This window comes from Lynx canadensis, chromosome A2 (genome assembly GCF_007474595.2).
Source record: "Lynx canadensis isolate LIC74 chromosome A2, mLynCan4.pri.v2, whole genome shotgun sequence".
NCBI lineage: Eukaryota > Metazoa > Chordata > Mammalia > Carnivora > Felidae > Lynx > Lynx canadensis.
The window spans coordinates 114,660,367-114,804,545 of record NC_044304.2 but is presented as its reverse complement, the minus strand read 5'-3'; the positions used below and the strand labels follow the sequence as shown (position 1 = coordinate 114,804,545).

General features: G+C 36.9%; 1 protein-coding gene across 2 annotated transcripts; it reads left to right on the top strand.

Moving 5' to 3' along the window:
* Positions 1–25,374: 25,374 nt before the first annotated feature.
* Positions 25,375–131,040, top strand: FAM126A (family with sequence similarity 126 member A). Of its 2 annotated transcripts, XM_030308092.2 has the most exons (12): positions 25,375–25,574; positions 77,454–77,532; positions 84,224–84,325; positions 91,202–91,381; positions 92,726–92,806; positions 93,414–93,529; positions 93,941–94,036; positions 107,090–107,206; positions 110,446–110,533; positions 111,269–111,428; positions 125,103–125,398; positions 126,193–131,040. In XM_030308092.2, exons 2-11 carry the CDS (start codon positions 77,482–77,484, stop codon positions 125,369–125,371), a joined length of 1,260 nt encoding a protein of 419 aa, XP_030163952.1. In that variant the 5' UTR covers positions 25,375–25,574; positions 77,454–77,481; the 3' UTR covers positions 125,372–125,398; positions 126,193–131,040. The 2 variants fall into 2 exon arrangements, with proteins under 2 accessions (XP_030163952.1, XP_030163951.1); XM_030308091.1 differs by lacking the exon at positions 125,103–125,398.
* The last annotated feature ends 13,139 nt before the right edge of the window (positions 131,041–144,179 follow it).

Genomic DNA, 144,179 nt, shown 5'->3' with positions numbered 1-144,179 from the left:
ATCTGCAGTCAGTGTCTATTTCCCTGATTGTCTTATACATTGTTTTAAATAGCTGGTTGTTTGTATTAGCGTCATTGGAACTAATTTTTACTTGAGGTACATAGGTTGAATTAGTTAAAACACCAGCTCATTTTGGTCTATCATCACATCCACATGCATGGGGGCTAGGAGGAACTCAGTGTCAAATTGTAGATGAACTACTGAATCAGTGAGTGATTTGTAGGTCTCTATTTCTTTTTAAATTGAGATGTAATTGACATTGTATTAGTTTCATGCATACAACATAATGAGTTGACATTAGTATATATTGTGAAACAATCCCCACAGTAAGTCTAGTTAACATTTAGCATCACACAGCTACAACTTTTTCCTTGTGCTGAAAACTTTTAAGATCTACTCTCTTAGTAACTTTCACATATATAGTACAGTATTATTAACCATAGTAATCATGCTGTACATTACATCCTCAGGGCTTATTTATTTTATAACTGGAAATTTGAACCTTTTGACCCCCTTTACCTATTTCTGATATAGACCAGGGCAGACATGGGCAGAAGTCAAATCCTCTTTGTGATCTGTGTGAAGTGAATCATTATTTTGACACCTTAACCAATATGCAAAGTTTCATGGTGTTTGACCACCTATGACAAATGAAATTATCTTCATTTCTTTTGCTAACTGCTTTAAAAACAAGATGAGGAATTAACCAAAGGCAGAATGTTAATGTAGATTTTCTATCAGATTAAAATGTCACACAATAAAAAAATGTAAAAGCTGTACATATGTAGTTTTTCCACAACATCTAGTGATGCCCAGGTATTAGAATCTGTCTCATGGTGGTCAAGTTTTTGGCTTAGGTAATGTTTGTCTCTAATGCCCTCCTTCTCTTTGTCCTTCTTCCCCAGCTCCCTTTTGGCTGGGGTCCATGTTTACCTATGTCTTCCTAGAGACTCCCCTACTAAAAACACCTAGTTAGTCTTGATCTGATTCCAAATTCACCCATTGTCTAAATTGCCCATCCTTTACTTCATCCTCCAGTACAAAGCCCTTTTCCCAAGGATAAGCAAATGTAATGGAAAGCCTGTAGGCTTTGGAGTCAGACAGGAATGAAGTGGAATCCCATCTCTACTACTCTGTAACCTTGTCCAAGTTGATTAACTTTCTAAACATTTGTTTTGAGATTAACCAGAGATTAACTATTGGCAGCAATAGAATAGTTATACACCCTTTAACTTTCAGGTAGCACCTTCAACCAAACCTTCTTTTGGTATGACGAATCAAAAACATCAGTCCAGGTTTCTAAGGTCTGGATGGCTGGCTCCGTGTGTGCATAGAGTAGTGGTAGAGACTCAGAGGTGGGCAGAGAGAGGGACATGCTGTCAACCAGCCCTTCTTCATTTTGTTTTGTTTTTTAAAAAGACCGAGACTCATATGCCACCTTCCCACAGCTACTGCCTCAAATCGCCAAAGCAAAGTAGACCTAACTTCCCTCCTTTTCTCTACACACCCCTTTCATAACTTGTAGTCCCTTTTCAGATTCCTTGAGAAGTTCTCTGAGACCTGATTTGGAGGTGGGAGGTTTGCTTCATTTCATCACCCACTAGAAAAGGCCTTGCGTAGGGCTTTCATATCAAGAATTGGAGGGAAAAAAATCTTTTAAATATTCAGTTATTGGTATTTCATAGCATGGCCATAGGCAAGCAGAGGTGAATCAGGGACTGCCTGAGTGGAGTTGCTTATTGTATGATTCAGTAGATTGTTCTGGGGCCCTTCTTGCCACATTTGAAATAAGCCTTCTTCTGGCAGCCACTAAGTGAGACAACCCAATTCTCTAGCCTCTTCAAGGCAGATTTTAAAATGGTGCTGTGGGAAGCCCTTGGGTTCCAATGATGATGGAGAAGAGGGTAGGACACCAGAGGGTCTAGAGGCACTCCATTTTTGTTCTGTAAGTTCTACTTTGTTCATTGAGTCTAATGGAAATATTTGGAAAAAGAACACAGTTTTGCTACTAAACACACACACACACACACACACACACACACACAGAACACACTGGCAAACCACTGTTTTGGATATTCTGCTCAAGGGAAAGTTAAAGAAGGAGAATGGGGAGAGGAAGCAGTCAGGGAAGAGGCAGCAAGACCCGTGAACTTGTCCTTACTATGACATTATATTACTAGTATTAGGTGTTCCCAATGAAGTTAAGAAAATATATGTGTTCACGTTCATGTGTGGTTGGTAGAACCTTTTCAGTGGTTCTCAACTCTGCTTGCACATTGTAATTATCTGAGAAGCTTTATAAAAAATACTAGTGCCTGGGTTTCACCCTACAGAGGTCTGACAATGCTTTGTTATTAACTCACCTCTGGTATCTAGTAATTAAAAACATATATCCACATTGTAACATTTGAACAATTATATATTATATAAATATACACATATAAAATATGTATATATTATATAAATATACATATATAAATATGTGTATATTATATATAAAATTATATAGGGAAACTTGATACAATTCTAGAGTTGAATCATTAAGAATGACCGCTGATAATGACATTTTTGGATGTTTTCTCGATTTTATATTCTTCTCTGCTCTTGAAGACCCAAGATAAATGGCCATAGGCTTCCCTGGCATTGTGTTAGATAAGGAGGGGCCATAAAACAAACTTTTATCACTTTGTGTTTTCTTTATCAACCTGAGGGATAATAACATACATTTATCTTCATTATCTATTCCTGCCTCCTGGTTACAATAAAGGCATTTTAGAGAGTTATCCTCTGGGCAAATAGTCTGATGTCAAACATTTGCTTGAAAATATAACTATAAAGGTATTGGACATGGTCTTGGAACCCACAAGCCCATAAATGTCCACTCTGCTTGAATAATGTTGCAGGAAAGTACAAGCATTAAATAAATTCAGAAGCCATTTACTGTAAATTTATTCCAAAAGTCTCTGTTGTTTTCAAGATGACACAATTAAACAGCCCACAATGAACTATAGCATTAGAAGACAGGTGCTTCTTACTTTTCAAGTATTTGAAAGGGCTGTGTTTCTTAATTTTATTAATTCTCACAGTTCAAAATGATGTGATGATAGAGCCACAAATCAATTTGTCCTAAAGAATCCTTTAAACCTCATGGAAGTGAATCATGAAATATTTACAATACACACTTTCTGAGCTCAGAGAGTAAAATTCTTCTCTCCATAATGTAGATGCTTTAAAGGGAGCATTCTTTCCTTGGAATCCAGGGCCTTTGTTGTCAAATAACTCTTCCCAAACTCTGTCTGTGTTTCCATTGCAAGGGGTGAGCTCTGAAAGGAAAGAGTGGGCTCTTCACCCTGTAGAGATGGGTCTATTTTGATATTAGCACAGGTTAAGAGAAATACTTCTGAAATTTGACATGCTCTTTTAAATTCAAATATGGACCTGCATAACCCACTTGAAAAGGCTCAGGGAAGAGATTGTTAGGAAACCATGGATATGGAGTTGCTGATGGAAGGTCTAGCGTTGTTCTTGTACTAGACAAGTTCGCCTATCTGGGTTCTTATGTTTAGAAAAGTTTTAGTCAAGACATCACAGACAGAATTTTTCCATTCTTGGTGCTACTTAATATTATTAGTAAGGTCACTTGTGAATGAAAATATTGGGGGAAATAAAAAAAAGAGTAAAGGTATGTTCCAAAATATTTCCCTCTCATTCAGCAAATAACAGTTTCTATCAAACAGTGGCAGAGGAGAAAATGAACATTTGTTGAATACTTATTGTAGTCCAGGCATGGTGCTCAGCACTATGGTATGTATTACTCCTTCAGTCCTTACAAATGTCATGAAAAATGTTACCTTGCAGATTATAAATTAAAGTTTCAGAGAAGCTTTCCCAAAGTTGTAGATCAGGAGAATGGTGAAGCCAAGATTCAAATTACAGCCTGAATTCGAAGTCCACATTCTTTTCATTATACTGAACTGCATCTTTCTTAAAAAGCACAATGAACTAAACCATATGAAAGTGAAACCGTTATGAGTAGTGGCTTAGCAAAACAACTGTGGGGTCAGATAGACTTGAAGCCCAGATTCTTTATTCAGCAGTCCGGAGTTTGGGCAAGTTATATAGTTCATAGTGGGTATTCTTAGGATTAAATGATAAGTGTGTTAAATAAAATCATTGGCAGTGCATGACACATAAGTGTTCAATAAATTCAACAATCTAGCTACAATTGTTTTCATTTTCAGAAATTTAAAGACCCCCATTCCTATACCTTTAAAGAAGTAAAAGCTGGGGTTCTGAGTCTCAGTGAATTTCTCAAGGACATAAAGTTCATCAGAGGCAAAACTAGTATTGGGACTCCACTCTTTGGAGTCCTGTTTATCCTTGTTGTCTTTCCAAGATGTAGCACATTCACAAGAGGATTTTAAGAAAGTGTCTGAGGAGGCGCAGGAAGATGGCGGCGTAGGAGGACGCTGGGCTCACCGCGCGTCCTGCTGATCACTTAGATTCCACCTACACCTGCCTAAATAACCCAGAAAACCGCCAGAGGATTAGCAGAACGGAGTCACCGGACCCAAGTGCCGACGAGAGGCCCACGGAAGAGGGTAGGAAGGGCGGCGAGGCGGTGCGCGCTCCACGGACTGGCGGGAGGGAGCCGGGGCGGAGGGGCGGCTCACCAGCCAAGCAGAGCCCCCGAGTCCGGCTTGCAAAAGCGGAGGGGCCTGACGGACTGTGTTCCGACAGCAAGCGCGACTTAGCGTCTGGGAGGTCATAAGTTAACAGCTCTGCTCGGAAAGCGGGAAGGCTGGAGGACAAAGGGAGGGTGAGCTGCGGAGCCCCCGGACGACAGAGCTCAGTTTGGCGGGGAACAAAGGCGCTCGCCAGCGCCATCTCCCCCGCCCATCCCCCAGCCAAAATCCCAAAGGGAACCGGTTCCGGCCAGGGAAATTGCTCGCTCCGCGCAAACACCCAACTCTGTGCTTCTGCGGAGCCAAACCTCCGGCAGCGGATCTGACTCCCTCCGGCTGCCACAGGGCCCCTCCTGAAGTGGATCACCTAAGGAGAAGCGAGCTAAGCCTGCCCCCCCTCCCGCCGTGCACCTTGCCTTCCCACCCCAGCTAATACGCCAGATCCCCAGCATCACAAGCCTGGCAGTGTGCAAGTAGCCCAGACGGGCCACGCCACCCCACAGTGAATCCCGCCCCTAGGAGAGGGGAAGAGAAGGCACACACCAGTCTGACTGTGGCCCCAGCGGTGGGCTGGGGGCAGACATCAGGACTGACTGCGGCCCCGCCCACCAACTCCAGTTATACACCACAGCACAGGGGAAGTGCCCTGCAGGTCCTCACCACACCAGGGACTATCCAAAATGACCAAGCGGAAGAATTCCCCTCAGAAGAATCTCCAGGAAATAACAACAGCTAATGAGCTGATCAAAAAGGATTTAAATAATATAACAGAAAGTGAATTTAGAATAATAGTCATAAAATTAATCGCTGGGCTGGAAAACAGTATACAGGACAGCAGAGAATCTCTTGCTACAGAGATCAAGGGACTAAGGAACAGTCACGAGGAGCTGAAAAACGCTTTAAAGGAAATGCAAAACAAAATGCAAACCACCACAGCTCGGATGGAAGAGGCAGAGGAGAGAATAGGTGAACTAGAAGATAAAGTTATGGAAAAAGAGGAAGCTGAGAAAAAGAGAGATAAAAAAATCCAGGAGTATGAGGGGAAAATTAGAGAACTAAGTGATACACTAAAAAGAAATAATATACGCATAATTGGTATTCCAGAGGAGGAAGAGAGAGGGAAAGGTGCTGAAGGGGTACTTGAAGAAATAATAGCTGAGAACTTCCCTGAACTGGGGAAGGAAAAAGGCATTGAAATCCAAGAGGCACAGAGAACTCCCTTCAGACGTAACTTGAATCGATCTTCTGCACGACATATCATAGTGAAACTGGCAAAATACAAGGATAAAGAGAAAATTCTGAAAGCAGCAAGGGGTAAACGTGCCCTCACATATAAAGGGAGACCTATAAGACTCGTGACTGATCTCTCTTTTGAAACTTGGCAGGCCAGAAAGAATTGGCACGAGATTTTCAGGGTGCTAGACAGCAAAAATATGCAGCCGAGAATCCTTTATCCAGCAAGTCTGTCATTTAGAATAGAAGGAGAGATAAAGGTCTTCCCAAACAAACAAAAACTGAAGGAATTTGTCACCACTAAACCAGCCCTACAAGAGATCCTAAGGGGGACCCTGTGAGACAAAGTACCAGAGACATCACTACAAGCATAAAACATACAGACATCACAATGACTCTAAACCCGTATCTTTCTATAATAACACTGAATGTAAACGGATTAAATGCGCCAACCAAAAGACATAGGGTATCAGAATGGATAAAAAAACAAGACCCATCTATTTGCTGTCTACAAGAGACTCATTTTAGACCTGAGGACACCTTTAGATTCAGAGTGAGGGGATGGAGAACTATTTATCATGCTACTGGAAGCCAAAAGAAAGCTGGAGTAGCCATACTTATATCAGACAAACTAGACTTTAAATTAAAGGCTGTAACAAGAGATGAAGAAGGACATTATATAATAGTTACAGGGTCTATCCATCAGGAAGAGCTAACAATTATAAATGTCTATGCGCCGAATACCGGAGCCCCCAAGTATATAAAACAATTACTCATAAACAGAAGCAACCTTATTGATAAGAATGTGGTAATTGCAGGGGACTTTAACACCCCACTTACAGAAATGGATAGATCATCTAGACACACAGTCAATAAAGAAACAAGGGCCCTGAATGAGACATTGGATCAGATGGACTTGACAGATATATTTAGAACTCTGCATCCCAAAGCAACAGAATATACTTTCTTCTCGAGTGCACATGGAACATTCTCCAAGATAGATCATATACTGGGTCACAAAACAGCCCTTCATAAGTTTACAAGAATTGAAATTATACCATGCATACTTTCAGACCACAATGCTATGAAGCTTGAAATCAACCACAGGAAAAAGTCTGGAAAACCTCCAAAAGCGTGGAGGTTAAAGAACACCCTACTAACGAATGAGTGGGTCAACCAGGCAATTAGAGAAGAAATCAAAAAATATATGGAAACAAACGAAAATGAAAATACAACAATCCAAACGCTTTGGGACGCAGCGAAGGCAGTCCTGAGAGGAAAATACATTGCAATCCAGGCCTATCTCAAGAAACAAGAAAAATCCCAAATACAAAATCTAACAGCACACCTAAAGGAACTAGAAGCAGAACAGCAAAGGCAGCCTAAACCCAGCAGAAGAAGAGAAATAATAAAGATCAGAGCAGAAATAAACAATATAGAATCTAAAAAAACTGTAGAGCAGATCAACGAAACCAAGAGTTGGTTTTTTGAAAAAATAAACAAAATTGACAAACCTCTAGCCAGGCTTCTCAAAAAGAAAAGGGAGATGACCCAAATAGATAAAATCATGAATGAAAATGGAATTATTACAACCAATCCCTCAGAGATACAAACAATTATCAGGGAATACTATGAAAAATTATATGCCAACAAATTGGACAACCTGGAAGAAATGGACACATTCCTGAACACCCACACTCTTCCAAAACTCAATCAGGAGGAAATAGAAAGCTTGAACAGACCCATAACCAGTGAAGAAATTGAATCGGTTATCAAAAATCTCCCAACAAATAAGAGTCCAGGACCAGATGGCTTCCCAGGGGAGTTCTACCAGACATTTAAAGCAGAGATAATACCTATCCTTCTCAAGCTATTCCAAGAAATAGAAAGGGAAGGAAAACTTCCAGACTCATTCTATGAAGCCAGTATTACTTTGATTCCTAAACCAGACAGAGACCCAGTAAAAAAAGAGAACTACAGGCCAATATCCCTGATGAATATGGATGCAAAAATTCTCAATAAGATACTAGCAAATCGAATTCAACAGCATATAAAAAGAATTATTCACCATGATCAAGTGGGATTCATTCCTGGGATGCAGGGCTGGTTCAACATTCGCAAATCAATCAACGTGATCCATCACATTAACAAAAAAAAAGAGAAGAACCATATGATCCTGTCAATCGATGCAGAAAAGGCCTTTGACAAAATCCAGCACCCTTTCTTAATAAAACCCTTGAGAAAGTCGGGATAGAAGGAACATACTTAAAGATCATAAAAGCCATTTATGAAAAGCCCACAGCTAACATCATCCTCAACTGGGGAAAAACTGAGAGCTTTTTCCCTGAGATCAGGAACACGACAGGGATGCCCACTCTCACCGCTGTTGTTTAACATAGTGCTGGAAGTTCTAGCATCAGCAATCAGACAACAAAAGGAAATCAAAGGCATCAAAATTGGCAAAGATGAAGTCAAGCTTTCGCTTTTTGCAGATGACATGATATTATACATGGAAAATCCGATAGACTCCACCAAAAGCCTGCTAGAACTGATACATGAATTCAGCAAAGTTGCAGGATACAAAATCAATGTACAGAAATCAGTTGCATTCTTATACACTAACAATGAAGCAACAGAAAGACAAATAAAGAAACTGATCCCATTCACAATTGCACCAAGAAGCATAAAATACCTAGGAATAAATCTAACCAAAGATGTAAAGGATCTGTATGCTGAAAACTATAGAAAGCTTATGAAGGTAATTGAAGAAGACTTAAAGAAATGGAAAGACATTCCCTGCTCATGGATTGGAAAAATAAATATTGTCAAAATGTCAATACTACCCAAAGCTATCTACACATTCAATGCAATCCCAATCAAAATTGCACCAGCATTCTTCTCGAAACTAGAACAAGCAATCCTAAAATTCATATGGAACCACAAAAGGCCCCGAATAGCCAAAGGAATTTTGAAGAAGAAGACCAAAGCAGGAGGCATCACAATCCCAGACTTTAGCCTCTACTACAAAGCTGTCATCATCAAGACAGCATGGTATTGGCACAAAAACAGACACACAGACCAATGGAATAGAATAGAAACCCCAGAACTAGACCCACAAACGTATGGCCAACTCATCTTTGACAAAGCAGGAAAGAACATCCAATGGAAAAAAGACAGCCTCTTTAACAAATGGTGCTGGGAGAACTGGACAGCAACATGCAGAAGGTTGAAACTAGACCACTTTCTCACACCATTTACAAAAATAAACTCAAAATGGATAAAGGACCTAAATGTGAGACAGGAAACCATCAAAACCTTAGAGGAGAAAGCAGGAAAAGACCTCTCTGACCTCAGCCGTAGCAATCTCTTACTCGACACATCCCCAAAGGCAAGGGAATTAAAAGCAAAAGTGAATTACTGGGACCTTATGAAGATAAAAAGCTTCTGCACAGCAAAGGAAACAACCAACAAAACTAAAAGGCAACCAACGGAATGGGAAAAGATATTTGCAAATGACATATCGGACAAAGGGCTAGTATCTAAAATCTATAAAGAGCTCACCAAACTCTACACCCGAAAAACAAATAACCCAGTGAAGAAATGGGCAGAAAACATGAATAGACACTTCTCTAAAGAAGACATCCAGATGGCCAACAGGCACATGAAAAGATGTTCAGCGTCGCTCCTTATCAGGGAAATACAAATCAAAACCACACTCAGGTATCACCTCACGCCAGTCAGAGTGGCCCAAATGAACAAATCAGGAGACTATAGATGCTGGAGAGGATGTGGAGAAACGGGAACCCTCTTGCACTGCTGGTGGGAATGCAAATTGGTGCAGCCGCTCTGGAAAGCAGTGTGGAGGTTCCTCAGAAAATTAAAAATAGACCTACCCTATGACCCAGCAATAGCACTGCTAGGAATTTATCCAAGGGATACAGGAGTACTGATGCATAGGGGCACTTGTACCCCAATGTTCATAGCAGCACTCTCAACAATAGCCAAATTATGGAAAGAGCCTAAATGTCCATCAACTGATGAATGGATAAGGAAATTGTGGTATATATACACAATGGAATACTACGTGGCAATGAGAAAAAATGAAATATGGCCTTTTGTAGCAACGTGGATGGAACTGCAGAGTGTGATGCTAAGTGAAATAAGCCATACAGAGAAAGACAGATACCATATGGTTTCACTCTTATGTGGATCCTGAGAAACTTAACAGGAACCCATGGGGGAGGGGAAGGAAAAAAAAAAAAGAGGTTAGAGTGGGAGAGAGCCAAAGCATAAGAGACTGTTAAAAACTGAGAACAAACTGAGGGTTGATGGGGGGTGGGAGGGAGGGGAGGGTGGGTGATGGGTATTGAGGGGGGGCACCTTTTGGGATGAGCACTGGGTGTTGTATGGAAACCAATTTGTCAATAAATTTCATAAAAAAAAAAAAAAAAAAAGAAAGTGTCTGAGTTATCTTAATGATGACCACATTTCTCAAACCTGAGGGAACAGAATGTTTGAAATATAAGAAACTACTTGAAATCTTTTCTTAAAACACCCCAGATACGGATACTATTAGTATCTGAAAAGACCTATCTTTCTCTTCCTCCTTCCTAACACAACCCCAAATTGGTTCAGGGGTCCACCCCTTTCTCATCTCTAGGGGAGAATTCTATAGAGTTTAAGGCAGTGGGCGTGGACTGCATGGAAGATGTATAGTACATGGAAGCCTTGTTAAAACTCATCACTGGACCCCATCTCCAGCATTTCTGATTCAGTAAAGCTGGAGTGAAGTATAAGAATTTGCATTTCTACAGAGTTCCACATTCTCAGAAGTGTCAACTGTTGATCTGGGGACTAGTTTAAGAATCACTGGTTGAGGACAATCAATGTCATTCCTCTGTTCTGGGGCTGGGCAAGTGTAGTGAGTTGGTCCAATCTGACTAAAAACAATGATTCATACTCCTTGGTTGGGGATTTACTTTCTTCTGTTGCAGATGAATAATGAACAATTATCAGTTGCTGGCAGCCATCTTACTACCATGAGGACAGAGCCAGCCTCAGCAAAAAGGCAGTATGTAGATGGCAGAACAAACAGAGAGAGGGAGAGAGCCCAAGCTTTTGATCACACTGAGCACCTGAATCAGCCAAACCAGGGGCTTTATCTTCCTCTGTACCTCCTGGTATGTGAAGCTGTACAGATTTTCCTTGTTTAAGCTACACCAGATCAGAGCTTGTTACTTTGGCCAGATACCGGTACTTAATGTCAGATACATTCCTAAAACTCAACAAAATGAAAGTAAATGTATTTGAAGTAACATTTTTATTTGATTCCAGCATTTCCTTTTCCAAATAACTGACCACATTAACTTTCATTAATGAGATCATAAATACATAAATAAAATCTATCTGTGTTTTAAATCACAGAAAATGCTCAAAAAAAAAAAAAAAAAAGCACAGCCCTATTCTTAATGCTTTTGTGATATACCATGGACAGGAAAACCAATTTTCTTTCAAAAGATTTGATGTTATTAGTTAGTAGTGTTCAGTAAGAAACATATTCCAGTACATTACTAAATTAGGAAACACTTGAAATTTTTAGACAAGATAAATTCCTCCTAAGGAAGTTGATCCACATAACCTTAATAATTGCAGTTTGTTATAGTTTCCATTCTGTTTCATAAGTCCAGAAAGGAGCAGAAGTGACATAAATCACTTCACCTCTTCATGTTTTATATTTTTACTGTAACCACAACTATGATAAGCATATTATAAAATGTAAAGCGAAACTCTCAATAACATATTAGCTCTTCCTTTTAAAAAGGACCACAGAACAGATTTTTTTTTTTTACCCAGCTTATTTTTTCCTTGTAAAAACATGCCATTTGTTGTGTGTGACTATAAGCAAACAACATTTTTGTCTGTGATTTTGATACATTTCCATGTAAGTCTTCGCTGTGTGGAAGGTTATTTTATTGTAGCGTAATCAGCTGGTTCTCTTTCAGACAATATATGTTAGCTGAGGACAGAGCCTAAGTCTTGAAGTTATTTTGAAAGTGGCCAACAAGTTTTGAGTTTTTCTGTTTCCTCTAAACCAAAGATCATGATGAGTAGTAATAATAGTATTTATTGCTACTTACTCCATGTTACACGTTGTGCTAAGTGCTCTACAGGGATTTTCTCATTTCATTCAATCATTAATTCATTCAACAAATTTTTGCAGAACACCTAACATTTGCTACTCTGGTACTACAGACCATTTTCAGCTAGAATGTTCATCAGGATGGAAAAAAGCAGAAGTCTGATTTTGGATCCCAGGGCAAGAGCCGCATTGCTCAGGAGGTAGGAGATGGAGATGATAGAAATCATATTCTTTCCTTTTTATTCACTGAGTTTCTACTTCCACTGTGATATACTGTGTTTCTCAAAGTTTGTGCCTTGATATTTCCACAAGAGAATTATAAATAGGTATTACTTTAGAAGTCTCCATGACTAAAAATTTTGAGGGGAAATAGGGGATTCAATCATGAAACACAATTCTTGACTACAGGCATTCTCTGTGCCTTTAATATATTTTGGGGCTTTCTAAGAAGGTGCCACATTGTTTTAATCTTTTTTTTTTTTAACATTTTTTTATTTTTTGAGAGACAGAGACAGAGCATGAGTGGGGGAGGGGCAGAGAGAGAGAGAGGGAGACACAGAATCAGAAGCAGGCTCCAGGCTCTGAGCTGTCAACACAGCGTCAGACGTGGGTCTCGAACCCACAAACCGCGAGATCATGACCTGAGCCAAAGTCCGACACTTATCTGACTGAGCCACCCAGGTGCCCCAAAAGGTGCTGCATTATTTGCATGATGTCCCAAACTTATTTGACCGTAACCCCCTCCCACCTTTACCCCCACAGGACATATAGTGTTAGGGTTCCGTGGCACATACTTCAGGAAAGGCAGGTCCAAACTATTTTTGGTTTCAAAAGTTTTTTTCATTCCTCCCTCCATATCTAAGCTCTCTAGCGCTGAAAAGCCCCACAACTGCAAACTTCCCACCCCCTGCCAATCTTCTACACCTTCAACACATCTGGTTTCCAGAACCCACAGACATGTCTGGTTAAATTTGAAATATCTGTAACAGACATTTCACTTCTCAGATTCTTTCCTTCCTGGATGATATAGTGGCCTTGATCCACAGCGACAAGGGGAGGAGGGAAGAAGAAGACATAGGGAGGAAGGTTACAACCAGGAAGGGAAAAATGTATATTTCAGTAAATAAGTGAAACTTGGCATGGTTCTTCTGAAAAACTGCCAACTCCCGACTGAAACCAAAATGTATAAAAATTACAGTCATGAATCGTGTTTATCCTGGATGCAAAATGAAAGGGAAAACTTGGAAACTGCCTGCTTTATCTTGACATGTTTCAAAGCCAAGTCCGATAATTCTTGTCAGAGGAGGTGTGGAGAGGGAAGAAATGGTCTTTGGAACTTGGATCGTTTAATTTGGCATTCATGTTAGCGAAATAACTTAATCATTTAAAACCTGGATTTCTGCTGTGTGAAGTGTATAGCTGCATATTGTTGTGAGTTGCTGCACTAATGAAGCCCAGTTGGGAAACAGTAGTGTCGGTAATTAAAAAAAAAAAACAACCCAAAAGGAAACCTATTAACTCTGGACACCTGTCCCTCTTCCAAGTAAATACATCCATCAGATCTCTGGAAATCAGAAAAAGAGTAATAGTTAGCATCAAGTCTGGGAGAGGGGGACTTGTGGAATTCTATAATCCATAGCTTCCTTTTCAAAGAGAAAGGTTTTGCATGAGCAAGGATCCTGGTAGGAAACTGAATTCCCCATTCAAAATTGTTTATTGGAAGAGGTTTTAGTAAAGGGACTATTTACAGAGATGAGGAATGGTTAAGGGAGCCAGCAAGGATGTTGAAATACCCAGGAATTAGCAACAGTGGGAAGCTATAACCATTAGTCGGCCTGAGGGGGCAAGGAAAACAAAGGTGTTACCAGTTCTAGGAGGGACCACCCCATAGAAGCTGGACTGGTAAATGCAGGAACCAAAACAAAAAGGAGGCAGGAAGTCTCTCTCTCTCTCTCTCTCTCTCTCTCTCTCTCTCTCTCTCTCTCTCTCTCTCTCTCTTCTTTCTCTCTTTCAGCCCTCAGTTCTCCTGCAGGTATCTTCCACTGTCCAAACCCAGAAAGAAATAGAACCAGAGAACAAGAGAGTCCAGGAGATGTGGTGTGAATAGTGAGACCACTCAGACACCATGGAAAGAAAGACTCCGGGGAGGAAATGGAGAATAACAGGCCTCTTTTACCACACTTGTAACCTCTGGGTAAAAACTTTGAGCGAGACCGCAATATGTCAATAAAGAGGAAATTTTACTTTTGGATCAGAGTCCAACCCCCTCATTTTATAGATGAGAAAACTGAGATCCACAAAGCTTAGTCAAAGTCACACATCTTATGAGATTAATGTAAGGTTTCAGCCCAGTCCTGACTTCTAGCTTTGCAAGGGGTCTTTTCCACTCTCCCACTCTCATATTTCAGACCCTCCGTGTCTACTCATTATTTTACTTCTGCCTCAAATTTCAGTTCTCAGATCTCTTGTGTCTTTTAGGGAAGGAAAAATAGAGATGAAGCTTTCTTCTCCAGGCAGACATATGCCGCAAACACCGGGCTATTCATCTGAATAAGGTGCACAATGCACAGAAATGAAAATGTGCTTTTGTTAATGCGCAGCTACATCTCTTTGGACAAGCTGGATGGATAAGCAAAAACTGGCTCACCAGGAGAGGTCAACTGGATCCTTTCAAATGCACCACAGGTGTGTTGTGTGACAATCTGGACGGTTAATTAATGTGGTCAAAATGCTGCATCTATTATTAGGTTAGGTGGCGGCTTTGTCCTCCCAAGGAATGCAAGGCACTTTAAGTTTCTGTATTTTAGGGTCTGCCTTAGAGAAAATTGGGAAATGGTTGATCTTTGCCTTAAGTCTTCTGATATCCATTCCTTCCAAGGTTCCTTTCTTCCCTGTCATGGAGAGCTAGTTCCTGGCTTACCCAGGAGCTGGTCTTCTCCCCTCCCCCACACACGTTGAGTATGACTTCCTTGAACGTGGCCCAGCCTTTCAGACTGTCCTTGGCCCTTTGCTCAGTCAAAGCCCATCTGTCCTTTAGGGTTTCTCTCTCAGGAGATTTCAACAGGAGATCTGCTAAAAAAAAAAAAAAAAAACAAAAAAACCTGTGTCTAACTGTCCAAAGTTGTTACTTAGTGTGTTAATGTGTTACCCTTCCCAAATACTCTCCCCACTTTCTCATTCCTGGCTCTCCATTTACAGATTCTCTACATTTAGATAGAGCCCGTGAAGGGGTATCTGAGACTCCAGGCAACCTGTGACAGAGGCAGCAGAGGGAAGATCATCTAGCCACCACCTCTTGGTTGAGATGCAGCGAATGGTAATTTGCAGACTCTTTAATGTTTACTTATTTTTGAGAGAGACAGAGACAGAATGCGAGTGGGTTAGGGGCAGAGAGAGGGAGACACAGTATCTGAAGCAGGCTCCAGGCTCCGAGCTGTCAGCACAGAGTCCGATGCGGTACTTGAACTCACGAGCTGTGAGATCATGACCTGAGCAGAAGTCGGTCGCTCAACTGACTGAGCCACCGAGGCGCCCCTAAAGCCTCTTTATAAAGCAAAAATAGCTTCTCATTGACTCCTGTTGCCAGCAATGGAAAAACAAACCTCTGCCAGGTAGAGTTGGAGGTCAAGTAAACTCTTCTTTGGCCATCTAAGAAACATCATGTTACTGGAGGTTCACATACATTTTTCAGAGAACCTGTTGTGTCTATGGGTCATTCTAAGAAAGAGCTTTCTGAGAGATTTTTATTTCACAGTGACCAAACACCTGTCAAAGTTCACTATTTCCTTGCTTATAAGAACTAATATTATCTGTACCAGCATTAATCATCATCATATTTTATGGCTGATGGTTAAATTAGTTGGAGAAACTGCCATCACCTATTTTAAGCTATAAAATTTGAAAGCTCAGCTGTTTTTCACTCTTTGTACTTAACCTCTTTCCCACCCCTCTGCCCTAGCCTCTCTTGGCACATCCTTCTCCCAGAAAGTGTTATCTCAATAATGTTAGTGATAATACACTGGAGCTGAACAGCAGGACTGACCAGAAATTACCTAGTCCAGAATTTCTCACTGCTACTTTCAGGCCATGTACATGTAGGTAACTAACACATGCAGTCTTTGGTTTACAGTAGGGAGTTAATAACTGATTATTGATCTTGCAACTGGTAGACAAGTAGGTCCTGGAGATCTGATGCACAGTATAGTGAATATAGACAACAATGTTGTATTATAATCATCAAACTTGCTAAGAGTCTAGATTGTAATTATTCTAATCACAAACAAGAAATGATAAGTATGTGACATGATGGAGGTGCTATTATAGCTACAATGGTCATCATATTACAATATGTAAATACATCAAATCAACATGGTGTACGTCATAATTTGCATGACGTTATATGTCAAATATATTTCAATTTAAAAAAGGTTGTTGATTATGAATCAAAATGTGGCTGAGCAGTGATCTGCAATGAAACAGATATGCAGAAATGCTTTAAAATTGCAGAGCATGGAAAGGTCTGCATTAGTCACGGGGAAATGCAAATTAAAACCACAGTGAGATGCCTTTACATGCCCACCAGGATGGCTAGAATTTAAATGACTGGTAATGCAGATATTGACAAGGATGTGGAGCAACCAGAACTCTTATATTTCACTGACAGGTGTGCAAATGATACCATTACTTGAAACTTGTTTGGCAGCATGCAAAGAACAGTGTGTGCTGGCCTTACACTCAATAATTCCACTCTTGAATGTTTACCACAAAAGTGCACATACATGTATTCTGAGAGTCATGTACAAGACTGCTCCCAGAAGCATTATTCGTAATTAATTGCCCTCCTCTGAAAACAACCCAAATGTCATCAGTTGTAGAACTGTCAGATACCTTGTAGCATGTTCATATTTTAGAATATCATACAGCAATGAAAAGAATACAATTACAATAAGAAATATGGATGGACTCAACAAACATAATATGCAGAGAAAAAAGTCAGGCTCAAAATATATGTTCTGTATTACTCCACGTATATAAAATGTAGTAGGCATAGGTACATTAAAGCAATAGGAGTCAAAACTGAGGTTGCCTTTGGAAAAGAGGAAGGGAGTGGTAATTGGAAACAGGCCCAATGGAGCTCCTGGATTGTTGCCAATATTCTTTGTCTTGTGCAGTGGTTGCAGTGTTCACCTGTAACAATCTGCTGATGTAATCATATTTTTGCTTTATCTATTTTTCTATACGTACTGCTATGCTTCAGTTAAAAAAAAAAATAGAGGTTCCTGGGTGGCTCAGGCAGTTGAGTGTCCACTCTTGATTTTGGCTCTGGTCATAATCCCAGGGTTGTGGGATCAAGCCCTGTGCTGAACATACTTAAGATTCTCTCTCTGTCCCTCTGTTCCTTTCTGCTGCTCATGCTCTTTCTCTCTCTCTTAAATATAAATAAATGAGAAAATAAAATAAAATAAAATAAAATAAAATAAAATAAAATAAAATAAAATATAATTGCAGAGCTGGAGGACTGATCCAAGTTAATACAGCCTGCTGCTTCTTGGCCTTTTTAGCATATCTTATTTCCTTCATTAGACCCTCTGTTTTCAGCTCCTGATAGTGTCAGGAGCCCATGGTCTGCAGAATGAGAGACTCCTAGATACTGTCCCAGGCTCAGATATCTACATCCTGCCCTCTGCCCTCCCCATTATCTTTCCTAAAACCCTGCATTTTCTTAGGGACATGATCAAGTAGTCTCTGCTAATTTTCTGATGACGATAACGACTTTTCTTCCTGGGGAAATTCAAATTTGAAAAAAATCCTTAAGAGTGACTTTAGGGATTAGTACCATGGTTCAGCCCATAGAAGTAATCATATGGTTCAGCCTATAGAAGTAGAGGTTTTTTGGGAGGTGACACCCTCTAAATGACACAGGGTAAATGGGCCTGGACACATACCCCAAGCCTGTGCTTAGGACTTGCCTCAGGTAAGCAGAGAAGTCCAGACACGGTGTTCCTTTCCTGGGTTCTGCTGGCACAACAGGTATCGAGAAAGACCAGCTTGATGGTGGGCTGGGTCACTTCAACATGGTGGTGGAGGAAACAGGTGCTGGGCTTGTCTTTACTGAACAGCAGTGATGATGTTGAATTCTCTCACTGGCATTTTTTTCTTTTTGGCATAAATATCAGGGCGTGGTGATGATGACTAAGTAGATGAGAACAAAATTGAAAAATGGAAGTATTACTCATACATTGGACTCTCTGAACCCAGGAGTTACAGACCAGAGTGAACGGGCTGGCAGAATTTTGGGGGGATGTGCTTCTTCCTGCCATTCCTTTTTGTTCCTCTCCTTGCAGCTGGGCTTCAAGGTCCCAGGCTTATTTACCCTTCAACCAGTACTTGAGCTTGTTGAATTGCTTCAGGGGTACCACTTGGCAAGAAAACCAAGAAAGTATGTGGCCCAAGAGCCGTTTCTGTTCTCTGGGTGAGAGGTTAACACATGGGAAACAATTTTGGGAGGATTCAAGGTGATACGCAGTGAAATGTTACACTGAATACTACTGAAGTACTTTGCATCCAATGAATGCAGTGAACGGTCAGAAAGGGAAGAAATCATGTTTCCATTTGGCCTATGGAACCTGAAAATGATTCATAAACCAAACCTAGACTGTGGAGAAAAACTGCCAATTCTTCATGTTCTCCTTTTACCTGTGTTTCTGAAGTTCCTCCTTGGGCCCAGCAATTTCACTATTGTAGGAGAGCCAGAAATGACAAAACACAGTTCCTCTTCCCCTGGGGTGGGGGTGGGAGCAAAGGGAGAGTGTCACTGTTTATCACAGTCATCTATAGATTTTTTTCTGTGTTTTCTGTTCTCTGGGTCTCCCTTTGGAAGAGAAAAATCTACATACAAGTTTGTGCTCTTATACTAAATACTAGTGAGGTCTTTTGCTTGTCAACGGTAATAAGATCTTCTCTGTGGAATTTATGACAGCACTTTAAAGAATTTTGAATAATGCATTGGATACAAGTAACAGGAAGAATGTTTCACTGAGGTTCACTTGGGCAGAATTAACAATAAGCTGTGTACAGTGTGTTGCTTATTCATCTTAAAAAATAATGTGCACTTCTTTTTTTGGTTATACAGCTCTATCTGCTTTATTGTAGAATATTTGGTAAATCAAAAACATATATGAAGAAGAAAATGAAATCCACCCATGATTTCTTCAAGCTTACATGTTGTTGATATATCCTCCTGGCACGAACATGTGATTCATGTTGTGGTCATGTAATATATGCAGTTTGTACCATGTTTTTCATCTTTTTCCCATGTCATAAAATATTTTTACAACAATATAATTGATAAAAGCTATATAACAAGAATCTCCCAACAATAATTCTTCTAGAAGACATTGGTGAATAAAATGTCTTAGGAGATACATGTGGACATTTTACATTTCCAATCACTTGAGTGTAGTAACTACTCATTAGGTTTTCCATCCTTACTACCTCTATGGCTTTCTCATAAATATGAGCCAGATTGGCTCCACTAGTAAGAGATAAGAGAAAGACTTTTCCCCCTTAAAACATCTGTTATAAAGATATTGAAATTTTAATTTATGAATCTTTAAAATTTTTTTTTTTATTTTAGAGAGACAGAAGGAGAGAGATAGAGCACGAGTAGGGGAGAGGGGCAGAGGGAGAGAGAATGAGAGGAAGAGAGAGAGAGAGAGAGAGAGAGAGAGAGAGAGAATCCCAAGCTGGCTCCATGCTCACTGCAGAGCCTGATGTGGGGCTCAGTCACATGACCCTGGGATCATGACCTGAGCTGAAATCAAGAGTCAGACGCTCAACTGAATGAGCCACCCAGGCACCTCTATGAATCTTTTTTTAAGATGTGAAGAATGTTTTTTTTTTTTCCCCTCTGAGATGTTATTTCTAGAAAAATTCATAATCAACCTTGAAGGATAAAGTTCTCTTTGCAAAATACAATTGATCCAGCTTCTTTTGCTTGGTCCACAATTCTGGGAGTCTACTTACTGGTCTATACAGGAGTGAAAGGTACAACAATTTACTTAGAATACCTTAAATGATGCAGATGGGAATCTTATAGGACTCTGGAAACAGCTGGGACCTCACAGATGTTGAACACAGGTGAGAACTGGTGTGATTCAGTGCAGCTGTAGGAATGGGTTATCTCATTTTTCCCTCGACAGCAGGATTTCATTGATCTCTATCTTTATACAGTGACTCATTCTGCTCTGTCTCTACTTCTATGGTTCCTTTGTTACCAATTACTTCATTCTCTACTTTATATGTCTCTTCTCTGCCTAATGGCTTCAGTTTACTCATAACTTGCCCTTCTCAGGGTTTCTTGGGCTGTCTTTCCCAATACATGATTGATTTTGTCTTCACATTCCAGTTCAAATTCTTGAAAGAGAATGGGTGTAGTTAGTCATTGCCATCCTTGTTTGGCTAGAGTGTTCACATCAGGTCACATTTTAGGCCTGGCTGCCTCAGGTTATATGTTTCTATGAAGGGGGTTGTCTGATATAGATCATGCCTCAGCCTGCTGCCTCACCTGGGGACACTGGCTGGAGTAAAACTCTTAAAGGGTAATCTGAATCTGGCACAGCAGCACAGAATGACCTCTTAGGCCCATTCTTTTTGTTTTGGGTTTAAAGACAAAAATTTTAATATGCCACTAAGGTAACATTTTTCATTTTTTTTTTTTTCCGAAGACAAAATTCTCCTAACTCTTTCATTTAATATAGTCATGTTAGGGGCACCTGGGTGGCTCAGTAGGTTGAGCGTCTGACTTCTGCTCAGGTCATGATCTCACAGTCTGTGGGTTCAAGCCCCGTGGCTGGCTCTGTGCTGACAGTTTGGAGCCTGGAGCCTGCTTCTGATTCTGCGTGTCTCTCTCTCTCTCTCTCTCTCTCTCTCTCTCTCTCTGCCCCTCCCCCACTCATGCTTGGTCTCTCTCTCTCTGTCAAAAATAAACACTAAAAAAAATTTAAAAAAAATAAAATAGTCATGTTACATAGAAACAATAAGTAGATTTGTGTGGTTGCCAAGGGCTAGAGGTTGGAGGGAAATGGGGAGATGTTGGTAAAAAGGTACAAATTCCCAGTTGTAAGATGAATAAGTTTTGGGGATATAACATACAGCATGGTGAGTACAGTTAACAATACTGAGCTATATTCTTGAAAGTTGCTGAGAGAATAGATTTCAGGTGTTTTCACCACAAGAAAAGAAAAAAAAAAAAGGTAACCCTGTGAGGTGAAGGATGTGTTAACTAATCTTATTGTGGTAATCATTTCACAATATATATGTATATTAAATCATCATGTAGTACATCGTGAACATATACAATCTTATATGTCAATTATATATCAATAAAGCTGGAAAAAAATAGTCATGTTACCTCGCTATTTTTCAGCGGACTCTAATAGAAATATATTTGAGCTAAATATTTCTTAAAGTTCCTAAGTTTTAATATTACGGAGAAAATGTTCATATAATGTTCAACTGGCATTTTAATAAGCTTATTTGCTTATTAAAGAAAGTAAATGCATTTTAATAGTTAATATAGAATTGTGCCTACAGATATCAGAGAATAGCAAAGATGGGTAGGGAAGGTCTGGAATATGCTGACTTTCGTAAAGTAGGTTAACAACATTTCCCTTTTGAAACAGAATGTTCTCAGGCATTTTCCTGGCCCTTGGCTGCTAAAATATAAATGGTTATGTGTAATGGTTAACTGCAGACTGTTATTGTTGGAAATTATTTTTATATGCACAAATTATGATGGAGAGTGAATTGCAAACATAAATTTGTTTTTGGTTTTATTCTGATTTAGAAGGATGACTTAAATTGCCTTCTATATCATCTTACCACTGTAAAACGGGAAGTGAAGTCAGGCAAAGAACTGCTTCCTGTCTTCTTGCAGAGAGGAAACAAATATATAAATATGCATAGGCAGCCTTCAGTCTTTCTCTCTACTCAGTCTATCCCATGTACAGTCTTGATTTAGCATTAGTAAAATATAATGTCGTTCCCCTATTCTCAACTCTGGCTGTATGTTAGAATCACTTGGAAAGCTTTTAAAAGAAAACCTATTTCTAGGCCACACTCCCCAATTTTTTGATTTATTTGGTGTGGGTGCAGTTTGGGCATTGATGCTTTTGAGAGGCATCCTAAGTAATTCTAAGGAGCAGATAGGAAGCCACTAGGCAAAAAGACAGAGTGTGAACATTTGCATTTGCCTTCAAGACAAATTTTCTATCCCCAGTTTAACTTATCAGGCAGTGGCTAGCTCAACTAGCCTCCCATACCCTCTGTACAGTGCTTGTGTTTCCCCCTCTTCTATTTCTTTTTCAGGGATTCCAAGAGTTTTCTTCTCACCCAGTTTTTTCTGATTCAAATTCCTGCCCGTTTTTCAAGATGCTGGCTCAGTTTTTACCTCCTCCATGAAGCCTTCCCTGACTGCCCTTGTTTAAAGGGCTTGCTCCCTCTTCTGAACTCACACAGCAATTCTTGCTTAGAAAATCATCTAAACAATGAAGCAGTCATGTACTGCTTTGTGTCATCTCTTCTATTGTGTTAAATACATTAATCTCACTTTTCACCTGTTTGTTATCCAGCTACCTACACTGTAAGCATCTAGCATTACTTTGTATCTTTGACAAGCTGAGTGCCTTGCACAGTGTAGGAAGTCAATAAATATTCTCCCCTCCCTTCCATCCTCACTTCCGCAGGTATGGTTCAGGTCTTCATTTCTCCTGGAGTTTTGCCTTGGTCCTACTGTGCCTTCCTGATGCCAGAGTCTTTGGCTTTTTTAAGTCAGGCCAATGCATCAGTGGATCACATGGCTAGTGTCCAGTAAGACTAATTGTATCTTGTACTCTGCTCATTCTTGCTTTCTTCCTATTTTATGAGCTAAGTGACCCTTTGGCTTTCTACACCCCCCCCCCCCTTCTGTTCCCTCACTCTTTTACTCCCTATCCTGCCAGGATTTGATGACAAAATTCAATTTCTCAGGTTTTGACCTCTTGTGCTAAGATGTCAGAGTATAACATACTTTCTGGGGCTTCTTGTCCCTATTCCTTTGGGCAAACACTTCCCCTGCCAGGCTCTGGCCCAGCTGACCTAAATTATTTTGTCAGTACCCTTGTCGGATCTGTCAAGATTCCCCTCAAAGAGAACAAACACTCTCTGTACTGTCTTTAGATTCTCATTTTTTTTTTTTAATTTTTTTTTTGAACGTTTATTTATTTTTTTTTGGGACAGAGAGACAGAGCATGAACGGGGGAGGGGCAGAGAGAGAGGGAGACACAGAATCGGAAACAGGCTCCAGGCTCTGAGCCATCAGCCCAGAGCCTGACGCGGGGCTCGAACTCACGGACCGCGAGATCATGACCTGGCTGAAGTCAGACGCTTAACGGACTGCGCCACCCAGGCGCCCCTAGATTCTCATTCTTTAAAAGAAAACTGATTGAGTTGTCTACATGATTAAAAACTTCTCTTGGTCCCTTATTGCCTGCAGAATAAAGTTTAAACCTGAGATGTCCAAGATGGGAGTAATTAAGACTCAATAAAAAAGTGAGTTCTGATGTGAGAACGAGCTGGCTGTGGTATCTGTCACCCCATTGATTGCGAAGGTTGATTTGGCTGATCTGTCTGGCCAGGTGGGTATCCATTTTCTCCCTCACCATTCTACGTGTTCTCTCCTGAAGCTGAACATAGCTCCAAGAAGACAACTTGTCCTGATAGAGGACCATTCTTCAGGTAGCTGAGCTCCCCTGCTAGATCCTATAAACAAACTCCCCAGGTCCATTTGTAGGAGAAGGTAGACTAATAAAGCTTCCAAGACTCCAGACACATCCAAATGAGGTGCTGCAGGTGGCAGTCTGCCTTTATTAAAAAAAAAAAAAAAAAAGGACCATATAAGTGGCTAGTGGCTATTGCACTGGACAACAAAAATACAGAGCATTTCCATCATTGCAGAAAGCTCTGTTGAACAGTGCTCTTCTAAATACCTTAATGTAGCTCATGAGGCCGTTTATAATCTCATCTCAATCTTTTGCTCTAAATTTTTGGCGCTACTCGCTTTCAGTCCCACCGACTTTCTCAGTGGGTGCCCTTTTACAACTCCATGCCTTTGACAATGCTGTTTCCCTTTTACTGAAATCCTCTTTGACTTTCTTCTCTGGCAAATTCCTATTTACCTTTTAAGATCCAGCGCAAACATTACCTTCCTTGTGAAGTTCCCTGACATTCCTAAACACGATGATTTCTTCCTCTATTTCCCTTGCTCATTGAACCTAGCTCTATTGCCCTTATTACTGTATTTTGTTATTTGCTTATAAAGTCAGCTATGTTCTTGGAAGGGGGATGCTGACTCTTCTAGAGATCTGCTCTAATGGTTATCTAAAATTGTTTGCTTGATGCCTGTTTGAAATCATGTATTTTCTTATTTATGTGCTTGGCATGTCTGAAAGGATCATTTAGTGCTTTAGAAGTCCTTCCCCTTTCTGGTGTAAACCTAGAATGACTTCTTGTCTTCCAGACTGAAGTCCATTTCTCTTCTAATTAGTTCTGACTGGACTTGAGAGGGATGTGATAGGAGGAATTGACAAAGTCCAAAACAGAGGGACTGTATGTAGGAGCTGGTTCAGATGTGCTCAGGTTCCAGTGGCCACACAAAATAGTATGTGTTTGGGAAAGAGTAGGGAGGGAATATGGAGAAAATAAAAACAGCCCATGGAAAGAAGTTGGGGATTTGTGTTTGACTTTTTCCAGGCCAAGGCCAAAAGCAATTAAGATGGGAAGAATTTTTATGACCATTTTGCAAAAACGTACATATTTTTCCCTCCTGGTATTTGATGAGATTTTAATAAATTCTTGTGACTCGAATTACTGGGAAGTAAATGCTCCTGACCAAGAAATTAAAGTATCAGTTAGTTTATCTTCTGCGATCATGGTTAACATCACTTTGAAAGGCTTATTTTCTTCTGAGAGGGCTATAAATCCTATTGGCTCCGATCTGAGAGACTTTCGCCCATCACTGTAATCTAGCCGTGCCTCAAATCGTACAGTCAATCATCTTCCCCTTGGCGCCCCGATCACGCCCATTGATTAGACCACGCCTACCTAAAGTCTCCCTCCCTCCCACCTTGTCGCTCCGCCCCAGGCCTAGCAGAGGAAGATTCTTATTGGTGAAGAAGTTGTCCTGGTTCCGCCCCAGGGCACGGCGATAGGCCGAGCCGGAGTGGGGCGGTGGTGGTTGGCTGCCTGGGGACGGGTCGGTAGCCGTGCCTGTCAGAGTGGCTGGCGGCAGTGGCGGCTCTCCGGGCTGGGTTGTCAGTCAGTGAGCAGAGGGGGAAGATGGCTCGCTGGGACCCGTTCTGTTAGGAAGAAGGGGGGGCAGGTGGTGCTTCTACTCCGGAGAAAGCAGAGCAGCCGCCGTCGCTGTCGCTGGGAGTCAAACAAGCCGAGGTTCTGGAGGTGGAGCTTGGGAAGCCGCTCTGGTGAGTACGACCCAGCGACCCACGCCGGGCCCCCAGGGCAGCCGGCGACCGATAACTTTTTTGTCAGGGAGGAGCCGGGGCGAGGCGGCGGCGGGGAGGGGACCGGGACTTTGTCCCCGGGGCGGCGCCTTCGTTGGGGGTAACGGCTCCCTCGCGAGGAGCCGCGGGTGGGCGCGAGAAGGCGCTGGGCTCTAGGGACGTCCGAGGGGCCGGAGCAGCGGGGTCGGGTGAGTGGGCTGCGGCCGGCGGCTGCTCGCCCCGAAGTTGGGCGCAGCCCGTGTGCTGCCTGGGCGGCGGCAGCTTTGTGCGCGTGGACTCGGGTCTTTCTCTTTCCCAGCAAGGAGCAGCCCAGACTCCGGGCGTGCCCAGGGGGCAGCCGCCTGGGCGGGACCCGCCGCCCCTCTGCGGGGAGCCCCCCACCCCCACCCAGCCGCAGCTGATGCTCGGGCCTGGCCTCTCCCACTCCCGGGAGGCTACAGCTGTACGTCCAGTCTAGTGGCTAAAATGGTCACCGTCAACTCTCCCCCCCCCCCCCCCATCTTTAAAAGCAGCGTTCGCCCTGGTCTTTGGTGTCCCCCGCAGGGCAGTGAGATTCAGAAAGCAGCCACGATTCCTTCCTTGGTTATTACACTGGAGATCCCCTCTTCAGCACTTGCTCCCTTCTTTCTAGGAGTTATTCCGCTCCTGAGGCTGCTTTTAACGTGCTCGAGAATCGTCGGGGTTTTGTCTGAAAATGGTTGCATTGGAAGACCACAAGTTTGCACGCTTCAGCAAAACTGCGTATCCGCCCTTGAGCGTGCACAGTTGTGCTCTTGTGCCCTCCAAGTTCAGGCATTCCTGAAAGATTTTAATTTTGCCCTAGTGGTTTCGTGCTGCACTGGATCGGGTCTCTGATAAATGCGCTGTCACACACCCCGCAGCGGCTCCGCTCTTCAGGCAGGGGGAGTTTGTTCCACAGGCAGCTACTAATTTCAGAGACCACTCGACAGGCAGTAGGACCAAGCTGTCCTTTTGCAAATTGTGTGCCCTTTGGGTCACACAGTAGTTTTTGGAGCCGATATGCCACCCCTTTGGTTCATGTAACACTTGACAGTTTGAAATTTTCGGCATTTAAAATCTTATCTGCATAAAGTCATGAGGATCGGTGTAACCTTGAGTCAATGTGATAGACCCGGGAGGGTTGTTTTCCATAAGTACATTTCCCTAAAATCCACAGACTACCCCTCCCCTCCAGTTTCTAAGCATCTTTTCTTTGGGTTAATACATTTTTAAGGTTTACGAGATGAATGTTGGTTCCAAACACCATTTTTTTGAAGTACAGGGAAAGGCAAGAAAGAAAAAAAAAAAAAAAGGATCTGCTGGGCCAATAGTAGCTTTAAAGTCAGTTATTCAAATAATTCATTTAAATAAAGTGGCTCAGGGGAAAACCATCACATATTTAGATTAAAAATATTCTGGATTTGGCTTATTTTATCCCCTTTTGATTTACTACAGTTATTACCATAGAGGGATTATAAAACCTTTTAGTTATGGACATTAACAGCACCTGGATATAGACACCCAGATAAGGTGTTGGTTGGGTCAGTATGTTATTCCTGCTATGCTTCCTTTCTTTGTTGTGTTTCTATTTTATGAAATCTGCTCTTGATTGCATTTCTCAGAGTGGTGTCGTTTTGTCAGTCAGAGTTTAAACATGTCTTATAGTCAACTGTTTTATTCAGGATCCAGTGGCATGATATTTATTTTATAATGAAAATGTAAAAACTTTGAAAAATGTTAATATCAGTACCCTTTTGGGGGTATCATATTTACATTTTGTAAATAACTGAAATTATGCCAAACATAAATTTATTTTGCACTGCCCCAGGCTGAATAGGTTCTATGGCACAAATGAATGGCATAACTCTTGTCATCAAGGAAAATACTGTCTGATGTACAAGACAGATAAGTAACAATTATAATACAATGTGATAAATGTGAATAGAGATATGCCTAGTGTAGGAACATAGCAGAGTAGGAGTTGGCTAACTCAGCTTGGATGTAGGTAGAATCAGGAGCACACAGTACAGTTTGGAGATCTGATATAATTTAGCCAAGTGCAGGAGGTCACTAACTTTCCAAGAGAAGAATATAAGTGAGAAGGCAAGGAGGCATGAGAAACTATGGCAATTTAGAGAAGTCATTGTCAATGACAAGTCCGAAGTCAATAACATTGACATTAACATGACTTGAATGCTGGGGTTAGATAAGGAAATGGTGGAAGATGAAAATAGTGAGGGTGGTAGAACTCCAGATCAGGGCATTGTATCCTTGGCTATGGGGATTGGATTGGTGGTGATGAGTAAGAAGCCATTTAATGAATTTTTGTTTTAGATCCTCACTCTACTAGAGTGTAGTAGAATCTGACAGGTACTGTTACCTTTGGGAAGAAAGAAGGAAGAATCAGGACCCTGAGGATTTGACTTGGTTCTAGTGATTGGAAGTGAGGGAAGATGGAGGGAAGATGATAATTTCTATTTTGGGTTTTCTGAATCTGAGGAAGCTGTGGAGCATTCAGGTGAAGATGTCATTAGATGTTTGGATCCATGGATGTGGAACTTATAAAAGAAATCAGGATTGCAGGGCAGATCGGCGGTTGAATTGAAGCCGTATTGATCTGGTGATATTGAAATGACTCAGGGAAAGGTTATAGTGTTGTAAAAGCAGTGGCTAGAGAACAGTCTGTTAAAAAGCAGAAATGGGTAGAAGAATAGTGTGAAAGAGATAGAAGAGTGCTAGTTAGAAAGGTAGGAGGAACATCAGGAGAGATGCTAAGGATGGAGAGAATTTCAGATAGAGGGGAATGGGTCAACAAGTTTGAATGTTGTAAAGAGGTGTCAAGGAAGGAGAGGATTCCAGGGACCTAAGGATCAGGATTCCATAGGTGGCTTGAACAGGTACAGTTTTAACTGAGTAGGGTTCAGAAACCAGTCTTTGGAAGATTGAGAAAGAATGGGTGATGATAAAGTAGACATGCTTGAGTGAGGCATTTCAAGAAAACTGAAGAAGGGAGAGGATGATAGCTAAAGAGCAGTGGTTCCCATCCTTAGCTGCACATTTCCAACCATCGGGGGAGCTTTTAAGAATCTTGGTTTCCAGGGGAAAGCCCATACCAATTTGAGGTTGAGGTAGTACCACAGGCATTAGTATTTATTTCAGCAGCTTTGTTGAAATTAATTGGCATTTAATAAACCACACATATTTAAAGTGTGCAATTTAATGTTTGCCATAGATTTATACTTGTAAAATCATCACCGCAGTCCGAATAATGAACATATCCATCACCTACAAAAGTTTTCTTGTGTCCCTTTGTAATTTCTCCCTCTCATCCTCAGGAAACCACTGATCTACTTTCTGTTACTATAGATTAGTTGGACAGGTATTTTAAAGTTCCCTGGGTAATTCCAATGTTCAGGCAAGGTTGAAAACCACTGAAGAGGGATATAGATTGAAGGAATGTTATGTTTGTTTCTTTACATGCATAAATAAGGTGAGAAGTAAGAAGTAGGAAAGATGAGATATTTACTGGAATTGAGTCCCCAGGGAGATGGAAGTGGGTGAAATTCAGAGCTTTGACAAATAAGAAAGGAAGACAATTTGGAAGCAACAAAGAATCTGATGTTAAAGACAGCACATTTCTTTGTTATCAGCATCCAAGTTGTCATCGTGTAGTATCAAGACTGATTTTCTAAAGTATTCAAACAAAGTTAGAGAGCATATTAATATTGTGAAAATGGATGCCGCTCAGGAAATCTCCCTAAATGGAGCCTGGGACCCCTGGCACCACCATGTAATGCTTTGTCATTTTTTGGAGGGGAGCAGATGGAACTAACAGTTTGACTATTGCTTGTTACTGAGAGCCAAGTACTGCCAGAGTCTTTTTGGCCCTGTTGGAGTTAGGCTGCATATCTGCACTGAGGAAAGAGAATATTTAACATTTGAAAATCTTCTGTTTAAAACATCTTTTTGCTCAGAAGAAATTCTGTTTGCTTGCCCTTTGGATATATGCCTTTTAAATACTTTGGAGGATGAAATCATTTCTATGTCTCCCAAATGAGACCAGGAAGAGTTGTGATTAGGGAGTTGTCAAAGGCCCATACTTCCTATCCTGAGAAAGGTAATATTTATATCCCCACCCCCTCCTCTTTTTTTCTTTTCTTTTTCCTTTCTTTTATTTTCTTTCTTTCTTTCTTTCTTTCTTTCTTTCTTTCTTTCTTTCTTTCTTTCTAAACCTTCTAAATCTTTTCAGATTACCTTAAAAAATTTTTTTAAGGTTTTATTTATTTTTGAGATAGAGACAGAGCATGACTGAGGGAGGGGCAGAGAGAGAGGGAGACACAGAATCTGAAGCAGGCTCCAGGCTCTGAGCTGTCAGCACAGATCCCGACATGGAGCTTGAACTCACAGACTGCGAGATCATGACCTGAGCCCAAGTCAGATGCTTAACCAACTGAGCCACCCAGGCACCCCTTCAGATTACCTTTAATTCAATTTATTAAGATCTCAAAAGAGCCCCAATGGAGTTTCAAATTAATTTTTTTGAGATAGTTGTGATACCTTTACAATATTTTCATCATTTCTTCAAGTCATTAAAAAAAAAAATTAGTATTATTTTTATTAGTAAACTCTACCCCAACGTAAGGCTTGAACTCGTGACTCCAGGACCAAGAGTCACATGTTCTACTAACTGAACCAGCCAGGTGCCCCCAAGTCATTTTTTAATGACTCAGTGTTTTATAGTTTTCCTGATGTGGTTCTGCCTATTTTTAAAGTAAATTTTTGGTATTTTAAAACATGTTGCTATTGCGAATGGAATTTTTTTCATTGTATTTTTTTTTATTTAAAAAAAATTTTTTTTAACATTTATTTATTTTTGAGACAGAGAGAGAGAGAGCATGAACAGGGGAGGGTGAGAGAAAGAGGGTGACTCAGAATTTGAAGCAGGCTCCAGGCTCTGAGCTGTCAGCACAGAGCCCAACGTGAGGCTTGAACTCACAGACTGCGAGATCATGACTTGAGCTGAAGTCGGACGCTTAACCGACTGAGCCACCCAGGCGCCCCTCATTGTATTTTAATGAGGATTGCATATTCTCAGTGGAATATAGAAAAGTTGGTAATTTAGGTATACTGTTTTCTAACTGGTCATTTTATGAAATTCTTTTTTTTTTAAACCCCCAAATAGGGCTTGAACTCATGACCCTGAGAGCAAGACCTGAGCTGAGATCAAGAGTCAGATGCTGAACCAACTGACCCACCCAGGCACCCCCATTTATAAAATTCTTAATTTCATTTTTTTAAGTTTATTTATTTTGAGAAAAAGAGAAAGCGTGTGTGCTTGTGCATGTAAACAGGAGAGGGGCAGAGAGAGAGAGAGAGAGAGAGAGAGAGAGAGAGAATCCCAAGTAGGCTCTGTGTTGTCAGTAAGAGAGGTATAGAGAGAATCACAAGTAGGCTCCATGCTGTCAGTGTGGCGCCCAATGCAGGTCTTGATCTCATGACCTTGATATCATGACCTGAGCAGAAATCAAGAGTGGATGCTTAACCAACTGAATGAACACCCAGGTGCCCCTAAAATTCTTAATTTCTTATAGTTTTTATTGGATTTTGTGATACAGCAGTTATAGCATTTGTAAATGATGGTAATTTTGCCTTCTTGCCAATATCTAATCCTTCTTTTATTTTTGACATTAAATGTCTGGAGTGATGTTAAATTATATTAGTGAATAGTGAGCATCTTTGGCTCACTTCTCATTTGAGTGAGAATGCCTTTAGGGTTTCACAGTTGTGTATTCTTTCTGGCAACTTTTGTTTTTAGCATGTTAAGGAAATAATCTTTCTTAATTCCTTTTTGGAATTGAGATTTAATTGGAAAAGATATTAAATTTGATCACATACCCTTGTAATGTACACTGAGATGATCATATAGTTTTTCTTCTTTTACCTACTGGCTGATGAATTATATTAGAGGACTTCCTAGTAGATTTCACCAAACAATTGCTGGTAAAGGCAACTTGGTAATAGCATACCTCTTTAAAGTAGTGCTAGATTTGATTGCTATGTAAGATTGATCTTTAGTATTCTTCTTATATTACCTTATATATTACTAGCTTCGCAAAATAAAAAAAGAAAGAGAAACCTTCCATTTTTCTTTTATATCCTCTGGCAATTCATCTCTTCCTTAAGGTCAGAAATAGTTTAGCTATAAAAATGTCTATGCCTTTTGGATTAAGTACAGTTTATGTACATGCACAATTTTGAGACATAAGTAGCATTGTCCTTACTCTACAGATTAACTGAGACTCAACGAGGTTTAAAATACTTGTTCAAGGTCAACAACTAGTTAGTGGTAGAGAGTTTAAGTTGAATTCCTATCTGATGCCATAGATCATGTGTTTTAATCAGTACCCTAATTTTTTCTTAATCAGACTCTTCCCTTATTCTCTATTATTGAGAAGTTAATTTAATCACTTTATTTGAGTGTCTTATTGTTTTCCTTTTTGCCCAATTAGTCTCAGTTTTTGGTAACCCTATCATAATTATTACGGGTCGCTCTATGTAATATCATATCTCCTGCTATTTTAATAAATACATCCAAGTGTGGTTATGATAGAAGATCCCAGAATTGAAATACAATAAATGTATAATGTACTTTATATAATTTACATTTTAATTTAGTGCAGTTTCAAGATCAATTTGCATTCCTGAATCCTGTTTGCACCTTGTAAAGAATGTTAAGTGCAACACAGATAAAAGATCAAGGAATTTTGGAAAATAGTACTTTTCCACTGTAGTTTAAACATTTGTCATTGTTGAGGCTTGCATCAGAGTAGCCTTTTAGTAGTAAATGTTAAGTGATATTTGTTTGGTGTGTGTTTTCCTGAACAAAGAGTCTTTGATTAGCTGATGAACATTAGTTGCTTTCTCATGTAAATGCTTAAGGATTCATTCAGTTATTTGTACTTGACTTAATGAAAACATTGTATATGAGTTCTTAAACTGTACTATGAAAGTTATTTGAGACATCAGCTTTTGGAAGATTTGCATTTATTCTTTTATAGAATGATGTTTAGGCTTGGAAATTTAAAAGAATAATGTAAGCCTTAAAACTGCCTAAATTGGGCAAGCAATTATGAACTCTATTTTAATCTTTTGGAGCTTGCCTGGTTTTATTTGTTTGTTTTTTCCCTTTTGAATGTAAAGAGCATTTAACTAATTTAATTAGGGTATTAGTTCTAAGCAACATTCACATACTGTACTCCCCTGCTTCTGCCCATGGGGGCATAGAAAGTTGCCAGTCTGACCTCTTTATACTTGCCAGGTATATACATTCCCTTTTCAACTTAAAGTTCAAGGTTCCTGCTGACTTGTTAATCCATAGATATTACTGTGGTGGATGGAGTGGCAACATAGCCTCCCAGGCAGTGTGCACTTTTGTAGTGGAAAAGCAGGGGAGACTATTTTGGGAAATTATGAACCTTCAAGTGGGTTCTGATAAGGGAATAGAGAGGAAGGTGGAAGTGTTTTAGGAATCAGGAGGGGAGGGAAGAAGTGTCAAACTAAGAAAGGAAGTAGAAATGTGCATATGGAATGGACTATTCAAGAAGTACAGAAAATCAGAATGGTTATATGGGTGATAGAACCAGAATATTGAGGTCAGTGAAGTCTTCTTAGAGTTTCAGAAAGGAATATGCGTGTGGCAAGGTTAAAGGGAAAGAATATTGAGAAAAAAATCAGTAGATTGTCATTTCTAAGGTGATGGAAAGTATACGATGAGAACCAAATACATACTGTAAAGGGGGTTAAGGAATAAATTGGTGGTGATAATTGGAGGCGGTAGCAGTAGATGAGGCTACTAAATCAGAAAGTTAATTGGTGAAGAATAAGTAAGTATGGAAGTAGCTAGAGAGCATAAGAATCTAATGAAGCCTCCCTTCCATCACCCCTCTCCCCCCTTTTCAGAAACTGTAAGCTTCTGAGATTCATTCTCAATTGTCCAATTGATAAATATTTTGTTAGTGACAATTAGAGCTATTGTTATTGAACATCTATGGTGTGCTAGTGTATTATTTTTAATCCCTAAAACATTCCTGTGATATAGATGTCATCACTACTTTTCATGTTGGAGGAAATTGAGACTTAGAGAGTTTAAGTAATTTGCTGGAAATTGGGCATGAGTTTTTGGACTCTTTTTATTGTGCCATGTTGCTTTTTCTATTTGTTGAGCTGTGTCAAAACACTAGAGGGGAAGGGTGTAAAAGGACTATAAGGTATGATAGTCTCCTAATAGAAAGGAGTGGAAGAGAAATTTTAGCTATGTTTGCTATAATTTGTATTAGCTATCTTTTGTATTTAAAATATTAAACAAATTTTTTTAATGTGTTTATTTATTTTTGAGACAGAGAGAGACAGAGCATGAGCAGGGGAGGGGCAGAGAGAGGGGGAGACACAGAATCTGAAGCGGGCTCCAGGCTCTGAGCTGTCAGCACAGAGCCCGACTCGGGGCTCAAACTCACGGTGAGTGAGATCATGACCTGAGCTGAAGTTGGACGCTCAACCGACTGAGCCACCCAGGCGCCCCTTAAAATATTTTATAAAAGGATTCCTTTCAACACACTTCTCTACCATATATATATATAACATTTAATTAAAAAAAATTTTTTTAATGTTTATTTGTTTTTGAGAGAGAGAGAGAGAGAGAGAGACAGAGTGTGAGCAGGGGAGGGGTGGAGAGAGAGAGGGAACCACAGAATTCGAAGCAGGCTCCAGGCTCTGAGCTGTCAGCACAGAGCCCAACGCAAGGCTCGAACTCACAAACCACAAGATCGTGCCCTGAGCTGAAGTCAGATGCTTAATCGACTGAGCCACCCAGGTGATCCAACATTTAATTTTTAACAAGCCCTTTTCTGGGGGAGCTGATATGCTTTTTTTTTTTTTTTTTTTTTTTAAATCCATGATAATGATAGGTTGAGGGGAAAGGAAAGACAGGCTAAGAAAGGTGATGTCAAGAAAAGTAAGAGTAAAACTTAATTCTTTTCACTATGAGAACTTCAAATATGTTATACAGGTGTATGTTATACTCAGGAAGGCCAGCCTCTTGGTGGAAATGGTGTTGAGCTTGTTGCTGATGTAATCAGGGCAGATACTTTTCATGTCAACAGATTATAAAGCTCCAGAGTTTACAGTAATATTATGTGATTTATGGCACTCGAATTCCATCAGTCAGGAATTGGTTATTGGCAAAAGGGTCCAAACAGATGTTCTGTTTTCTGTTATAAACCCTTTTTTCAGAAACAATGCATAATTGAAAAAGAAATGCTTAAACTACTTTAGGGATTTTAAACATTCTTACAGGACTTTGAAGTACTTGGGGAGGAATCAAGATAGAAATTTTTGTTGTACTACTTTTAGTTTCATATTCAGCTGCAAAGCAACATCTAAGTTATATTTTGTTATACTCATATAAAAGTTAATATTATTGAAAACTTTATTTAAAGAAAAAATGTAATGTTTATTTTTGAGAGAGAGTGAGAGACAGAGAGAGAGAGAGAGCATGCACACAAGCAGGGGAGGGACAGAGAGAGAGGGGCACAAGAGGATCCATAGTGGGCTCTGTGCTGAGAGAAGGGAACCCAATGTGGAGCTTGAATTTGCAAACTGCGAGATCATGTCCTGAGCCAAAGTCTGAAGCTTAACCAACAGAGCCACCCAGGTGCCCCTTGAAAACTTTATTTAAAAAAAATTTTAATTCAGTCTCTGCTAAAACAAATTGACTCTTACCCCAGTTAATATGCATCAGCATGATCATACTGAACTATTTATTGCTGCTTTGCTTTCTATAAGTTTTAAACCAAGATAAACAACTATTTTAATAAGATCCACCAAGTTTCTGATTGAGAAGAACCGAGTAGAATTTTGTAGTACAGTCAAGATCTGTCGCTTTTGTTATTATGGCTCTGCTAGCACACATTGCCATCATTAACTATGTTTACTTGCATTTTCTCATTGCACCTTCCCTTTGCCCCCATCATTTTTTAATTGAACATTGGAGCCTCTATTGGTGGACTTTATTTATTTTAAATGATTATTTATTTATTTTGAGAGAGAGAGAGCACAGAGGGGCATAGAGAGAAGGAGAGAGAGAATCCCAAGCAGGCTCCATACTGTCAGCTCAGAGCCCCAGGTGGGTCTCGAACTCCTGAACTGTGAGATCATGACCTAAGCTGAAATCCACAGTGGGATGCTTAACTGACTGAGCCACCCAGGCCCCCCCTCAGGCTTTATTAACGGTTGAGAGTTTCATTCCAATATACGAAAGGGCAGTGACTCGCTCTAAAACATCAACCCAACCCACAAGTCAACTGGAATTTGGCTCCCTTAACATTTCTCTCTTCCTTTGTCCTCAACACTAGAGCAGATAAAACTGCCACTTAGAATGCAAAAAGCTTTAAAGAAATTAAAGTAGAGCTGTGCCTCGGAAAGTGTATTTCTGTACGCTGTAATTTTGGGGAAAGAGAGAGGAAAAAAGATCAAATGGTAACAAAATGATTCCAAGACAATATTTACATTGGGCTTTCTTTTATATTCCTCCCCATTTTCCTCATAGCATTTGTTATTATTTTATTTTATTTGCCTATACCCTGATTTGCCTTGCTTTGTTTCAAAAGGGATTAAAGGACACTCGCTTCCACGTTTACTTGTCTCCTACAGTGAACTGAGAATCCCTCAGTTCAGGGACTATGTCGTATTCCGCTTTGTAAACTTAGCATCTAGGACATATAGACATTCAATAGTTTATTAATAAATGGGTGATATTTAAAAACCTCTAGTACAAGAAAAGAGAGATTACTTTCTACAACCCTACTTTATTGCAGCTTTGAAAGTGTTAATGGGCTGAATCGTGTCTTCTTTTATATGTTGAAATCCTAATACTCAGGACCTCAGAATATAACCATAATTTGAGATAGGGTCTTTGCAGAGTTAATTAAGTTAAAATGAGATAATTAAGGTGGGCCCTAATCCAATATGACTGATGTCCTTATAAGAGGAAGTTGGGACATGACTTCTACTGACAGAAGATGATATGAAGACATAGGGAGAAGATACAAGCCAAGAAGAAAGGCCTGGAACAGATCCTTTCCTCTCAGTAAAAGCCAACCCTGCTGACTCCTTGATTTTTGGACTTTTAGTCTCCAGAAATGTGAGAAAATAGATTTCTGTTGTTTAGGCCGCAGTCTATGGTACTTTGTTACAGCAACCCTAACAAACTAATATTGGTGACTTGTCTGCTTGGATTTAGTGAAATCCCAAATACCCCTAATTTGCCTATCCCCAAGGATCAATTTGCAATGCTGAATGCCAGAACCTTAAAACTTTGACTCTTCCCTCAGGCAAGACAAACAAGGTAGAGAGAAATTTGGATGGCTCAATGTAGAAAGTAATAACTATTTGTCTATTTTCACCTCCCCCCACAGTACAGTCAATGGCAAGCAGCTGGCTGATTCTTTAGTTCAGTTGGATTTATTTGGTTTGGCAAGGAAAAAGTGTTTATGGGTATTTTGTGTTCTTAAGTGTTCAAGAGCCTCTGCCAATAGACCTGGTTGCTTTTTCAGAGTAGAAACTGCAAGAGGAAGACTGAATAAAATACTTTTTAATTTAATATTAATTTGAACTAATTGCTTGTACATAATCTTAGCAACATTACTTTGCTTGTGTTATGATCAATAGGAGCAGAATAATGTATCTTTTGGCTCATGCCTATTGCTTTGATAGTTGTCATAACCCCTGATCATCAACCAGTCATACTGAGTTGTCTCAGTTATTGTCAGCACTTTGTCATCACACGCTTTAGCCATAAGCTAAATATATATGCATTTTTTGCCACTTATTTCTTGTTTTTTAATTGGATTATATATTAAATCGTGATGTGTTAGTCAACTCTTATAGTGTTTTGAGATACTTTGCTGAAAGGGAAAAATTTGAACATATACAAAAGTAGAACACTTGCCCTTTCATCATTTGGAAGCAGATATCAGAGTTCTGAGAATAGGGTAAACTAAATTAACTAGTGAACTCTGTTGTGTCACCCTGCTAAAGATGATCTTGCTTAGTATCCCATAATGCTGTGTGTCCATCAATCCTAAATTCTGGCCAGTGAGCTATACGTGTAAGTTAAAAGGGGCGCAGGGAAGAAAGTCTCCCTTAAAAGAAAGGAGGACGTTCTTTTGCCTGCTTAACTTCTTTCCTGGAATGTGGGCAGGATGGCTATGGTAGCCATCTTGGAATGTGAAGTAGCCTTGAGGATAGCAATTTTGCTAGGATAGTAGAGCAAAACAGGCAGCTGCCACCATACTAGCCCTGGACTGCCACCCTCTTCCCATTCATTTTTGATAAGAAGGAAATAAACTTTATCTTGTTTAAGTCATTGTTACTTTGGATTTTACTATAATATACACTTAATTAAATTTCTAAAAAAAATGTCATTTAATTTATAGTAATTAAAATAGTGTAGTACAGATGCAGGAATAATCAAAAAGATCACTGAAATAGAGTCCAGAAACAGACCCAAGTATATGATAATTTAATATATATTAAATGTATCAATTCTTACCTCTGGGAAATGGTTCAATGAATGGTGCTGGTATAACTGGTTATTCATTTGGGGAGAATAAGTTACATTCACACTGTGTGTATGTATTTAAAAAAATCCAGAAATATTAATCATTTATCACATAGAAAATAAAACTCTGGTTACTCTAGAGGAAAACTCTGGAGAAAAATTTTATGAAGCAAAATTCAGTATTAATAAAAGAAATGATTATCAGACTTGAGTACATAAAAATGTAAAACTTTCTATACAATGAAAATACCAAAAACAAAGCTAAAAAGCAAATGACAAAACTGGGGAAATATTTGCAACATTTAGAAAGGATAGTATGTGATAAACTCTACAAAATTTGAAGGAAAAAAATAGGCAGAGTATATGAGTAGACAATTCACAGAAGAAGAAATAATAAACATTTGAAAAGATTTTAACAGAAATGCAAATAGATGTTTGCAATGTGGCTTTTTTGGCCCATAAAAATGGCAATAATTAAGAAGATTAATAATGTCTATAATTGGTTAGGGTATAGGGAAATGACACTTCCATCTATTCTTAATGGAAGTATAGCATGATATAATCTTTTTGGAAGGCAATTTTAACCACAAGTAACCTTTGATCCAGCATCCTGAGTCTATCCTGTAGAAATACTTGGAGAGATTCAGGAAAGTTTATCATAGCATTGTTCAGTTAGTGAAAACTGGAAACCGCCATTTTAAAGGGCTGGAAAAAAAATTTCAAAAATGGGAAATATCCCTAACTTAATAGATTTAGTTAAAATTGTAATATTCAGAAGGTTTTTTTCTCCAAAAGACTGATTTCTCTATATGTGTTCTGAGGTATATTAGTTATCTGTTGCTGTGTGACAAATTACCCTAAAACTTAGTAGCTTAAAAATAACAAAGATTTATTATTCTCATGATTTTATGGGCAGTTCTGCCTTTGTGTAGCTAAAATCAATCTAGTTGAAATCACTTGTGCAGCTGCATTCTTCTGGGGGCTTACATGAGGTTGAAATTGCCAGGATGGCCTCTCATCTTCCAAGATCTTTCTCCATGTGGCTTCTCATTCACATGCCTATCCCTGAGATTTTATAGCATGGTGGCTACTTTCTAAGAGAAAGTATTTCAAGAGGACATTCCTCAGGTGCAAGCACTTATTGAGCCTCTGCTGGCATCATGCTTCCTAAAGTCCGTTCACCAAAACAGGTCACATTGCCAAACCCAGTACCAGTGTGGGAGAGGACTGCACAAAAGTATACAGACTGTTGAAGGCCATAAATATAATGGTAATAGTCTACCACACATGGATTAAAACACCACCACCACCACCACCAAAAACAACGAAGTCCAGGTCCAGAATATATTAGGTTAAAAAAATCAAGTCGTGGAGAGAGTGATTCTATTTTTTTTTTTTTTTTTTTTTGGTGAAAAAAATCAAAACACAATTTGACTATCATATCATATCAGTTTGAATGCAGGTGCAGTTTGAAGATTCAGCTGTGTCCTATTAAGCCAAGACGTTAAAGAAATTTATGAAAATATGAAGCAAAACCATTCTTCTCAGTAACTTTTTTGTTTGTGGGAAAATTGTTACATTTATTTATTTATGATTATTTTTTATTTGAGTATAGCTGACACATAATGTAACATTAGTTTCAGGTGTGTAACTTAGTGATTTGACAAGTTTATACACTATGCTGTGTTCACTGCAACTGAAGCTACCATCTGTCCCTTACATTGCTATTACAGTGTCATTGACTATATTCCTTATGCCCTGGTTTTTATTCCTGTGACTTATTCATGGAGTATTGTTATTTTAAATAAAAACGTGTGGGGCACCTGGGTGGCTCAGTCAGTTGAGTGTCCAACTTTGGCTCAGGTCATGATCTTGCAGTTTGTGAGTTCGAGCCCAGCATCGGGCTCTGTGCTGACAGCTCAGAAACTGGAGCCCACTTTGGATTCTGTGTTTCCCTCTCTCTGCCCCTTCCCTGCTCATGCTCTATCTCTCTCTGTCTCTCAAAGATGAATAAATGCTAAAAAAAAAAAAAAATGTGTTATGTTGACATGTACTGGATTTATTGTAACAAACGTTTAAAGTTTTGTCATAAAAATTTCAAACATGATAACCATCAGTAAATATAACTACCACCATAACAAAAGCTATTTGGGATTCTCAATAATTTTTAAGAGTAAAGAATTTTCAGAATTGCTGATTATATAGTATATGCATGGAAAAGAGTTTGAAATAATACACAATGGTACAACAGTGCTTTCTTATGAAGAGTGGGATAGCAACAGTGAGAAGGATGAACATTTCTTTTAATTATGTGGGAAAGATCTAAGAATAGCAATTAAAAAAATCTCTAATATAGAAAAATATTGATGAAGGTGGGAGATCAGTGTTTTACCAAAGTGTTTATATTTTTTTGTTTTCTTTTTTACTGGAAAATTTGTAATTTGTTGTAGTTGCATAATAAACAGAACCCTTCTTTTAAATTCTACATTGCTGATTTTGTGTAATTCTGATGATCTTATGATGATTCTAGCACTTGCAATTATTCCTTTGGAAAATAAAGGTGCTACCTTGTTTCAATTTTTCCCTCACTTATTTTCCTCACTTCCTTTGCCATCTGGATTATAGGCTCCCATAGACACAGAGCATATCTTACTGTTCTTTTGCTATTAGTACAAAGTAATAGGCATAGTTTGCATTATACTCAGTAGGCACTCAAGGGCTTGTTGAATTATTAACGTTGCAATTTGAATGCATAGTAATGTTTACTTTTTGTATGAGTAAAAACATTGTATGAGTTATCCACATAACTTCCCATCCTATGTCTGTTTTTGCCTGGTCTTGTTCTCTTTCTTTGTTCCCACTCTGTCCCTGCCTGGCCTATAGTCTGGATAAATTGTATGAGCTAGACAGGGGATGAATAAAAATTTACCATCTTGAGGTTCTGGTTTACTGAATCCGTAAAAGCATTACTAAGCACCATACTACTTACTACTTATGCAATATCTTGAATATTGTTGTTGAATGCTCAGTGAATGGTATTGAGGTAATTTTTATCTTTTGAAATGTTTATACTTATCTCTTAAAATCTTTAAGTTCAAGGTTGTTTTCTCTGGTAAAGCCAATGACATGAAGTATGTATGCATCCACTCCCAAGAGCCACATTAATTATTCTTATAAGATAAAAGAGCATTTTCTTTAAGTAATGTAGATAACACATAATAGTTTGCATGTTGGAATATGAACATAAGGGCAAAGTGAGACAATGGAGGTAAATCATTGTGTTATAAATAATTTATCTCTACTTTGCTGATGGGGAGGTCAGACTTGAAAATTTCAACTTAATGGTATTGTCTTCATTTACAACAAGCAAATACTTTTGTTACCTTCATAACTTTAAATTACACTGCCTACACCACTGCTTTTATTTTTCTCTCCATTAGATCCCAATGAAAGCCCTGGTGTTCAATGATTTCATTCCATTGGAATTATTTCCGGTTTTGTTTTCCTGAACATTCATCAGATTCTTTGTTGTAATTCTTGTATACTTTTATTGCTTTCCTCTTCGATATTTCTCCTGTTTCCTGTTTCATTGAGTTCTATTTCATTGGCCCTTTTGGAACCTTTCTCAGCCTAGACCTGTATTCCTTCTCTAAGGAACATTAAACATTAAACATTAAAAATGACTTTTCACTGTGAATATTTACTTAGTTTGGGGCCTCCTATACTTAGTGTATGTCCACTTTGGGAAAAGTCATTTATTGTTATTGCACTCAAAATTAATACATGGGTAGCTTTTCAAGAGATCTCTAGCTCCGATTCCTTACTTTTTTTGTAGTATAAAATTCCTTGCATTCAGGGTGACTTACTGCATACCATGATGTCAACTACCATGGAGGGCTAATAATAAGGTAAATGTTACATTAAAAATTCTGAGTAGAATTCAGGGCCCAAACTATAAAGATTCAAAGATTTATTCTTATTTATTCAATGGCTCATGAACCTGTTATGTGTGAGCCAATTTAAAAAGGCCAATTGTAACTTAAATTTTTTTTTTTCTTTCCAAGATTTTATGTTCATTCAAGTTGGCTAACATATAGTGTAGTATTGGTTTCAGGAGTAGAATTTAGTGATTCATCACTTACATTATAACACCCAGTGCCTATCACAATAAGTGCCCTCTTTAATGCCCATCACTCATTTAGCCCATCCCCCCACTTCCCTTCCCCTCCAGCAACCTTAACTTAGATTAAAAAAAACAATTTTTTTTTTTAACATTTATTCATTTTTGAGAGACAGAGCAGGAGCAGGGGAGGGGCAGAGAGAGAGGGAGATGCAGAATCTGAAGCAGGCTCCAGGCTCTTAGCTGTCAGCACATAGCCTGACATGGGGCTTGAACTCAGGAACTGTGAGATCATGACCTGAGCTGAAGTCAGACGCTTAACTGACTGAATCACCCAGGTGCCCTGACCCTAACTTAGATTTTTACGAATTGATTGGGTCAGAATGAAAAAGGTGTTGGGATTTAGCTGAGTTTAAGCATAAAATGAGCTATTTCTGTGAGGCTTGATTGTTAAGGAAAGTTAAAAATTTTTAGGTTTCCCAGATTAAAATGTGCCTCATAATCAGTTTGTTAGATTTCTTCTGGGGTGTTGTATTTATAGTAGATACTAGATGTGTTTACCATTCTGCCCATGCACAGCCCCTTCTAAAAAACCAGTCTCTACATGAGTCTATATCAGTGATCTTAACTGTTGGACCCAGGGGAGATATCTTCCCATGCACGGCCAATCTCCAGCCTGGCTAGTAAGTTGTAGTCAGGATCAAAGTAAGGATCTGTCACAGTCAGATTTATTTAAAGAATTTAGATTGTGGAAATTAAGAAATATAGATTTGGTGTAGAGGAGAGTGTGTGCCTAGAGCAAAAAGACCATGATAGTTAGGACTAGAATATCCATAATGGGCCATAGGTAGGATGAGTAAGTTAGGAAGCCATTCAGCAAATAAAGAATGGCACTGAGAGAATCAGAGGAATTAAAATAGACTGCCTTTAGAAGATAAGGATTTAAGTTCTAGTTTCTGGTTTTTTAGGTTCAATTTCTTTAAGCCCCTTTTGTGCTACAGTTCTCGCCTTGGATTTCTGCAAGATTCTTTGCAAATATTATTTTTTAAAATTTTTTTTTAACGTTTATTTATTTTTGAGACAGAGAGAGAGCATGAACGGGGGAGGGTCAGAGAGAGGGAGACACAGAATCTGAAACAGGTTCCAGGCTCTGAGCTGTCAGCACAGAGCCCGACGCGGGGCTCGAACTCACAGACCGCGAGATCATGACCTGAGCCGAAGTCAGACACTCAACCGACTGAGCCACCCAGGCACCCCAAATATTATTTTTTTTAAGCTAGCATTCAAGTAGCCTTGACTAAAATAATGTGCAGTTTATTGACAAATTAGATTTCTTTTAGGTAAGAGCAGCTAGGATGGTGAGATCTCTGGGAACCCCATCACTGAGATGAGCCACTTCTTTTTTACATTAACGTAACATATGCCTCAGTGGTTCAACGTATTTTTAAGTGCTCTATTTTATACTGTGGTTTGTGATGGGTTTTATGAACTGTGGCTTCCTGGTGGAGTGAAAATGTGTTTCTTGGTGGTTTTATTATATAGTAAACCATCTGTAGTCTTTATCTTTCCCCCCACCTTTTGTAGAATGGTAGAGTTTATAAGCTCCAATATTCAGGATTATTCAGGTTAAAGGCATTTTACAAAGAATTATGCTCTGTATTTTGCCATCAGATTAATAAAAATTATCCCTTTGGAAAACATCAACACTTTGAAAGCAACCTATATTCATCCTATGGTTTGAGATATGGGTATTGGACATGTGGGTTCTGTGGTCTTCTACGTATATCCTTATCTAACATTAAGATAGTGTATTATCTGAAAATGTCTAACAGTATAATACCATTTTATGAAACTTTGTTTTGAATAACTTATTTTTATATATGGATGTAGGATGAGGAGGCACTTTAAGAATCTTTTAATTTATTCCCTAATTTTCACAGGGGTTTTACTTAAAAATTTGTAGACAGATGTGTAGAGAAATCTATCACAGTCTTAAAGGATTTTGGAAATTGTATGTTTTCTCTCAGGTGCCTGTTTTATATTGAAGTTCCCAGTAATAAGAGTTATTAATTATTCTATCAAACCTGAATCCCTTATTGCATCATTTGACTTTTAAAAATTTATATTATATTAATTGTCTAAAAATTTGCAAATATCTTATACTATAAAGCAGAAAAATCAGATGAAACCTCATTTTTTCTTAACTGAAAGTTTAAATGGAATCATTGACCTCTCAGGAGAATTTTGAGGTGTTGGCATCAGGATATATGCAAAATGAGGTTGTTTATATCTAATGAATAAAAGTAATTTTTATGTAGTATAGTGGCAAATGTGATGGTTACTGTGGTATTTTGGTTTCATTGATTAAGCGTAGCACTTATGATAGGGTGATTATTAGTGAGTTTTTTTCTCCAGACTTTGAATTGTATCCAACCAGTGCACAATATCTGCCATTATTAACAATAGGATCAGACAAAAAAAGTATACATATGCAGAATATAATTACATTTATTGAACATTCATAGATTATGTCCTAGTTGCAATGGGTTTTACTATGAGTTTTCATGGAAAAATCTAATTCCTTGATGGCAGGGACCATGTTTTGCTCAACCTAATATTCTCTGATGTGAGTTAGCACAATGCATTGCACTCAAAAGGTATACCCTAAATGTTTAAGACAGTATTGTGGTTATCCATTGCTACCTACCAAACCAACCTCAAACTTAGTGCATTCAAACAGCACATATATTTTATGTCTCACAAATCTGAGGTTGACTAAATTTAGCTTGGCAGGTCTTCTGCTCTATGTTGTCAGCTGAAGCTGCATTCATCTGGAGACTTGACTTGGCTGGAACGTCCAAAATGGCCCAGTCTCATGGCTGGTACTTAGTGCTAACTCTCAGCTCATAGCTTAGCAGTGGCCTCTGTTCTTTTCCATGCAGACTTTCTTGGTAGTTTGGGCTTCTTACAGTGTGGTAGCCTGATTCCAAATGCGTGGAAGTGGAAGCTGCAGGTTTCTTAAGGCCTAGCCTTAGAAGTTTTACAGAATTTAGTTCACTGCATTTTCTTGGTCAAAGCAATTCATAGGGCCAGTCCAGATATCAAAATGGTTGTTGACAAATAGTTTTTTTTTTTAACTTTGTAATTTCAGTTTAAATCAAATATCCTTTCCCTAGATAAAATATTCTTCTGAAGTCCTGAAGGATTTGAGAAGAATAGGAAGATAGAAATAGGAAATGAGAAGAGGCATTGCTATATTTTTTCTAATTGTCCTATCTTTTCCAATAGAAACACACTGGCCTGGTTGCCATAGCACACTGATATCCTAATATGATTATATTTGTTCTTGGGGTAGACAAAAGATGCTTTAGTCAAATACCATTTCCCATAGTAAAAACTTCTGCTCTATTTTTGATAACCAGATACTTGTTTTATGATTTACAGAGAGAATAGGCCTAGGTTACAGGTCTTTGGATTGACTTCCCACATCAGGTTCTATAAATTTCTATTTCTTCTCCCTGTGCCTTGAGAGGAAGCTTTATTCACTTGAGGACACAGGTAAGTAGTGAGGCCATGAGCAACACTTCTTTTCAAACAATAGCACGGATACCCTATTCTTTCATAGGATTTTCCAGTTGATTGGTCAGTTTCTAAGCAGTGAAATCCTTAAAATTAAATTAATTTTATTCTGTAACATAATCTGAGCATTTCCTTCTACTCTGTTTTCCTGTAATTCAGCTAAGAATCTTTTTTTCTTTTTACTATCTCACTGAGTTTTTTTTTTTTAATTTTTAATTTTTTAAAATTTACATCCAAATTAGTTAGCACATAGTGCAACAATGATTTCAGGAGTAGATTCCTTAGTGCCCCTTACCCATTTAGCCCATCCCCTCTCCCACAACCCCTCCAGCCACCTTCAGTTTGTTTTCCATATTTATGAGTCTCTTCTGTTTTGTCCCCCTCCCTGTTTTTATATCAGTTTTGTTTCCCTTCCCTTATGTTCATCTGTTTTGTCTCTTAAAGTCCTCATATGACTGAAGTCATATGATTTTGTCTTTCTCTGACTAATTTCACTTAGCATAATACCCTGTAGTTCCATCCACGTATTTGCAAATGTCAAGATTTCATTCTTTTTGATTGCCGAGTAATACTCCATTGTATATATATACCACATCTTCTTTATCCATTCATCCTTCGATGGACATCAATGGGCTCTTTCCATACTTGGCTATTGTTGATAGTGCTGCTATAAACATGGGGGTGCATGTGCCCCTTCGAAACAGCACACCTGTATCCCGTGGATAAATGCCTAGTAGTGTAATAGCTAGGTCATAGGGTAGTTCTATTTTTAGTTTTTTGAGGAACCTCCATATTGTTTTCCAGAGTGGCTACACCAGTTTGCATTCCCACCAACAATGCAAAAGAGATCCTCTTTCTCTGCATCCTCGCCAACATCTGTTGTTGCCTGAGTTGTTAATGTTAGCCATTCTGACAGGTGTCAGGTGGTATCTCATGGTTTTGATTTGTATTTCCCTGATGATGAGTGACGTTGAGCATTTTTCATGTGTCGGTTGGCCATCTGGATGTCTTCTTTGGAGAAGTGTCTATTCCTGTGTTTTGCCCATTTCTTCACTGGATTATTTGTTTTTTGGGTGTTGAGTTTAATAAGTTCTTTATAGATTTTGGATACTAACCCTTTATCTGATATGTCATTTGCAAATATCTTCTCCCATTCCATCGGTTGTCTTTTAGTTTTGCTGATTGTTTCCTTAGCTGTGCAGAAGCTTTTTATTTTGATGAGGTCCCAGTAGTTCATTTTTGCATTTGTTTCCTTTGCCTCTGGAGACGAGTTGAGTAAGAAGTTAATGTGGCCAAGATCGAAGATGTTTTTGCCTGGTTTCTTCTTGAGGATTTTGATGGCTTCATGTCTTACATTTAGGTCTTTCATCCATTTTGAGTTTATTTTTGTGTATGGTGTAAGAAAGTGGTCCAGGTTCATTCTTCTGCATGTCGCTGTCCAGTTTTCCCAGCACCGCTTGCTGAAGAGACTGTCTTTATTCCATTGGATATTCCTTCCTGCTTTGTCAAAGATGAGTTGGTCATACGTTTGTGGGTCCATTTTTGGGTTGTCTATTCTGTTCCATTGATCTGAGTGTCTGTTTTTGTGCCAGTACCATACTGTCTTGATGATTACAGCTTTGTAATGTAACTTGAAGTCTGGGATTGTGATGCCTCCTGCTTTGGTTTTCTTTTTCAAGATCGCTTTGGCTATTCGGGGTCTTTTCTGGTTCCATACAAATTTTAGGATTATTTGTTCTAGCTCTGTGAAGAATACTGGTGTTACTTTGAAAGGTATTGCATTGAATATGCAGATTGCTTTGAGTAGTACCGACATTTTAACAATACTTGTTGTTCCTATCCAGGAGCATGGAATCTTTTTCCATTTTTTGATGTCCCCTTCAATTTATTTCATAAGCTTTCTACAGTTCTCAGTGTATAGATTTTTCACCTCTTTGGTTAGATTTATTCCTAGGTATTTTATGGTTTTTGGTGCAACTGTAAATGGATCGATTCCTTGATTTCTCTTTCTGTCGCTTCATTGTTGGTGTATAGGAATGCAACTGTTTTCTGTGCATTGATTTTATATCCTGCAACTTTGCTGAATTCATGAATCAGTTCTAGCAGTTTTTTGGTGGCATCTTTTGGGTTTTCCATATAGAGTATCATGTCATCTGCGAAGAGTGAAAGTTTGACCTCCTCCTGGCCGGTTTGGATGCCTTTTATTTCTTTGTGTTGTCTGATTGCAGAGGCTAAGACTTCCAATACTATGTTGAATAACAGTGGCAAGAGTGGATATCCCTGTCTTGTTCCTGACCTTAGGGGGAAAGCTCTCAGTTTTTCACCATTGAGGATAATGTTAGCATTGGGTCGTTCATATATGGTTTTTATGATCTTGAGGTATGCTCCTTCTATCCCTACTTTCTTGAGGATTTTTGTCAAGAAAGTTTGCTGTATTTTGTCAAATGGTTTCTCTGCATCTATTGAGAGGATCATATGGTTCTTGTCCTTTCTCTGATTGATGTGATGAATCACGTGAATTGTTTTGTGGATATTGAACCAGCCCTGCATCCCAGGTATAAATCCCACTTGGTTGTGGTGAATAATTGTTTTACTGTATTGTTGGATCTGGTTGGCTAATATCTTTTTTTTTTTTTTTTTTTTTTAAATTTTTTTTTTTTTTTCAAATTTTATTTATTTTTGGGACAGAGAGAGACAGAGCATGAACGGGGGAGGGGCAGAGAGAGAGGGAGACACAGAATCGGAAACAGGCTCCAGGCTCTGAGCCATCAGCCCAGAGCCCGACGCAGGGCTCGAACTCACGGACCGCGAGATCGTGACCTGGCTGAAGTCGGACGCTTAACCGACTGCGCCACCCAGGCGCCCCTGGTTGGCTAATATCTTGTTGAGATTTTTTGCATCCATGTTCATCAGGGAAATTGGTCTATAGTTCTCCTTTTTAGTGGGGTCTCTGTCTGGTTTTGGAATCAAGGTAATGCTGGCTTCATAGAAAGAGTTTGGAAGTTTTCCTTCCATTTCTATTTTTTTGGAACAGTTTCAAGAGAATAGGTGTTAACTTTTCCTTAAATGTTTGGTAGAAATTCCCTGGAAAGCCATCTGGCCCTGGACTTTTGTTTTTTGGCAGATTTTTGATTACTAATTTAATTTCCTTACTGGTTATGGGTCTGTTCAAATTTTCTCTTTTATCCTGTTTCAGTTTTGGTAGTGTATATGTTTCTAGGAATTTGTCCATTTCTTCTAGATTACCTATTTTATTGGCATACAATTGCTCATAATATTCCTTATTATTTTTTTATTTCTGTTATGTTGGTTGTGATCTCTCCTCTTTCATTCTTGATTTTATTTATTTGGGTCCTTTCCTTTTTCTTCTTGATCAAACTGGCTACAGGTTTATCAATTTTGTTAATTCTTTCAAAGAACCAGCTTCTGTTTTCATTGATCTGTTCTACTGTGGTTTTTTTTGGTTTCGGTAGCATTAATTTCTGCTTTAATCTTTATTATTTCCTGTCTTCTGGTGGTTTTGGTCTTTTTTGCTGTTCTTTTTCCAGCTCCTTAAGGCATAAGGTTAGATTGTGTTTCTGAGATCTTTCTTCCTTCTTTAGGAAGGCCTGGATTGCTATATACTTTACTCTTATGACCACGTTTACTGTGTCTGAGAGATTTTGGTTTGTGGTGTTAACATTTTTGTTGACTTCCATATACTTTTTAATTTCCTCTTTAACTGCTTAGTTAGCCCATTCATTCTTTAGTAGGACGTTCTTCAGTCTCCAAGTATTTGTTACCTTTCCAGTTTTTTTCTTGTGGTTGATTTTGAGTTTCATAGCATTGTGGTCTGAAAATATACATGGTATGATCTTGATCTTTTTGTACTTACTTAGGGCTGATTTGTGTCCCAGTATATGGTCTATTCTGGAGAACATTCCATGTGCACTGGAGAAGAATGTATATTCTGCTGCTTTAGGATGAAATGTTCTGAATATATCTGTTAAGTCCATCTGGTCCAGTGTGTCATTCAAAGCCATTGGTTCCTTGTTGATTTTTTGACTAGGTGATCTGTCCATTGGTGTGAGTGCAGTAAGAATCTTGATAATCTTCTTGTGGCACTTAATTTATTGCTATGGCTCCATTTCATAAAACAGAAGTTTAAAACTTCATGATGTGTCACAATCCACTTATAGAAATTTAGTTCTGTAGATTTATAGAAGCTTGATTTTCATAATGACATTAAAAAACAAATGGTTATGAATAAGTTGGTAGTAATTTTTGGTTAAAACTTCATGATGGGGGCGCCTGGGTGGCACAGTCGGTTGAGCGTCCGACTTCAGCCAGGTCACGATCTCGCGGTCTGGGAGTTCGAGCCCCGCGTCGGGCTCTGGGCTGATGGCTCGGAGCCTGGAGCCTGTTTCTGATTCTGTGTCTCCCTCTCTCTCTGCCCCTCCCCTGTTCATGCTCTGTCTCTCTCTGTCCGAAAAATAAATAAATGTTGAAAAAAAAAAACACAACAAACTTCATGATGAAGGGGATGATGTAAAGTAATAGTAAAAATCAATAAATTTTTAGAGTTTTACAGTAAACATTGTAAATACATTTTTCTTTCTATTTTTCACTTGAAGCATGGTTGACATATAATAAGATATTAGTTGACATATAATAAGATATTAGTTGACATATAATATTAGATATGTAACAGTGATTCAACAATTATATACATTACAAAATGCTCATCATGATGAGTGTAATTATCCTCTGTCATCATATAAAGATATTGCAATATTATTGACTATATTCCCTGTGCTGTATTTTTTGTCCCCAGACTTATTTATTTTATAACTGGAAGTTTGTATCTGTTAGTCCCCTTCATCTATTTTGCCTATCCTCCTTCACCCCCCTCCCCTCTGGCAACCACTAATTTGTTCTCTTATTTATCTGCCTGTTTCTTTTTAATTTGTTTATTTGTTTTACCTTTTGATTCTCTATATAAAAGAAATCATGATATTTATCTTTCTCTGTCTGATTTATTTCACTTAGCATAATACCCTCTAGGTACATCTATGTTGTTATAAATGGCAAGATTTCATTCTTTTTCTGAGTTATATTCCATTGTATATATGTACACCACATGTCCTTATCCATTCATCTATTGATGAACACTTAGGTTGCTTCCATATTTTGGCTATTGTAAATAATGCTGCAATAAACATAGTGATACATATAACTTTACAAATTAGTGTTTTCATTTTCTTTGGATAAATGCCCAGATGTAGAATTATTTATTGGGTTTCGTGGTATTTCTATTTTTAGTTTTTTTTTTTTAATTTTTTTCAACGTTTATTTATTTTTGGGACAGAGAGAGACAGAGCATGAACAGGGGAGGGGCAGAGAGAGAGGGAGACACAGAATCGGAAACAGGCTCCAGGCTCTGAGCCATCAGCCCAGAGCCTGACGCGGGGCTCGAACTCCCGGACCGCGAGATCGTGACCTGGCTGAAGTCGGACGCTTAACCGACTGCGCCACCCAGGCGCCCCTATTTTTAGTTTTTTGAGGAATTTCTATACTGTTTTCTATGTGGCTGCACCAATTGATGATCCTCCCAACAATGCACAAGCGTTCCTTTTTCCCCACAATCTTGCCAACACTTGTTATGTGCTATCTTTTTGTACATTTTTTTCTTTTATTTTCTTCCCGAATTGGAGAATAATAAAACAATTACAATAAATTGTGTGTCTCTGATGACAACACTTTTATGGTATGCTTTCTGGAAAACTTCTTGAGAATTTAGGAATTGTTGTTAAAATAAGAATATAAGGCCCACATTATAGAAAGATCTTATTATATACTAAAAAATATAAAAAAAATAATTTCACACAGATGAAGTCTGCTTGTGAAATACAACATAGAATCCTAGCAAGCTTTCTAATATAACTTTAAATATTCTATTTCAAGATATTTTTGAAAAAGATAGGAAGTTAGTTACACAGCAGAAAGCATATGTGTTAGTTTTGCTCCTTCTGCCTTTGAGAAGAATAAAGATACTTTATGTGTTTTTTAAAAATTTTAATGTTTTTATTTTTGAAAGAGAGAGACAGAGCACGTGGGGGAAGGGCAGAGAGAGAGAGAAAGAGAGAGAGGGAGAGTCTGAAGCAGGCTCCAGGCTCTGAGCTGTCAGTACACAGCCTGATGCAGGGCTTGAACTCATGAGCCGTGAGATCATGGCCTGAGCCAAAGTCGGATGCTCAACTGACTGAGCCATCTAGGTGCCCCAGAATAAAGATATTTTAAATGTGAGACTGTATTTTGAATATTACTTGAGGTGTCTAATTAGGTTTAAAAAGCTACAAAGTTACATAATCAAGACTGCCATAAATGTTAATAGGCTACATGTTAGATATGAAATGTAGGGGTGTAGAGAATCTCTTTGCTGAGTGTTGGTAGAAACAGGTTTTTAAATCATAGTTTCTATTTTGTGGTCACTTTGCTTCTTGCCCTACCTAGTCTCTAGTGGTACCTTTAGTCATAACTGTTATTCATCTTGGAGCCCAGGGCTAATGGAGAGAACATTTAAAAAAAAATAACATTACAATGTGTGGTTAGGACAAAGAAAAGATCTGCCCTATATGTGACTAATATCTTTCTATCAACTGGAAAACACTTGGCTTTTCACTTTCTATTTCTTTAAATGCCTATCCTACACTTTGTAAAATTCTATTGTTCTCTTTCTCATATAATGCATTAATATTTCAGGTCACATTTTTAAAAAACTTTTTAAATGTTTATTTATTTTTGAGATAGAGACAGAGCACCAGCAGGGGAGGGACAGAGAGAGAGGGAGACACAGAATATGAAGCAGGCTCTAGGCTCTGAGCTGTCAGCACAGAGCCCGATGTGGGGCTTGAACCCACAAACTGTGAGATCATGGCCTGAGCCGAAGTCGGATGCTTAACTGACTGAGCCACCCAGGCACCCCCCACATTTTTAATATTTATACATTTTATGTTTTTCTTAAGATGCTTCTCCTTTTTATAAAGTTTCAAAAACTTGCCATTTGAAAGGATTTTTGTTAAGTTTTACCATATTTAGATTTGCTTTGAACTACCTTGATTTGGTGATCTAAAACTATATGAATACCATTTGAATTTGTCAATTATTAGCATTTTATGGCAGTTTAATATTTCTATGAAATTATAGATTTAATTTAAAATATTTCAACATTAGGGAAAGTGGGTGATGGGCATTGAGGAGGGCACTTGGGATGAGCACTGGGTATTGTATGGAAACCAATTTGACAATAAATTTCATATTAAAAAAACAAAAAACAAAACAAAAATAAAATATTTCTACATTGTACTGAACCTTTTTTATTATAAAGACAAAAGGCTTAAGTGTGTTGCTGTTCTTTTCATTTTTAACATTTATTTATTTTTGAGAGAGAGAGAGAGAATGCGAGCAAGGGAAGGGGAAAAAGAGAGGGAGACACAGGGTCTAAAGCAAGCTCCAGGCTCGAGCTGTCAACACAGAGCCCAATGCATGGCTCAAACTCACAAACTGCAAGATCATGACCTGAACTGAAGTTGATCGCTTAACTAACTGAGCCGCCCAGGTGCCCCTGGAAGGTGCTTTCAAATTACATTTGTGGCAGATAATATGCTATATTATTCTATGTTTAATAAAATAAACTTACCAGGCACCTGGGTGGCTCAGTTGTTTGAGCATCCTACTCTTGATTTCAGCTCAGGATGTGAGATCAAGTCTTGGGATCAAGTCTTGCATTGGGCTCAGCATGGAGCCTGCTTGAGATTATCTCTCTCCCTCTTTGCTGCTCCTTGGCTTGTGCGCACTGTCTCTCTCCCTCTCTGTCTTTCTCTCAAAGTAAATAAACTTTAAAGTAAAATAAAATAAATTTGCCTTTAAAAATTAGAAATATCCAGGGCGCGTGGGTGACTCAGTCGGTTAAGCATCCGACTTCGGCTCAGGTCATGATCTCGCAGTTTGTGAGCTCAAGCCCTGCGTCATGCTCTGTGCTGACAGCTCGGAGCCTGGAACCTGCTTCAGATTCTGTGACTCCCTCTCTCTCTGCTCCTCCCCCACTCACACTCTGTCTCTCTCTCTCTCTTTCTCTGTCTCTCAAAAACAAACAAACAAACAAACCAACCAAAAAAGAATAAATGTTTAAAAAAATTAGAAATATCTGTACTAATTTTCATTTCAGATCTGCCCTATATGTGACTAATATCTTTCTACAGATTTGGAAATGAAGTTCTTGAGTGTACTCTTGCAGTTAAAACATTATGCAGACATTGCACATCAACTAGTCATTAGGGAAATGCAAATTAGGACTGTAGTGAGATCAACCACACACCCATTAGAACAGGTAAAATAAAAAGTAGTGACTACCACATGCTGACAAAGATGTGGAGAAACTGAATTTTTACACATTATTGGTGAGAATATAAAATGGTATAGCCTGGAAGACAGTATATCTGGAAAATAGTTTGGCAGTATCTTAAAAAACTAAACCTGTAACTATCACATGAACCAACAATCACAACAATTTCCTGGATATTTATTTATGTCAGACAATTAAAAAAAAATTTTTTTAATGTTTTATTTATTTTGAGAGAGAGCAAGAAAGAGCATATGCAGGGGAGGGGCAGAGACATAGGGAGAGAGAGAATCCCAGATGGGCTCTGTATTGTCAGCTTGGAGCCCGATGCAGGACTTGAACTCATGAACCGTGAGATCATGGCCTGAGCTGAAATCAAGAGTCAAGACTTAACCGACTGAGCTACCTAGATACCCTGAGAAATGAAAACTTGTATTTGCACGAAAACCTGTATAAGAATATTCATGGCAGCAGTAATAATAAAAAACCGGAAACGACCCAATGTCCTTCAGCAGGTAAATGATTAAATGGTATATTCATACCATAGAATACTAGTTTGCAATAAAAAGGAACAAAGTATTGATACATGTAACAACTTGGATGGATCATAGGGACATTATGCTGAGTGAAAAAAAGACCATCTCAAAAGGTCATATAGTATATGATTGTATCTATATAACAGTCTTAGAAAGAGAAAATTGTAGAGATGGAGAGCAGATTAGCGGTTACCAGGAATTAGGGATGATGAAAATGAAGAGGATAAGTGTGACTATAAGGGAGTATCACTAGATAGATCTTTGTGGTGATGGAATAGTGCTATATCTTGATTGTGCTGGAGGTTATACTAATCTACACACATGATAAAATGGCATAGAACGAAACATTCTCTTTGTACCAGTATCAATTTCCTAGCTTTGATATCATATCAAATTTACCTATGGTGTAATGATTAAGAGAAACTAGAATAAAGAGTACATTGATTTCTTGTATTATTATTTTTTTAAGTTTATCTATTTATCTTGAGAGAGAGAGAGCAGGGGAGGAGCAGAGAGAGGGAAAGAGAGAATCCCAAGCAGGCTCCACAGTCAGTGCAGAGCCTGACCTGGGGCTCGATCTCAAGACCCTGTGAGATCATGACCTGAGCCGAAATCAAGAGTCGGATGCTTAACTGACTGAACAATGCAGGCGCCCCTGTACTATTTTTTAATGGGGTAAAATTCACATAAAATTAACCATTTTACACTGTACAATTCAGAGGTATTTGTACATTTACATTGTTGTGCAACCCTTGCCTCTATCCAATACCAAAACATTTTCATCATCCCAAAAGGAAACCCCATACCCATTAAGCCTTTCTGCCCCTACCTTCCTTCCAGGCCCTGACAACCACTAAACTGCTTTCTATCTTTATGGATTTACCTATTCTGAATACTTCATCTGAATGGAATCATATAGTATGTGATTTTTTTGGTCTGAATTTTTCTATTTACATAATATTTTTATTTATTTTTTAAATTTTTATTTTTTTAACGTTTATTTATTTTTGAGACAGAGAGAGACAGAGCATGAACGGGGGAGGGGCAGAGAGAGAGGGAGACACAGAATCTGAAGCAGGCTCCAGGCTCTGAGCCATCAGCCCAGAGCCTGACACAGGGCTCGAACTCACGGACCGCGAGATCGTGACCTGAGCTGAAGTCGGACGCTTAACCGACTGAGCCACCCAGGCGCCCCCATAATATTTTTAAAGTATATTCATGTTGCTCATGAATCAATCTTTCATTTCTTTTTATGACTAAATAATATGGCACATTTGGTTTATCATTTCGCCAGTTGATGGATCATTACACCTTTTGGTTATTGTGAATGGTGCTGCTCTGGACATTCATGTGCAAGTTTTTGAACATCTACTTTTAATTCTTTGGGGTATATTCCTAAGAGTGGAATTGCTAGGTCATATGGTAATTCTATGTTTAAAATTCTGAGAACTGCTTGGGGCACCTGGGTGACTCAGTTGGTTGTGTGTCCGACTTCAGCTCAGGTCATGATCTCACAGTTCATGGGTTCAAGCCCCACGTCAGGCTCTGTGCTGACAGCTCAGAGCCTGGAGCCTGTTTCATATTCTGTGTCTCCCTCTCTCTCTCTGCCCCTCCCCTGTTCACGCTCTGTCTCTGTCTTAAGAATAAATAAACATTAAAAAAAAATAAAATTTTGAGAACTGCTAAACTGTTGTCCATAGTGGCTAAACCCTTTTACTTTCCCCGGCAGTGTACAAGGGTTACTGTTTCTCTACATGCTTGTCAACATGTGTTATTTCCTTTTTGAAAGAAAAGTTGTTGTTGCATATTTGAAAGTTGCTAAGAGAGTAGATGTTAAAAGTTCTCATGACAAGAAAAAAATTTTTTTGTACCTATTAATGGTGTTGGATGTTAACTAGACTTATTTTGTGATCATTTCACAATATATACAGATATTGAGTCATTATATTGTATACCTGAAACTAACATAATGCTATATGTCGATTATACCTCAAAAAATTATTATAGCCATCCTACTGGATATGAAGTGGATTTCCTCTCATGGAGGAAATTTGCATTTCCCCAAAGACTAAACATCTTTTCATATGCTTGTTGGCCGTTTGTGTATTCTATTTAGAGAAATGTCTATTCAAGTCTTTTTCCATTTTTAAATTTGGTTGTCTGTCTTTTTTATTGTTATTGAGATGTAAGAGTTTAAAAAATTTTTTTTAATGTTTATTTTTGAGCAGTGAGAGAGAGGGGGGTGAGAGGCAGAGAGAGAGGGAGTCAGAATCTAAAGCAGGTTCCAGGCTCTGAGCTGTCAGCACAGAGCCCTACGTGGGGCTTGAACTCATGAGCCATGAAATCATGCAGGACCTGAACCAAAGTTGGACACTTAACTGACTGAGCCACACAGGCACCCAGAGTTGTAAGAGTTTTTTTTATATCTTCTTATAGTAGATCTTTATCTGATACATGATTTGCAAATATTTTCTCCCATTCTTTGTGTTTTCTTTTCACTTTCTTGATGATGTCCTTTGATGCACAAAAATTTTAAATTTTGATGAAGTCTATTTTTTCTTTGTTTGCTCTTACTTTTAGTGTCATATATAAGAAACTATTGCCAAACACAAGGTAATGAAAATTAACCCTTATGTTTTCTTTCAAGAGTTTTACAGTTTTAGCTTTTATATTTAGATCTTCAAATCATTTTGAGTTAATTTTTTTATTTGGTGTGAAGTATGGGTCCAATTTCATTCTTTTTCATGTAGATATCCAGTTGTTCCAGCACCTTTGTTGAAAAGACTGTTCCTTACCCATTGCATGATCTTGACATCTTTGTTGAAAATCAGTTGAACTCTTGATTCTACTTTATTGATCTATGTATCTACCCTTACACCAGTACCACGGTGGTTTGGTTACTGTAGCTTTGTAATATGTTTTGAAATTGGGATGTTTGAGTCCTCCAATTCCATTTTTCTTTTTCAGGATTGTTTTGACTATTGAGTTCTTGAAATTCCATAGGAATTGTAGGAACAGCTTGTCAATTTCTGTAAAAAGGCATTTGGAATTTTGAGAGGAATTACATTGAATCTGACAGAGTTCTGCAAGAGTTGATTTGACAGCTTTTGTTAGCTCATTAGTTGCTTCTGTGGAGAAATAGGGCTCTGGAATGCTCTACTCCCATTTTTGTCGACATTACTCCTGTACTAGTTTTTGCATCTTCCTATAAATTTATGAGTATTTCAAAATTAGAAGTTTAAAAAGTTATCCCAATTTTGTGACCTTCTAAGGAATGAGCTATTATAAATTCATAGAAAAATAGTCTTTGTGGTTGTGTGCAGACTTTAGCTATAGAAAGTATTTTCTTTCTCCTGAATAATTTGGTTTAGAATATGACAGACAGCAAGAGAGGAATTGGAAGAAAGAGGTAGAGATTATTACCCTAATTTGAAGATCTCTAAGTTTCTGTTCTTGAGTCCCCAGTTCTTTTTTTTTTTTTTTTCAACGTTTTTTATTTATTTTTGGGACAGAGAGAGACAGAGCATGAACGGGGGAGGGGCAGAGAGAGAGGGAGACACAGAATCGGAAACAGGCTCCAGGCTCTGAGCCATCAGCCTAGAGCCCGACGCGGGGCTCGAACTCACGGACTGCAACATCGTGACCTGGCTGAAGTCGGACGCTTAACTGACTGCGCCACCCAGGCGCCCCGAGTCCCCAGTTCTTAACATATTTACTTCTCATTTTGGTAAGATCAATGACAGTTTTGTGTTAATTCAAGCATCACCTGGATAATACCCTTTTGTGGATATTGAAGAGGTAGGTATGATATGGTAAAGTGGAATTTGAAGGACATTTTATGGATATCTTCTATATTGAAAGGAGGGTAAATAGATATGAATAGCAAGTAAGGCAGGTACAATTAGGATTTAATTAATACCCAGCTTAATTACTTCTCTGTTTTGTAAAGTTTACTTATTTTTGAGAGTGGGGGAAGTGGGGCAGAGAGAGAGGGAGAGAGAATCCCAAGCAGGCTCTGCACTGTCAGCATAGAGCCTGACATGGGGCTTGATCTTAGAAACCATGAGATCATGACCTGAGCCGAGATCTAGAGTCAGATGCTTAACCGACTAAGCCAGGCATCCCATTAATTACTTTTCACTAGTGGTTATTGACATTTTTTATTGATTCCCTTCCCCCTTAACACTTGTCACTTCTTTGTAGAGAATAAAATAAAAATCTATAGTTATATACTACTATATATATAATACTTTAGAATTAGCTTTCAAATTCTTGGTTCAGGTCAGAGTCAAGAAATCTAAGCAGTTTTGAAAATTTGTTGAACTTGCTTGACCAATATGTGTCAGTTTTATTATACTGACATTCGCTATAATATATGTATAAAATATGCTAGATTTGTTTTTAAATTTTTTTTTCAACGTTTTTTATTTATTTTTGGGACAGAGAGAGACAGAGCATGAACAGGGGAGGGGCAGAGAGAGAGGGAGACACAGAATCGGAAACAGGCTCCAGGCTCTGAGCCATCAGCCCAGAGCCTGACGCGGGGCTCGAACTCACGGACCGCGAGATCATGACCTGGCTGAAGTCGGACGCTTAGCCGACTGTGCCACCCAGGCGCCCCTATGCTAGATTTGTTTTTAAAAAGGGCTTACAGTGTATATAAATAGGGGCCATTTATTAACTTAAGAGATCTTTCTTAAATATCTCCTATCTGATAGGTACTGGATTAGGTACCGAGAATAGAATGTGGGGAAAACCAGTTTTAGTTCCTGCTCCTAAGGCAGAGTACATCTACTTGGTATATTATTCACCTATGCAAAAACAAACTGACCATTATATCTCCAGAGCAGCAATTTATTTCTTGCCTACATTACCTGTAGGTGATTGTTGATTAGTTGTGGCTTTGCCTACATGTCTCTCATTCCAGGATAAAGGAGCAACCTCTATCTGGGACATTTAGGTTTCCCCCTCCCTCTCTGCACTTTAGCCATACAGACTTCTTTCTTTTCCTTGAACAAACCCAATGGTTCATTTCCAGGGTCTTTTCCTAAAAGATTCAGTTTGCTTGGCACACTACACACCACACCTTCTCATCATGTCCTAGTTAACTCACACTTAGTTAAATCTCAGCTGAAGTTCAGTTATTAGGGAAAATTTTCCTGATCCCCCAAGTCTGTGTCAGTTTACACTAATTCAAAGTGATCAGCCAGTAATTGAGTTGATTACTAAAACAAAAGTCAACACTCTTTAGAGGATTATAAAAGGAACGAGAATACATTTTGTCATCCATAATGTCCAATATATAATCAAAGTTCATAGTCACGTAAAGGAGAAGGAAAATGGAACTCAAGAAAAATGAGTGGTCAATAGAGATCAGCCCTAAGATGGTTCATAAATTGGACTTAGCTGAGAAAGGTTTCAAAGCAGCTATGATAAATATACTCAAAAATTAAAATAAAATATGTTTAAAGAGTTAAAGGAAAATGAAACCTTAATGAATTAATAGATAGGGAATATCAGAGAAAAATGGAAAGTGTAATAAGAAAACCAAATGGAAATCCTAGGTCTGAGGAGAAATAAATAAATAAATAAATAAATAAATAAATAAATATTTCTTGTATGGATGTGAGGGCTATCTGGCTGTGACATCTTTCACCCCATTGATCACTAGCGTTGATTTGGCTGATCTGGCTGGCTAGGCGGGTGTTCCTTTCCTCCCTCACTACTTCATGTGTGTTCCTCACAAAGCTGTGTGCTCTGTCAAAGAGGGTGACCTTCCCCAATGAAGGAGTATAGTTCTTCTGTCAAGGGTATACAAGTAGCTGTGCTCCACTGCTAGAACCCCCAAACAAGCTCTCAAGGTCCATTTATAGGAGAACAGGGTAGTCAAAATTCCAAGATTCCAGACACATCCAAATGAGGTGCTGCATGTGGCAGTCTGCCTTTCTTAAAAAAAGGAAGGAAGGAAGGAGGGAAGGAAGGAAGGAAGGAAGGAAGGAAGGAAGGAAGGAAGGAAGGAAAAAGATAAAAGAAAATTTTCCTGTATGAAATTTTTACAGCAGATTGGAGATAGAAGAATAAAGAGGATATCAGTAGAATTATCCAATCCAAGAAACACAGAGAAAAAAGATTGAAGGAAAATGAACAGAGCGTCTAGGATCAGTGGGAAAATATCAGTCTTACATATGTGTAATTAGAGTCCCAGAAGAGGAGAGTGACAATGGTAGGAAGCCTATTTGAAGATACAATGGGTGAGATTTTCTCAAATTTGATCAAAAACATTGATTTATTGATCTAGGAAACTCAGCTAGCCCCGAACAGGATAAATTCAAAGAAAAACACACATAAGCTTATTGTAGCTAAACTGCTGAAAACCAAAAATAAAGAGAAATCTTGGTAGTAGTCAATTTCAGATGTTCCATGGCATACACATGTTAGAAGATTCACTGGAACTCACAGGACTCAGAAGGAGTTATACTTACTATGCTCTGTTACAATGAAAGTATATAAAGCTGGATTAGGTAAAGGAAAAAGATGTATCAGGTAGAATCAAGAGGAAACCAGGCACAGGCTTTCAAAGTCCTCCCTCATGGTGGTCTTATGGGAGACACGTTTTCCTCCTGCACAGAGCTCTAGCAACATATATGAAGTGTTTATGTCCAACTCACCAAAACTGACCCAAAAAGAAATAGAAAATTTTAAACAGCTCTACATCTATTAAATAAATTGAATTCTTTCAGTAGGCAATAATGTTTTAGATAGGTCACAGAAAATACTAACCATGAAAGAAAAAAAAAAAACATATTGGACTTCATCACAATAAAACCTTCTGCTATTTGAAAAATACCATTAAGAAAACAAAAAGGCAAGTCACAAATTAGGAGAAAATGTTTGCAAAATAAATATTAATTCAGAACACATTAAGAACACTTACAACTCAATAAGAAGACTTATAACCTGATTAACAATGGGCAAACAACCTAAAGAAACACTTCACAAAAGAAGATACATGAATGGTCAATAGGTACATGAAAAGGTATTTAATGTTAGTTATCATAGAACTATAAATTGAAACCATGAAATACTACTACATACTAGAATGGTTAAACTAGAATGGTTAAAATTTTAAAACCAAATGTTGATGAGGATTAGAGATAAGATTGAAAATCTTACAGATTGTTGCTGGAAGTGTAAAATGGCTGCTGCTGTTGTTGTGTATGTGTACATAAAGTTAAAACAGGAGATTAGGAGAAGAAGATGGTGGCATAGGAGGGCGCTGGGCTCACCTTGTCCTGCTGATCACTTAGATTCCACCCACACCTGCCTAAATAACCCAGAAAACCACCAGAAGACTAGCAGAATGGACTCTCTGGAGCCAAGTGTAGACAAGAGGCCCACAGAAGAGGGTAGGAAGGGTGGAGAGGTGGTGCATGCTACACGGACTGGTGGGGGGAGCTGGGGCAGTGGAGGGGCAGCCTACCAGGCAAGGCAGAGCCCCTGAAGTCTGGCTTGCAAAAGCAGAGGGGCAGACTCCATGAGTTTTGACAGCCAGTGGGACTTAACATCTGGAATGTTAAAAGTCAACAGCTCTGCTTGGAGAGCAGGAGGGCGAGAGGACACTGGGAGCGAGAGTTGTTGAGTCCCGGAAGACAGAACTCAGCTCAGGACAAAGGCGCTGGTAAGCACCATCTCCCTCTCCCATCCCCCAGCCGTAATCCCAAAGGGAACCAGTTCCCATCACCGAACTTGCTTGCACCATGCAAACACCCAACACTGTGCTTATGTGGATCCATCCCTGCGATGGGTCTGCCTCCCTCTCGGTGCTGCAGGACCCCTCCCGCAGGGGACCACCGATGGCAAAGTGAGTTAAGCCTGCCCCTCCTGCCCCTGTGCACCTTGCAGATCCACTCTGGCTAATATGCCAGATCCCATCGAAGCAGCACCACAAGCCTGGCAGTGTGCAAGTAGCCCGGACAGGGGCCACACCACTCCACAGTGAGTCCTGCCCCTGGGAGAGGGGAAGATAAGGTACACACCAATCTGACTGTGGCCCCAGCGGTGGGCTGGGGACAGGCATCAGGTCTGACTGTGGCCCTGCCCACCAACCCAAGTTACTCCAGACAGCACAGGGGAAGTGCCCTGCAGTTTGGCACCACCCCAGGGACTACCCAAAATGACAAAACGGAAGAACTCTCCTCAAGAGAAACTCCAGGAAGTAGTGACAGCTAATGAATTGATCAAAAACGATTTAAGCAATATAATGGAACAAGAATTTAGAATAATAGTCATAAAATTAATCACTGGGCTTGAAAAAAGTATAGAGGACAGCAGAGAATCTATTGCTACAGAGATCAAGGGACTAAGAAATAGTCATGAGGAGCTAAAAATGCTATAAATGAGGTGCAAAATAAAATGGAGGTGACCACATCTCGGATTGAAGAGGCAGAGGAGAGAACAGGTGAATTAGAAGATAAAATTATGGAAAAAGAGGAAGCTGAGAAAAAGAGACATAAAAAAAACCCCAGGAGTATGAGGGGAGAATTAGAGAACGAAGTGATGCAATCAAACGGAACAATATCCGTATAATAGGAATTCCAGAAGAGGAAGAGAGGGAGAAAGGGGCTGAAGGTGTACTTGAACAAATCATAGCTGAGAACTTCCCTGATCTGGGGAAGGAAAAAGGCATTGAAATCCAAGAGGCACAGAGGACTCCCTTCAGACATAACTTAGATCGATCTTCTGCATGACATATCATAGTGCAACTGGCAAAATACAAGGATAAAGAGAAAATTCTGAAAGCAGCTAGGGATAAACATGCTCTAACTTATAAAGGGGAGACTGATAAGACTAGTAGCAGACCTATCTACTGAAACTTGGCAGTCCAGAAAGGAATGGCAGGAAATCTTCAATGTGATGAACAGAAAAAATATGCAGCTGAGATTCCTTTATCTAGCAAGTGTGTCATTCAGAATAGAAGGAGAGATAAAGGTCTTCCCAAACAAACAAAAACTGAAGGAATTCATCACCACTAAACCAACCCTACAAGAGATCCTAAGGGGGATTCTGTGAGTGAAATGTTGCAAGGACCACAAAGTACCAGAGACATCACTACAAGCATGAAACCTACAGACATCACAATGACTCTAAACCCATACTTTTCTATAATAACACTGAATGTAAATGGACAAAATGCTCCAACCAAAAGACATAGGGTATCAGAATGGATCAAAAAACAAGACCCATCTATTTACTGTCTACAAGAGACTCATTTTAGACCTGAGGACACCTTCAGATTGAAAGTGAGGGGATGGGGAACTATCTATCATGCTACTGGAAGTCAAAAGAAAGCTGTAGTAGCCATACTTATATCAGACAAACTAGACTTTAAATTAGAGGCTGTAACAAGAGATGAAGAAGGACATTATATAACAATTACAGGGTCTATCCATCAGGAAGAGCTAACAATTAAAAATATGCACCGAATAGGGGAGCCCCCAAATATATAAAACAATTACTCCCAAACATAAGCAACCTAATTGATAAGAATGTGGTAATTGCAGGGGACTTTAATACTCCACTTACAACAATGGATAGATCATCTAGACACAAGATCAATAAAGAAACAAGGGCCCTGAATGATACATTGGACCAGATGGACTTGACAGATATATTTAGAACTCTGCATCCCAAAGCCACAGAATATACTTTCTTCTCGAGTGCACATGGAACATTCTCCAAGATAGATCACATAGTGGGTCACAAAACAGCCCTTCATAAGTATAAAAGAATTGAGATCATACCATGCATACTTTCAGACCACAATGCTATGAAGTTTGAAATCAACGACAGGAAAATGTCTGGAAAACCTCCAAAAGCATGGAGGTTAAAGAACTAAATTCATTACTAAAGAACCCATTCATTACTAAATGGGTTTAGTACCATTACTAAACCCATTCTAAATGGGTTTAGAACCCATTACTTCATGGGTTAAAGAACCCATTCATTACTAAAGAATGAATGGGTCAACTACGCAATTAGAGAAGAAATTAAAAAATACATGGAAACAAATGAAAATGAAAATACAACAATCCAAACACTTTGGGATGCAGTGAAGGCAGTCCTGAGAGGAAAAAACATTGCAATCCAGGCCTATCTCAAGAAACAAGAAAAATTCCAAATACAAAATCTAACAGCACACCTAAAGGAAATAGAAGCAGAACAGCAAAGACACCCCAAACCCATCAGAAGAGAAATAATAAAGATCAGAGCAGAAATAAACAATATAGAATCTAAAAAAACTGTAGAGCAGATTAATGAAACCAAGAGTTGGTTTTTTGAAAAAAATAAACAAAATTGATAAACCTCTAGCCAGGCTTCTCAAAAAGAAAAGGGAGATGACCCAAATAGATAAAGTCATGAATGAAAATGGAATTATTACAACCAATCCTCAGAAATACAAGCAATTATCAGGGAATAGTATGAAAAATTATATGCCAACAAACTGGACAACCTGAAAGAAATGGACAAATTCCTAAACACCACACACTTCCAAAACTCAAACAGGAAGAAATAGAAAACTTGAACAGGCCCATAACTAGCGAAGAAATTGAATCAGTTATCAAAAAGCTCATAATCTTGAGAGATACTACCTATCCTTCTCAAGCTGTTCCAAAAAATAGAAAGGGAAGGAAAGCTTCCAGACTCATTCTTTGAAGCCAGCATTACTTTGATTCCTAAACCAGACAGAGACCCAGCAGAAAAAGAGAACTACAGGCCAATATCCCCGATGAATATGGACGCAAAAATTCTCAACAAGATACTAGCAAATCGAATTCAACAGCATATAAAAGGAATTACTCACCATGATCAAGTGGGATTCACTCCTGGGCTGCAGGGCTGGTTCAACATTTGCAAATCAATCAATGTGATACATCATATTAATAAAAGAAAAGATAAGAACCATATGATCCTATCGATGCAGAAAAAGCATTTGACAAAATTCAACATCGTTTCTTAATAAAAACCCTCGAGAAAGTCAGGATAGAAGGAACATACTTAAAGATCATAAAAGCCATTTATGAAAAGCCCACAGCTAACATCATCCTCAATGGGGAAAAACTGAGAGCTTTTTCCCTGAGATCAGGAACACGACAGGGATGTCCACTCTCACCGCTGTTGTTTAACATAGTGTTGGAAGTTCTAGCATCAGCAATCAGACCACAAAAGGAAATCAAAGGCATCAAAATTGGCAATGATGATGTCAAGCTTTCACTTTTTGCAGATGACATGATATTATACATGGAAAACCCAATAGACTCCACCAAAAGTCTGCTAGAACTGGTACAGGAATTCAGCAAAGTCGCAGGATACAAAAATCAATGTACAGAAGTCACTTGCATTCTTATACACTAATAATGAAGCAACAGAAAGACAAAGAAACTGATCCCATTCACAATTGCATGAAGAAGCATAAAATACCTTGGAATAAACCTAACCAAAGATGTAAAAGATCTGTATGCTGAAAACTATAGAAAGCTTGTGAAGAAAATTGAAGAAGACATAAAGAAATGGAAAAACATTCCATGCTCATGGATTGGAAGAATGAATATTGTTAAAATGTCAATACTACCCAAAGCTATCTACACATTCAATGCAATCCCAATCAAAATTGCACCAGCATTTTTCTCAAAGCTAGAATAAGCAATCCTAAAATTTGTATGGAACCACAAAAGACCCCGAATAGCCAAAGTAATTTTGAAGAAGAAGACCAAAGTGGAAGGCATCAGAATCCCAGACTTTAGCCTCTACTACAAAGCTGTAATCATCAAGACAGTATGGTATTGGCACAAAACAGACACATAGACCAATGGAATAGAATAGAAACCCCAGAATTAGACCCACAGAAGTATGGCCAACTAATCTTTGACAAAGCAGGAAAGAATATCCAATGGAAAAAAAGACAATCTCTTTAACAAATGGTGCTGGGAGAACTGGACAGCAACATGCAGAAAGATAAAACTATACCACTTTCTTACACCATTCACAATAATAAACTCAAAATGGATAAAGGACCTGAATGTGAGACAGAAAACCATCAAATTCCTAGAGGAGAAAGCAGGAAAAAAACCTCTCTGACCTCAGCCGCAGCGATTTCTTACTTGACACATCTCCAAAGGCAAGGGAATTAAAAGCAAAAATGAACTATTGGGACCTCATGAAGATAAAAAGCTTCCGCACTGCAAAGGAAACAATCAGCAAAACTAAAAGGCAACCAACGGAATGGGAAAAGATATTTGCAAATGACATATTGGACAAAGGGCTAGTATCCAAAATCTATAAAGAAGTCACCAAACTCTACACCCGAATAACAAATAATCCAGTGAAGAAATGGGCAGAAAACATGAATAGACACTTCTTTAAAAAAGACATCCAGATGACCAACAGTTACATGAAAAGATGCTCAATGTCGCTCCTCATCAGGAAAATAAAAATCAAAACCTCACTGAGATATCACCTCATGCCAGTCAGAGGGGCTAAAGTGAACACATCAGGAGACTATAGATGCTGGTGAGGATGTGCACTGTTGGTGGGAATGTGAACTGGTGCAGTTGCTCTGGAAAACAGTGTGGAGGTTCCTCAAAAAATTAAAAATAGATCTACCCTATGACCCAGCAATAGCACTGCTAGGAATTTACCCAAGGGATACAGGAGTGCTGATGCATAGGGGCACTTGTACCCCAATGTTTATAGCAGCACTTCCAACAACAGCCAAATTATGGAAAGAGCCTAAATGTCCATCAACTGATGAATGGATAAAGAAATTGTGGTTTATACACACTGTGGGATACTACATGGCAATGAGAAAGAATGAAATATGGCCTTTTGTAGCAATGTGGATGGAACTGGAGAGTGTTATGCTAAGTGAAATAAGTCAGGCAGAGAAAGACAGATACCATATGTTTACACTCCTATGTGGATCCTGAAACACTTAACAGAAGACCATGGGGGAGGGGAAGGAAAAAAAAGAAAAAAAAAAAAAAGGTTAGAGAGGGAGGGAGCCAAAACATAATAGACTCTTAAAAACTGAGAACAAACTGAGGGTTGATGGGGGGGTGCAAGGGAGGGGAGGGTGGGTGAGGGGTATTGAGGAGGGCACCTGTTGGGATGAGCACTGGGTATTGTATGGAAACCAATTTGACAATAAATTTCATATTAAAAAAATAATAAAAAAAATAAAAATTTAAAACATATTGTTATTACATGACCTAGCAATTCTACTCATAGGTGTTTTAGCAAGATAAATAAAAATGTGCCCATAAGATTTGTATACAAATTGTTCCAGTTGCTATTGCTGCATAACCATCCCAAATTTAGTAGCATGGATAAAGCCATTTTATCATGCTTATGGATTCTATAGTTAAGGATTTGAGAAAAGACAGGTAAGATGACTTTTCTGTTTTGTCTGTTTATGGCCTTAGCTGAGAGGGCTCAAAGGCTCGGGGTGACTGGGGGCTGGAATTATCTGAAGACTCGTGTGCTCATAGGTCTGCTGGTTGATGCTGACTATTAGTGGGGAGTCAGTAAGATTGTCAATGGAGAACACCTACATGTGGCCTCTCCATGTTAGTCCTTGGGCATTTTCATAATACAGTGGATAGGTTTTGAGAATGATGGTCCGACAGAGAATCAAGTGGAAGCTATATCACCTCTGTGACCTAGCCATGGTAACAAGCTTACCTACATTGAAAGGGAGGTTACATTGATTGCACTTCTTGATGAGACAGATGTGTCCAAGTTATCTTGTAAGGAGATTGTGTTGTGGTCATCTTCAGATAGTAGTCTGCCAGGTGAATGTGTATAGCAGCTTGATTCATAATAGGTCCAAACTAGAGGTAATCTGTATGTCAATCAACAGGTAAACAGGTAAATACATTGTGGTATGTTCATAAAAGTTAGCAATAAGAAAGAACAAGCTATTGATATACTCAACAGCGTTAATAAATTTCAAAAACATTATGCTGAGAAGATGAAGCCAGAAACACATGTACATAATATATGACTCCATTTATATGAAGCTCTTGTGCAGACTGAAATAATCTATAGTGATAGAAATCAAATCAGTAGTTGCCTGAGATAGGGGATTGGAGGATTGACTGGAAAGGTTGGATATATAGAACTGAACATTTAAAATGTGTACATTTTATTGTATATAAATTGTACCTCAAAGTTGATTTTTAAAAACTAAAAAAAAAAAAAAAATAGTAAGGGCAGATAGAAATTAGAAACAAGCATACAACTCTTTTGAGAAGTTTTAATGTAAAACTGGAACAGGAAATGTGAAGATAGCTAAAGAGGAAATGAGGTTAAGAGCTTTTTGGTGTGAATGAATTAGTAGCGAGGGACAAATTTAATTAGGAAGAGACGGAGACTTGTTAAAGTGATTTTGTTAGGTAGGTAAGAGAGGATAATTGTAGTGCATTATTCAAAGGATTGGCCTCAAATAGGTTCATGGACAATTCATTTATAGTTACCAGAAGGGAAGATGGAGTGTATAGATACAGATGCTTTAGGTATGTAGACATTTGTGAATATGTGGTAATTTTCTTGTGATTGTTCAGTGAAGTAGGAATTAAGATTATCAGCCAAGAGTTAGAATGGGGAGAAGGTTTTGGGGTTTTGAGTATCAGATACAATACATGAAACAAGCAGGAGAGTGGGAAAGTGAGTAGACTCTAGGGGAACTCTGCATGATTGATTGCCAGGTAGCCTTAAGGGCATGCTTAAGGTTCTTGGTCATAACTTTTAAGTGTTGTTTTAGTCATTTTCTCCACTTTGTTCAGCTGAGTGGTGCTGACATGGACCATGTAGAGAGTTGGATTTTACCAGGGCTGTATTTTTCCAGAGGAATAAACAATTAAAGGCAAAATAGCTGAGAAAGTATATTCAAAATGGTGATTAGAATTGACTAATAATTTAAATGGGCAAGGAGAGAAAGAATATTGGGATATGACATTATGTCTGGTACGGTCAAAAGGTTTTGGGGTTTGAGTGCATAAAAGGGTGTGCTGAAAAGATATGAGAGATCAAAGTGGGTAATGAGAAGGACTAGAGCAGTAGCTCTCAAAGGATCATTTGGGGATCTCTTGGGAGTCCCTAAGACCCTTTCATGTAGTCTACAAGCTTAAAACTATTTTCATAATAATAGTAGGGCTTCTATTTGTCTTTTTCATTCCCATTGATAAATAAACAGTGGTTCTTTCCAGAGGCTACATGGTAAGTGATGACTAATGGGATGCTTATGTGTTCTTGTTTTTTAAAAATTTCTGTTTTGTTTTTAAATATAGTAAATATCAATAGATATTAACCTATATAAATAAACAACTTTTTCAGAGCCTCAATAATTTTTAAAAATAATTTTATGAACAATTTTAGATTTATAGAAAAGTTACAAAGATAGTATAGAGTATTCCCAAATATCACACACCCAGCTTCAGTTTCTCTCTTTTTTTTAATTTAATTTTTTATTTTTAAAAATTAGCATATAGTGCAACAATGATTTCAGGAGTAGATTCCTTAGTGCCCCTTACCCATTTAGCCCATCCCCCCTCCCACAACCCCTCCAGTAACCCTCAGTTTGTTCTCCATATTTATGAGTCTCTTCTGTTTTGTCCCCCTCCCTGTTTTTATTAGTTTTGTTTCCCTTCCCTTATGTTCCTCTGTTTTGTCTCTTACAGTCCTCATATGAGTGAAGTCATATGATTTTTGTCTTTCTCTGACTGAGTCATTTCACTTAGCATAATACCCTGTAGTTCCATCCACATAGTTGCAAATGGCAAGATTTCATTCTTTTTGATTGCTGAGTAATACACCATAGTATATATATACCACATCTTCTTTATCCATTCATTCATCGATGGACTTTGGGCTCTTTCCATACTTTGGGTATTGTTGATAGTGCTGCTATAAACATGGGGGTGCACGTGTCCCTTCGAAACAGCACACCTGTATCATGTGGATAAATGCCTAGTAGTGCAATTGCTGGGTCATAGGGTAGTTCTGTTTTTATTCAGTTTCTCTTAATGTCATTTTAGGATTGTACATTTGTCATTACTATTACATTTCTATTAACTAAATTCCAGACTTTATTGGGATCTCATCAGTTTTTTCATCATTGTCCTTTTTCTGTTCTAGGATCTGTTCCAGGATACCATATTGTATTTAGTTGTCATGTCACCTTAGTCTCTCTGGTCTCTAAGAGTTTCCTGGTCTTTTTTGTTTTTTTATGACCTTGTTACCTTTGAGGAGTACAGATTGGAAATTTTGTAGAACATCCGTTAAATTGAGTTTTCTCTAATGTTTTTCTCATTATTATATTGGGTTTATGGGTTTTTGGAAAGAATACCACAGTGGTTAAGTGCCCTTCTCATCATATCATATCAGGGGTGCGTGATATTCACATGACATCATGGTTGAGGTTAATCTTGATCAAGTCAGTGTTTGACAGATTTCTCTTATAAAGTTACTATTTTCCCCTTTCTATATCCTATTCTTTGGAAACAAATCACTATATACAACACATTCTCAGTAGGGAGGCAGGGACTAAACTCCTCCTGGATATATCATTTGGAATTCTTATGAAAGGAAGCCTTGTCTCTTGCTCTCTAAATTTTATATATTTATGTATGTATGTCTTGTCTTTCCATATGGATTCATGTATGCTTATTTTATACTTTGGGTAATAATTCAGTACTAAGTTATTTGTTTCATTGCTGAAATTGTTCCAGCTTTGGCCATTGGATATTCCTTTAGGTTGGCCCAATATTTTGAAGTGTAAAATGGCTCTGACCAAATGTTTGAGAATAGCTCATCTAGGTTATGATCATAGGATTGAGTAGCTGAGGCAGGGAAGAAGACAGTGTTGTTGGAGATTTTTAGGGATTAAGAGTTCAGGGTGTGAGAAAATAATCACCAAGAATTTAAGTCTGAGTAGTTTGAAAGAGGGACAGTGAGTCAGAGCTAAGGTCATTTACAAATGAAGGGGAGGGATAGTGGTGGGATTGATTGATAGATGGCAGCTACAGGAGTTTCAGGGTAATGTTGGGTGGATATTTTAAAAAGAGAGAGGGAGAATGATCTGGAATGATAATAAGGAGGAAGAAGGACACTTATTTTACCTCTAGGCCCAGTGGTTTCTTCCAGGGCTACGTGAGGAAAAGCAGCCACTCTGAGAAGATCACAGGGAAAGCAGTGTCTTTAGAGAAGAACCAGGCTTCGTGTTAGAATAAGAAGAAAGAGACAGAGAATTGTTGAAGATGTAGAGGATTTGGCTGCTAACAGATTGTTAATTTCAGAAGGCACAGTGAAAGAATCTCCTTCCAGAATTAAGATGGGATGGGAGATGGCGGTAAAACAGAGTGTACAAGAGTTATAAACCTTAGTGTGTGAAGGCAGAGTGTAACCTGGGAGTGGTAGCTTCTTGTGGTTCCCAATTTAAACAGGAATCAGGGATGAAGGGAATAATGACTTTGGTTTTGGTAGACCAGAGGCAGATAGTGGTGGTGAGGCTGTGAAAGTTTCAAGGATAAGGAGGTATTTTGAGGCCTCTCTTTTGAGTTCTACAGAAGAAGGCTCAAGTTTTACTTGAGCTTGCATGCCTGTGAAACACGTGAGGATACAGATGAACTCAGGTATGCAGTTGAGGTCTCCCATTTGATCTCTTGTCAAGTGGAAGATAAGAGGTCTGGCTATTTGGTGTTACTATTGTATAATATACACACAGAAAAATGTGCAAATCAGTGTTAAGCTTGGTGAATTTTCACTAAATGAAAATTTAGTAACTGGCCCCTACATCAAGAAGCAGAATATTACTAGAACCCAAGAAATAACTCCCTCAGGGGAACCATTATCCTAACTTTTTTTTTTTTTTAATTTACATCCAAGTTAGTTAGCATATAGTACAACAATGATTTCGGGGGTAGATTCCTTAATGCCCCTTACCCATTTAGCCCATCCCCCCTCCCACAACCCCTCCAGCAATCCTCTGTTTGTTCTCCATATGTAAGAGTCTCTTATGTTTTGTCCCCCTCCCTGTTTTTATATTATTTTTGCTTCCCTTCCCTTGGGTTCATCTGTTCTGTGTCTTAAAGTCCTCATATGAGTGAAGTCATATGATTTTTGTCTTTCTCTGACTAATTTTGCTTAGCATAATACCCTGTAGTTCCATCCACGTAGTTGCAAATGGCAAGATTTCATTCTTTTTGATTACCGAGTAATACTCCATTGTATATATGTACCGTATCTTCTTTATCCATTCATCCATCAATGGACTTTGGGCTCTTTCCATACTTTCGCTATTGTTGATAGTGCTGCTATAAACATGGGGGTGCACGTGCCCCTTCGAAACAGCATACCTGTATCCCTTGGATAAATACCTAGTAGTGCGATTGCTGAATCATAGGGTAGTTCTATTTTTAGTTTTTTGAGGAACCTCCATACTGTTTTCCAGAGTGCATTATCCTAACTTTTAACACAATCGATTAGTTTTGCCTGTTTTTGAAGTGTATGCAAATGTAGTTACAGAGCATGTACTCTTTCGTCTGCCTTCTTTTCCCCAACATTGTGACACTGATATAATTATAGTTTTCTTACTGTCGTTGTATAGAACTCCATGTGGTATATTTATCCATTCTACTCTTGATGAACATTTGGTTTGTTTCTAGTTTTAAACTGTTTACAAAAACTGCTGCTCTGAGAATTCCTAACTAAGCACATCTTTCAGAAAACGTATATCCACATTTCTCTAGGGTATATATATATATTTTTTTTAAATTTTTTTTTCAACATTTATTTATTTTTGGGACAGAGAGAGACAGAGCATGAACGGGGGAGGGGCAGAGAGAGAGGGAGACACAGAATCGGAAACAGGCTCCAGGCTCTGAGCCATCAGCCCAGAGCCTGACGCGGGGCTCGAACTCACGGACCGCGAGATCATGACCTGGCTGAAGTCGGACGTTTAACCGACTGCGCCACCCAGGGGCCCCTCTCTAGGGTATATTTTTATGAGTGGAATTGTTGGTCTGTGGAAGATGCATTTGTTCAAGTTCAGAAGATATTGTCAAAGAGTTTTCCAAGATATTGTACCAATTTATATCCATACCAGCTCTTATGAATATTCTGTTTGCTCCATATCTTTTTTCAACACTTGGGATTTTTGTTTTTCATTCTAGCCACACTTGCAAGTGTGTGTGTGTGTGTGTGTGTGTGTGTGTGTGTGTGTGTGTGTGTTGAACACCTTTCATATGTTAGGTTTTTCATTTGGGTAACTGTTATGCTTGTTTTTCCTATTGGATTATCTGCCTTTTTCTTACTAATTTGAGTTCTGTATATGAGACTTCTGTTAGATATATGAAATGCAAATATCATCTCCCACCCTTTGGCTTTGTCTTTTCATTCTCTTAGTGGTAACTTGATGAACAGAAGTTCTTCCCTTCCCCCCATCCCCAAACCCCACCAGCTTTATTGAAGTGTGATTGACAAATAAAAGGTGTATGTATTTAAGGTATCAATATTTTGATATGCCACAATCAAGCTAATTAATATATCCATTACCTCACTTAGTTATCTTTGTGTGTGTGTGTGGTGAGAGCACTTAAGAGCTACTCTCTCAGCAAATTTCAAATATACATTTTCAACTGTAGTTACCATGCTGTATGTACATTAGATCCCCAGGACTTATCTTGTGACTGAAAATGTACATCTTTTGACCAACATCTCCCCATTGCCCCCACCTCCGTAGCCCCTGGATACCATCATTTTACTCTCTGTTAACTATGAGTTTGACTTTTTAAGCCTTTACATATAAGTGAAATATTGGAGTATTTATCTTTCTGTGCCTGATTTATTTCACCTAGCATAATGTCCTCCAGGTTCACCCATTTTGTCACAAATGGCAGGATTGCCTTTTTAAGGCTGAATAGTATTTCATTGTGCACTGCATTTTCTTTATTCATTCATTTGTTGACAAACAGAAGTTCTTAATTTAATGAAGTCTAATTTATTTTTTTAATTGCTTTATGAACAGTGCTTTTGTGCTTCTTGTTTAAGAAACCTTTGACTACTCTAAGGTTATGAATGTATTCTCTTATGTTTTTCTCCAAATGCTTTTTGTTTTACCTTTTTCACTTAAATCTAAGATCCAACTGGAACTGATTTTTGCATGTGGTATGAACTACTAGGTCATGGTTCTCCATATGTATGTGTGTATATATATATGTATATATATATATGGAATGAAACAGGGTGGCCAGAAAAATATTATAATTATATAATTATATAATATAACATATAATTATATAATATTATATATATTATATTATTTGATATATATATATTTTTTTCCTGGCCACCCTGTTTCATTCCATTTATTCTTTTTGGCCCTTTTGATAATACACACTGGCTTAACTACTATAATGTTTGTTAAATTTTCTAGTAAACCTTGATGTTTAGAAGTTCAAGTCCTGTAGCTCTGTTGTTCTTCAAGATTGCTTGAGTATTCTTGATAGTCAAATCCCTCTTGATTCCTTTCAACCTTTTAAAAATTAATTTTAACGGGGCGCCTGGGTGGTGCAGTCGGTTAAGCGTCCGACTTCAGCCAGGTCACGATCTCGCGGTCCGTGAGTTCGAGCCCCGCGTCAGGCTCTGGGCTGATGGCTCGGAGTCTGAAGCCTGTTTCCGATTCTGTGTCTCCCTCTCTCTCTGCCCCTCCCCCGTTCATGCTCTGTCTCTCTCTGTCCCCCCCAAAAAAAAAAAAAATTAATTTTAACTAGGGAGTTGTTTTGAATTTTTGTAAAAATTTCACCTCCCCAATTCTCTGTAATTTGATGTAACATCGTTTTATTTGTGATAATTTTCTATCTTAATTTACTAAGTAAACAATGAATCAATACAAAAGAAAACATGTGTATTTAAATTTACTTTCCTTCATTTTGCTTCACAAATAAGTATAATGTAACAAGATAAAAATAAAAATGCAGAAATAAAATAAGGATAAGAGTATAATATAAAACGAGAGATAAGATTAATTCAGGCCTGCTTTTTTGTATACAGAGTTAGGGCAGAAACTGTAACTCCCATTTTATTAGAGTCAAAGCAAAGAGAATCAGTTATGAGATTCACAGTATCCATATGTAAAAGCAAACCAGTTACCCTAAAGGAGAGTTTTTCCTAGTCGTAAAAACTGAAGATGTGAATTTTCTCCTTTTTTGGATTTTAAAGGTGATAACATGTGAGATAGCAGTGTTTTTGGTAACATTTGGGACACAGTTCCAAAGCCCAATTTATCTGAATGGACAGTTCTATAAAATCAGTAATATGGTACAAATTTTGCATAGTATTTAAAGCCTTATTGCCAGGTACTGTAATAAGTGCTTTTATTTGCATTTTTCATTTAATCATAACCCTTGACCGTAGGTGCTATGGTTATCTGTATTTCACACATGAAAAAATTAAGGTAAATAACTTGCCTAAGGTTCTACTACAAATAAGTAATAGAATCAAGATTAAGTTTCGGGCAATTATACCTCTATTTCTATTACATGATTATGCTGATAAAAATTAAGTCTCATGCAGGATTTGTGCCTGAATTAGGGGTTTAGGAAATTCAGATAGAGCTAAGATTTTCTTCAAGAAACAGTTTCTAGGTCTACGTTCATATAGATGGGTGAAGAAAACAACATTGTATTTTCACAGCAATTTTGCTTGAGCTAAATTTGTTTTGCATGTTCTTTAGCTTCTTTTTTCCCCTTATTTTTACTTAACTAAATCCCAATCTGAATAACTATTGTTGAATGTGATCATTATCTTGAATATTATCACTTTTACTCTTGTTTTATGAGTATTAAGCTTTCAGGGAGCCAATTGGCTTGCCTAAATAGATCGTAAAGAATCAAAATATAAGCAAATTAAATTACTAAACTGCTTTGTACAAAGTCAGTTTTGTAGCATGTCTTTTTTTTTTTTAATTTTTTTTTCAACGTTTTTTATTTATTTTTGGGACAGAGCGAGACAGAGCATGAACGGGGGAGGGGCAGAGAGAGAAGGAGACACAGCATCGGAAACAGGCTCCAGGCTCTGAGCCATCAGCCCAGAGCCCGACGCGGGGCTCGAACCCACGGACCGTGAGATCGTGACCTGGCTGAAGTCGGACGCTTAACCGACTGCGCCACCCAGGCGCCCCTTTAGCATGTCTTTTTATATTTTTGCAGTTTTAAATTATTTTCTGAAATTTTCTTAAGATGCATGATATTTTGGAATTATTTCGTTGAAACTGGGGGAAAGTATTCAGTATGTTTTGCAGCTGGCATTCCTAAAGGCTGAATGAACATTGCAGAGCCAATTTAATTATGTTGTGATATTTATACTTTTGTTATAATTCTTGCATTTGAATACTTGTTTGTGCACATTGTTTTGAAGTGAGCCTACTAATTTATGTTTGAATCTGCCTTAATTTCACAAAGAAGAAGTAACACAATTTTATAGGATTAGTTCTATTCATAGTAATCTAAAAATAAAATATATTACAAATTTTAACATTTTCTATGTTAACTTTCAGGTTGGAGGTCTAGAACAGATGTGGAAAGATGTTCACTTCAGAGAAAGGGGTTGTGGAGGAATGGTTGTCAGAGTTTAAGGTAATATTTACTGTCTCAATATAATAATTATACTTCAAAGAAGTTCTGTCTGGGGTTTAAATCACAGTGGCTTTTTAAAAAAATATTTTATTTTACTTTTTGTAATTTTTATTCTTTTTAATGACTGAAAGGCTAAATATCTATGGAAGCAGAAATATGTTCCAACAAATCTTAATAGGGAATTATTTATACATAGTAGTTTTTTCTAGGAAATCAATTCCTTTTTTTCTCCCAAGTGGTTAAAAGATTTTGTTTTCTCCTTTTCACAGCAACACCACAAAGAATGGTTAAAGTTTCTGATTATTAATGTTACCCTTTCTAACCACCATCAAAAATTCAGTGTTTAAATGTTTCTCCCAGTTTAGAGGGCAAAGGGAGTGGGCATGATCAACAATGAGAAGATGGAAAGATATTTGCCCACCTTTCTACCAATGGATTCTTCTCTAGCTGGTTAACTTTTGTTTTCTTGTCTTATGAAGTTTTCTCTGTAATTGCAAAAATTGTGTTCTTTAACCAGTTAATTACCTTCTCCTTGTCCTCTGGGTCTTGTTACACATAATTATGTGAACTTCATGATCATGAACCAGAGGAATGAAGAGTTTTTAATGCAACTATCAATTTTTTGTCTAGCCTAATGAGCCCACCACTTTCTGGGACAGATGTATTGTCTGACAAAGTCAGACTTAATTGGCTTGTTTCAGTGAAGGAGACTGCAACAGGCACTATATGGCCAACTTACCAAACAGAAGAAAAGACAAAATTATTATAGTATTTGGAGGAAGGGTGAAATTCAGATGAAAAATTAAAAAAAATTTTTTTTTTAATGTTTATTTATTTTTGAGAGAGACAGAGAGAGGGAGAGAGCAGGAACAGGGGAGGAGCAGAGACAGGGGAGACACAGAATCTGAAGCAGGCTCCAGGCTCTTAGCTGTCAGCACGGAGTCTGACACGCGGCTTGAACTCACAAACCGTCAGATCGTGACCTGAGCTGAAGTCGGACACTTAACTGACTGAGCCACCCAGGGGCCCCTAGATGAAATTTAAATGGAGTAGTGTTTTGATGGGCTTAACACAAAGCAGAGCTGTGTGTAATGGAGTTAAAATCTGGTATGGACTTCAGAGTGGACCCAGGATCATGTTGTCTTGGAAACTACACAGTTAACATCCATGTGGAATGTTGTGTTCAGAAACCCCTTATATGAAGCTCTGCACCTTGACTAGAAATCAAGCCTGCTTCTCTGTTTCAAGGTGACTTAGATCCTTCAGGAAAGAGTGGATGTTTCATTCTTACTGATATATGTTTAAACAGCAACGTTTTTGATATCTATGATTTTAGATAACAAGGCTTCTCAGTGAATAAGGATATAGCTAGTCACTCAAAAAAGGGAGGTTGTTATGACACTTTAGCTGCAGTGTGTCCTTGAGAGAAGTGGTGTTTCCTGTTAATTTTGCAGCTGGTCTTATCAGTCATTATTATCTCATCCTGACAAATGTCTGGGCAGATTTTTACTTTGTAATTTATTATAGTCATGAGTTGAGTATCCTTCTACAGATCCCCTAAATCATCATAACGTGAGGTAGAATCTTATAAAAGTGCACTGTATATAGTGTGTTCTACATATTTTAATAATTTGATTACATTTTGTATGTGCTTTTTTTCCCTGCAGATGTTGTTTTTGTGAGTAACTATTCAAGGTTTTAAGCTTTTTTTGCTTTTTATTTAATTTGGTTCATTATACCATGATTTTTTTTTGACAGTTGATGGAAATTGTCAAATTTAAAAGTTGAGTACTATTAAGGATTCTTATGTTTGATAATGAAGTCAAATTTGCAAAAGCAGATATAGCCAATTAGCCATTTTTTAATATGGAAGTTGTGGAAAAAGGGCCTGTTAAAGGATGGTATAGGGGAGGGGTCAGCTGTTAAGGCAAGTAATTGAAAATCATGACTGATTTCTTACCTTCCTGCCTGTTTGTTTATTCCCTTCCCCTCCTGGCTTGGATACATAGCACCCTAGTGAGTGTAGCAGTGAAGAGTAAGGTAAAGGGGCAGTGCAGCAGTATGGGCAACACTATGCCCTAGTGCTTGAAGAAGTGGGTAGCTAGGGTGGTGGGTTGCAGAGGTGACATGTAGAAGACTCAACCAGAGGGGTTACATTGGTAGGTTGGTTACTCTGAGTAAATAAATAAATATATGGAGGATAATGGGAGTTAGGTTTCTCAGTGTCTGAGAAAGGAATTAGAAACATGGAATGGGGAATGGCAAGAAAGAACCTTAAGGTGTTAGATTGGAATTGTAAGAATCAGTATGACTCATGGATCTAAATATGTATGTGATATCATTATACATGTATATCCGTATGTAAATGCATACATATATTTCCCAGGTTTGTTCACTGGGAGGGCTGAGAAACAATGACAGTTACACCCCAGTAGTAATGAGTATACTATGCACCCAGATCTTATTTTCTAAGTACCATTTTCCACTAAAAGAAAGTAGGATGTGAATAAAGTATTATCTAAATAATATTTTATCTATATAGTGTATTAGTGAGTAGTGCTATTTTATCAAAATTTTTATAAGTTTAATTCAAGGATAAAGAAACTTTTCCATTGGGAGGATGGGAGTAAAATCCTGGGCCCTATGAATTAAAAAGTAATTTAATTCAATTTTCTTCTAACCCCCAAGATTAAATTTACCCAATTTCCAGTCAATTTAACTCAGTAAATGTTTTAAATTATTGTCAAGTCTGTATTATAGCTAGTTAAGAAGACATTTTCTGTTTCTTGGTTAATTTGGTAAGCATTCCTGAAAATTATTTTGAATGTTATTCTGAATTGTGTTCATGTATGTTGAATTCAGCTCTGTTTATGTTTAATGAAGAGATTAAGGTTATCAGGCAAAATCAGCAGCATATTAAAGGTAATAAAAGGTAGAAAAGTACTTGAGAACGTATCTCTTAAAAGTATTTTGTCTTTTGAAATGATTTGTAATGTTAATTACATATTTTGGTTAAAATAAGAAAGGAAGTTTGGATGTGCACATATATATATATAGAGAGAGAGAGAGAGAGAGGGAGAGGGAGAGGGAGAGGGAGAGGGAGAGGGAGAGGGAGAGGGAGAGGCAAAGAGAGAGGGAGAGAATGAGAGGGAAAAGGAGGGGGGTATTGAGGGAGAGAAGGGGTTGGAGGAGAAAGCCTTTGCTTGGTTGTTGAATTTAATAACCATGGTACTATTAAAGCTAAGATCATCAGATTGATAAAGTAGTACAAGGCACATTGGGCTGAGAAGTCAGAAACCGTTTGATCTAATCATAATTATTCTGCTGTGTGGTTTTATGATGTTGGAAAAATCACATAACTTTTTTGGGTTTCAATATCCTCATCAGAAAAAGTGAGTGGGTGGTCTGTGAAGATGATTTTAGTTTTACATTGTTCCATGGTCACAGTTTGAACTCCCAACCTAACTTCATTCACTATGCTCTCAAATGCACAAAGACAACACAATTTGTTGTGTGAAAAAAAAAATTTTTTTTGCCTTTGGAAAAACTTTTCAGTATATACTCTAGCTATAGGCCCTCATTAGTATTCTCTTTATATACCAACAAAGTGATTCGATTTGAGACTTCATTATTTTAATATTTTCTGAATCATTCAGTTTTTATCTTTTCAAAGATTGATTTGTAAAGTATTAACTTTCAGATTGTATTGTGTCTTCCTTAATGCTATGTGTAGATTTATCTAGCAGAATTCTAGACTGCTAATTTTTCAATTTTCTGGTAGTCACTGAATCTCAAAATCTAGTCTTATGTGTAATGTTGTTGAACAGAGTTGTTTTATTTATTGGTCTCCATCCATCTGTCTATCTTCATTAATTCTCTTCTACCCAACCCATATCACCTCCTTACGTTTTTAAAAAGCCATCTGCCAAATGATACTTTAGTATGAAGCATCTGTCTTCTTCAACTTTTGCCAAGACTAATTTCCCATTACTTTTTTTTTTTTTTTTTTGTCTTCTGACAAAAATTCTGCCTTCTGAAAAGTGAGAAAACTTAGCTGGTATTTAAGAAGGCCGGTACCTTTGAACTAGTACAGTGCAAGAAAATTCAAAGGTTTGCTATAGTAGTACTTAAGTCCACTAGGCATGGTTAGATCTTAAGTTTTTCAAAACACTGTTTATAAACACAGAAATTATATTTTCTCCCCTTCTATAGACAAAAGTAGCTTTTCCCACATTCACAAAATGAAATAACGACAGACTTGTGCACTAAGTTTTCGAAGACACTTCCTCTCATTTAGCAGCACAGTGTCCTGGGTCCAGGATATTTTCTGGAGTTTGTCTCTTCAGAGAAGAGCTATCCTTTTGTCTTTGGCTGTTTCACAGACAATGTTTTATTTCATGAAGGTTAATTGGTACATAAATTGAAAATTATAATGAACATTTTTAATGAATGTTCCAGTTTTAGCCTAAATAGTATATGTAACATTATAATAATCTTTCTATTTACTAATCATTTTTAAAATTTATATTTCAATTCACTCCATTTTAGATTTTATAGTTAGACATACACATCTATATAATAGTGTATTTTATGTATATAGTTCAGATTCATTTCCATTCAGGGGGTTAGAAATCTGTTATTTATAGGGATGCCTGGGTGGCTCATTCGTTTAAGCATCTGACTTCTGCTCAGGTCAGGATCTCATGGTTAATGGGTTCAGCCCCACACTTGGCTCTGCGCTGACAGTTCAGAGCCTGGAGCCTGCTTTGGATTCTGTGTCTCCCTCTTTCTCTGCCCTCCCCCGCTCACACCCTGTCTCTCTCAAAAATGAACAAACATATTAAAAAAAACTTAAAAAAAAAAAAGAAATCTGTTGTTTATTTGACCGTTACTCCCTTTTATATAAATTCCCCTAGTGTAAGGTTACTCTTGATCAAATAACGGAAATGGAATGTTGCCTGGAGATCTTTTGTTACTTGCTTTTGAAATATTGAAGAATGCCCTAATCTCCTCTTTATGTAAGCAATTGCAGTGAAACTTTCTTTTTTTACTCTGGAGAATGGTGGAAGGTTTCCAGACAGTTCATATTTACTTACTGTTCTGGTAAACAAAACTATCTTATTGAATTAAAAAAAGAATCTATTCATTTATATATCTTCAGATGTAATGTGACCTATTTTTAAAGAATCTACTGAAGTGTAAATAGTGGCAGTGTTTATTCTCATTTTGTTCATCTATACTAAATCCCTTCAGCGGAGGTTTGAGTATGAGGCCTTGTGCTGAGTGCTGTGGATGGAGAGATAATAAGATAGTTTTTGCCCTTAAGGAACTCATGGTAAAGTAAAAATGAATCATATATCCTTAGTACAAACATTTATGCTGTTTAATTTTCAGTGTCTGTTTATGCACATGTACATGTATATGCACTAATCATAACTTTTAAATTATTAAATACTAGGAGATGGGACAAATAAGAAATAGTATATACCGTGGAATGACTATTAGCAATATCCTGAGACACTGTATCTACTGCAAGATTAACATTTGTTGACTGATTAATTGAGGTAATTTGCATGAGAAAAAATAATGACTTGGAGACAGATATTAAGGAAGAGGTATACTCTAGAAGGGTAGGTTTTTGTCATTTGTTATAATGAAGTGTTTTTTGTTTTGTTTTGTTTTTTTCAGATTTCCCTAGTACTTTTACCCCAAACCGTCTGATACTGGAGTTTGATCTCTTCCCATTCCTTTCTGGTCATGGTGTCTTTTCTGAATGGGTGGTACTGGCAAGCTGTAATTAGTTGTCCATATTTTATTTTATTTTTATTTTATTTTTTAATGTTTTTATTTATTTTTGAGACAGAGAGACAGAGCGTGAGCAGGGGAGGGGCAGAGAGAGAGGGAGACACAGAATCCCAAGTAGGCTCCGGGATCTGAGCTGTCAGCACAGAGCCCGATGCGGGGCTCAAACCCACGGACTGCGAGATCATGACCTGAGCCGAAGTCGGACGCTTAACTGACTGAGCCACCCAGGCGCCCCTAGTTATCCATATTTTAAATGGCATTAGGAAAATTAGTTTGCTGGTAGTATGGCTATCTTTTTCACCAGTTCTGAGAAGTCTAAAATTTGCCCCCAACTCTGTTAATTGAACAGCCTTATCTAAGTTAACAGTCACCATATATAACTCAGGAGTTACTTTGGTAGATAATCTTTGGCTTTAAGGTTTGAAACATTAGATCCATACACAACGTGTTTATTAAGAGGTAGGATCAATACCACTAATGAGATTTTGAATTTGTATGATACTACAAAAAATATATCTCTAGCTTTACATATGTTTTGTATTCTCATTTCTAACCCCAAACTGTTCAATCAAAGATGAAGTGTTAATGTTAATTTTTATCCTTGTTGATGACAAGAAAATTAAATATGTTTTTTGTTGAGATATATTTCACATAACATAAAATTCATTGTTTTAGGCTGAAAATATAGTGGTTTTTAGTATAGTCACAATGTTATGCAACTAACACCAGCATCTAATTCCACCACCGCAAAAGGAAATTCCATACCTGTCAGTCACTCCAAATCTCCCCCACCCCCCAACCTCTGGTAACAAGTAATGTACTTTCTATTTATGGATTTGCCTATTATGGATATTTCATAAAAATAAATTTTTTTTAATTTGTTTAGACACTACCAGAAACATCTTTATCAAATTATGCCACAAATTTGAAAGACAAGAGTTCTTTAGTTTCATCTCTGTATAAAGTTATCCAGGAGCCACAAAGTGAGGTAAGTACTCTTATAGTTTATTGTGCTTGTAGTATTCAATTGATTGATTTTTAATTTTTTATTGTGAAATATCACATATATATAAAAGAATTAGAAAAAGTATATGTTTAAAGAACTTTAATATATATTGTGGATTGTTTATCTGATTACATTTGGGAAGTGGTGTAGAGGGGATGAGAGTAGAATACGGTATTTTCAAAAAAATGGTTGAATAATAAAAAAAAAGAACTATAATAAAATGAACTTCACTGTACCATCCCCTAGGCCAAGAAGTAGATTATTACTATATTCTAAAAGCCATCTCTGAACATGTTCCTCCTCTTCTTTCTTTCTATCTATCTATCTATCTATTTATCTTGCTAGAGGTAGCCTAGAAAGTCAGCGTCATTATATGTCTTTGTTCATTCAGCAAATATTTGTATGCTCACTATAAACCAGCTTTAATGTTAGGCAATAGAAAATCAAAGAGTAGTAACACATGGTCTTTATCTTGAAAGAGGAAAAGGAGAGAAAATAAGTAAATACATGCTTTCAAGGGAATGCTTAGATGCATATGCATAAGTTTTCCAAATATGTAATGTGAAAGGACATTCTAAGCTGTTGGAATAGTATATGGAGGGCTGAGAAAATGCAAAACACTCAAGGAATGGCAAGCAGTTTTGTCTGGCTGATGTTTCTCTGTGCTTCCTTCTTTTCTCTTGCCCCCACCCCCCGCCCCCATTTCCTTCTCTTTTTTTAGAAAGAAAATTTAGTTTGAAGGTGGTAAAATGATTTATACTTCAGATTCTGGTGCTTGTAAATCCCACTATTCATAATAGAATAGAAACGGATTGGAAGTAGTGTGGACAATAAAAGGCATGGCATTTGGAAAATAGCAAATAGGCTAATGCAATAGTAAACAAGAGAATAAGACTGGTGGTACTGAACTGAAGCTGGAAAGATTGGTTTAGGTCATAACCATGGTGAGCCTTGAACTCCATCATAAACAATTTAGACTTTTGTACTGAAGGTATGACTTGATCAGATTATTGTTTCAGGAAGGTGGCTATGTGGAGGATAGATAGGAGAATGGAAAAATTGGAAGCAAGACTAGGGTACTAGGATAATAGCCTAGGAGGAAGCTGTTAAGAATGGAAAGAGGTGGAATAGAGGGGAGGGATACGAGGAATGTAATTCTTTTTGTACACAAGTTTGGTAGATGACATGGCAGCTCTGACACCACTAGTCTTATTACTTGATGGTAAAATAACTTATACCCTGGAGTCCAGTCCTGTGTGGATCTATGTGCCTTTTGGATTAACCTTCCAAAACTAGAGCCTGTTGTTATTTGAGTAGTTAACCTCTTCAGGAAGGAGGTCTGGAAATCCCAGCTTCTACTGATTATGCTATAAAGTGCATCACGACTGTTATGTGCAAAAGACAAGACTGGGGTGAAATTGACAAACCCCAAACTTGACCTGGAAAAACTGAATAGAATAATCACATTTTTCTTGTTCTTTCCTTTTTGCCAAAGCTCTTTAATTTGTATAACATGTATAGGTAGCTTGTTTTCTTGAAGGGTTTTAGTTTTCAAAGTATTTCGGTGGATGCTATTTTAAGGTTTTCCATGTGCAAGAATTATTTCACCAAACAGAGTAAGTATAGGTATAGCTTAATTTTTTTAATAAATGAAATCTTGTTTCTAATTTACTGCTTTATATTTTGAAATTACCCTGTGATGAAGGTTGATTTAACCAGGCTACGTTGGATATAGTTTGTAAGGTAAATTTCTGATAGACTAGTTTGGTTCATAGCATTTCTTTCATTCAAAGTAAATACAACTCTTAGGGTTCAGAGCAGTATTTCTCAAAGTATTTGTGGTGAAGGACCAGTTTTTAAAAAAATTTCAGTCTGTTGCAGACTAATAAGTGTACCTAGTGCACATGATTAACATGAAACTCACATCATATGTGAGGTACCACATAAATTTGATAACCCCTAACTGATCTATACTATATCCTGTTAAGTAAGTTTGCTGATCACCAACTTGGATGGTGAAGCAATATCAAGTTGCTATAAAAGTCTCTTAATGTTTCCTCTTAATTTCTGTATTTACATTGTTTCCTCTCAATTACTGATAACATTTGTGGCTGGTCTTCAGTCCATGGGCCATGCTTTTAGAATCACTAATTTAGGAGATTTTGCATTTAAGTTTGTTTTATGTTTTTAGCCAGATTTATGTGGTGAAGATAGTGTGTATTCTGTATTCTTAAAACCCAACTCAATCTTAAAAAAATATATTTAGAAGGGCTTCTAAAATACAACAGTGTAATCTATTCGAACATCATAACCCTCCTTTTTCTCTTTAGAATATTTTGTATCCTAATTTGGAAATATTCCCAAAATGTTGATATCATTCATTGTCTTTTGGCATTTTTGAAATTTGGAACATTGGTTTGGGTGTTATTTGAAGTTTAGCAAATTTGGTATTTGGATTTTAGTAATAGTACTTTTTCATTATTTAGTTTAATTCATTAAGTATTTTTTGAACCCATAAATGTTCCAGAAATCACTTAGAAATGTAGCAGTGAACAAAATGGACTAAATTCTTTTTTTTAGGTTTATTTATTTTGAGAGAAAGAGAGAGAGAGAGAGAGAGAGAGAGAGAGAGAGAAAACACATGCAACAAGTGGGGGAGGGGCAGAGAGAGAGGGAGAGAGAGAAAATCCCAAACAGACCTTGCACTGTCAGCTCAGAGTCCAACGCAGGGCAGGGCCCATTCCCCTGCAATGTGAGATCATGACCTGAGCTGAGATCAAGAGTCCTACGCTTAACCAACTAAGCCACCCAAGTGCCCCAAAATAGACTAAGTTCTTGACCTTCTGCATCAGAACTTTTAGGTGAGATAGACGTTATGCAAATACCTAAATGTATAATACAGTGTCAATTAGTGATAAAATTATGAAGATAAAGTGGAGTAGGTAAAGTATGTGTTGAGACTCAGGAGCTCTTGGTTGAATCAGGTCTGAATGAATTAGGGGGAGAACATAAAAACTAGGGGCAAGAATTTTCCAGGAGAGGGAATAGTAAATGCAAAGACCCTGAGATAGGAATATGTGTTATATTCAAGAAATTGTAGAAGCAGTTTATGGGTACAATGCAGTTTGCTTGACTGGTGTATGTATCTATCTAATCTATCTATTTCTTTAAAGTGGGCTTGAACTCAGCAACACTGAGATCAAGACCTGAGCTGAGATCAAGAGTCAGACACTTAACCGACTGAGCCACCCAGGAGCCCCTTGACTGATCCTTTTAATTGCTGTAACTTTAAGAAAGGCATAGGGGCGCCTGGATGGCTCAGTCGGTTAAGCATCCGACTTCAACTCAGGTCACCTCTCGCTCTCCGTGAGTTTGAGCCCCGCGTCGGGCTCTGGGCTGAGGGCTCAGAGCCTGGAGCCTGCTTTGGATTCTATGTCTCCCTCTCTCTCTGCCTCTCCCCTGTTCATGCTCTGTCTCTCTCTGTCTCAAAAATAAATAAACGTTAAAAAAGAAAAAAAAAGAAAGGCATATGATTAGAGGCTAACAGAGCTCAAGTCTGTTATGAAGCCAGCTATTTTTTGAGTCACAGAAAGTCTGGTGTTCTAGGCATAGGGAGCCCAAAGTATGGAGAGATCAGTTCAGTGGCTATTGGCACCTGAATAGTGGTGTCCTTCCAACTTCTATATTTTTTCCTACCTATGTGCCTCATTAATAGTTCAATGTAAAAAATGTGCAAGATTTTCTTGTAAATATATGTAAACTTAACTCTTTCCTAACTTCTATCTCTGCTTTAGTCATTCAAAGGCATTTTTTTTTTAGTATTTAAAATAAATGTTTACTTATTTTGAGAGAGAGGGAGGGGGAGCACAGGCATGAGCGGAGGAGGGGCAGAGAGACAGAGGGAGAGAGAGGGAGAGCGAGAGAGAGGGAGAGAGGGAGAGAGAGAGAGAGAGAGTCCCAAGCAGACTGTGCTGTCAGCTCAGAACCCAGTGTGGGGCTCAGTCCCATGAACTGTGAGATCATTACCTGAGCTGAAATCAAGAGTCAGATGCTTAACCTACTGAGCCACCCAGAGGCATTTTTATGTCACATTTCTATTACCATTAGAAATGTCTCTTAGGAGGGACTCCTGGGTGGTTCAGTCAGTTAAGCATATGACTCTTGATCTCAGCTCAGGTCTTGATCTCAGGGTCATGAGTTCAAGCCCCGTGCTATGGCTCTACACTGGGTGTGGAACCTAGAAGAAAAAGAAAGAAAGAAAGAAAGAAAGAAAGAAAGAAAGAAAGAAAGAAAGAAAGAAAGAAAGAAAGAAAGAGAAAGAAAGAAAGAAAGAAAGAAAGAGGGAGGGCGGAAGGAAGGAAGGAAGGAAGGAAGGAAGAAAGAAAATCTCTCTTAGGATACAGACTTCTTATCTAAAAATAGATTTTTGTAAAAATTTCATTTGTAACTTGTTTTAGAATTCAGAATATATTTTAGAATGGTAACAAGGTTATGATTAGATTCTCATTAGATCCATAAAAAGCCCATTTAACACCTGAAAATATACTTGAGGTACAGTTCTTAATAGTACTGTAAAATCCACCCACCAAATAGAACAATATATCCATGAGAAAATACATACAAAAATTCAAACCAAACACTAGTAACATAGCATGTTCTAATGCTCCATTACTTGTCTCAAATATATTCAAGTTAGATAAGCCAAATACTACCTATATTTCATACATTATGTATCTTTCTATTCTTTTCTGATATTTTTCAGGTATGTTTGTAAAGGAGTCAAAAAGTGTTGGCTGCAGTTCTGAGCTTTGTGAGCTGCATAATTTTGGTCATATTAGATGGCCTCTTTGTCTCAATTTCCATGTAGAAAGTATGGATAATGATATTCTACCTTACAATGTTGTGGGAATTGAATAGGTTCAAGTGCTTTGAAAGTGCTTTGCAAGTTATAAAACATTGCACAGATAATTGGTATTTCTCTCTCTCTTGGTTTGATACACATAATTTCATTTAATCTCATTGCAGTATCATAATTTCTCCACCCCATTGAATCTGTCTTCATTTGGTTATGCTTTCGTAAAGCAAAAGCCCTTTTAATTTTGGATTTTAAATTGGTTATAAGGTCTTTGGAGGGTGTTCTGATTAAAATTTATTTATGTGTTCATGCAGATTATTGAATAAATTTTTAACATAAGATTTTATAATTTTGCAGATACTTGTTAGATTATATCAATTGATTTAACCAAAACACTCCTAGGTATTTAGAGATGACGGATGTTCTACAATAATACAAGATTATTGACACTGGCCCACAAAGAAATTTTAAAAACTCCCCCCTGAAAGCTAAACATCTCCCTACCAGTTTTTCTTTTTGCCTGCTACCCCAACCCAATTATTCCAGATTTCTACCTTGAAAACTTCTCTTGCTATGTATGAGTAGGGTTACTTTGCCTCTAACCTTCCAGTTTCCTGTTACCCTTGTCATACCACAGTGGACACCTGTTGCCCTCTAACAACCATTTTGAGAGTGAAAAAAAATACTCCTTAACTGTCAAGAAGTTAGATAATTTTTCAGTAGGAAAGACTAGTTTGACTTAATGTTCATTAAAGTGTAAATTTTGCTATACCTTGTTATAAATAATACTGACTTTAATTATACCCAGTATACATTACATATTTAGCATATTTGAAATCATAACATCTACTGTAAATTAGTTTCTGTTTATTATAATTACTGGAAGTAGAAAATCAGTTTAGTAAATTGACTTAAATCTATTGCCTAAGTTAGCAAAATGGATGAACTATAGTCCATTGAAAATATAATAGCTTGATGCTTTGAAAAATCAGTATCCTGTGACATATTTAAGACTTGTGTGTGATCATTGTATATGCTTTCAGGTAATACTTACATATGAGTCACTTATGTTAACTTTCTGATTAAAAAAATGTCTATGATATAGATACAGTCAGCTCTATTGACTGGGTAATGCTGGCATGTGGTGGGAGAGGAATAGGTTATAAATAACTTTAAATCATGTTTCAAACAAAATGGCAGCAATGTTTAGATTATCCAGGGGCAATTAACCATGGTTACAATAGGGATCTAGATTTAGGGGTGCAGTAATTATTCAGCCACTCCACACACATAGCTGTCGTATGCTGCCTAATTATAAGCTCAGGAGGGTGATGTGATGATAACTACCTAGGATTCCCATTTCAATTTCTCCATCCCAGTAGCCAATCATGTATATATTGGCATGTTTTATCAGGAAGTAGGATATTAAGGATATTAAGGAAGAAACTTCTTATAGCCTAGCTATTTAAAAAAAATTTTTTTTTACATTTATTTATTTTTGAGAAACAGAGTGAGACAGAGCGTGAGCAGGGGAGGGGCAAAGAGAGAGAGAGGGAGACACAGAATCTGAAGCAGCTCCAGGCTCTGAGCAAGTGGTCAGCACAGAGCCTGATGTGGGGCTCGAACCCACGAACTGTGAGATCATGACCTGAGCCAAAGTCGGACGCTCAACCGACTGAGCCACCCAGGAGCCCTAGCCTAGCTATTTTAATAAGTTAAAAAGATATGGTTTAAATACCAATACTACTTTAGAATTATAGGATATTTAAAAGTTTATTAAGTGCTTTCAAATACGTTTATTTTGAACTGTTTGACCTTCCACTAGAAGTAAACTTTCAAAGGTTTGCTAAATAGCTTAACAGTGAATAGTTTTGCTTCCAAAAAAATGAAAACATTTATGTATTTCAGTAATTACCAACAAGGAAAAACCATTTATATTTCATATGTCAGTGTCTATTCAAATGCAGTAGAACCCTTGAATTAACACTTGGTCTTTTTTCCAGTTGCTAGAACCCGTCTGTCACCAGCTCTTTGAATTCTATCGCAGTGGAGAAGAGCAGTTGCTTCGATTTACACTGCAGTTTCTTCCAGAATTGATTTGGTGCTACCTTGCAGTCTCAGCCAGCAGAAATGTGCATAGCAGTGGATGTATCGAAGCTCTTCTTCTAGGGGTTTACAATTTGGTTTGTATTTAATGTAGTTAACAAGTGTTTGCCAAAAGCAGATCTATAACTTTTATAGCAAGCGTGAAGACATAATAGCAACTACTTTTCATTTTAGTGAAGCTAGTATTTGTTTTTCATACATCAAATGACTCCTATCTCATTCTCCTAAAAATAACTTTATTGAGGTTGAAGGCTATACAGGCATACATATAACTATGTAAATATATTTTTTGGAGTTGATTGAAGACTGAAAATCAGACCATTTCAGTTCTTTTATAGAGGTATCTCAAAATATCAGTGTTGAATTTTTTTTTTTAATTTTTTTTAACGTTTATTTTTGAGACAGAGAGAGAGACAGAGCATGAACGGGGGAGGGGCAGAGAGAGAGGGAGACACAGAATTGGAAGCAGGCTCCAGGCTCTGGGCCATCAGCCCAGAGCCCGACGCGGGGCTCGAACTCATGGACCGCGAGATCATGACCTGAGCTGAAGGCGGACGCTTAACTGACTGAGCCACCCAGGCGCCCTGAATTTTTTTAAACTTAAAATCTATGGTCTATAAATTGTCTGTTAGTGACCTTCACAAAAAGCTTGGGAAAAAAGATCTAGTCTAATATGTGCCACTAACAATTTCATAAAATCTGGACAATCACCAGAGTTCAAACCATTGATTTAACATAGTTTGCATTACTCTTTGTTTATTAATCAATATGATATTCTACATATTTAAGATTTGTACTTTCTTAAAAAAAATTTTTTTTTCAACGTTTATTTATTTTTGGGACAGAGAGAGACAGAGCATGAACGGGGGAGGGGCAGAGAGAGAGGGAGACACAGAATCGGAAACAGGCTCCAGGCTCTGAGCCATCAGCCCAGAGCCTGACGCGGGGCTCGAACTCACGGACCATGAAATCGTGACCTGGCTGAAGTCGGACGCTTAACTGACTGCGCCACCCAGGCGCCCCAAGATTTGTACTTTCTTAAAAAGAAATTAAAGGGCCTTTTCTTGACCTATTTCATAACTATGTTAATGGATTTAGAAAATGTGACTTTTCACATGAGAAAAATCAGTGATTATTAAGACACTACATATCTCTATTTCAGCCTTCCTTAAAACTGTGTTCCTTATATCTTTCTTGTACCTTGTATCTTTCTTTACTTATATCTTACTTGTATCTTAAAAAGGAAGGTTAACTCCTGTTGTTTATAAATAATTGATCATTGATTGTCTTAATTTATGATTTTAGTCAACTTTAAAATTCCTTTCCTCTCAGATCTTTTTTTTTCAGACTAACAGTTTAAAGTTAGCTCTTAAACTTATGTGTAAAAAATAAATATTTTAAGTTTTTTTTCACTTTTATAGGAAATAGTTGACAAACAGGGACATAGCAAAGTATTGAGTTTTACGATTCCGTCTTTATCCAAACCATCTGTATATCATGAAGTAAGTAATATTTTATCAAAGTAAATTTTTTAGTTCTAAGATTTGAAGGTGTTATAAATTAGGGTCTGGTTATTGAGGCAAAAAAAAAAAAAGATTGATTTATTAGTACCTTAAAAAGTGTAAAACAAAAAAAAAACAAAAAAAAAAAAAAACAAACAAACAAAAAAAAAAGTGTAAAACACCACACAAAGTATTTACTATACCCAAAGTGAAATGAGAACTCAGTATCATAAAGCTTTAAAATCTGATTACAAGAAAGCTATCAAAAATAATCATTTTGAAGTATTTTCTCTTCTGATCAATAAAACTAGTCTAATATTTTTGTGTGTGGCAGTTGTGTATTTCTGGGGTAGAATTTTTTAATTAAGTTTTTATTTTAATTCACCAGTGGTGAGGTAGACTTTTTGAAAGTAAATTATTTTATTTCTATTTGTGGTTTGTATTTTAATTATTTGTGAAATATTTGAGCAGAAAATTTAGTATGCAGTTGGAATATTTTTAAGACATATGATGTTCGTGGCCATCATTCTTAGTGGTGCATATATTCTTAATATCACATTTTCAACAGAATGGCTTTTTTTTCTTTATTCAAATGTCTCTCCTTTAGCCTTCCAGCATTGGGTCCATGGCTCTGACTGAGAGTGCGCTATCCCAGCATGGTTTGTCGAAAGTTGTGTACAGTGGACCTCACCCCCAAAGGGAGATGCTGACAGCACAGAATAGGTATACTGTGGAGACATAACCCGCTATTCTAATCCACCACACTGGTTTTTAAAAAATTATTTCAGTAGATTTATAGGTAATCTTTAATGAGTTGTATGTAACAGGTTTTGTTGTTGTTGTTGTTGTTGTTTTAAATATTGGGTCATTTTATACAAGGGAAAAACATGCTTTCCTAATTTGTTATTTTGTACTTGGATTCGGATGTCATCTGGAACACTGAAATTTTGAGATCATTTTCAGATGACTGTTACTTGGGAAGTCTTTTTTCTTTTTAGTTTTGTATTGTTACTGGTATAATTATATTGTATAAGTCTGTTCTGTAATATAGTATTTTTCCCCAATGCCTGCTAAATTATGATTGACTTCTTGGAATTCTAAAAATTTATAAATATTCTTTTGGTTTATCTTTAGGTTTGAAGTATTGACATTCCTTTTGTTGTGTTACAATGCTGCCTTAACCTATATGCCCAGTGTTTCTCTTCAATCATTGTGTCAGATTTGTTCAAGGTAAATAAAAATTCAAATGTTTTTAATATTCAAATATATGAATCTAGGATTGCTAGTTTGTTACATATCTAACTTATTTTTGTTTTGTTTAATCATTTGTTTAAAACATTCGAGAAGTTAATATGAAGCTTAGCCTAGTCAACACATAGAAAGCTCCCTATAAATGAAGTTCCAAAAAACATAACGAAGAGGGTAAAGCTGAATAACATTGCAATGGAATATTTAATCAGGTATTATTCTATATAATTAAAAGGATGGAACTGTTATGACCTTTTGATTTTTGACATGTGGCTGGTTTCTGTTTTGTTTGTTACTTTGTTTTTATTAATTTTATTGTGCTCTGATTTGGTATCAAGAAATAAGTAAGAGATACTAGTTTTTAAACTCTCCTTGTTAAAAAAAAAAAAAATAGTTGAGCCAAGGGTTGCTTAAATAAATTATGACAGTCCTTAGGTAGACTATACAAACATTTAAAAATTCCTATTTAAAGGTATTTAATGACAGTATATAGGGTATCATTCCAGCATTGACTGAATATGACCAGAATATTAATAATACTTATATCTAATTGGTAGAATTATGGTTTGTTTTCATCTTTTCTGTGTGATTTTTTTTTGTCATTCTTTAAATTTTCTATGATGAACATATTACCTTTTTAAAAAAGAAAACAAAAGAGAAAACAGAGAAAATGCCTTTGGAAATTCAAGTAATAAGGGAAAATATGGACTTAAGAAACTTGTAGAATAATTTAGATTTGGGGAACTTATTTAGAAGATATAACTTTGGGGGGCACCTGGTTGGCTCAGTCAGTTAAGTGTCCGACTTTGGCTCAGGTCATGATCTCACAGTTTGTGAGTTTGAGCCCTGCATCAGGCTCTGTGCTGACAGCCCGGAGCCTGGAGCCTGTTTCAGATTCTGTGTCTCCTTCTCTCTCTGCCCCTCCCCTACTTGTGCTCTGTTTCTCTCTGTCTATCAAAAATAAATAAATGTATAAAAAATTTTTTTTAAATAAAAAAAGACATAACTTTGGAAAGTTAGTAAGAGGGAGGGTATATAGAGCAATACTTAGAAATCAAAACAAGGGGCGCCTGGGTGGCGCAGTCGGTTAAGCGTCCGACTTCAGCCAGGTCACGATCTCGCGGTCCGTGAGTTTGAGCCCCGCGTCGGGCTCTGGGCTGATGGCTCAGAGCCTGGAGTCTGTTTCCGATTCTGTGTCTCCCTCTCTCTGTGCCCCTCCCCCGTTCATGCTCTGTCTCTCTCTGTCCCAAAAATAAATAAACATTGAAAAAAATTAAAAAAAAAAATCAAAACAAAACAAAAAAACCCAAAAAAGCATAAATTGATACTGAATAGGATAGGAAATAGGGATAGGACCAGAATAGGATAGGACCAGAGGGAGAAAGGAAGTAACAAGGCATGGAACTTATTAGAGAAGATAGAGAAGTGGAGAATCTTTCAGATAATTCCTGAATTGGAATTTGGTTATGTTTCCCAGACCTTAGAAGATGGCACCAATGTGCCGTCCCTCCCATTTACTGAAGCTTTCTAATGTTTCTTATTTTAAATCCTTTAAAGAGAGAGGTATATAGAGTTTTGAATTTCACAGATCTGTAAAATTTCAAAAAGTTAGAGTGGGTGGGATATCTGTATAGCATTGCCAACTTTTTATTTTGCCAACTCAGTATCTTATGAATTTCTACCATTCTAGTAATGTTTTGTTAACATTATTTAACAAAAGGGAGACGATTTGAACATCAAAAGAAGTGGGGAGAGTGGAAGTGAGGGACAACAATTTATAAATTAAACATAGGATGTTTAGCTTTTCTTGTTTCTCATTTCACTATGATCCAGTGAAAACTTTGTAATGGACTAAAATGAATGTGAGGACCAGCCCTTCAGAAACATTTATTTAAGGGGTAACTTGATGTAGCAACTTTTACCTGTAGAACTTACACTATAAAGCCCAAGTATACTCTAAAGCAGTGTCTTAGATGGTAGGACCCAGGAATAATGTTCTAATACATTTGAAGCTCTAATATTCTAATACAGACAGATAATACAACCTCTTAAATAAGAATGACTATTGATGTTTTCTTGAAACCACTGATGGAAATGTCAGGAAAGAACATATATCACTGGTTTCTGTCCTGTGTGACTCCTATGGACTGCCCTATAATATAATTACTTTCACATTTTTGGTAGAAAATTGCTAAGATACCAATTTTAACTAACCAGGGAACTGCGTAATCCTTCAAAAGCACAAGTAATATCTTGTTTTAAAAACAAGGAGAAATACAATTAAAAACTAGCTGTAGGATTTTGGCCAAGATTTTAGTAGAGAAACATTAGATTAATTCTATGCCACCAAAGAAAAATTGAAAAAAGGAAATCTTTGTACGAATGTTCACCAGCTGGAAGAGAATGAGGGAGGAAAGAGGTCTAAATAATCCAAAAGACTTAAGCTATTTAAGTAATGCTAACTCTTAAGCCACAGAAGATATATAAGAGGAACTCTATCAAATTTGTCATACATGTCTTTTTTAGTTTACTTTTGTTTTTTTAGATTCCCTATTCCTGTGTTCTCAATGGTTTAAAATCTAGTTATTAATTTCTCGTAACTCCTGACTTCCTGAATCGTTTATCAAATATTCTGATTAAGATATTTTGTACATTTTTAAGACTAATAGAAAAGAATTAGAAAACACTTGTATCCGATCAAGCAAAGCCTAGTCCATGTCTATGGAAAGAAAATTGATTACAGCACTGTGATGGCAAGTAAGTTATAAATGGTTATGATAGTGAAAGAATAGGAGCTTCCTGATGATATTGGTCCTAGTATCACACTACGGCTAATCCAGCCCTTTTGGCCACGTGGCAGTTGTTTTAGATTGCTACTCAGTTTGTTTGTTGATGATAACTATGCCAAAATGATTGCGTTATCTAGGAGGAAGGATACAACCCGAAAAATTTCATGGAACATTTGAGCTAGATTCAGTGACAAATGTATCCCATTCTTTCCTTAACCTTCTGATTGTAATGAATTATGGAAGTAATTAAAACAATCTTGGTTGCTTCCCACCCTCCACCCATACATACATATCCCTTCTAGGGGCACCACTGGTTGAGTGTCCAACTCTTGATTTTGGCTCAGGTAATGATCCTAGGGTCGTGGGATCAAGCCCTTGCTGGATTCCAAGCTCAGTGTGGCACCTGCTCGAGTTTCTCTCTCTCTCTCTCTCTCTCTCTCTCTCTCTCTCTCTCTTTCTCTCTCTCTCTCTCTCTGTCTCCTTTAGCCCCTCTCTCTCACTCGTGCTTTCTCTCTAAAAAAAAAAAAATAGTAATAATAATTAAAAAAAAAAAGAAAATTTGCAAATCCATTCTACTCAGCAAAAATCTTTGGTTGCTATAAGCTTTGCTTTCCTGGTTCAGACTTAAGGCCAACTTGATAGCCTGTATTTTCCTCCTGTGCAGTGTGTATGGACTACTTGAAGAAGAGACCTGAAAAGAGGCAAGAACTAGACTGAATGAGTTTTAGTCAAATTTTTATTTTCACTAATACTAAACATTATATATGGCCCTCCTAAAAGGACTATAACCACCAATACTGCAAATGAGTTTTGTTAGTATATACCCAAATCCTCTAAATTGTGGGAAATAAGTTTCTTTTTTTACTGTTGACATCTCTTATAATATAAGGCTGTTTAACAGATGGCTTATCTTGCTTTTGGTGTGGAATATAAATATTAAAGATGAAACTGTACTAAGCTAGTAAGTTAAATTATTTCTCATTGTCTAAGGTACTCTTAATTTTGTTCACATGGTGAATCACCTGGCTGACTGACTTGGATATGTACTGCTATGGATTCTTGATCAGTGTATTTGTTCTTGTGTATCTGTAGTAAAACCCTGCCCCTCTCCACACTTCTACGTCAGCTTTCCTGACCACCTAAACAGATTTCTTCTTATTTTTTGTTAGGGATACCCTTAGTGCAATTAAGCCATTCTGTGGATTAATTCTCCTGACTGATAAAATTATATGTGTATATCCTATATTACATATGACATAAACCACTTAATATATGTTTTTACATATATCACTTAACATGTGTATGCCACTTTGTCATCATCCAATAAATGACAGCTATTATATATTGTACACTAATGCTGAACACACATGCTTACTGTGGATGCATAGCATCTTTTTTTTTCTTGCCTGTTTGCTATTACTGACATTTAGAGAGCATGTCTTATACTAAATCATGCCTTGTTGAAAGAACCTACAGTTGACTTTTCATTGCTTCTTATTTGTGAACTTGTTTTTTAACTTATCTAAATCTTCTCCATCCTTTACATCCCAATTAAAATACATCTCCTCCAACTTGAGAACAGTTTTCGTATGTGCTGTTCTTTTGAGGAAAGTGATAGAAGATTTAGACTTTATTAAGCTCCTAATTTCAAAAAGCAGAAGCATGAGAACAGAAAAGTGCTCATTACTGGATAGGCAGTTCTTATTTCCCCTTTTTCTGTTTGCCTGGCCTTTTCATCTCCCCTCTCCTCACTTGAAAAGCAGAGCAGAAAAGGAAGAGGATTTGAAATTAGTTTGTTTTATTTTATAGTCTATACTTTTACCCAGATGGATAGGAAGTAGAACTGGACCAAATTTAGTAGAACTGGACCAAATTTTAAATATTTCTCAAACTAAAAGTTAGAAAAACATTTTTTCCCTTTTTCTACCTAGATTTTACTTACTGGTCTGATGATCTGGCAGTAGCTAATCTATGTTCTTTTCTCCTTTAGGTTCTGGTATATTCATGAATCAATACTCTCTCCAGTTAGCCTTATTGTAATTGTGCCTTCTAATTATTTTGTGGTAACTCAAAATATATTGACAACACTCTCAAAAGTTTACTTTTGGCTAGGAATGAGACAGCCCAACAGAGAATGAGAATCATGGCAAGAGTTTTCCTCACTTAAAAAATGATACTTAGAACTTCTCCCAGAGATGTATTTACAAAATATGCCTCCCCAAAGTATTTTTGTTTTAATGTGGTTTATGACTTGGGGAGATACCTATATGTGACCAAAGAGTAAATTTAATACAGAAATAGGAGTAATATCACCCAGCTGCTCTTTTGTAGGGCTGGGTGCCTATGTTTTGAATTTGTAAAATTCAGAGAAACTTCAGGATACTTCTTTGATGAAAAGAAGAGTCAGGCATTCATGTGGCATTGATCATTTTTATTTTGTTCTGCATTTTATTTAAATTCAATGAGGGATCTCTGAGAAAAGAATATCCTTAAATAGAGAGATCTGAGACCTGAAAAGTAAGTCAGAGAATTCTTGATTATTAAAAGGAATGACGAAAAGAAGGTAAAGAGATGCTCTTTATCAGTTAATGATGCAGGTGGATAGGATTAGATGATTTTGGGGCTTGGCTCAAATGTCACTTTCTTGGAGAGGCCTTCCATGACCATTGTTCTTTTTTTATTTTTTTAATTTAAATTTTTTAAATTTACATACAAATTAATTAGCATATAGTGCAACAATGATTTCAGGAGTAGATTCCTTAATGCCCCTTACCCATTTAGCCCATCCCCCCTCCCACAACCCCTCCAGCAACCCTCTGTTTGTTCTCTATATTTAAGAGTCTCTTATGTTTTGTCCCCCTCCCTGTTTTTATATTATTTCTGCTTCCCTTGTCTTAGGTTCATCTGTTTTGTCTCTTAAAGTCCTCATATGAGTGAAGTCATATGATATTTGTCTTTCTCTGACTGACTAATTTCGCTTAGCATAATACCCTCCAGTTCCATCCACATAGTTGCAAATGTCAAGATTTCATTCTTTTTGATTGCCGAATGATACTCCATCGTATATATACCACATCTTCTTTATCCATTCATCCATCGATGGACATTTGGGCTCTTTCCATACTTTGGTTATTGTTGATAGTGCTGCTATAAACATTGGGGTGCATGTGTCCCTTCAAAACAGCATCCCTGTGTTCCTTGGATAAATACCTAGTAGTGCAATTGCTGGGTTGTAGGGTAGTTCTATTTTTAGTTTTTTGAGGAACCTCAGTACTCTTTTCCAGAGTGGCTGCACCAGCTTGTGTTCCCACCAGCAATGCAAAAGAGATCCTCTTTCTCCACATCCTGCCAACATCTGTTGTTGTCTGAGTTGTTAATGTTAGCCATCCTGACTTGTGTGAGGTGGTATCTCATTGCAGTTTTGGTTTGTATTTCCCTGATGATGAGTGATGTTGAGCATTTTTTCATGTGTCGGTTGGCCATCTGGATATCTTCTTTGGAGAAGTGTCTATTCATGTATTTGCCCATTTCTTCACTGGATTATTTGTTTTTTGGGTGTTGAGTTTAATACGTTCTTTATAGATTTTGGATACTAACCCTTTATCTGATATGTCATTTGCAAATATCTTCTCCCATTCCATCGGTTGTCTTTTAGTTTTGCTGATTGTTTCCTTAGCTGTGCAGAAGCTTTTTATTTTGATGAGGTCCCAATAGTTCATTTTTGCTTTTGTTTCCGTTGCCTCCGGATACGTATTGAGTAAGAAGTTGCTGTAGCCAAGATCAGAGGTTTTTGCCTGTTTTCTCTTTCAGGATTTTGATGGCTTCCTGTCTTACATTTAGGACTTTCATCCATTTTGAGTTTATTTTTGTGTATGGTGTAAGAAAGTGGTCCAGGTTCATTCTTCTGCATGTCGCTGTCCAGTTTTCCCAGCACCGCTTGCTGAAGAGACTGTCTTTATTCCATTGGATATTCTTTCCTGCTTGGCCAGAAATGAATTGGCCATACGTTTGTGGGCTCATTTTTGGGTTCTCTATTCTGTTCCATTGATCTGAGTGTCTGTTTTTGTGCCAGTACCATACTGTCTTGAGGATTACAGCTTTGTGGTACAGCTTGAAGCCCGGGATTGTGATGGCTCCTGCTTTGGTTTTCTTTTTCAAGATTGCTTTGGCTATTCGGGGTCTTTTCTGGTTCCATACAAATTTTAGGATTATTTGTTCTAACTCTGTGAAGAATGCTGTGTTATTTTGATAGGGATTGCATTGAATATGTAGATTGATTTGGGTAGTATTGACATTTTAACAATATCGTTCTTCCTATCCAGGAGCATAGAATCTTTTTCCATTTTTTTGTGTCCCTTTCAATTTCTTTCATAAGCTTTCTATAGTTTTCAGTGTATAGATTTTTCACCTCTTTGGTTAGATTTATTCCTAGGTATTTTATGGTTTTTGGTGCAACTGTAAATGGGATCGATTCCTTGATTTCTCTTTCTGTCACTTCATTGTTGGTGTATAGGAATGCAACCGATTTCTGTGCATTGATTTTATATCCTGAAACTTTGCTGAATTCATGAATCAGTTCTAGCAGTTTTTTGGTGGCATCTTTTGGGTTTTCCATATAGAGTATCATGTCATCTGAGAAGAGTGAAAATTTGACTTCCTCCTGGCCGATTTGGGTGCCTTTTGTTCCTTTGTGTTGTGTGACTGCAGAGGTTAAGACTTCCAATACTATGTTGAATAACAGTGGTGAGAGTGGACATCCCTATCTTGTTCCCGACCTTAGGGGGAAAGCTCTCAGTTTTCCCCCATTGAGGATGATATTAGCGTTGGGTTGTTCATATATGGCTTTTATGATCTTGAGGTATGCTCCTTTTATCCCTACTTTCTTGACGGTTTTTATCAAGAAACATTGCTGTATTTTGTCAAATGCTTTCTCTTCATCTGTTGAGAGGATCATATGGTTCTTGTCCTTTCTTTTATTGACGTGATGAATCACATTGATTGTTTTGTGGATATTGAACCAGCCCTGCATCCCAGGTATAAATCCCACTTGGTTGTGGTGAATAATTGTTTTACTGTATTGTTGGATCTGGTTGGCTAATATCTTGTTGAGGATTGTTGCATCCATGTTCATCAGGGAAATTGGTCTATAGTTCTCCTTTTTAGTGGGGTCTCTGTCTGGTTTTGGAATCCATGACCATTGTTCTCAAATAGCACCTTCCTTACTGAGTTTATGTTCTTTTAGCACTTATAACACTGTAACCACCTTGTTTGTTCATTTGATACATAGTCTGTCAACTGCTGGAACTTCATGAGCTCAGGAACTTTGTTTTGTTCACTGCTGTCAGAGTTTAGAGAAGTGCCTGGCATACAGTAGAACGTAATAACAATTTGTTGAATGAATGAAAAATAGATGACCTCTTCCACTTCGAATTTATGATCCACTAAGTATAACTATGATTAAGTAAAATAATTCATTTTTTAAAAAATCTTACATTGAGAAATGCAAAATTCCTGCAGTTAATTCCTACAAATGGGTAAAGTTTTAGTAGTTATGAGAAACTAACCGCTGCGGTCTGAATGTTTGTATCCCCCCAGAATTCATATGTTGAAATCTTAACACCTAAGATGATGGTATTAGGATGGTATTAGGAGGTGCTGTCATAGCCAAGAGACGCCAGAGTTCCCTCTTCCTTCTGCCATTGAGGATACAACGAAAAGTCTACAACCCTCAAGAGGGGGCTACCCAGTTTGTTGTACTGTGTTGTAGCAGCCTGAATGGACCAAGACTAATCCTTTGCATTTCTAAATAAAGGTTGTAGTTCATCCTTTAACATATGATTGTTTACTTCTGTATGGGTAGCTGATACAGAAAATCAGAGAACCTGGAATCCTATTTCCCTTGTGAATCTTACTTATGTGTTGGTGTTTGAGAGAATTGTCTCTCTAGTTCTTACCTCAAGTAAATTTAAAAGTTGATGGGGCGCCTGGGTGGCTCAGTCGGTTAAGCGTCCGACTTCAGCTCAGGTCACGATCTCATGGCCCGTGAGTTCGAGCCCCGCGTCGGGCTCTGGGCTGATGGCTCAGAGCCTGGAGCCTGTTTCCGATTCTGTGTCTCCCTCTCTCTCTGCCCCTCGCCCGTTCATGCTCTGTCTCTCTCTGTCCCAAAAATAAATAAACGTTGAAAAAAAAATTAAAAAAAAAATTGTGTATAAATAGCAATAACTTCTTCTTCTGTCTATATCTTCTATCCTGAATCCTATACTTCCTGATTCTAAACGTATATATCCAATCCTGTAGCCATCTCTATCAAGATGTCTTATAGGGGCAGCTGTGTGGCTTAGTCGGTCAAGTGTCTGACTTTGGCTCAGCTCATGATCTCATGGTTCATGAGTTCAAGACACACATCAGACTCTCTGCTGTCAGCACAGAGCCTGCTTCAGATCCTTTGACTTCCCCTCCCTCTGCCCACCCTCCCCCCTACCAATAACTAAACATTTAAAAAAAGATGTCTTACCTTGTAAAAGTTAGAACTCTTTTTGCTGCAACTAATTGATAATCTATATAAAACTAGATTATGCTAAAGGGAAAATTTTTTGGCTCTTTGTTCCTGGGAAGAGCAGGGATGGAACTGACCTCAAGATCCACTAGATCCAGAGGCTCAAATGTTAATCTGGATATTCTCTACCATCTCTCTCTCATCTCATCTTCTTCATCTGTTAGCTTTGTATTTTCTTTGTGTAAGGCTTCTAGGTTGTAAGAACAGTGACCACAAGCAGCTGAAAGCTTACATTGTCTACCTTTAATGAACTCAGAAGAAAGAACCTCTCTCCCAGTTTTATTGTGAAAAACAAGGCAGCGAAAAGGCTTTGATGTTGTAAGCCTGAAGCTTCACAAACCCCTCTGGGGTCACATTTGGTAGTTTTATTGGAAGAGTACTATATCAGTTTAAATATTGGTTTGGCTGTTATAACAAAGATGAATAATGGTAACTTAAATAGATATTTATTTTTCTTTCACATAAAAGTCCAAGCTGGTAGATGGTCTGGGGGTAGATTGGTTATGTTTCTCAGGTGTTCAGACTCCTTCTTTCTTGAGATTCTGCCATTCCCTAGGATATTACTCTTCTCTGTATGGTGATGGATCACTATTATTACATGTGCCTTGTATCCTGCAAGCATGGAGAAAAAGAGTGAAAGGCATGCAACTACTTTTTAAGGGTACAACCTAGAAGTTGCACTACATTGGTTAGCAGATCATTGGCCAGAACTTGTCACGTGGTCACACCCAGATGCTAGGAAGACTCGGAAATGTGATCTCTAGCAGGTGGCTATTGTTCTAGTTAAAATTGGTGGGGGGGAGTGGAGGAGAGCATACCTTATGTCATTAAAGGGAAGAAGTAAAAATAGATGTTAGGGTGTTGACCTCTTGTCACGGGTAATTTTGTTATTTTATTTATACCACAATCACATGGTTATACTTGATGATATAGAAGAAGACTAGTTCCTAAAAGTAAGAGGGTTAGAGGTGCTATTAATGGAAAACATTAGTGTCAGGGGGAGAGTTCATGGCAGACAAAAGTGACATCTATACCATATACCTACGAATCAACATATCTGATAATTAGCATCTTCCAAAACAGTATCTCTTATTTGTCCAAGTTCGTTTAATAACACTACCATCCAGCCAGCTATCCAAACTAACTGTGGGAAAATTACACACTCTTCTTGTTTCTTCAGTCTTACCCCATGATTATACTTCTTAAGTGGGACTCCAATCCCACCCTTTCACCTTCTCCCCACATTACTTCTTTACCTCAAGCCACCTTCATCTCACTCATGGGCTATTTTGACAGTCTCCTCTCCAGAGGAACACTATTATCAAGACTAATCTGATCATGTCACTCTCTTGCTTCAAACAGCAAAACAAAAACCTTCAGTTGCTTTCAATTGCCTGCATGATAAAGCCTGGCAGGTTATAAAATACTCCATGATCTGACCCCTAGTTTGCATCTCTGTTACTTTTCTAGTGTCTTTCTATTCTCAATCTCATTGGTGTCGTGCTGTTTAATCCTTCTGTATTGTTGCCAATTGCTGTATTTTCGCCAGGAAAATGCCACTTTTTCTTCAAGGCTCATTCTGGGAAGCCTTCTCTGACCCTCTGCTTCTTCCACTAGAGTTTACCACTCTCTCCTTTTGCCACCTTTATAACTTATTCATTGCAGATATTTGTTTACTACACAGTCTCCATGATGAGATGGTAAATCCCTGAGGGAACTACGTGTTTCATCTACATTCCTAGTGTCTGACACAATGTAAATCTTTAAAAATTATTTACTGAATGAAGAAATGCATTAATTGAAAAAATCCTACCTTTTGTGTATTGATTCTCTATTATTTACTACTATCCCTATCATAAAGGTATATAAAGTGTAAGGAAAAAAATTTTTTTCTGAGCTTGCTTCTTTAGATAGTAAGAGGAATTTCTATTCTAGTTTGGATATAAGTCTTTATAATATCAAACAAAATTTGAATTGGTTTTATTTCAGGTACAGTTAATTTTTTTCAGTTTTTATTTTAGTCACCTCAGGCTGCTTTAATAAAGTACCGTAGGCTAGGTGGCTTAAACAATAGATATTTATTTCTCACACTTCTGGCTAAGAAATCTAAGGACAGGGTACCAGCAGATTTGATTTGTGGTGAAGGCCCTCTTTCTGGCTTATAGGAAACCACCTTTTCACTGTGTCTTTCCATGTCAGAGAGTGGATTCTGGCCCCCTTCCTCTTTTTAATAAGGGCACTAATCCCATCAAGGAGTGTTCCCATCCTCATGACCTCATCTAAACCTAGTTATTCGCAAGGGTCCCCAAATGCCATTATATTGGGGAATTGAGGCTTCAATATATGAACTTGGGAGAGAACATAAATATTCCAAAGTATCCCTGTTCCTTTTTTACTCTTGGTTCTAAAGAGTTCTAAGATCCTTCTCAGTATTAAATGAATTTTTATTTTTACTTTAAAGTTACTTTGAATTGAAAAAAAATAAAGTTTCTTTGAATTAATGATATTCTCAAGGGTATATTTTTGAAATGGTCTGTGATATACTTTAGCATGTTTAAATGAAGGCTCAGATTCACTGAGTGGAGGAAATATTAAGTCCTAAGTAGTAATTACATGTGGGAGGGGGTAAATAATGACAATCTATTGACTACTACTATCATAAGTGAAGTTTTATTATATCAACCACAACATGTTATGAGAAAACAGCTATTTTCTAATTTTATTAAAAATAGGAACTTACTTTTGTTTGTTTTAAAAGCAGTGCGTGTTGATCATAGAAAATTTAGGAAATACATATAAAGAAGAAAATAAATCTAGAATCTCAAGGCCCAGAGACAACTCTAACTTTGTGTATGATCTTTGGGCAGTAACACACACATCATTCACCTATTTGTTTATTCCAAACATGTGTTATGTACAGTTTTTACCCCTGCCATTTAAATAAGCTTTCAAAACGTCATGTTTAATTGTTTCATAGTATTCTCTGAATGATTTATATGATTTGTTCTCTGTGTTGGACCTTTAGGTGACTTCCTATTCACTATAGTAAATACACGTACTCCTTAAATATTCTTCATTATAATAAATACTTTAAATTTCAGCTTTGTTCATGGTAGTTTCTTTACAAAAATTAGTAAAATCTGTTGGTCTTTAGGATTCTACCTTTGATGTTATGTTTAAACTTATAAAGAATATGTAACTACTTGCTTCTGTTTTATTTCTCTTACGGTTTTTTAACATTAAAATTTTCAATCTACCTGAAATTTATTATAGTGTATTATATGGGACTTGAGTCTAATTTTAGAGTATTTTCTTGGAGCTTGCAGTTTGTGTCAAGAACTTTGTCAGGAATAGAAGATCATACCATAGATCTATTTATGATAAATAATACCAAATTTCATGTAGTAGGTTTTATGGTAACTAAAAATTATCAATTATTGGATTGATTGAAATTAGTGAAATAACTATATAATAACATACCTCTAGCTTTATATATTTTTTCCCCTCAGTTTCACTTGCCTAAGAAAATGTTCTAGACAAATGTTCTGTTTGGATAGATTCTTTGTTTCATAGCTATTAGGTTTGTTATGAGAGCATATCTAGTACATTGTTTCCTTATAAATGTTAAAAAAAAATAAACTACCTAAATTTTTACCAATTTGACAAATATATTTATTTTGTTTTTTCTAGAATCTGTGTTTGTGGCTATCCCCGACAACATGTAAGAAAATACAAAGGAATAAGTAGCAGGATACCAGTTTCTTCAGGGTTCATGGTACAAATGTTAACAGGAATTTATTTTGCTTTGTAAGTTCATTTCATATACAGAGTAAATCTTTGATCTCTCTGGAAAATCATAGTCTGTTGTGTTATTGCTTTTGTTATTTTATAGTTATTATATTAGAATCTCATTGGATAAACAATCAGCATATTTTTGTGAAAGAATATGAATCAAGATCTTGATAATAGTTTTATTATTTAAAACATATCTCTTAATGTTCTGAAGAATTTGTAACCAACTAAAACACTTCATCTTTCTTTTTAACTCAAGGACAGAATGAAAATTAGCAACACCCACATATACTCACAGTTTTTTCATTACTCTTTTTTTTTTTTTGCTGTAATTTCCAAATAGCTTTTTTTTCCCAATGAAGATCTTTTTCCATTTCCAGAAATTTTAAATCTTGAAAAACACTTAGAGCTTCTTTGATCATAAAGTTTATTATTAATTTACTATTAATTTCTAATACTGATGTTCAGTCTTGCTTAGTGCCTTAGATACTGGTATTTGTCTTTGAACCCTATCTTCTACTATATATATTTTACTATACTTTACATTATATTCATTCAATACTTTAATTTGTCTTAGTAGATTATAAGCTTCTTGACTAAAGGCAGAATTTGTGATCTTTGGGCTAAATATGGCCTGCTGCCTGTTTCCTTATTATTAAAACACATTTACATCTGTTTGTTTACATATTGCCTATGGCTGCTTTTGAGCTACAGTGACAGAGTTGAGTAGTTGCAATAGAGATTGTATGGCCCACAAGCCTAAAATATTTATTATCTAGCCCTTTAAGAAAAAGTTTATCAACCCCTGCATTAGACCATTAATATTGTCCCACAGCTCGTGGATGCTCTGATCTATTTATTTTCTCTCTTTATTGCTTTGTGTTTCAGATTTAGTAATTCCTATTGACCTATCTTCACATTCATTGATTTTTTTCTTGATGATGTTGAGTCTATTAATGAGCCCACTGAAGAGGTTCTTCATTTCTGTTACTATTTTATTTCTAGTCTTTTCATTTGACTCTTTCTTATGGTTTCCATCTCTCTGCTTAAATCACCATCTGTTCACACATGTTTTCCGTGTAACTATTTATCATAGTTATTTTAATTTCCCTGATAACTACAGAATCTGAATCATCTTTGAATTTGGCTCCATTGTTCTTTGTCTCTTGACAGTGGGTTGTTTTCTTCTTGCTTTTTGTGTGCCTTGTAATATTTGATTCATTATCCTTTTGTTCATGGATAGAACAATAGTGACTGAGGTAAATATTGTTTATGTCTAGAAATGGGCATGCCTCTTTTCTTCTAGGCTTCTAGTGGAGTTATTATAGGCAGGAATGAGCTGAGGTTGGATTTTGTTGTTGCTATGGTTACCTTCATGGCACCACCTACCTCAGATTCCTCTCATGGTCCCTGGCAGTTAGGGTGTGAGCTGGATTGCTGGAGGGTTTTTCTCAATGTTCTTGCTCCATCCTCAGCTTTTAGCTTTTCCTTTGTGTCTGTCTGTACCTCACAGACGATCTTTCTTCATGTCTTGTTCCTCCTTCAGCAATAGAGTACTGTTGCTTGTTTCTAAATGTGTACTAGTCTAGGTGGGGGGTTTGGAGGAAGTGGTGTTCTCTGTTGCCTGGTCCAGCCTCAGTTATAAGCAGGCCCTGTGTCCCTCTATCTGGGATTCAGGAAAGGAGGGTAGCTCTTCAGTGGTCCTGTCCCTCCTCCAGTGGTAAGAGACCCTAGTGGTCTCAACATAGGACAATTTCCTGATCCTTTCCCACATGTAGTTTTTTCTTTTTCTTTCTCTCACTGCCACAGTCAATCTTCACCTCTGCCCTTGGGGTGAAAGGGTTTGATACTCTCTCCCCAGAGGCTTTAAAACTTTGGTTTCACTTGAGAAAAAGGTTGGCTGGGTCTTCATGCCTTTCTTGCTCAGGTGGCTACTCTTCTCCTCTAGGCCCGAACTACCAGAGCAACTTCCTCTGGTCCCTTGCCTTGCCGCCAGTTTTTCTTATGAGTGCCTAGAGGAGGTTTGTGGTAAAGAGCTTGTGAGTGGTTATGAACTCCCCTTGTATCTGCTCCTAGAGATTCTATACTCTAGTGCTGGCCCATACTTGGCTTTTAGCAATTTGTTTAAAAAGTTTAGCTCAAGGGGCGCCTGGGTGGCGCAGTCGGTTAAGCGTCCGACTTCAGCCAGGTCACGATCTCGCGCTCCGTGAGTTCGAGCCCCGCGTCAGGCTCTGGGCTGATGGCTCGGAGCCTGGAGCCTGTTTCCGATTCTGTGTCTCCCTCTCTCTCTGCCCCTCCCCCGTTCATGCTCTGTCTCTCTCTGTCCCAAAAATAAATAAACGTTGAAAAAAAAAATTAAAAAAAAAAAAAAAAAAAAAAAAATTTAGCTCAAGTCTTCTAACCTGCTTGCATTGTGGCCTATCTATATTCAGAGGCATCTGTCTGCCCTTAGGTTTTAGGCTACTTGGCTGCCCTGTGACTTTAGCTCCTTGCTAGATTCATGGAAAGCTAGGATTTTCTAGATTATCTGACTTTATCTTGTTTTTAGGGTGGATAACAATGCTGTTTCTACTTTTTAGGCCTCACTTGCACCCTTTATATAATTCATACTTCTTTATTTTTGTTGGCAGATGACCAAATCATTATTTCTGTGTCCATTGTTATCATGTATCTAATTTTTAGAGTTTGGCCATATCTTTGAAAATGAATATGCATAACATACACTCTTCCCCCACCCCCCCCCCAGTATCTATCTGATATTTGCAGCATATATCATATACACTTCTAAATGACTGTCAAAATGCAAAGAAGTAATTACTTAAGATACTGCAAGCCACAGTAGTTGTAGATTCTCACTAAAATCTGTGGGAGTTACAGAGTAATTTGACCATAAAGTGTTCTGAACATTATTCTATGATATATAATTTATTATGCTCTGACTTGTTTTGAAAGTGTAAAATGCTTTGAGATTGCCTCTTTTTTTTTTTTTTTTTTTTGATATCTGGCTATAAATAGACATGTTCTTTAGAGAAGAAATATAGATCTATAAAATTTTCTTTGCTATTAGTATCATTTTCGGATAAAATTGAAAGGAATTCAGAGATATAAGAATAAGTTTTCAAGGAGGATGGCATGCTAAGCAGTGTGTTAATGTGATCTATTATTTTACTCAGCAAACATTTTCTCATTGTATTTTGTTCAAATATACAGAATCAATTAAAAATAATTAATACTTTCTTCATTTAATTTTATAGTTATAATGGAGAATGGGATCTAGCTCAAAAAGCATTGGATGATATTATATACAGAGCTCAGCTAGAATTATATCCAGAGCCATTGTTGGTAGGTGCCTCACTTGTTTATATAAATTTTGTAATTTAAGATTTCTCATTTTAGAACTATAAATTGAGAAGTAGCCATTCATAGTGCATTAATGCCATTAAACTCAGTGATTCATGCTGTTATACTAGACAAATTTTATGCTTGAAAAGGTGTATATAATGGAATTTGAGAATTTCATTAAGCTAACTTCTGAGATATTTAATAGTCTTTTAAACTTACAAGAATGTTCTCCTTAACATGCTAGAGCTGCACGTATGAATTAGCATTAAGCATTTAGAAATATAATTTCAATATTTTGGAATTTTAAATTTCATCACTTACATATTATTTTTAACCACAGTTTCCGGGGTGCCTGGGTGGCTCAGTCAGTTAAGCATCCGACTTCGACTCAGGTCATGATCTCACGGTTTGTGGGTTTGAGCGCTGCGTTGGGCTCTGTGCTCATAGCTAAGAGCCTGGAGCCTGCTTCGGATTCTGTGTCTTCCTCTCTCTCTGTTCCTCCCTTGCTTGCACTCTGTCTCTTTCTCTTTCAAAAATAAATAAACATTAAAAAACAAAAAACCGATAGTTTCCTTCTGAGCTCTTACTCCTTATCCTAGAAGATTTACATATCATTTTAGGAAATACATTGGAGAAAGTATGATTTTATAAAACCTGTTAAAATTTGGCATTTTATTTGATGTAAGGGTATAATACGTCTGTTAATACCAATCTGAAACTGTATTTTTTCCTTAGGTTGCTAATGCCATAAAGGCTTCATTGCCTCATGGTGCCATGAAGTCTAGTAAGGAGGGTACAAGGTGTATTCAAGTTGAAATCACACCAACTTCCTCTAGAATATCAAGAAATGCAGTAACCAGCATGTCAATAAGAGGTCATAGGTGGAAAAGACATGGTAAGAAATAAAAAAGTCTTCAAATTAGAGGATTGTTGATTCTATCACATTTTTGTCTGTATTTATAGGGCTATAACTTCTAACTTTAGTAAATAATATCATAGTGGCATGGATGAAAGCTGTTGGATCAACTCCTAAATCATTATCCACAAGTGATAAGCAGTAAGGAATACAGCTCCTTATGTTACATATATGAATGAAAATTTATTTAAACATTGTATTTGTTTTTAAATTTATTTCAATACAGTAGGAGAGTAGGAAAATACATGTTAAAATTATTCACACATGGGTTTCTGTTCAAAACTATTGGCAAATATTCCTAAATGTTTCTTATTTCTCAACTCTTTGGCAAGTAAACTTGCATATTGAAACAGAACAAGTAATAGGGACTTTGACATTTTCTTTTGTACTTCCTGGCAAAGAATGCCATTTTAATGATACAACTCTGGGCATTTCTATTTACTGGAAGTTAATTTTCTTACAAGATTTTTTGTTTTAATATTTCTCCTTGATTTCTTCATTTTACTACTTAAAAATTCTACTAGAAGTTTATTTTATTTACTGTGGACTTCTTAATGCTTTCTCACTTCTCTCCCTTTTCTCAAGATTTATTATTTTTAATTTAATTTCTTATTCTTTTGGTAACTCCCCTCCTACCTACAAGTTACTGTAGTGGCAAGAATCAGTGTAAGATTACTATCACCTCTCTCAGAAGGTAATCATAGGACCAGAAGCAAAAAGCCACTTCTGTGCCCCAAGCAAACATATATATTATTATTTTCTTTTTCCTGTAAACTGTGATGAAAATGGTAGCTCCTATATTTGGTTCCAGTTGTTTTTATGGTCTCTGCAGAGAAATGCAAAAGTGAGAAGAATATTATTCATGGTGAAATAGAAAGTTCATAATAAGAACATTGTTCCTACTTAGGAAATCTAGGAGATAATATGTCAAAAGGGAATGGTGATGGAAAATTCCAGCTTACCCAATGATCATTTTCATTTTTTTAAAGTATTGTGACAGTTGTCGAAATTTCTTTAGAAAGGCATAAAAGAGGTGATAGTGTTTGCCATTAACAAGGCAAATTTTGTTACAATTTAAACATACAGAGTCTAAACATACTTCAGTTTCTTCAGTGAAAATTACGCTACTGAATGGGACTAGATTACAGGTAAAAAGTTGTTTAATTAGTATGATGGCACCCTAGACTTCAGATTTCTGTTTTGGCATTAATAGGTGAAAATAGGCTTACAGGCAACTAAACCAGATCATGTGGGTCACTGTGGCCATAATCGCTTCCAAACTACTATAGGAAATGCAAAGAATGAGTTTTAATTCTTTTTCCACATTCCCTTCTTGCTCGTTAGGTGACTGTATGGGGAATTAGAAAAGAGTATATAAGTTCTGCCATTAAAAATATGAAATATTGAAGTTCAATTGTATCTATGCATGTGTGTGTGAGAAAGAGGTATGTGTATATTTCCATGCATGCATTTAACAGAACAAGATGTGTACCCTGCAGTAAAATAAAAGCAATTTTCTAGAAATATTTTATAGGAATAAATTACCAAAATAAGAGATAAGACTACCTGAATATGCTGTATCTATTTGATTCTTACTATCTTCCAGATTCCATTTGGCTACTGTTTGAGGAGTTGGTCCTGTGTCTTAATGCGATAGCCTTGTTAAAATAATCTCTTTTATCAGCTACCGATTATGCTCATTCAGCCCTCAAAACTCTAACACTTGGATAACTCCCACTTATGTTGACAAAAAACATCACAGAGGATTTAGAAGAGAATGAACTATTAAAAAAGCAAGTCAGGTTCACGGAGGCAATATAGAATATGGCTTATCTTGTTTACCACTCTTCTGTAGTTGTGAATTCTCTTTTTCCAGTGACTAAAATACTCCTACTTTAAGATACTTATTTATCTCTACAGGTAGGTTGCATTCTCCCTTTTAAGGGTAGTCTTGGCTTCCCTTCCCAGAGCGCTGTTTTTCATTGTTAATCCCATCCTGTTGAATTAAAAACTACTGTTTTCCATCTTTGTGATCCTGATTCCTACTTGAATACCTTATTGTTCTGGGCTTTCTAGCCCACTGGCTTCTTGTGGGGAAGATAGGTAACTGTGCTTTGGTTGTTAAATATATAGGCAATTCTTAAGTTATAAATGGATTTTTTATATATTAATTATATCAATTTTAACAAAATTTACTTTTACATTAATTTTTGCAGAAACAATGTTAAAGGGTTTGTAGATTTCAGGGTGAACCACAAAAGGCTTTCATCCCATAATGTTTCTGAAGCATAGTGCTATAGGATGTAGGTTTAGTTTATGACTCTGTGAGAGCACATTTAGAGCTTCTTTATTTTATGAAACTGTTTCCTGTTCCACCTGTATCCTTACCACCCCCTTACCACACCAACCCTCGCAGGAGGAGGGATTTCATATCAGACCCCAAACTGTATCACACAGTAGGAACATGGAATATGCAACTCTAAAACTGTGATGATGAGGGTTGGGGATAGAGAAGGGACAAGACACATGAACTTAAGGCATATTTCTTTTTTTTTCCTTGTCTCTTTCTTTGTTATTGTTAGTGCCAGGAAAGAAGAAAGCAGTTGGCCCTTTTTTCTTTCCGTGGGTCTCTTCCCTTTTTCTTTTTTGTTTTCTTATATATATGTCTTTTTCAAAAATTGAGATATAATTGACTAGTAATACTATGTTAATTTCTGGTGTACAACATAATGATTTAATATATGTGTATATTGCAAGATGACCACCACTCTAGACTCTACCAAGTCTAGTTACTATCCATTGCTACACATAATTACACATTTTTTTTCTTGTGATAAGAACTTTTAAGATCTAGCAACTTTCAAATATATGATACAGTATTATTAACTATAGTCACCATGCTATACCTTACATCCCCAGGACTTACTTATTTTATAACTGGAGGTTTATACCTGGTGACTGTTTTCACCCATTTTGCCCACCCCACCCCACCCCTGACCTCTGCCTCTGGCAACCATCAATCTGTTCTCTGTATCTATGAGTTTGGTATGTTTGTTTGTGTTCCACATACAAATGAGGTCATATGGTGTTTGTCTTACTCTGGTTTGTTTTACTTAGCATAATGCCCTCAAGGTCTATCCACATTGTTGCAAATGACAAAATTTCCTTCTTTTTTATGGTTGGATAATATTTTGTTGTATACATAGCACATTTTCTTCATCCATCCATTGATGGACATTTTTTCTCCTTTTTCCAGCCTATCTGGGGAGAAGAGGGAGAGGAGTAAAGGAGGTTCTCCTATGGAAGCAGCCAAGCAGAATTTCTTTTTTTGTTTGCTTATTTTCTTCCCATCTCTTGTTATTAAAGAATATAGATAATTAAGTCATATATTAGTATGTTTGCATATCTGGGTCACCAAAAATTATATATGCAAACAAATGCATTAAATTAGAACAATTAATCACATATATTCTTTTCTCTTATTGTAACAGAAAAAAACTTTATCTTTACAGCAAATGCTAACTGATATTTTAGTGATTTTAAAGTTAATTTGGAACAGTTTTAATTTCTTACATTAATTTTTTTTTTTCTGAGCTCTTCTAGAATGTATTGCAGATCTGCCATTCTTTTCTTTAAGAATTATCCAAAGCTTATGTTTTAATGGAAAGTATTCTTTTGGAAGGTAAAAAATTAATAGTTTTAACATTTCCACACATTTCAGAATTTATATTCTTATTACTATTGAAAAACAATCCAAATTTCTAGGATTATATTTTGATCAGTTTTATTTGCTTGGCCCTTTATTTATATAATAATAATAATAATAATAGACTTTATTTTTTAGAGCAGTTTTAGGTTCACAGCAAAATTGAGTGGAAAGTGCAACATCCGTGTACCCTGTGACTCCTGCCACGTCCCCCTCCCCCCATATATGTCCTCCTCCACTATCAACATCCTATGGCAGAGAGGTACATTTGTAAGGCCCTGTAATTTTACTTTTGACCAGACAGTGTATCCTCCTATCAACTAAATAGGGTGACTTTTAAGGAACGTTTGGTTTCTACAGACTTATTAACTTAGACATGTTTGACGATTAGCACATTTGCCTAATTTCCCCCCACTTCTCACTTGATTATTTTACTATTGTACTGATACGGCTTAACTTAATGTTGTGTTTTTAAACTTTTTAAAATTTGTGTATACATTTCTGAGAAAAGTTTAATGACTTTGTAATTCCATGCCAATACATATGTTTGGAAAGTAAAATTATAATGTAGAACTGCTGCTTTTGACTTTTAAGGGTCATCATTTCAGAATTAATAGTTTTATTTATATATTATTAATTCTTTTGAGTATATTGTGTTTTACTTAGTGTATATTTTTTAAACCTAGATTTTCAGATGACCTACAGATTGAAGGCTATTTAGAAGTTATAATTTGAAAGTAAAATGCAACTAGGAAAGGATAATAATAATCACTTAAAAAGGATTAAGGTAAGGGAAGAAAGAGTAGATTATAACCAAAGCAAGAATCAAAATGAAAACTCCAATTAAAAAGAAGATAAAATAGTGAAAAAGATTATTGAAAGTTTTTTTTTTTTTTTTTTTTAAATTTTTTTTTTCAACGTTTATTTATTTTTGGGACAGAGAGAGACAGAGCATGAACGGGGGAGGGGCAGAGAGAGAGGGAGACACAGAATCAGAAACAGGCTCCAGGCTCTGAGCCATCAGCCCAGAGCCCGACGCGGGGCTCGAACTCACGGACCGCGAGATCGTGACCTGAGTTGAAGTCGGACGCTTAACCGACTGCGCCACCCAGGCGCCCTGAAAGTTTTAAATTAATAATAAAAATGCAATTCTATTACATATATATTTCCTTTAAAAAATAAACATAAGTAGCTAAAAAGAAAACAGAAAATATCTCTTTACAATTATGCTGCAATTCTATAGTAATTCTTTTTTTTTTTTTTTAATTTTTTTTTTTTTCAACATTTATTTATTTTTGGGACAGAGAGAGACAGAGCATGAACGGGGGAGGGGCAGAGAGAGAGGGAGACACAGAATCGGAAACAGGCTCCAGGCTCTGAGCCATCAGCCCAGAGCCTGACGCGGGGCTCGAACTCACGGACCGCGAGATCGTGACCTGGCTGAAGTCGGACGCTTAACCGACTGCGCCACCCAGGCGCCCCTCTATAGTAATTCTTAAATGTTACTTCTAAAAGCTTTCTTCATCATCTACCATTTCAGCTATTAATAGACCTTTTTCTTAAATCCCTGAATGATTTTCCACCACTTTAAGGTTCTATTATACAATCTGTACTTATTTATTTCCTTGTACTTTTTCCATTCCCTCTCCTCTTCCAGAACAAATTTAATTGCTGTTTTTTTGTCTGTCTCCCCGCGCCCCCCACCCCCACCAACCATTATGATTCATTCTTCTTCCACTTAAAAAAATATATATCTATACTTGGAAGAAGGTAACCAACTTTTCTCTGTTCTTTTAAAACACTTGTTAAAATATCACTTCTTTGTTCTAGAAAAGTCCCCTAATTAAGTTATGGTTGCAAATAATGAGTGCTTATAATTTTGCCAACTGGTTATCTAATAAAAAGGCTTATCTAGTGAAATCCCAATTCTTTATTACTGCCCACCATTGTTTCTACTTGTGCATTTATTTGTGAGATAATGAGGCAAGTAAGTGAAAAACATTTGGTATGATTCAAAGCATTACATAAAAGCCGATTGTTAACTCATTAAGGACTATTTAATTTGTTTCATTAGCTACACCATAATTGTATTCTTGATAAGTTTTTATTAGCTAGCTTGCTATTTGCATGGTCCTGTATTTGAGTTTTTCCATAAAATGATGTTTTTTGAAACTTATAGTTTGGATTTTCTCAATTTGAGATGAACATTTAGTGTAAGTATCAGACACAAAAGTATACATGTGTTATATAATAGTAACAACCAACTTAATGATTTTTTTTTTTGGTAATTTTTGCAGCCCTGAAGTATAGTATCCTAATCTGACATTTATATTACTGTTACAGTCTGGGCTTTTTAGAAGGTTGTTTTAATACCTGTTGTCTCACTTAATCCCAAATTAACATGAAAATAGAATAGATTGAATTTGTATTTTTCATTTATTTGTTGTTACAACTGTTTGCTCAGGTAGGTATCAATAATAAGAACAGTATTTATAAATTAGGTCCTTTTATAACATTGTATTTCATGACTTTGATTTAGTCAACAATACAAAGTTTTAAGTAGTGAAAAAGAACTAAGAAAAAGAACTACATATATATTTAGTCTTCAACTTAATAATACAAAATAAGTACACTGAGGATTTTAGGGTACTTAATAAATTATATGAAATGTTTAAGTGAAAAATAAAATAAAATACAGTTTACATAGATTAAGTCTAAAAAAGTGAAGTTTCATGTTGTTATAGCAGTTTGATCACATTTTTAGCATTGAGTTTCTATTTAAGGGATATTTAAATAAATTTAAATGATTATAGCAAAATTCAAAGAGATCTGTGATTATACTTTTTAAAAATGATGAAAAGTGTGATTTGTTTTAATTTGTTCTAGGGGTTTAGTACTAACATATTAGATGAGAAAAGAAAAATAATACAAAGATGCAGTTCATGTTGGAAAATAATTTATTGATATAGAAATTATTATTAATTTGATTATCACTAAATATCTAACTGTTGAACAAGTCTGAATAATTATAAGAAGTATATTTCAGTTAAATATTTTAGAAAATAATTATTTGTAAATATTTCCAAACATTTAAGGTAGACTCTTCCTATATTATGACATTATGAATGTCATGTCTTTTTTTTTTTTAATTTTTTTTTAAACGTTTATTTATTTTTGAGACAGAGAGAGACAGAGCATGAACAGGGGAGGGGCAGAGAGAGAGGGAGACACAGAATATGAAACAGGCTCCAGGCTCTGAGCGGTCAGCACAGAGCCCGACGCGGGGCTCGAACTCACGGACCATGAGATCATGACCTGAGCCGAAGTCAGACGCTTAACCGACCGAGCCACCCAGGCGCCCCATGAATGTCATAAGTCTTGAGATGTCACATTTATTTTGTGAATCTGATTTTATGAATTTATGAGAAAAACATTCAATTGAGGAGAAACAAAATTGCTAACAGTTATGAAAGCATTTTGAGAAACACAGAACTCATAATTTTAAACCAAACATAGCAAACTCTTAAGAATTGGTTATTGGAATTTCACATCTGTAGATAAAAATGTATAATGCTTATGTATTTATTTTAAAAGTTGCCTTACTTGTTAAGGAAATTAGAAAAAATGATCTGGCAGTTTTATAAAAAGGTTGAAATGTTTTTAGAATCATTTTGAGATGCTCCATTATTTTCAGATTCTAAAATACTATTTGAGGAATAAATTTTCCTTTCCTGATATAGATGATAAAACATTTGGACCAAAAATAAGCATTTCTTTCTAACCAAAATTAGCTCTGCATGAATTTTAACTGGCACTTTTGGTATGAATCTTTATGGTCATGGAGGACAAAATAAAATATTAGGAAATATTAGATGATCACAAGAAAAAGGACAGATTAGCCAGAGCTAAAATATCATGTTGTACAATTGACACATATAAATAAACATTAGGTTGAAAGAGAAAAGCCTCAGATATCCTGGCTTAGCCAACTTTAGAAGAAAACAAAAAAATCTTAGTCTATTTCTAGGGAAAATGAAATAAAAATGCTTTTCTACACAGGGTAGCAAAATATTTCAAAATTATTGGTCTTATGAGGCAAAAACACTTATTTGTAAATTATTGTGTTCTGCATTTTTTGTTAAGGAGGCCTTCCATTAAGGAAGAGTTCTTGCTATGGTTAAGGATTTTATTATTTATTATTGTTACTTATCATTGAGCACTGCCCTTCCCCGTTCCCCCCCCCCCCCCCACTCCCCAACCATCACACTTTTAGGAGCATTTGTTACACATAGCACACAGAAGAAGAAAAAAGCTTTTATAGATAGTTTTGTAATACATGTTACTTACCTGGTTTTGGTATGTCTGGTCATGAGGATTTTTTATCATCATGAAGGATTCACCTGTTCTGGCAGCATCCATATGTTGCACATCTCAAAGAGATTTTTTTTTAACCTGAGACTTCATAAGGACAACAAAAGAAGTTACTGAGAATGACTGTTTCCGCCTCAGTAAGAAGGATTGTATCATTTCCTATATACGCAACAAAAGCTAAAGACTTGACTGATATTTACATAAGGAAACAGGGAATAGCTCCTAAGCAGTATGTTTATAAATAAATCATTCTAGGGGCACCTGGGTGGCTCAGTCAGTTAAGCATCCAACTTCAGCTCAGGTCATGATCTCATGGCTCATCAGTTCAAGCCCGGCATTAGGCTCCGTGCTGACAGCTCAGAGCCTGGAGCCTGCTTCCAATTTTGTGTCTCCTTCTGTCTGTGCCCCTTCCCTGCTCATGCTCTGTTTCTGTCTGTCTCTCTCTCAAAAATAAATAAACATTAAATTTTTTTTTAATTAAAAAAATAAATCATTCTAGTCCATACTGTGTTTTTCTTGGTGCCCCAGACTGCTCTTTTTTATCTGGAACATCTACTTCTGGCTTCAGGACCCATATTTCTAAGTCTTAATGTTTGTTGATGTCTTGACTCAGATTGCAGCTCATTAACTGCAGGGTCCTTATTCCGTGTTTCTATGGCAGCTTTGATTTCTTCTAATCTGCCTTGCAAATTACTGGCCCAGGCTATAGATTGTTACAGTGCTGTTTTTTCTAACCCAGGGCACGCTTCATACTCAATATTTTGTGTTACATAAGTATGACTTCTGTTGATAAGAAATGCTAATAAAATACACACAGTTTATCTGTGTACCTGTCAATGGCTGCCCATTGCAATCAGAACAAAATACAAGGTCTACACTTTGGCATAGGTGATATGGTATCTTTCCTATCACTTTGACCTGAAGTGAAGACCAGACTCATCTTACTTTCTAATTCTTCAACACAGTAAGCCGTTTCTGTCTTAGGAGGTTCATACTAGTAATTTGAGATATTTGAGCTGAGGTTTGAAAGATGAGAAGAAAGTGCCAGCTTGAACTGTCTTCTTCCACATCATTATGTAGACAGTGACTTTTCATCATTCAGATCACATCTCAAATATCCCTTTCTCAAAGAGGTCTCCCCAGACCATTCATCTTAAGTAGACTTTCTCCCCTACCATCCTCCTTTACTCTTTCCCATTATGCTTATTTTCTTCACTGTATTTTCCATCTAAAATTCTGTTGTTTCCTTAATTCCCATATTGTAGTGTAGGCTCTGGGAGGGCAGGGTCTTTGGTTGGCCATTGTATCCCCAGCATCTAAAACATTGTCTGGCATATAATAGGTGCTCAATACATAGTAGTTGAATGCATAAGTGAGTGAATGAATGATAAAGAAATTTATAATATAGACTGAGCAATTCATTCCTTCTTTTTTTGAAAAACACTGTAACAACATGATAGTAAACTGAGTAGAGGGATATTCACTTATAATCCCAATTCTTAAAGAATTATCATTTTATAGGTTTTTGCATATGTATATGTATTTTTCATAGTTGTGCTCTATTTAAAATTTTTGATGTTTTGCTTTTGTTCATTTAATGTTGTCAGGCATTTTCCTAAGTTCTCCTAGTAAGTCCAGTTGTTTTAATGGCTACATAATACCACATTGACTTATATTCCATCATTTATTCAACCATTTCCTTAACATGTTAAATAATTTGTTTCTAACTTTTTGCTATTATAGATAACACTGCAATGAATAGCTTAATGACTATAGATAGCATTTTTCTTCTACTGAATAGGATAAATTATAAACATAAACTGACTGGATTAAAAGGTATGAAGCTGTTCAAATATATTATGACATTTAAAATATTTATATCTTATAAATTGCAAAGGAATGTATATCACTTTATTTTAGAGCTTACTCAAAAATACTTTTCATAATGTCAAAATGGCATGATGCAGATGTTTAAAGGATAGGTTAATTTTTAAAGCTTTGGCTTATTTTATTATTTTCACACATATTTATAAAATACTGTAAATGCCTTGGGTCATAACCAGATTCCTTTTGACTTACAAAGTAGTTTTAGTACAAAGCTGTGTAGAGTCTATGGATAAATGGTATTCCTTTATTTAAGTTGTCACTTTTAGTAAATAGGGAAGCCATAAAAAAAAAAAGAAGCTATAGCTAGGATAAGGAGCTTCATGAGTGATGTAATGGGATAGATATTTGGGATTATAAGATTACATATGAGGGAAATCACAACTTTTCGTGATCAGTTTTAATGATATTTGCAATTTGTTTTACCTTTTTTTTTTTTCTCAAAGCTGGAAGAAATTTTATAGGGAAAAATGATTTGAGTGCCTTTGAGAACCAATTTGGAAATGTCTTTTAAAGTATTCTTTAACTCTCCTTATTTCTGTATGTGGAGAGAAGTTTACCTGTTTGTAGAGGTTATACAAATAAACTATTCTTTGAGACGTTTCTCTTTGGATCTTTTTTGAACTTTTCGAATTATTTGAAGTCAAATGTAAGTATTGTTTTTTTATAGGCATAGAACAACCATGACACCTTTTGCATAGATTTAACATTAGATTCTGGGCTTTCAAACATTATGTTCTATTTTCTAATACCTTTATTCCCTTAAAATATCTCCTCTCTAATTTTCTTAAAGAAAGATTAACTTCTTCTCCTTTGCTATTTTATCTAGAGCATAATATAATTTATTGTGAACTGTAAATTTAAAAAATGTATATTTTGGACATTATTAAGCATTTTACTAAACCTGCATTTAGAAGCGGCTACTTCACTTTTCCAAAAGAGACTTTGCTTTTCTCTGCCATCTAAAAATTCTTATTAGCATAAGCTGTATATTATTTTTTTCTTTTTATGTAGTCAGGTAACACTTTCCTAGTTTACCTTTGTCATGTCTTCTCCATGATTTTTCACCTTTATTGTTTTTAATAATATCACCACCATGTAACAGGACATTCATTTAATTTATCAAGCAAATGTTAATTGGGCACCAACTATATGCAAGCTACTTTCTCAGGTACAAGGTATGCAGGAGTGACCAGATGAAAGTCCCTGCCCTCGTGGGACATGATAAATAAATAATTGTATTAGAGAGTGATTAAGTGCTGAGAATAAACAAAGTAGAGAAGAGAGTGTATGAAATATGGGGGACATTGAAACTTGATGGGATGATCAGGGAAGGTTTCACTGAGAAGGAGATTTTTGAGAAAAGACCTGAAAGAAGTAAGGAGATGAGCCATGGAAGTAGCTATGTGGGGAAGAGCATTCCAGGTCTAGGGAATAGCAAGACTGGTAAGAAAGCGTGTGCAGGGGGATTGGGTCACATGTGGGGGAAGAAACTGGAGAAAAAATAGAGAGCAAAATCATGTAGCAAATGTTGGAGTTATGTAGTTATCTTTATTCTGTAATTTTCCTGAGAATTTAACTCAAATTGATTTTGAATGAATTGAAGAGTTAGACTATAATATGTTAGAGTTAGACTATAGTATGTTAGAATTGACATTTGGAGTCAAAAGATTTTGCTGTTTAGCTCACCCGCTGAATAGTTAACTCTCTCTGAACTTCAGTTTCCTTGTCTGTAAATGGGAGAGAATATAATTGAATAATATACCCAAATACTCTAAAAAAAAAACTGTTTACTGCCGTTCAAATGTAAGTTGTGTTGTTTTTTATTCTGTTAGGCCACTAATTAATATCTTTTAAAATTTGTTAAATTTTAGTATTCATTGGCCTTGCTATGTCTGGATATTTCTACAGTTCATAATTTTTTTGGACTAGATAGTCCCTTTAATAGATCTTTTGTGAAAAAGCTTCTGTAACATAAATGGACAGGTCTTGCCTGTCACCCAACAGCGCCATGATGATTTTACTCTCAGTTGTAGTGGCTTCTGGCATTTACCTCAGATTTTTACTTGCCTTTACTTTGAAGATAGCTATTAGCAAGGGGAAATAGGCTCTGTTGGAATTTTTTAATCTCATTGAGGTAAAACTACCTCACTAACATGCTTTGGCCTGTTTAGGAAATAAACATTTCATTTAGAGAACCTCTAGTCAGAGGTTTGTGAAGCTCTAAGTAAATGGGAAATTATTATACCAGCACATTGGCCCCCCAGCCCAGGGTAACATGAAGCTTCAAGGACCTCCTGAAGTGTGTATTGCTGCTGGGTATGAAGTACCTAGGACATTCATAATAACTTTTGCTTTAAGTTTTCAAAATTTGAAAGAATTTGTTAGAATAGAGCATTGGTTCTCAAACTTTGCTGCACACTAGTCACTAGGACCTTTTAGAAATCCCAATGTCTAGGTCATACCTCATACTAATTAAATCAAAATGTCTAGCTTGAGAGCCTGGTAGGAGTAGTTCTTAAAGACTCCCAGGTGATACCAGTGTGTAGCAAAGTTTGAGACCCTTAAGAGTATGTGGCTCTGGCCTCCATTCTTTTACTACCTATTATTGTTTCACATGCTTTAGCACCATGAATGGGAGCTTGATAATCCTATCATGAGGAACATTTGAAAGTAGTAGGTAGTATCTCTCAAACAGATTTGTGTTCCACGTTTTTTTAAGAGTATGTACTGTTTTACATAGTCTTGTGTTGTTTTGAACTTTAATTTTCATTATGACCCATGGTAGATATATTTATGTTATTTTTTTCCATTTATTACAGATATTTCCTTGGCAACTTTAAATAAAGCCATGCTTTGTGATTTAAGACACAGAATAAAATATTTACAAGTTTTAGCTGGTTAGGAGTTCCATTCCTTTGTTTTGATTACAATGGCTATTTTCAGAATAAAGGACCAACAGCCAAGTTGTTTTTCCAATCCATTTTTATTTTTCTCCAGCTTAGTAATGAACTGTTACAGGCTAGCCTAAATTTATGGTATGAGTACAAATGTGAAGGAATAGAATATTTAATTGTATTATAGCTGCATTAATATTTACTAATACACACAATGATTGGTGTGTGAGATAAAAACTGACTTGCAGCATTAGTAACCTTGATATTATGAGTGAATAATCATTTTCCCAATTTTGTAGTTTATTAAGTCAGCCTCATTGTAATTTAATTAAAAAAATAGAATTTTAAATGTACAAGGGGAATTCCTAGGTGTCTTGGTTCCTAATGTTGACAAGAGCCAGAGTTTTGGCTGTACATCCTGGAACATTTGCCCAGGGCTTGACCTAAGTTCCAGTGGTTACAATACTATCTTTAAACAATAGAAATTCTATTTTGATTTACAAAAAAATTTCTGTTTCATGGTCCGTGTCAAATGTGTGTGTGAAAAAATGCAGAACATGAGTTGATGCTCCATGAGTTTTTTCATTGTCATTTAAAATTAAAGAACATGACCCTGCTGTTTCCAGTGCTGTCAAAGTAATGAAAATTATGGAAATTTCCACAGTGCAGATATTTGGCTTAATTCATAACATTCAGTTGTCCAATTTTTGTTTTGGATCTTTTGTTTTTCTTGTTTTGCATTTTTAGTTTGTTTTGTTTTCAGCCATCATTTTGTCTTATCATCTTCAATTCTAGAGCAACCTGACAACAGTAATGATACCAGTGAATTGGGCATCCTTGTCATTCCTGAGATTAGTGTCACAAATGTGGCCGGAGAGAGAACCGGGAATGGGGAAAAAGGCAGAACACTAGGAGAGATTGATGCTCAGCATATACAGGGTGTGCAGGAAACAGCCACAGATCCTAGAACTGAGAGCAAAGGCTTGCCAGAGATCAGGAGGCAAAAATCTGTAAGAAAAATGATGGAGGATGGAATAAACTCACCTGGCAGAGTGCAGTTTTAGCAGAGCACTTTCTAGCTGCCCTCCAAGGTATCTCATGGCACAGGGCCACTGCTGCATGTCTTAAGCAACAGTTGCACAGTCACAGAAATTTTGCATGTCATCTAATAATCAAAATGCATGAATTATGCACCACAATTTCTCAATGATCTAATGCTCTTTGGAATGGTCGTACCTATATTTTCTCTGAATAAACTGTTATAAAAACTAAGGCAGAAGATTACTTCCACAGTAATTTTCTGCTTATATTTTGAGATCTAAAATTATATTTTATCTTTATATTTTTAACATCTTTGATTTGAAGGATAATGTATATAGAATTTTAACAAGTTTGAACTTGTGATACTTAGGGTCTATTTTTTTTCATCTTTGTAAAATAATCTAGAATGTAGAATGCAACCTTTAAAAAAATCTTTAAAATATCTTAATACCATTTTTTTAAAGTTCCTTGGTAAGAGCTTTGATTTTATATTGCTTTGCTACTTGGGGAGACTTTACCCCTAGTTTTACTGTGTGATATTTTCCTTAATTGTTTCTGATCTTTTGCATGAACTGGAAGAGAAATCTTTCTTAAAACATGGGGGGCGGGGGGTGTTATGGCATGCTTTTTGTTTAATACACTCTAAATTACTCTTATTTAGTTACAATGAACTATTTTTTACATTTTATACAATGTTTCAATTTATCCTTTAATTTCGGTCTATAATGGGTTGTTTTATGTAATTATGCTAAAGTTTAAAGTATCATTGATTTGGTATTAATCATGAAATAAGAATTATTTAAGATACTTAATATTAATTAATCTTTATTATTTCTTTGTTTAGGAAATACAGAATTAACAGGTCAAGAAGAACTCATGGAGATATCTGAAGTTGACGAGGGATTTTATTCCCGGGCTGCGTCTAGTACTAGCCAATCGGGTTTATCAAACAGTAGTAACAATTCTAGTAACAAGACAAGTGTAGGAAAGACTCAGAGACGGTCAGGAGGAAGCAAAACTGGAGGAAAAGAAAAAGAAACCACAGGGGAGTCTTGCAAAGACCACTTTGCCCGAAAACAAACTCAGAGAGCCCAAAGTGAGAATCTTGAGCTTCTCTCTTTGAAGAGACTGACATTAACTACCAGCCAATCTCTGCCTAAACCTTGTAGCCATGGTTTGGCTAAGACAGCTGCAACCGTATTCAGTAAATCCTTTGAACAAGTCAGTGGTGTCACAGTCCCACATAACCCATCATCTGCTGTTGGCTGTGGGCCTGGGACAGATGCCAATAGGTTTTCTGCTTGTAGTCTCCAAGAAGAAAAGCTTATTTACGTTTCTGAAAGGACTGAACTTCCAGTGAAGCATCCATCAGGTCAGCAGAGACCTCCTAGTATCAGCATTACCTTGTCTACAGATTAATTTGTAATAGTTTTCCCACCTAACTAGTGAATCTAGAAATACGACTCTGCTTCTTTATGAAAGCACCCAGCATCTTTCATCCCTGTCCCAGGCAGGAGCCCTTGTGTCTTAAATTCTAAAGGCTACCTTGACCTTATGAAGGGAATAACGTGTAGGTTGTAATAAGGTCAAACGTGGTTCTGTTATTTCTTGGGTGTATTTTCCCCCCTTGATTTGAGTCTTTTTTTTTTTATTTGTTTCTATGGTCTAAGATGGTCAGTGTCACAATACATTTTGGCAAGTTGTCTGATCAAATTGGGGACATCTCGTGAGGTTGTGAGTTCTTATTTTTTTAATAACTCCTATTTTGGTAGTTGTATGTTTGGCCTTCAGCGTAAAAGGGAATCTCATGCATGGGAGCTGTTTTTGAAAGGAGGCAGAGGGTGCAACTCCAGGAATTCTGTAGCTGACTGCACAACAGGGCAGTCTGAAAATCAGGCATGTTAAAAAAACAAAAATGATGTGTATGAAAAGTGCCTGATAAAAATGTTTGTAATCAGATTGTCTTTAAGATTAGTGGAATCATTTATATAAAGCACTGGAAAAAGCCTCGTAACTCAGTACCTAGACTATTATGTAATTCCAGGGGAAGGGTAGAGGGATTTCTGTTGTTATCTTTGGAACATTTTTATATAAAAAATCAGATTGCCAGTAGATGTGTTGTTTTGAAGTATTTGATCTGGATTTAGCAGGTGAAAATCCCTTTCAATTCCTAAAACGTAATCAGCCATGAAGCTGACTTACCCTGCTGCTTGACTTTGGAAATCCTAGGTAGTTTGGTTTCCTAGAATTCAAAGTACACATCATTGAAGTCTTCCTGGAAATCATTGTAAATCGTGCAACACAGCTCTCAAGACACCGGTGTCAACCATATAATATTGAATTGTTTGTCAGCAAATGAAGGAAATTAGGTAAATTTTTCATCTATAAAATGTCATGAAAGAAAGCATAATGAAATATGGACAAAGGACATTTATGTAATTAATTTAGGTTTATTTATGTTTGTGCTCTTAAATTTAGAATTGTAAAATATGAAAGAAGTTAAATAATTTGTTTGTGAACGGGCCTAGTTTAAATGTTCTTGTCATGGTAGAAAGAATAATCAATGTAGTTGCCCCCAACCAAAAAATAAAAATAAAAAAGGCAATATGGCAGAAGCAAAACAAACTTGTATGTAGCTGTAGAGAACTGTGTGACCTCTAGATAGATGTAAAATGTGGTATTTGCTAGTGCTCGTCCTTTTAGCTGTGGTCAAGGCTCCCTGTAAATCAAGTGTACGTAACTAATAATTCAGAGGGAGAGAAAGAAAGCAGGGCTGAGGATAAGGGTTAATTGACTGGGAGGGAAGGCCTGTCTGTCCCCTCTTTGTCTCCTTCACTATTAATGCACAGTGGTTTCCTTATTCACAGTCCCTAGTTGTAGTTGCACAGAAAATGTTAGTTTTCCTTTTGTGCCTGCTTATGCAGAGCTCAAATGTGAAAAATTTGTATGTCCTAAAGAGTGCTAAAGCATACGCTATGAATGCAGTTTTGATCATAACTGCTTTGGCTACCATTTTAAATTTAAATCTTCAAAAAGCATGAACTAGTTTTCATTCATTAATCTTGAATAGAATATGGCTTTTATTAGAAGTGAATTTGAGTTTTTTAGTTCCACTAATAGAAATGGAATAAGATCTATTGCCATAAACTGTAGTTTAAAAAAAAAAAAAGAAAAAAAAAAGGTAAGACTAGACCGTGAAACTTGATATTGTATTAATTTAACAGGAATCCTGTGTACAATTTAAAATATTTGTAAAATGTCACTGTGAATTTCCTTTTGTCTTTTTCTAATTCTTTAACAAAAAAATTCCCTCAGGCATATAGCTACTAACAATATTAATAGTCTTAAGAATTAATTTTAGAAGATTGGCCTTTTAAGCAAGTCAAGTGCTTAGGAAACATTGTAGAATAAATCTGAGGAAACATCTGGCAGAAATGAGAGATCAGATTTTAATGATCAACTGCTGTAATGGAACCTCATTTTGGTATTATTCTAGATCATTGCTACTCCTACAGTCTGAGGACCAGTAAGTAGCATTGGCATCACTAGGCATCTTGTTAAAGATGTAGAATTTCAGAGCCACTTTTAATCTACTGAATCATAATCTGCCTTTTAACAAGATCCTTAAGTGATTTTTATGTGCATTAAAGTTTAAAAAGAGAGTATCAAAAGTACAAATTACCTACCTAATATTTGGAATTTTCAGTGGTCTCACAACACTAGATCAAATATGTTAGATACTAAATATTATAATCTTCATTGTTTTTAATAGCTTATAAATTTTTAATAGTGTCTATGACACTTATTAGATCCTTACTTCTAAATTTTTAATGATTTTCATTTATTTTTACAATAAAATTATAACATTTTATATTTTTCATATTAACTATAAATGGAATCAGAGCTGTAGATGCGTACCATTTTAAGTATGAAAGAGGTACCACCGTTTTATACAATGCACAACAAATCTTCATGTGTATATTCTTTAAAGAACTCTGAAGGCTTACTTAGTGGAGTGGTTCTGAATTTTTGTTTCAAGTAATTTGCACGAGTTGATTTCCTGGAAGTTATGTTGACAGTAAAATTATTTTATAGCACCTTTGATACTATATCAAATAAGGGTTATACATTTGAAAATTTTTATAGCAAGTATAAATATTGGATAAATGCTAACTATGGTAACAATTACAATTATCCCTCTTACTCAGCTTTCCTGATTTTAAAGTTGGGGTGACTTTTTTAGGTCATTTTTTCACAAAGATGCTAATGTAACCATTTGGTCACAGATCTCCTCTATATCTTTATCACAAAAAGGATTCTGCCCCAAATGGGAAATTGCACCCCATAGTTCAAAGGATCTGAACAAAAATTATAGTTCCATTCCACATTTTAAGCCATTAGGGAGTCTTAAAATTACCCAACCTCTCACTCTTCAAGTACTCAACTACCTGGGGTATTCTAGTGAAGGTAGGTCCCAGCATTTGCCTTTGGAATTGAGTAGGGACTTGCCTTTGGAATCAAGTTCAAGGGAGTGTCCCCAGAGGACCTAGGACAGGTGAGCACCCTGGAACCCCTTGTACTCCACCATGGAACTTTTTGAGGCAGCTCTGTAGATTTGAAGGGTAGAAATTCTCAGTCCTTAAATGATGACAAAGTTTGTTTTGAAAAAGCAGTATTTTGTTGCCCTTTTCAATTATGAAGCAACTGCTTAGTAAACAAAACAAAAAATTAAAGGGAAATATGTTTTTTAAACCAAAATAGATAAAAATGATACCAGTTTTAAGGGATTTTGCCTATTTTGGAAGACTCAAATTACAATGTTAAAACCTTTACATTTAAATTATAGAGAAAAAAAATTGTACCCTGAGACATAATTTTAAATAGATATTTAAAATAAGACTGTTTAACATTTGACTCTATAGGCACAATAAATTTACACTTTGTTAAAGGGAAGCACATCAAGGAAATCTGTATCATAAATAATGTAACAAAAAATGTTTCTTAAAAAGCCATTAAAAAGAAGAATAATTTGATGGGCACTTAAGCATTGTAGATAGAAATAAATGTATAATAGTGTCTTCCCAGTCTTTGGATAAAAAATATAAACTCTCTAGTCCTTTACTTAGCATGAAATTTATATTTTTAGATTAGTTGCTTAGTAAAATTATACTCAGTACTTGAGTTATTCACATTTATGTTTAATATTGTTGAATTCTTTATCAGAGAACATAAATATGTTATCCTCTGTATTTTGTAACTTGTGCATATCTAAAAAGACTAGCAGTGAACATTTTGGAAGATGTTTTTGTGTTCTTTTATAGTAGAGATCTAGAGTACCTGTATCTTAATATGAAGTTTCTTTTAGTAAACTCAAGATCTTATTTTGCATACCTTTGCTTTCTCTTATGTAGGGTTTTTTGTGTACTGCTTATCTTTATTTCTAATCCTGTAGTGATACTAATCTTTTCATAGTAAATATACTTGTTTCTAATTGTATTCCAGGAGTTTACATTCCTAAAGAATAAACTATGACTTTGCATATTTTTATGTGCTCCCTACATTTTTAAGGCTATGGAAATAAACTGGAGTTTAGTTTTTTGAAGTTTTGTATATTTGTGTAAATGTCCTTATGCAGTACTTTATACAGCAGTGTTGCCTCTTGTTTTATTGAAATAAAAACTGAAAAAATATGTTTTCCAGATCATTTTACTCATTAAAAATCATCATAAATTTTTGCAAAAGTCATGATGTGGAGGAAGAAAGTTAAAGGAGGAAGACTTAGGTGAGTTGAGCCATTGAGAACTTTTGGGGGTAAGCCATAGGACAATGACATCTCATTTCCAGCTGTATGTTTTACACAGCCCAAGGATAGGAAGTAAGTTCATTGGTGTCCATCCAAGAGAAAATGAGCTCCGTAGGTCATGTGCCATTGACTCATTATTTATCAAACCAGAAGCACAGGCAAATATAGATAAAACTTTGCCCTTTTATCTTTAATATGAGTCTTTATCTCTTGAGTACAGAGGTTTTATGCCCCTAGTTCTGAACATAGGACTTTTTGCATAGTGGGTATTGAGCCATTTAAGGAATTGTGTGAGTTAGGTTGGGATTAGTTTTGGGAAAGAATGAAGGATGGAGTCTCCAATATATTATACTACTGTAAAATTTTAGAATTTCATTTATTGGCTCTAGGAAATCTCTATGGCATTACTTGAATTGCTTTATTGTGTGTGCTTAGAAACAAGACTGTCTTAGAAACTTGAAAAGAAATTCCTGGTGTGTAGTTGATTTGATTGTATATTTGGCTAATTCCATTTTAGTTAAGGAACTATGTAATTTGGGAAATGTTTCCTGAACTACTATTAGGAAAGTATTTGGAGAGAAGCACAACAGTGATGTTGTAAGCAGTATATTAGCCCTATGAAATATATATTCTTCTAGTGACTTTAGTAATCCCAATAAATCGTTGACTGATCTCAAAGAATCTGAGTTTGGTAATACTGATATAATTATTTTGTAATTGTTAGGAAAGGCCTTTACAAACAATTCTAGTCATTTGCTAATTTCCCGTGCATTGTTATTGTGGCAGTGGTAATAGCTAATATATATAATTAAAATTATAATCTCATTTCATCTTCAAACCAATTCTACAAAATGAGTAGAATCCCCATTTTACAAAAGAGGAAGCTGAAGCTCTCTAAAGGGCAGGTGACTTGCCCAAGGTCACGTAGCTGCTGGATGGGAAAGCTAGGGCTTGAACACAGCTCTATGACTCTCACTTTCCTTTTGTATTACTTGGTAAAAGGAGGTACTAAGTAAATACTACATAGTGGACATATATTTGAAATTCATTCATCCCATCTGTCTTACAGGTGAAAGAGTTAATTTTTAACATAAAAATAAAAGTTTTCCAAAAATAAATTGTGATATGTTTTGTAGAACTTTAGATAATTGTGTTTCGGTGGTAAACCAAGTGCTGATTATTCTGATGTTAAAAACATGGTAAAATGCAAATTAAGATTTTGTCATTTTTTTTTTATGTGTCAGATAAAAATCAGAGAGATTGACACTGGTATTGGTATAGGTGTGGGGAAAACAATCTTCGTCTAATTTACCACAGGAGTGTAAATTGATACAACTAAGTCATTGAGCATTTCAGCAGGATCTATCCAACTTTAAAATACATACACCCTCCCACCTAGCAATTCTACTCTTCTGTGTCTATTCCAGTCCTTATAGTCTACAGAAATTTTAGCACAAATGTGTAAAGGTATTCATTGCAGCATTGCTTATAATAGCAAAAACAAAACAAAACAAAACAACTAAATGACCAATAATAGAGAACTCGATAAATTATGGTACTTGCATATAGTGGAATATAATGTAGCTGTTAAAAACAATGCAGATCTGTTTGTGGTGATTCAGAAAGATTGTATTATATAATCTTCCCTGAAAAAAATCATGTCATACATGATTTATATATATATATTTATATATATTTATAATATTTATATTTATATAAATATATTTATATATATTATAAATTTATATATATTTATAAATATATAATTTATTATATATAATATATAATATATAATATATATTATATAAATATAAAATTATATATTATATAAATTTATATATTATAAATATAAATATTTATATATTTATATATATATCCTATGTGTGTGTGTGTGTGTGTGATCCCATTTTCATAAGAAGTGTGTGGAACATTTAATATGGGTGTTTTGTATGTATGGTAAGTTTCTATATACATATATAGCAAGTGTATAACATGTATATATTATATATGTGTGTATATATACAATAATACATATACACATATGTTTGCTGGTATGCAGGGAGGAAAGCATTATTTTTCTAAGCATGATCTAAATATAGCATGCATTAGAAAAAACTTGTGGTTTTTAAAATACAGATTCTGGGGCCTTGTATTAATCCCCCTGAATCAAAACAACTGAAGTGTGAAGCATGACAACCTATATTTCTGACAAGTTCCTCAGTTAATTCTTATACAAACTTAACATTTGGCCTAGTAGCTGAGAGAAATGAATTGATTTTCTTTGTGTCTCTGGTAGTTGTTTGTAGAAAGATGAACTTTTTGGGGGGGAACCTGAATGGCTCAGTAAGTTAAGCGTCCAACTCTTGATCTTGGCTCAGGTCATGATCTCATGGTTTGTGAGTTCGAACCCTGCATCGGGCTCCCTGCTGACAATGCAGAGCCTGCTTGGGATTCTCTCTTTCCCTGTCCCTCTCCAACTCGTGCTTTCTCTCTTTCAAAATAAGTAAACTTAAGGAAAAAAAAAGACAAACTTTTTTTTTTACATTTATTTATTTTTGAGAGACAGAGAGAGAGCGCGCGCGCGCATGAGCACAAGTGGGGGAGGGGCAGAGAGAGAAGGAGACAGAATCCAAAGCAGGATCCAGGCTCTGAGCTGTCAGCACGGAGTCTGACGGGGCTCAAACTCAAACTGTGAGATCATGACCTGAGCCGAAGTTGGACGCCAAACTGAGCCACCCAGAAGCCCCTAGACAAACTTCTTTTTAAAAAATAATTAATTGATAGATTAATTTTTAAGTTGAGGTATAATTGACATAAACATTATACTAGTTTCACGTGTACCATAATGATTAAATATTTGTATATATTGCAAAATAATCATCACAAATCTAGTTAATATCTGCCACCATACATAGGTACAGCATTTTTTTTTCTCTTGTGATGAGAACTTTTAAGATCTACTCTGTTCACAACTTTCAAACATATAGTAGAATATTAATAACGTTTGGCATCATGCTGTACATTACATCCCCAGGGCTTATTTATTTTATAACTGGAAGTTTGTACCTTTTGATTCCCTTTACCCACTTTGCCTACCCTCTCTTATCCCCACCTTCTGACTTTATTTCACTTAGCAGAATGTCCTCAGGGCCCATCCATGTTGTTGCAAATAGCAAGATGTCCTTTTTATGGCTGAATAATATTCCATTTTGTGTGTGTGTGTGTGTGTGTGTGTGTGTGTGTGTGTGTTATTCAGTTGACCCTTGATAACACAGATTTGAACTGCATGGATCTACTATATGCAAATTTTTTCAATAAACATATTCTTTCTTTCCTATGATTTCCTTAATAACATTTTCTTTTTTCTAGCTTGCTTTATTTTAAGAATACAGTACATAATACATATAACATACAAAATATGTGTTAATTGCCTGTTTATGTTATTGGTAAGATTTGTGGTCAACAGTAGTCTATTAGTAAATTTGGGGGAATTCAAAAGTGATATGTGGATTTTCAACTGCATGGGGAAGGTCAGCACTCCTAACCCCTGTATTGTTCAAGAGTTAGCTGTATACATTTTCTTCATCCATTCATCCATCAATGGACACTTAGGTTGTTGAGAAAGGACAAACTTCTTGAAGAGATCTTGTTAATTAAGTAAAACTATGTATCAAAACTGACTGCAGTAAGAGAGTGCACTGCCTTGATGTGCATAGCTGTGCTTCAGAGCCAGAAAATTAGGTAATAGATAGAACTTGGGGATCTGTGCTCAAATGGTTTGAGGCATGTCTGTCAAGAGAGAAAACTGATTGGATTTGGCAAAGTTAATGAAATGGTTTAGGATTGGTGGACACAGCAAGCAAGAGCCTTGAAAAGTCTTGATAAACTGTTGTTTGATAAGCCAGCTGTTTGTCCAGATAAGCAAATTATTGTCTCCATCCTATAGGAATTTCCTTATACAAACAAAAAATTAGGGACTGCTTCTGTTTGTTTTTTGTTTGCCTAGTTTACAATCCTGTCTTTCCTAGGCAAAGGTTTCCTGGAATAAACAACTAAGTCCTGTTGACATAGGTGGGCTAAAAAGTCTTATCTGGGTCACATTGACACTGATGGTTTCAGATCTGTTTATCTCTCCCTATTCAAATTGTAATTCAATATTATAAACAGCATATTCATAATGTCCCTTAGTGACTTCTTATGGCTCTACTGAAGATATCAAAGATTTCTTCTGAAGCTTCTTGACTCCTATATCACACTTGGTTCATAGTTGGTGTGTGCTCCAACATAATCGTCATCACAAGAATTATCTCTTCACACTCTTCCACACTAGGCCATTGCCCTGTGTGTTAGTTTAGTATAAACCTATTATATGATAGTAAATGAAGATTTGTTTTACTATATACTATGTGAATCCAATCCAGTAAAAGGGTGGCAAATAGGAGATCTGTGTTACTTTTCTTCGATTCAAGAGAAGTATGTGAAACTCCTTTGTTTCATACATCCACACAGAGATAAAGGTGAAAGTTATAAAACTTGACTGCTTTGGCTTTTTTAAAGTGTATCTGCATAAAAGTTCTTTGGGAAGCAAATTATGATACATTACATCATGGGTTTTTTACTTAAAGTAATGAATAGCATGAAGATATTTCTGGTCTAGCATTTGAAATTTATTTTTTTCTTCTATCAGATTCTTTTCTTTTCATCATGAAGGTGAATAGGGTGCACACAGATATACAACATACAGACAGGTAAGGCAAATCTAAATCCAGATTCACATTGCCCATTTTATGAGGAATCTCATGTATATATGGTATCTATGTATCTATGGTATACATGAGTGATGTCTATACTTCTCAGAAAATAAAGTAGGGAAGACCTAACTTCAACACTATAAATCCTCACTTCTTATTTCACTTGCTTCCTTTTATAGAAGCTACAAGTATATTTAACTTTGTATCCCAGGTCCACTACTGCCTCATGAAGGCTTGTAGTTCATTTATCTTAAAACTTTTACTCTTTTCATTTAGCTGAGATGCTTCTACTTCTATCTTGCCCCCACACTATAATTTTTACTAACATTTTCTTCTCCAAATCTCGTAAAATATAACCCTAAGGAACAACATGTCACCACTTCCTCTTCTGTTCCAATTCTACTCTAGTGTAGAATCTTGTTTCAATATCCATTTACATCCATCAAGTTGAATTTAATGAGGCAGGATGATTGAAAGGAGAAAAAAAAAAAAGAGCAAGCAAGCAAACCCATGAACTATACACTTATAATGCAAGAGAACACTATATTTCCCAGTTCACCAAGGAGGAAAAAATTGAGTCTGGTTATACAAGTGGTACTGCGCAGTATGCTAGTACTAGGTAGAAATAGACAGTGGAACTTCAACGTCAGTTAATGATGGTGTGGAGGACAGTAAGAAAAGGAACTCCTTGCAGTGAGAATAAATGCGGGCAGTATTTTTTGTTGTCTGCTTTGCACAGAAGGTGAGATTTCTAGGTCTACACCATTTTATGACTCATGTTGACCAGGTGGTAAATTCCATGGTAGTAACCTTGGAAGATGAGTGATAAAATTAGGGCATGGTTGGACTAATTGTAAATGTAAATGTATGGTTGGACTTCTCAAAATGGGTTCATATGGTAAGAATAATCATTTCCCACATAAATACTAAGCAAAGGCCCTATTGTGAAGGAGATGCTTCATAAGCAGATGGTCAAGTTGATTCTGAAGATGTTGACAGTTTTTTGGTTTTTTTTAAATACCCCAATCCATGTTCAACCAGCTTATGAACAACGTGGCTATCCTGGAAAGATTGGGGCTATACATGGACTTCAACAATATGGCTCTCCTTTCATCAAGGCTACTCTGATGGCTGCTACTGCTAAAAGCCTAGTCTGAAAGCAGGAGGGACCAACCCTTAGATATCATGCCCTAGGGTGACCAAATAGTTGGTTAGTACCAGATTGATTTTAATTAAATCTCTTTTCTCATGGAGAGGTCGCTATTTTTCCTCATAAAATGGGCAGTGTGAATCTGGATTCGGATTTGCCTTACCTGTATGTTGTATATCTGTGTGCAGTGCTAAGCACCCTATTCACCTTCATGATTTTCCTCAAAATGTTGCATCTAAGGAGCTTATTACATAAGAAATAAGGTAGAGGGGGAATTCCACTTCCAGGAATGGCAAACCATGTAGTTAACATCAAAATTTGTATGGACAACTAGATAATCTGGAAAAAATCTTTTTAAAATATAAAAATCCAGAAAGGCAAGCCCATCATTAGGGCCATTTCTTACGTGGAAATATTCGCTGATTCTAGAGGGGGATAAACAGTGGTTTTACTACCTTTGGGAGGCTAGGAAGACAAAATTTGGATAGTGCCTACCAAGTTATGAGAGAGAGCTTAGAAAACTCCCACGCTTGGGTTCTAGACCCCATAAAGCTCCATCAGAGAAGTAAAAGTGAATTGAAGTTACACTAACCCCCCTACACACATACAAAGGGAATTCAGTGAAACCTCAAATCATAACAGCTCCCAAAATTAAAGTAATCCCCTAGGTGCCCAGTAATAAACAAATAAATACTCCCTGGTGGGAGGAAAAAACAAACAAACAAAGAAACCATCATCTTAAGCCTCAAGTTCTGTAAGTTTTCAAATTAAATGTCCAACAGAGAAGAAAAAAATAACCAGACACTTGTACAGCACAGCAACATTCAATGATAACAAGTGACATGGGATAAAATTATTTTAAACCAGTGTTTGAAGCCATCAAAGAACTTTTAGGCAAACAAGACTCTAAGAACAAAAAGCTCAGAGAGAAGGTATGCAGAAAAGAATTAACACAGCAGGCCCAAGACACTATCCTTAGAAAGCCCTGCTTGCGAGGTTGGTCTTTGGCTAGCATCTGCGAATTTGGAATATGGGAATGTTCCTACCATTCTTTAACTGAGAAGGTAGCTTACTAAGTGTAAGCTATTTACACAAACAACATGGCTTATGCTGAACACCTACTTTCCTTCTGGGGGTCTGTAATTATGATACGTGCTAGGCAGAAGGTACCTATGACCAACTTCCAATACAAACTCTGGGCAACAAGTCTAACGAGTGTTCACGGCAGACAACAATTCACATATGTTATCACAATTCCACATCCTGTGTGATTCCACAGGGAAAGGATTCTTAGACGCTTATGGCTGGTTTCCTCTGGACTTTACCCCAAGCACTTTTCCCCTTTGCTGATTTTGCTTTGTATGTCTCTGCTATAATAAAGCATAGCCATGAGTAGGACCATATGCTGAGTCCTGTGAGTCCCTCTGAATCACTGAACCTGTGGGTTGTCCTTGAGATTTACAACACAGCAGAGAAGTGAGTAAACATTCTTCAGCTATGTCTTCCTTTATAGAATTGCCAGTTTTTGATACAAATCTGGGTAGAAGGAAGAAAGTTACTGCTAAGAATCAGAGAAGCAAACAAACTATTGCAACCCCACAAGAGTGAAGAGATAAAAAGTTTAGGATAATTGAGCCAACCAGCACTTGGGAGACCTAAAATCCTCATAAAGCAGGAAGGTTCAGAGAAGTGAGTCTCACACTCTGCTGATTTCCCCCCTTGAGTATTTGCTGAATTCTTGGATTGGCCAGAGCAGAAGGATTTTTAAAAAAAACAAAAAGGCAGAAACCTGAAGGCCAAAACAAAGATTTTTTAAAATGTATATTGCATCATGGTATTGATGAAGCAAAAATTACATTCTAGAACCCATCAAGAGAGGCACTGGTGTCTACTCCAGAATCTCATATAAGAACTCTGAGAATTACACCTTAGGAACGGGAAAGAATCCAAGTAAAGTAAATTAAACCTTATAACATTGCAATCTAGTTTCACATTCACTGAATTATAGATTGGATTAATGTGATTTGCCTACACTGTCTTCCTACCAGGGAATGGAGTTATCCCCCTCTGTAGGAAGGTAACATCCAGGGACTGTACAGTATATCATATACAATACCTAATATTAAGTAAAAAATTACAAAGAATACCAAAGAGCAGAACCATGAGGAAAAATAGGCAATAAAACCAGATCCACAGATGATCCAGTTATTAGTGTTATCAGAGGCAGACTTAGAAGTAGCTTTGATTAATGAGTCAAGATGGAGAATTTCATGAGAACCAGAATCTTTTTTTAAAAAAATTGATTTGAAATTGTACAATTGAAAAATGCAAAGCCTAAAATTAAGAACTCAATATACATGTTTTGGGTCACCTGGGTGGCTCAGTCAGTTAAGCGTCTGACTTCAGCTCAGGTCATGATCTTGCAGTTCATAAGTTCAAGCCCCGCATCAGGCTCTGTGCTGTCAGCTCAGAGCCTGGAGCCTGCTTCAGATTCTATGCCTTTCTCTGCACCCCCCACACCCCCCTCCCCGGCTCTCTCTTTTTCTCTCTCAAAAATAAACAAACATTAAAAAAAAACTTAAAAAAAAAAAAGAACTCAATATATATGTGTAAACAGATTGGAGAATGGATTAAACAACCCATTCTAAACAAAAGAGACAGATTGTTAAACTGGATTAAATAAAACCATATGATGACTACAGAAGATATGCTTTAGATTCAAAAGCACAACAATTTCAAAATAAAATGATCTAAAAAAGATATATCATGCAAACAGCAACCATAAGAAAGCCATAATGGTTACACTAATATCAAACCATTAGATGTTAAAACAACAAAATGTTACAAGAGACAAAGAAGGCATTTTATAATGACAAAAGTGTCAATCCATCATGAAGATGTAACAATTATAAACATATTCACTAAAAACAAACCCCCAAAATCTATGAGGTAAAAACTGGCAGAATTGAAGGGAGAAATAGAAATTCAATAAGAGTTTGTGCCTTCAATACCCCCGCTTTCTTATTTATTTTAATTCAAGTATAATTAACGTACAATGTTATATTAGTTTCAGGTATATTCAGTAGCCCACTTTCAACAATGGATATAATGATGAGGCAGAAGATCAACAAGAATTTGCCCTAGTAATTCAGGGTTGGTGTATTAATTTCCTAGAGCTGCTATAACAAAGTACCAAAAATGTGGCTTAAAACAACAGAAATTTGACCTCCAGAGGACCCTAAGCTACCTTGTCTCACAGATATAACTAGACAACAATCACATCAGTGTAAATAATCCAGAAGACACCCGGAACTGGCAGAACAAATTCCACAACTAAATGTAGAGAAGAGGCCGAATCAAAGAGAGTAAGAAGGGTGGAGATGTGGTCAGGAGCTAAATAGCCAAAACTGCTGAGAGGGGAGAGAAACAGACCCTCACATTGGGGAGCCCATGTGGGGAAGACAAATCCCCATAACATTTGGCTCTGAAAACCAGAGGGGCTGAATTTTGTGAGTTTTTACAACCAGCGGACTTAAAGCCTGAACTTTAAAAATCAGCTAGCTAGGTCCTGGGAGTGCCTGGAAGGTGATAGGAAAGTCCCCACCCTTAAAGAGACTGCACAACAAACAGCACGTAGAAAAAGACCAGAGAAACCGCAGTTTGAAAAAATGCCTGGGGCATAGGGGAGGGAGTTAGTTACTCCCCTCAGAGTGTGTCCCAGAGGGACAGAGATCTCTGGGAGACTCCTTTAGGAACAAAGTTGCCGGCAGGCACCATTTCCCTCCCCTACCACCACTGTACACACACGGCCACCTGTGGGAACCAATCTGTGCTGGCATTCATTACCTAATTTGCTTACACTGTGTCCTGCCCTTCCTGCAGGGCTTACCTCAGTTGCTGCACTGTGCATCCCCTCCCCTAGAAGACAAGCACAAACTTTGCCAACACTACATCTCCTGACTGGATACTTGCAGGGTCTTGGTCCTGGTGGTGGCCACCAGTCATCTCCCACGGAAGACCAGCCCTCATCTTGTCAAAACTGAGCACCCTGCCTGCATGTGCATTGGCAGATCAGTCCCAGCTGGCTCCAATCTAGGCAAAGGCTGCATGTCTCCTGTGGAAGAGAAGCAGCATGCACCTTTTTAAAAATGTACCCTGCCCACTAATTTCAAGAGCAGGAGATGCACCTGGCTCTCCAAACACACAGAAAAAGATGGAGAGTTAGACAAAAAGGTATAAAGTTAGAGGAGACAGAGGAATATTTCCAAAATGAAAGAATAGGACAAAACCACACCAGAAATATATATCTAATAGAGAATTTAAACTAATCATAAAGATACTCACTGGACTTGAGAAAAGAGTGGAGGACAACAGTGAGACCATTAACAGAGAGATAAAAAAGAATCAGAGATGAAGACACAATAATTGAAAATAAAAATACACTAGATGGAATAAATAGTGGATTAGAGAAGGCAGAAGAATAAATCAGTGATCTGGAGGACAGAGCAATGGAAAGTAATCAAGTTGAGCAGGTGAGAGAAAAAAAAATACGTAAAATGAGAATAGACTTAGGGAACTCAGGGACTCCACCAAGCAAAATAACATTCACGTTATAGGGATCCCAGAAGAAGAAGAGAGGGAAAGGGGACAGAAAATTTATTTGAAAAAATACCTGAAAACTTCTCAAATCTGGGGAGGGAAACAGAAATACAGATACAGGAGGCACAGAGATCCCCTAACAATATCAACCCAAGGAGGTCCACACCAAGACATATAATAATTTCAATGGCAAAAAGTGGTGATTAAGAGAGATTTTTAAAAGCAAGAGAAAAGTAGACTGTTACATACAAGGGAAATCCCATAAGGCTATCAGTGGATTTTTCAACAAACTTTGCAGGCGAGAAGGTAATGGATGATACATTCAAAGTGCTCAAAGGAATAAAATCCACAGCCAAGAATACTCTATTCAGCAAGGCTATCATAAAGATAAAGGATATAATAAAGATAAGGAGTTTCCCAAACAAAATTTAAAGGCGTTCGTGACCACTAAATCAGCCCTACAAGAAATGTTAAAGAGGACTCTTTGAGTGGAAAGGAAAGACCGTAAGTAAAAGTACAAAAAGTAGGAAGCACAAGAGCAGTAAAAATAAGTATATCTGTAAAACTCCATCAAGGGACTCACAAAATAAAAGGACAAAAAGCAGGACACCATGTACCTAAAACATGGGGAAGAGAGGAGTCAAGAATGGGTTCTACGGGGCGCCTGGGTGGCGCAGTCGGTTGAGCATCCGACTTCAGCCAGGTCACGATCTCGCGGTCCGGGAGTTCGAGCCCCACGTCGGGCTCTGGGCTGATGGCTCAGAGCCTGGAGCCTGTTTCCGATTCTGTGTCTCCCTCTCTCTCTGCCCCTCCCCCGTTCATGCTCTGTCTCTCTCTGTCTCAAAAATAAATAAACGTTAAAAAAAAAAAAAGAATGGGTTCTAAACTAAGTGACTATCAACTTAATATAGACTGCTATATTCAGAAGATGCTATATACAAACCTAATGTTAACCACAAAAACCAGTAACAGATATGCAAAAAATAAAGAGGAAGGAATCCGAGTATATCACTAAAGAATGCCAATTTACAGTGAGAGAAGAGAGCAAGGGAAGAAAAGAACAGATAAGATCCACAAAAACAAACACAAAACAAATAAAAATGTCAATAAATACATATCAATAATTGCTTTGAATGTAAATGGACTAAATTCTCCAATCAAAAGATATAGGGTGATGGTGTGGATTAAAAAAAAAAAAAAAAAAGAGCCATCTATATGCTGCCTACAAGAGACTCACTTCAGACCTAAAGACACATGCAGGTTGAAAGTGAGGGGAAACATTTGTCATGCAAATGGATGTGAAAAGAAAGCCAGGGTAGCAATACTTTTAAACAAAGACTGTAACAAGAGACAAAGAAGGATTATATATAATTATATTATTATAACAAAGGGGACAAATGAATAAGAAAATATAACAATTTTAAATATTTATGTCCCCGACATGAAAGTACCCAAATACATAAAACAGTTAATAGCAAACATAATCGATAGTAATACAATAATAGTAGGGGATTGTAACATCCTACTTACACTAATGGACAAATAATCTAAACAGAAAATCAGTAAGGAAACAGTGACTTTGAATGACACACTAGACCAGATGGATTCAACAAATATATTCAGAACATTCTATCCTAAAACAGAAGAATAAACATTATTTTCAAGTGCACATGGGACATTCTCCAGAATAGATCACATATTAGGTCATAAAACAAGTCTCAACAGTTCAAAAAGATTGAAATCATACCATCCATCTTTTCTGACCACACTATGAACTTGAAATCTACCATAAGAAAAAAACCTGGAAAGAACACAAACACGTGGAGGTTAAATAAAATGCTACTAAATAAATGGGCCGACCAAGAAATAAAAGAAGAAATAGAAAAATACATGGAGACCAATGGAAATGAAAACACAAGTGTCCAAAATCTTTGTGATGCAGCAAAAGTGGTTCTAACAGGAAAGCTTATAGTAATACAGGCTTACCTCAAGAAGCAAGAAAATTCTCAAACAACCTAACCTTACACCTAAAGGAGCTAGAAAAAGAACAACAAACAAAACCCCAAACCAGCAGAAGGAAGGAAATAAAGATTAGAGCAGAAATAAATGATATGGAAACTAAAAAACAATAGAACAGATCAGTGAAACCAGGGACTGATTCTTTGAAAACCTCAACAAAATTCATAAACCTGCAGCCAGACTCATTAAAAAAGGGAGAGAGGGAGAGAGAGAGACAGAGAGAGAGAACACTCAAACAAAATCACAAATGAAAGAGGAGAAATAACACCACCACAGAAATACAAAAGGTTATTAGAGAATATTATGAAAAATGATATGCTAGCAAATTGGGCAATCTAGAAGAAATGGATAAATTCCTAGATAAATTCCATATAACCTACCAAAACCGAAGCAGGAAGAAACAGAAAATTTGAACACACTAATTACCAGCACTGAAATTGAGTCAGTAATCAAAAAACTCCCAATGAACTAGGGTGCCTGGGTGGCTCAGTCTGTTAAGTGTCTGACTT

Bases quoted from the DNA above. Each gene is read 5' to 3' on its own strand.
- FAM126A (XM_030308091.1), top strand. From the start codon at position 77,482: ATGTTCACTTCAGAGAAAGGGGTTGTGGAGGAATGGTTGTCAGAGTTT. The intron at 77,533-84,223 runs GTAATATTTACT...TAATTTGTTTAG, and splicing joins AATGGTTGTCAGAGTTTAAG to ACACTACCAGAAACATCTTT. The intron at 94,037-107,089 runs GTAAATAAAAAT...TGTTTTTTCTAG, and splicing joins TTGTGTCAGATTTGTTCAAG to AATCTGTGTTTGTGGCTATC.